General features: G+C 38.5%; 1 protein-coding gene across 1 annotated transcript; it reads left to right on the top strand.

Annotated features, from left to right (window-relative positions):
* Positions 1-36,349: 36,349 nt before the first annotated feature.
* On the top strand, positions 36,350-126,556 carry galr1.L (galanin receptor 1 L homeolog). The gene is made up of 3 exons (XM_018267841.2): positions 36,350-37,649; positions 80,490-80,555; positions 125,208-126,556. The coding sequence occupies exons 1-3, from the start codon at positions 36,978-36,980 to the stop codon at positions 125,523-125,525; spliced, it is 1,056 nt and encodes a 351-aa protein (XP_018123330.1). The 5' UTR covers positions 36,350-36,977; the 3' UTR covers positions 125,526-126,556.
* The last annotated feature ends 7,122 nt before the right edge of the window (positions 126,557-133,678 follow it).

The raw sequence follows: 133,678 nt of genomic DNA, 5'->3' as shown, positions 1-133,678 counted from the left end.
GCAATTTCAGCACTTTGGTTATGGTTCAAATTACTAGCAATCATGCATTGATTTGAATGAGAGAATGGAATATGAATAGAAAAGGGCCTGAATAGAAAGACGAGTAATAAAAAAAAGCAGTAGCAACCAATGTCTAGCCTTACGGAGCATTTGCTTTTTAGATGGGTGAGTGACTTTCGTATTAAAGCTGGAAAGAGTCAGAAGAAGGCAAATAATTCAAAACTATAAAAAAAAAAAATGAAGGCTAATTGAAAATTTACTTAGAATTAGCCATTCTGTAAAATACTAAAAGTTAACTTAAAGGTGAACTACCTCTTTAACTCCTGGTTGTTACTTTTTAAACAATGTTGCAAAAGTCTGAGTTCCCCAGCAAAAACATATCAGCTGCCTTGTCTTACATTGTATCAACAGTCTGAGCCATCAAGACAGAGAATAGAAAGGGACAGAGAAATACAGAAATGTAATGTAATGAATATACATTGAAAAGTTGATTAGAATTATGTTTTCTTTTATGAGGCAAAAAATAGTTTTTTGAGCTGACATTCCCTTTAAAGGAGAACTAAAACTAAACTAAAAAAGTAGCTTGAAATGTTGTACAATATGTTCTAGCCCAAGGCAACCAAAGCCCTTTAGCAGTAAAGATCTGTGTCTATAAAGATGCCCCAGTAGCTCTCCATCGTCTTTTCTGATGATTCACTGCACATGCTCTGTGCTGCTGTTCTTACTGAGCTTAGGGACCCACTCACAATATACTGTATATACAGCATATAAATGTCACAATATAAGGCTGATTAGTAATTAATACAGATAATTACTACATGGCAGCACAGAAACCAGTGCAACTAGCATCAGAATTTAATAATCAGCCCTGTAGTATCATTTTATATTGCAGGCCAACCTCATTTTCTGCTTGATAATTTGTGACGACCCCTAAGCTTCTTAACAGCTGCTCAGAGCCCACTGAGCATGTGAGTGTCACAGACACTTTACAAGATGGTGACCCCCTGTGACAAGTTTGAAGTCCTGGATCATTGCTGCTATTGACAAGCTGAAACTTTAGGCTGGTGCAATAAGTTCAGGATATAAAATATGACATATTAATTTTAGGGTTTAGTTCTCCTTTAAGGAACTAACATGTGTGGTTATATGAATGTATTTGAGTATTGCTCAATGTACTGAACTTGAATTCAGTTTAGAGTCCCCATTTTGCAGTGTATAAATGTTCATCACACATTTTAGTTGCATTTTGAACATTTTTAAGGAATGTTTGAGAGAGGTGGAAATTTATTGCACAAAATAAATTTGATTTCATTAAGATGTTTATTAAATGTACTGTGCACTGGCACAAACTAAGAAACCGCTATCCTTTTTTTCTGCTGTCAGCTGAGTTGCAATATGCTCACAAAATATATCCTAATTATGAGCAAAGGAAAGACTTGCTTGCAGAGAAAAAAATGTCTGCAGTGCAAATATTTTCCCTACTAACACCATTATGGTTATATACTGGTTTGTTTGCCGAGATGCCTATATATCTGTCTGCAGCTATATCAGGAAATGATAAGGCTCGTGATAATGATCTAAGGTTTTTTTTTCTTTTTTAATGATTTTTAGACATAAAGCAACAACTGCATTCAAGAAAAACAAGACTGCCATTGATTATATCCTGCAGACTACAGTGTCCTGCTTGAAAGCACCTGCCAGCGATCGAAATATAAGAATTAACGGTGACCATTCACACGGCAATGCACCAGTCGATAACGAATGTTTACGCTAACATTATAATATAGCAAATATTGATTTTACTAAATAGGATAGTGACAAGCAAAAGTGTAGAATGGAGTTCTTTTAAACACCAGTAATTTGGTAGTTTCATAACATTATTATTCAAGGTTTTGTTATTTTGTTTTATTAATTGATTATATTCTTCCATCTGTTTATTTTGTCAATTAAAAAAGTCATGTAGAGTGTCGTTTAGGATGATATGCTGGATTGGTAGGTACTAGTATGCATGGGTATTAACATTGGTTCTTTTATTAGTGTAACGCTATTTAGGAAGTGGGGTAACTCCACCTGCAGAAGGATTAATTTAGGCTTAGCCATACAAATCACAACTCCCAGTAGGGCACAGGTTATATGCGACTCTGTCCTCTCATGTGGACCCTCCCTGTACAGGTGGAGAAATGGTTAACCATACTGTGTTTACACACGGAACTTTATCTCTCAAATAACTTGGGCACCAGTGGTTGTTTAAAAAAGCTGTTAATTGACTGAATATTTCACAGTCTCTTAACTAGTGCTGAGCTACAAACATCAACCATTGCATAATGCTCAAACAGTTTAATTCCTCATATGAGACTCTGCTTTAGGTGTAGTGTATGCAACACCAGAGGTAGTACTCACAGATCAGTGAACTAGTCCCCAGTACTAGATAAAGCTCAAAGTGGTGTAATACTCCAGGAACCTCCTATTTCTGAGCCTGACTGCAAAAGCCCTCTACTGATTGGGTGACACTGCAGGTTACTAACCCTTCATGGCCTCCTAATTGGAGCTTCCAATTGCTTTGCTAACTACCCTGATACTAACATGACACTTAATACAGTATTCCAACCTACAATGTTAGCACCTAGGGACTACCTAGCTTACCAGCATATTATAAGCTAAGTGGTCTTCTTCCATTGTCCACCTAAACATGTAGTTCCTTTATATAATGCCATTTAAGTTACTTTAAAAGCACAATCAATTCCTAAAAAATAGCACTAAATAGTGAAAATGTAGTGCTCTCTTACAAAAAATAACTTACCTTGAAGAATGGTAAATGCACTTATGTGGAAGGCACTTATGAAAAGAGTGGCTCTTTTTTTTTGCAAACTTTGCACACAGTGTTCTGCTGTTTAAGAATTGCTCGAGGTCTATGTTTTGGGCTTTTGACAAGCTGCTTTCCCCACAAACATAACACATATTGGTGAATGGATGGGCAAGAAGTACATAGGCATTACCCTTCCGCCCCCAAAGTTGCGCGTTATTAGACATGCAAGCTAAGGAGAAGCAGAGGGTGCTCACTTAAATGTTATATAACTGACTAGATGATATACAAGATAGTTATGTTTATGAATATTATATTTAGGACACAATGGAAAGTGGGTGAGAAGGTAAAATGATTGAGAAACAATGCAACAAGGGTGCAGAGGTAAAGGCAAGGGATGGGAAGAAGAAAAGGGCACAAAGGATAAGGCAAAACTTCAGAAAGCTACAGAAGAGGAACCAAAGGAAAAGTATGCATCAAACTGAGTAAAAGTGCCGTTAAAGAACCTTAGAAAGAAAGAATGACAGAGGAAACAACAAAAAATTGTAGGAAAGAAGAGAACAGACAAAGGATAAAGGGATGAAAAAAGTGAAAGATAAGCGGCATAGGCAGAACATAGTGTGTGGCCTTTTTATTTGCACTTTGCACACTGTGTTCTGCATGAAAAATTACTGCTAATATGTTCCTATTCCCAAAAACATGAGAATAGGTGATCAGGTTATTAATATTTTAAAAAAAAAGAAAGAAAGAAAACATTAAAAAAAAAATCACAATTACATTTACAAAAATTAGGTTTGTTTCAAAAATATACATTTTCAACATTTTTCTAGAATTATAATTATTTCACTACATCTCATTATAATTGTAACACTGGACACTGCCTGTTTACTGGTGCCTCGTACCTGTATTGGTACCTTTACCCAGGTTTGCTTTGGGCAGTAGCAACACTCTGTGACTCCCAGTAATGCATAGCTAAAATGAACTATACTCTTAGATGGCCCTTGCTGTACTGCTGGAGGAAGGGTTAACCACTCTGATTTCACACACATAACTTGATCTCACAAATAACTTGGCTGCCAGGGGTCCTTAGAGCAAATTAAACTCTTTCTTGATAGAAAAGCTTCACAGTTGCTTTAGTTGCTACTGATATGATGGTATAGGCAATTAGGCATCAATCACTTTGCAGTCACTTCAAACACTTTCATCCCTTAGATGTTACTGTTTCTTTTCAGCTGTAGCTTTTTCATCCAAGCAGTAATACTGCCTTGGTGAAAAAAAAATCTCCAATGCTAGGTGAAGCTCACATTTGGGTATTGCTCCAGGAATCTGGTGGCCTTTTTACTGCACAGTACTAACCGTCACTGGCATCCTTGTTGGAGCATCTGGCTGCTCCACTAACAATCCTGATCTTACCTCTACCTTCTAGAACTAGCCATTATACTTTCTACACCTACTGGGTTTACCTCCACCCAGCACACCACCTTCTCCAGCAATTGAAGACCAAAAGAGCCAGAACATGTGTGGAACATGGCTTCCACTTTAACAAACTAGGGAAACCGGACACCCTCTGGCCAGTTTCTGTACTGCCAGTTTAAATACTTTAACTCAGGAATGGGAAATATCTTTCTCTCCTGTAATTCAAGAACAGCCCTTGTTCCTGGTGCCAGTACTTGGGCAATAATATGCATAAATAGCTCTATACGCAAGTAGTTGACTTCACTACTAACTCAAATTTTACCTTAGGCTTCCACATCTTTATCTATAGAGCATAGCCCAAAACCTATTCCTCAGGACCTAGTCTCTACACATTAACAAATACTTAACTCTTTACCCAAAACCACATGTTTGCACATTATAACCTCTTTGGGGCAACTTTTCACCCTAGGACAATGGCTTAAATAGAAAAGAATGACATTGGCAAAATATTTCAACTGTGACTATTTCGATCCATACTTCAAAGTCCCAATCTCCTCAAGAGATACTTGGAAGGGGCAAAGGGGATGGTATTTAAACTGGACAAGTTTGTCCTTTAAAGGGCATGTAAAGGCAAAAATATAAAATCCCATTTTTACTTTCTTTAATGAAAAAGAAATCTATCTCCAATATACTTTAATTAAAAGATGTCTACAGTTTTTATCATAAACCTGACTGTATGCAGTGCAATTCCCCCTTCTTTTACTGCTGTGGATAGGAATTGTCAGATGGTCCCCAACTGCTGTGCAGGTAAACGATCATACTTTCAAATGGCAGGGGGAGCCCCCCCACCTTACTTCTCAGAACTCGAGTAGCATTGTTGGATTCCCTGTAGAGATTTGTATCCAGAGACGCAGTGCAGTCTCTATATTATGATTATTAATCAGTCTTGCTGTATTGGCTTCTATGGCAGATATTATTTGACTTGTGCTGTTTTGATAATTTATGACGATCCCTAAGCTTAACCTCCCAACTGAAGCCCTTACCACACTGAGCATGTGCGAGTCTTGATATTGCAGAAATGTCTAACAAAGTTACAAGATGACAGCCCCCTGCGCCAACTTTGAAAGCATAAATCATTTGTCTTATTAGGCTGCTGGTGCAGTAAGTTCATGTTTATATTTAGTATACATAATACAGCATTTCTAACATTATTCTATTTTAGACTTTAGTTGCCCTTTAACTTGCAAACTTAAACTTGGAATTCTCAGAGGTCAACACATTAACAGGGCATAAATCGTGCTGGTAGTTCTCTGCAAAAGAACTTAACCTCCTAAGCGAAACAAAAACATGAGTTCCTACTACTAGAGTAGAGACTTTAGTAGTAGGAACTCCTGTTTTTGTTTTGCTTAGGAGGTTAACACCGTGTAGATAAAATGCATTTCAACATTCTCCTACAGATTGAAGTACTTTGGGTGGGTTTTTCCATTACATCCATTAGGGAAGTATCCGCAATACTGAAAAACCTTGGATTGGGATTTTCTCCTGTACAGCATGACTCAGAACTGTGTGGCCCCACCACCATTCATCTTTATAGTTCTCACAAACCTCCAGGCTGCCATCCTCTTAGCCCTGTCCAGATAGGTCAGTAAGTTTCTCACCGACCTCTACTTGTGAGAAATTTATTACATGCTATCATACACCCACAAAAGTGCAAACAACATATAGTATGCCCATAGCCTATGGACTTTGATGTTAATGACACTTTGGGTACTTTGCAAATGACACCAGAACCTGGAAGCACCCAAACTTCTTTCGCTTCCTTCAGGCTGATCTTAGCCAGAAGCCAGAAACCAGAAACCGTGGGGTAGTTCAAAGCACCCCATCATCCTCTACCCCCTCAGCATACTCTTCCCATACAGGAGCTGTCACCACCATATAAATTCTGCCTCCATCTCCACAAGGAGAGAAACTGGTGCCAATACATTCTGTTTCACCCCCTTGCTGTATGATGCAGTGGAGCACCAATGTACCTCTTCTTCATATTTTCCCACTTGGTGTAGTTCCTTGGGCACATTTACTGTTGGCCACTGGTCTTCTGCACCTCAATCAATTCTGCTAGAGTGGGCCCAGTGTCCTTGGTCTCCCCACAGCTGTGGGCTCAACTGCAGGCACCACACTCTCAGTGGGAAGCTTTGCCCATCACTACCACCATCAAGGGCCTTTGGATTGGCAAACATTGATTATTCCAGAAGCACTGAACAATGGCTATTGAGACCCTCTCTGATTATTATTCAAGAACAGCCCTTCCATCATGCCTGGTGGCACTTTCCCCTTTGCGTGGGTAGGCCTCAGCGCCACACCCCCTACACAATGGAACTGTCAGCTGCTGATCTTCAGAACTCCAGCCACCAACCTCCGTCAACTATCATTCTCTTCTTTTGTCTCTTGAAAACGGTATTACTGCTGGATGTCTCGCTTCTGGATTTTATAGCCTCTCTTACTCACTCACTTATTGTGAGTTCTGCTTAAAGGCACCTACACTAGACTTGCACTAAATCCTTTATTCTGGTTGGACACTATCTTAGTTCCACAGAATCCAAGGCTCACTTCGTGCAATTCCGCCCACCTTTGTTTACTTACATTTATCTTCGCTCCCTGCACCTTTTGCACTGAATTGCTTGTCACACTTTACTTCACACTTGTTTATCAATTCAACCCTTTGTGTTCCATGTTACCTACAGTGAAGTGTATGTGCAGTAGCATTATGCTATAGGGCTGCTTGGGGACTGGGTATTCTATTATTGAAGGAATAATTGGTCGTGCAAAACACCTGCTTCAGTCTGATACAAAAATCTGAAGCTTGAAAGGAAGTGAATTTATCAGGAGGACAATGATCCAAAACACAAACTAAAGTAGCTCAGGAGTGGCACAAAATGAAAGCCTGCTCTTAATCCAGCTGAGATTCTGTGTCATCTGGCTGACCTGAACCACATCTGCTTAGAAGAATAAGTCAAACTTACATCCAAACAGACCAAAATCACTTCCAAACTACCCAAAAAACGTATAGCTGTTATTGATACAAAAGTTCACTGTACAAAAAAAAAACACAGAGAAAAATATTTCAGTGTAGGATGTGATTTTTTCCATTATTTTATTTTATTATTCTTTTATTATTTATTTAAACATGCCAAAAACAGCAACAAAACAAATTAAAAAATGCAACATGACAAAACAGATGCCTTATACCTTTTACTCCTACATTTTCAGTAATGCACTTTTCCAGCGACACCGAAAAGGTTAACTGATATCTGCACAGCTAAACAACTGATGCGAGAGGCCTCAGATCCTGATATTTAGATACAGTATCTGTATTAAAACCCAGGATGAAAATTGCTTTTTTAGCACTTTTTAAATATCAGTTGTATTAACTTATTGAGTACCAGTACATGATAGCACAGTGAAACAACAATATACTTGAAACATTTAATTAATGCTTTTCTAAAGATTACATAATATGCATATTTGCATAACAACAATTCTATGGTAACACAGAATTTCTGATATCTCTAAAATGTTCACTGAATGTCAAGGAAAGACAAATGCAAGATAAGCAAAGGCACAGCATGACAAGGGATCCAAATGCCCTGCAGTAAGATCATAGTGATTATGTTAGTGCAGTTGTTAAGTATAGAGATTTGCTAGAGAATGGTGGAGAAAGAGAAACAAATGTCAGACTAAGGAAAATGCTTAAGATGGCCATGCAAGGGTACATTCATTCCTTTGAAAAGGTTGCCAAACAAGCAGAAATATGCACAGTTTAGACTTTCAAGAAGTAAGTCAAATCTGGTTGTATGGAGGTCTGTGCAAATTTGTAGGATTAGGAGCAGAACCAAAGCTTAATGCAGTCTTCACCTGACTGGTCAAGAATGATGGCGTTAGTATTCAACATCAGTCTGTGTATAAAAGTTCATTTTCAGGATTTGTAATCACAAAAAACACAAAAATTCACACAAATCATTTTTTTTTTACTCACAATACAATTTATTTTCTCGGACTTCCAGGGTCTACAGACACCTCCAAAATTGTGTAGGTTACCATTGTGGACACAAATTGCTATGGCTGCATGTTTTTCTTCATCCATTTATTGCGTGAATGCTGTCACTCTAATTGGCACAGACTCATTAACGGTTTCTGCATTTGAATCAATAGGTCCAAGCATTTCAGGGACACAGAGGCCCAATCAGCCCACATAGAGACCCAAACAGCCCCCACCAACCCACTAAATACTGACTTTCTATGGGACCTTTTAGCAGCCCCTCTGGCATTTGCCAGAACCCACAGATTGCCAGTCCGGCCCTGGGTCCAAGTCAGTTGTGTGTGTAGGAAGAAACCTAGGAAGGAGCACATCCTCAAGGCGACTGGCTATTCCAGGGCTCCTTTGCATTCTTTGGCCCCATATATTGAATTGTAAGTGCAGTTCAGCAATCAGTACAAGGTGTATGTATTGGGACAAGTACCTCCATAATGACATTTAAGCACACAACTTGTTACAAGAATTCTAGCTCTTTTACTTGCATTAGTAAATATCTTATGACCCGCTTTAATTCCTTAGAACCAAGTGGGAAACTTGAAAGCTAAATGACTGATTCTGGACTCTACTTTTTGGGCGATGGGTGGTGTGGTTTAGGAAAACTGATGAGAACTGTTGCAATCTCATCCTATTATATCTGCAATCCTAAATCCTCTCATAGGCTGTTAGCTTACTACCAAACATCTTGCCTGAATAATCAAGAAGAAGAAAAGCTGTAGTGTGTGATCTGGAATAGTACGGTAAATGGATGAGAAATGTCCCTTGCACACACTGACATCCATCTTCACTTGTATCAGCTGTCCTCTGCCCAGGGTGTCTCACAGGAGAAGTGCAATAGCCATTAAACAAGCAGACTGCACTCAGCAGAAGGCTGCAAAACAGGGCTAAACTATTTTTTTGGATGTGAATAGTCAGCATATGTACAAGCCTTTGGGCAAATTAACCGTATCTTTATTAGATAATGTGAACACTACCGAGCAATACATGATCCTAATGAGGCTTTTTGAAAATTGTATCTTTGCCAATAAGCGAAATGTTTTTGAAGTTTTCATAGCTGCTGGCTTTCTTCATTGCTTCAAATCCACCTTTTCTACTGATGATCACCTATTCTTTCATGGAGGTATTCCGAATTGCTGCATAACAATGAGTGTATGAGAAACACATATAATTTACTGAAATGGCTCTATTCAGGGTTTATTATTTTTGCAGAGAAACTGGAAAGAGGCAGAAGATTAATGTTTTCAAAAAGAACGTATTGGAGTTAGTTTATTCATTTCCCACACTGGGCTTTCAACGGAATACAGATGCTTACTTTATGCCTCTGGTTAAAATGGAACCATTTACTGAAAATATTTTGTGAGGTGGGATTATACAGTATGTTTTACTGCAGGTTATCTGCATTGGTAATTACCAGCTTCTGTCTGGCAGAGCCGGACCAAGTAGTATTACTACTCAAGGCAATACTAGTTGGCCTGGCTCCCCATTAGCCCACCAGCACTCTCAACTCCTCCGCCACATCTTCCTCCAGTGTTGATGCCTCCATCACCATTACCTACCCATCCCAGCTGTCACTAATGCATCTGCCAGGATTTGGATACTTGCAACTTGTGATGATGCCACAAAAGGAAAAATGCTACTTGTGGGCCCTGGACCACTTGAATGTGCACTTTGGAGTTTTGAATACTAACGGCAGAGCTGGGCTACCCATGGAAGTGAGGATGGGCTACAGCTCTTCTAAAATTGAAATCTGCCCCATTCACACAGCAGGAAGACACATTAGCATTTGCCTGATCAGTACTGCACCACCATCCCCACTGCCCCCTAGGTGTCTGCCTACTCGTAGTTCCAGCTCTGAGGTTGGAACAGAAACCAGATGCACAACTTTCATTTTGCCTAATGGAGATTCTATGATAACCCTCCAGGAGGGATACCAATTACAGCAGACTTGCTTTATATAAAACAGAAAGTACAAAAAATAGAATGAAAGTACAAGGAACCAGTTCCATTGGTGGATACCCATTTTTGACACCTAAACACACATCTAGACTAATAAATGGTATAAAACAATTCATTTACTAGGAAATACTATCAAAGTTGGGTTTGTGTTTTCTGGAGAAGAAGAGCTTGCAGGGGAAGCTATTTACAAATATGTTAAATGAACAGGTCTAGAGGCTGCATCTTTGCAGTAGTGGTAAGGCATTTGTTTCACCTGATTCAAGGCAAATTGTACTTCACTGTAAGGTTTGTGAGGCTCTGCAATACTCTGCCTAGTCTAGTCATGTTATGGTGGCCAATTCCATCAACGGACCAAATGAAATTCAATGAGAAAAGGGTTTACCACGTGGACGAGATTCAATTTGAGATGCCATTCAATTCAGAAAAACGTATCTCACTGTTTATTACGTGAAAACTCTATTGAAATCTATGGAGACAAAAACTGGAACTGAATTGGAGAAAAGTTTTTTCTCCTTGTACTGAATCTTGTCCATGACTCCTCATGTGACAAAGAACAAATAGAGGGGTATCGGCAATTAGAAAGAATCTACAAGGACCATCAAAACTAAAGTTAAAAATGAAATATTTATTGGAGATTCATTATAAAAGTGACAGTATCTCCATTGGCCCTACATGTTTTGTGCCCCCCAGGACACTTAGTCATGGGCTTATGTGGCAAACCATGATATAACTTTTTCTCACTGAATTGAATCTGGCCCTATAGCTTTAAAATGTACCTGCTTGTCTTCTTGGACAGTCAAAATACTACAGATTGTTTAATTGCAGTGCAGACAGCACTGGTTTTTTCCTCAAACTTGTGTCAGTGATGGTGGGAGATGCACTGTTGTGTTGAACTTGAAGGAGGGTTGTAATGTAACCCAAATGAACTATGTAACTATGTAGTTAGTAGTGATGGGCGAATTGACTTTAATGTGTGCAAATTGCCTGCATTGAAATTGTCGCCCGGCGCCAAAATTTGCGTTTTGTAAATTTTTCTCCTTTTAGTGAATTTTGGGGGAGATTTGCAAATTTTTTGGAACTGAAACAGGACAAATTTGCTCATCACTAGAAGTTAGAACCAGGTCTGGACTGAGAATTACAAAAGGCCCAGGCATTTCAGGTACACAGAGGTCCAATCAGCCCACACAGAGGCCCAAACAGCCCCACTAACCCACTAAATACTGACTTTCTATGGCACTGTAAAGACCCATAGGTTTTACTATGTTCCTATGGCTTTAAATCCCTACGCTTCCTTTTCCTTAGTTACTAGGCAAAAGCCTATGTATCAATTTATCAATCAGTTATTGGCCAAAGGATGTAATGAACACTTCCTGCCACACTTCCATATAGTGTTTGGATAGGGGTGGATCTTCCTCTTTGGCTGCTGGTGTCCTTACCTACTGGTTGTGCACATTGAGCCTGCTACACCAAGGCCCAGTGAAGCCACCGCCCTAAAGGGACCTGTACCTTTAGAGATTAAGTCGGGGACCAGGAAACCCCGTGAACGAGGTTAACAAGCACAGGGTCGTTTATTTAATAGACTCTCTAGGAGAGTGAGATAGACAGTTTATACAGAAAAAGCAGTTGTGTGTTCCATCAAGGATAATAGCAGGGCGTAGCTTCCCAAAAGGCTTCCTTGTATGCCTTTAGTGAAGGTACCACAGCGGATAGGGTGTTAGGCTAGACTTCTCCCTAACCACTCCACTGGATGGAATCCGGACCACCTAAAGGTGTATCTGCCTGAGGGAATCGATGTACGATTAACTATTTGACTTATGGGAGTGCCATCTCTAATTGCTGTATCATCCTCCTCTATCTATCCTCCTCTGTGACATGTTACACACGTGAATAAACTTGTGGTCAATTGTTGCTTGTACAATAAACCATCCATTTGTTTTCATCATAAGAACCTCCTGGCATCTAATATCTTACCTATTTTTGCTATACAGTAGCCTGTGTGTTACACTACACCTATTCGGGAGACTTCCACTTAGCAAAGGCCCTGATCCTGATGTGTGAGTCCATGCTCATTACCATTAGCTGGACATTAACTATCTGTGGTCTGGATAGCCCAGATTAGCGTTACAGCGACTTATAGCAGCCCCTCTGGCATTTGCCAGAACCCACAGATTGCCAGTCCGGGCCTGGTTAGAACTTACTTGAAGATGTGTAGCTCTTCACTTAGCAGGCACTGGCACTCTATTCCTCTTAGTAGAGGGATAAGTCTATTTCTCTTTAAATGCCCTTCCAAATGAGGCGATGCTGTAACTAGAAGTTACTGGGTCCCACATACAACATTTTTTGGAGACCCCTAATGTTTATGAATAAGACAATTTTCTGTGTATTAAAACTAGTTATCATTCAGTGCCATTCATAAAAGGAGGCTTGCAAAGTGGGTTGCTATAGGCAGTTCTTATGAGTTCTCAAAATATCACTTCGAAGTTGATGGAGACCTTTAAATGTGACACTAGCACCCAAAAATGATATGTCTGTGTCATAGAATACAGAAGGCACTTATGTGACATGTAGCATTTACTTAATGTTATTGTAAATTAACACTGCAAATTTCCCTTAGTAGGTTATACAAACTTGCTCTAAACTATACTTCACTGTGTACACTAAAATATCTAAGGGCAATGGCACCAGGTAGATATGTGGGTGTTTTGCCAAAGTTGAAAATCTTCCTTTTTAAGGAACAGTAACACTAAAACATAAAAGTGTTTTGAAGTAATTAAAATATGATGTGCTGTTGCCCTGCACTGTTTACTTCAGAAACACTAGTACAGTTTAGTAGTGTTGCCATAGGGGCAACCCTTCAAAGGATAAAAGACTCAGTATACATAGCAAATACTGTAGCAGATAAACTTTATGAAATATAATGGTGTTTTAGAGAGCTTATATGTTAATCTGCTATTTAACCTGTACCATTGGCCCTACTTCAATTGCCTCCATTGCTACACGGCAGCTTGTTAAAAAACACAATGCTAGTGTTTCTGAAGTTAATAGATCAGTTTTACCAGTACAGAACAACAGTACATTATATTTTAATTACTTTAAAACACATTTAGTTTTTGATGTTCCTTTAAATGCAAGCCCCTTCATGTTTCTGCTAACTGTAGAGTCATATTGCATGCTTTATACCCATGTTGTACTCTTACTCATTTAGACTGTCAGCTCTATGGAGCATGGACCTCCTTCCACTTGTCTCTAACACTTAAAGGACAAGGAAAGTCTAAAATAGAATAAGGCTAGAAATGCTGTATTTTGTATACTAAACATAAGAATGAACTTACTGGACCACAAAGCCTAATCAAACAAATGATTTATGCTTTCAAAGTTGGCCACAGGGGGCTGTCATCTTGTAACTTTGTTATACATCTTTGCCTGACCCTGCACATGCTCAGTGTGGTCTGGGCTGCTTAGGGATCATCATAAACAAAGCTGCTTGAATTCTGCATGGCTGGTAAGTAAGGCGGGGGCTCCCCCTGCTGTTCATAAGTATTATTGTTTCACTGCTCAGCAGTTAGGGACCGTCTGACAATTCCTATCCACAGCAGTAAATGAAGGGAGAATTTCACTGCATACAGTCAGGTTTCTTATAAAAACGGGACACATTTTTTAAAGTATATTGGAGATAGGTTTCTTTTTCATTAAAGAAAGTAAAAATGGGATTTTATTTTTTTGCCTTTCCTTGTCCTTTAACACTTAGGGGGTTATATATTAAAGTCCGAATGCCAAAAAAAAACTAGAATTTTTCGGGATTTATTATAGCCCAAGGATGGAAAAAGTCTGAATCCGAAAATTAGATATCTCAGACCTGACGAGGTTGCATATAATCCAATGGAAGAAGTTTTGTGCACTAATCCAAAGATTTCATGGTTTTTGGGCAAAAATCAGAACAGATCAAAGTTTTCCTTTTTTTCACGATTTTTTTGGGTCTTTTCAGGTAAAGAAAATTTTCAGAAAAGTGTATTTATAACTAACGAGAAAAAACCTGTATGGATTTGGTCAGAGTAGTTCTCCTGTACATAAGTAGCACCCCATAAGTAAAAACATACACTAATACAAAGACAAGAACATATTCTTGTGGTTTAAGTGCATGTCATTACCCTTGAAAATTGTTTGTATTATTTCATGTAGTGGAGCAATTGGGATGGTAAACAAAATTCTAAACTAAAGGAGCATTATGTGAAGACAGCAACATTTGCTGGTGCACATTTATAATTAGTGGCAATGAGAATATCCTTGAATTCCATTTAAAAGTTATGATGCTTAGTTGGAAAAGGTTAATTACTTTATGTAAAAAATGTATAGAATTCGAAAATTAATTTATGAATTGGACACTGTTTTGTTTTTAGCTTATGCAATTAAGGATCAGTTTACTCTTCAGGGAGAAACACGTTTATGAAAAGTATTGCTTTTTGTTTACTTTGGGCCTTTGTATTTAAAACTGATTTTAAAAAAACTGATTTAAAAAAAAAATAGTTTTGCAAATACTATCTTTTCTTTTAATAAGCATTTTTTCAAAAGTTGTCATTTATCATTGTGACAAGAATTCAGAATAAACAAGCAGCAAACTTAGCATCAGTGCTTGAAGCAGAAATCTTAAGTACAGAATAACCCACAGGATACAGTCAAGTTTCTGCTTCTGGGCGCATCTGTGCCCTGGATTTGCACTTAAAAATGAAATTGGCTTGCACTGTGAAACCTGGGGACAGGAGATTATGGACACAGTGGTGACACCGCTCTGCAATCAGCAGAAACTCTCCAGTTCATTATATTCTGTTTGTTTGCAGGTCTGATTTGCTGAAAAGGATACTCTATTATCTCATTTCTCCAGTAATGTTATTTGAGCACAGAGATAACCTGTTAGCACTGACACTGCTAGTGAATATATATATATATGTTGTAGTCTAAAATGCACTAAAAAAACCTTTGTGTTTTGCCTGCGTTGAGTATAAGTGGAGTGGAATTTTAGTTTTTCCAAAGCACATTTTTTACATTGCATACAGTTGGAATACAATTCAGAATGTTGTAAATAAATCAGTTCACTATATCCAATACAAAGACTAGCCACATCACATCTTTACTCAATAAAACAAATGTAATGCACACACTGCACCTGTTTTCAAAAGAAACAAAGAGATCTAATGCAAGTCTCATGGAATAAGCTAAAAGGGTTAGAGCTGACAAAACGTAGTTACCAGATAGCAGGCAGGGAGAGATGAATCATTTCAGATAAACATTATGATAGCACATTCTTGTATGCATATATATAGAGAAAATGTGGCACACTCTTTCGGGGTACCCTATGCCAGATGTTACCATAAAAATTACAGGGCAGAACCCAATGATACCAGACAGGTTCTCCTCCAATGGTTCACTTGGAACTCCCACCTTGGGCCTTATGTTTAAAACACAACTAGGTGTCTCTCTTAACTGATACTGCACACATGGACCCTAACTGATGGGGTACCCAGTGGGGTATTTCCCCTTCTTAATCCTAGGTGGGGTAGATGTTCTTATTGGCAGTTCTTTTTAAACCATGTTAGTTATTGTATTTATTAGCTGTTCTATCACTACTACAATGAGCTATAACAATAACTATTCTGGCTAGGCCTGGCAGCTTCTTCATCTGGTGTCAACTGTCTGGAGTCTCACATCCCCATCTTGAGAACTTGTCTCCTTTCGAGAATTAGCTTGGGCTGCTTTCTGCTCTAGTGGGCATTAGTAGTACAGGTATGTGACCTGTCATCCAGAATGCAAGAGACCTGGGGTTTTCTGGATAATGGATCTTTCTTTAATTTGGATCTTTGTACCTTAAGTCTACTAGAAAATCATGTAAACATTAAACAAACCCAATAGGCTAGTTTTGCTTCCAATAAGGATTCATTATATCTTAGTTTGTATCAAGTACAAGCTACTGTTTTATTGCTACAGAGAAAAATCATTTATAAAAATCTGAATTATTTGGATTACGGGAGACTGTATTTATAGGAGCTATCTGGATAGCGGGTTTTTGGATAACGGATCCCATACCTGTAATTACAGAATTCAATATTAAATAAAAACCCTCTGCTACTATCTATTGGTGGAAAATATACAGTACACTCAAATAACCTTTAAACATTTTGTCACCCACTAATTTTTTTAGTTAAGGATAGACTGAAATGAATGGAGTGAAGTCTTAAATGTATGTTTTAATAATGTTTATACTAATTACTTACACAATGAATCAGCCCATAGAGCTTACTGGGCTAGTGCAGCGGGAACAATTAGCTGCCGATTCACTAACTTCGAGTGAAGGATTTGAAGTAAAAAAACTTTGAATTTCGAAGTGTTTTTTGGGCTACTTCGACCATCGAATGGGCTACTACGACCTTCGACTACGAGTTCGAATCGAAGGATTCGAACTAAAAATCGTTCGACCATTCGACCATTCTATAGTCGAAGTACTGTCTCTTTAAGAAAAAACTTCGACCCCCTAGTTCGCCATCTAAAAGCTACCGAACTCAATGTTAGCTTATGGGGAAGGTCCCCATAGGCTTGGCTAACTTTTTTTGATCAAAGGATATTCCCTCGATCGTTGGATTAAAATCCTTTGAATCGTTCGATTCGAAGGATTTTATCGTTCGATCGAAGGAATAATCCTTCGATCGCACTATTTGCACTAAAATCATCCTTCGACTTCGATATTCGAAGTTGAAGGATTTTAATTCCCAGTCGAATATCGAGGGTTAATTAACCCTCGATATTCGATCCTTTGTGAATCGGCCCCTTAAAACATTACCTTTATTGGCTGTTTAAAGGGTAATTCATAGTGATGGGCAAAATTATTCATCAGGTGCGAATTCGCAACGGTTTTATGCGTTTCATCGCCGGCGAATAAATTTGCAAAATTGCCGCCAAAATTAGCTTTGGCACAATTTGACAATTCTGATGCCTGCGACAATTAATAGGGCCCATTGACTTTAATGTGCATCAGAAATGTCGCAGTTGTCAGAATTGTCATCATCGTCAAAATAATTTTGCCGCCGGCATCAACATTTGCGTTTCGCAAATTTGTCATTGTTTCGCAAAGTTTGTGGGATATTCACTAATTTTCCGGTGAAGCGAAACGGGAGAAATGTGCCCATCACTGGTAATTCGCATTTGTTAACTTTACATTGACAAAATTTAAAAACATCAAATAAAAAATGACTAATTGCACTTTGTCTTTGAATATCCCTGTCAACATCATACTAAAAGTTAAAGGTTAACTAACCCCTTTAAGGTATACTAGACTGGAGCCAACTTGTTGCTGTATTATATTATTTTTGTAGTTGAATGGTCTTGAAAAAATGACTCTGGTGTTCAGTGAATAACAGTCGCTTAAGAGGAATAAAAGGAAGTTCAGAGACCTATTCCAGATAGTTATATAGTTTTCACATAAAATTTATAAGTTACATCATATGCTGCCTGAAAAAAAAAGAAAGGTTACTGAAATTTACACCAATTTCAATTTTGTGTACAGAATCAAAACTCCATTCTACATTTCTACTGCACTGCTGCCGGGAGCATAACAATGTAAAAACAATACAGTATTATATTATACACGCTCAGGGCGAACGCAATTATGCAGTGTTTCACCTTTTATGATACAAAAGTTAACCTTTTGTTTTCCTTTTTGCAATAACTTTACCAACATTTAAAGGATGATTTATTCCTTGCCTTTTGCTGTGTATTTGGGCATGCCGTTCATTGTAATGGGTTTTCGAATAAAGTCCTGGATTTTACACCCTGCACACTGGGAGAAATGAGGGAACTGGCTCCAAGTCTGTATTTATCTTGATTATAGCAATATGTCAAACAATTCAGTTTATATTGTTGTACGAAGTTCACATATAAAAATGATAATGACTGTGATGAACCACAAACAATCAGCAGCTTAAGATGATGTTATTTATTTAGATTCATTTGAGCATTGTCTAAAATATTATACTTGCGGGTGAATGGCAGTCATCAACATGTGTCAGTTGCACAGTCATTAACAATACAGGAGTATAAAAAAGTGTAAGTAAAATATGTTTTACATTTACAATTGATACAAATAATTGCACTTTAAAAATGACAAAATGCCAGTGTTTTGACACTTGAATATGACGAATTTGTTGGAGTAGAGGATATGCTGTCACTGACATAGTTATTTTGACGAAATGAATTTGCAAGTCAGAATATAGACTTTGGAATAAAGAATAGAAACTTTAACACTTAAATAAAATAGTGAATTAATGATTGTTCGCCTGGCGAAATGGCGCGAAACTTCTCCAGTGCTGAGGTTTTTCGCTAGTGAAGTGTGGTACTCGCCTTTTGGTAAATTGGCGATATCGCTGCAAAGTGTCATTGTGGATTCACTTTTGAGTAAATCTGCCCTTATATGTGATAAAGTAGTGGACATACAATAATACAATTTGTAATGGAATATTGAATTAATAGTCCTATAGTGAAAAACGGACTATGCAAGGACAGAGGTGGTGTTAGACAAACTTAAAATAATGGCGATTGTGTAAAAGGAAATATACACCTTTTCTTTCAAAACTTTTTTATTTGATAACATTACAGCAATCACTTTCGTCATAGCTGATTTTTGGACATTTTTACTTTCAGAGAATGGATACTCTCCTACGCAGAGGAGGACATTGCCATCAGATTCAAATACCCTAAGGGTGAAGAAAGAAAAAACTTTTGTTTCCATCATGTCACAGTTATACAGCATAAATCAGAACATTCTAGTATTGGAAATTGCTTATTAACAAAAATCAAACCAATAAACTTAAACAACCGTTTCCGTGTCCGTGTTTAATATGAAGTTACAGTATTGCTCCTAATGCAGTATTTAAAACCACGCAAAGTACCATCCAGTAGGTGCCAACTCCATCCAATCGTACTATTTGCTACTCTTATATAATTATAGAAAATTAAACCAGAAAGGTCGCATCCAATATATTTATTATAACCTGCTATATGATATCCAAGGCGTCCAGATTTTGGTGTAAACATTATATTTATCTGCAGTAATACTTAACATTCTCTCAATTACCATAATCCAGTTCATTTTGAGTCTGAACATAATTATAGGAATTGAGCTCTTTTTCCAGGATGCAGCAATAGTCTGTTTCGCTGCTGTAAAGATAAATTGTATACGTTTGCGATGATATTTATTCGGGGTTGGAATAGTCGTGTTAAGTAACACCATCATGGGATCTTTTCGAAGTTTGATCCCCATAATGGAATCAATCAACGTAAATATTCTGGACCAAAACCTGAACGCCTGTCTACATTGCCACCAAATATGTAGCATAGTACCGTCCATGCCGCAATTACGAAAGCAGAGCGGGCTGGAATTAGGGTAAAATTTATGCAATTTCGCGGGGACCATATACCATCCAGATATTACATTATATAACGTTTCCTGAAACATTAGTTGAGATCTTAGACGTATTTGTCCAAGTTTGTTGCCATGTAGATTCATCTATCACAGTACCCAATTCCCTTCCCCATTGTTTGGAGTAAGTTGGAAGGGAAGAAATCGTAGAATTCAAAATTTCTTTATACAGAATGGATATTATTCCTCCACTACAAGGGAATTTAACACACATTTGCTCCCAGGCAGAAGAGGTCAAAATATTAGTACATCCTTTAATCACTATATTAAGAAAATGTTGAATTTGGATATACCGAAAACATTCTGATCTTGGAGGACTATTTTGCTCAACAATAGTAGACCATTTCTTAAGGCCTTGCAAACCAAAAAAGTGAGCGACATACGTCATATTATGAGATTTCCACCAACAAAAGTCCCTGTCCTGAAGCCCTGGTTCAAAAATAGGATTACCAATTACAGGCATAGCTGGGCAATGGGGAGACATCAAAGGAGTTTTTTGTACAGTTTGGTCCCAAACAGACAATGCCATTTTGAGCACAGGAGTGGAAGCAGTAGGTCTGACCTGCTTAGGAATCCATGGCAACGCTGCAGGATTTATTGGTTTCAAATACGCAACTTCAATTTGAGCCCATAATGGGAGATTGGGTCTATAAAAGTGAATGATCGGCATAATTTGCGCGGCCTGATAATAATAAAGTAGATTGGGAACATTCAGAGCACCTTTGTGTCTGGGTAGCATTATCGTGTTCTGGGACAGCCTAGCTTTTTTACCCCCCCAAATAAAATTCATAAGTTTTGATTGCATTTTATGTAAATGAATTCTTGCTATTTCTATCGGTAAAACTTTGAAAAAATACAATATTTTAGGCAACAGTATCATTTTAATTGCATTTACCCTACCAAGCCAAGATATACGCAGTTTTGATCACGCCCTAAGCGATTTCTCAATTTCTGCCCATAGCTGAGGGTAGTTGGCTTGGTATAGACCTTCAAGAGTTGGCGTTATTGCTACCCCCAGATAATGTAAGTGATTATCCCTCCATTGTAAGTCGAAATTAAGTTGAATCAATTTTTTCTGAGATTGGGCAAGGTTCAGAGGTAGGGCTTCAGATTTCGTAGGGTTTATCTGCAGGCCAGATATGAGCCCAAATTGATAAAGGTTATTAAACAAGTGTGGTAAAGATGTGAGCGGTTTCGTTACCGTCAACAAGATATCATCAGCAAATAACATTTGTTTGTGAGTCTGTTGACCTATTGTAATCCCATTTATATTTGGGTCCTGTCTGATCAACAGTGCTAAAGGCTCAATCGCTAGAATAAATAACAATGGTGAGAGGGGGCACACCTGTCTCGTCCCCCTATGCAAGGTAATTGTCTCAGAGGCAAAAGGACCCCATTTTAGAAAAGCTTGAGGGGTATTATATAAAGCTTGGATAGATAGGAGGAATTTGTCTCCAAAATTCCATTTTATTAGGAAATATACACCTTTATACATTGCTTGATCACCAAATTGTATGCCAAATATTTTTAATGGATGATTTCCATACTCTTGATGGACTATAATCTAATAAAAACTGAAGGTTCTATGTTGTTTTGCAGGTTTATTAGCAAGTGATTGACTGTTTCAATGGCAATGACTGTTTCATTTCGTTTTTTGTCAATCATAATATCCTGTTGAATAATATAACTTCTAAGTCTAAATTGTTCATCTGCACCACAGATATGATGAAGGACCATTTATTTTACAAAGAAAAATCTTTCTTATGGATTATATGAATGAATTCTTCAAGACTGCCCATTATTTCCAGCACCCCTGATATTTTTTCTTCTTTCACAGCAGATGGTTTAAACCTATATTCATATTATAATAATTGAATGGTTGAGATGTAACACAAGCCTATAGCTTTATGATTCTGGATGTCAAGTGCTGGGAAGAAATCTTCAGTGAACGTAAACTGGCCTTCACTTTTTTTGGGCAGCCTGCAGGACACTGTAAACACATCCTATCAGAAACAAATGGCATCAGCCTGGCCAAGCAGAACAAAAGGTTAACAGAACAGAGCAGGGGTCCCCAACCGACGGACAGTCCTGAAGTGAGTCGCTGAACAATTATGCCGGCGAATGCCGGCGCGTCAAATTGGACGCTGGCACACCTAAATGGACGCAGGTGTGCCCAAATTGAATGCCAGCAAGCCTTTAACCTTTTTTTTTTACCATGATAGGGGAAGGAAACCCTAAGGGTAGGGACACACTGGGCGATTTGGGGAGTTTTAGTCGCCTGGCGACTAATCGCCGCGACTTTTCTCCCCGAATGCCTCCCCTCGCTCTGCGCCTGGCTAAAATGAAAAATCGCCTGCGCTAATCACACGCGGCGATTCGTTTTCCGAAGTCGCCCCAAGTTTCCTCGTGAGGCAACTTCGGGCGATTTCGGAAAACGAATCGCCGCGTGTGATTAGCGCAGGCGATTTTTCATTTTAGCCAGGCGCAGAGCGAGGGGAGGCATTCGGGGAGAAAAGCCGCGGCGATTAGTCGCCAGGCGACTAAAACTCCCCAAATCGCCCAGTGTGTCCCTACCCTTAGATATCAGGCCAGTAATATCAGATTGTACAGGAGCCTTATTCTCAGGAAGGTTTGCTGTCATATGTGAAAGATAATTTTTTTCTTAGGGGCAGATTTATCAAGGGTTGGATTGAAAATTCAAATTTTTAAATTTGAATTTCGAGTTTATTTTACTGTAATTTGACTAGGGAATAGTCCAAATTTGATTTGAGTTTAAAAAAAAATCGATGTTTTAGCCTATGGGGGACCTCCTACAATCAATTTGGAGTGTTTTTTTATTGTGTGAAAAAACTCGAATCTAATTTGACCCAATTCGATTCAAGTTTGCAGGTTGATCCTATTCACCCGAATTTAAAAAATTAGAATTTTTAATAAATTGGTAAATTGATTGGTTGTTTTTTTTCGAATTTTGAGTTTATGGGAGTTAACTCGAAATTCGATCCTTGATAAATCTGCCCCTTAATGTGCATTCTATCTGAAATATTTTATCTAGAGAGAGTTTACACTGGATGCGCTTTTACTATAACAGTAATGCAACTTTTGCTTGAATACTAAATGCTTAATTATGTCTAGCACAGTGTAATAAGTACACCTGCAACATGATACTAATGGGGGAATGTAATATAGGTCACTAACAGAAAGATTGTTGGCAATGCGTTCGCAAGTGTTTTCACTGTTATAATAGCTTTCTTTTCTGTTAATTTACTTTGGAAAACTCAATAAAAAATGATTATTATAAAAAAGAGTAAAAGAGTAAAGTCTGGAACCTCTCAGCTATGTTCCACTGGATTATAATCCTGGGTCTGTCATATATAAAGATGCTTTAAATTCAAAAATCAGTTTTTTGGCAAAATCACACTTTTTTTTGCAATGTAGTAATTGAGGGTGGGCAATGTTTAAATAGACTGAAGGACAAAAGTGTACAGTGTCTCAGCATGCCAGAAATATGGAAACCTCAAGAAATAAGTGTTCCAAACAAATGAATATGAAAGTATTATTATTATTGGGGCAGCCACATTAGCCACGAAATGCATGGTCTTTATGGGGCAAATTTACTAAAGGGCGAAGGGGCTAGCGCTAGCGAAAATTCGCCAGCGTGGCGTCATTTTGCCACTTCGCCGATTTACTAACGGGTGCTGACGTAAATTCACTAGAAAAGTAGGCATACTCTAGCGCTACTTCGCACCCTAGCGCCAGTTGAAGTTGCACTCTGGCGAAGGGACGTAACTACGCTAATTCACTAACTTGCGGATTTTACTGAACGTTACCTCTTGCGCCAGACTTGACTTCTCCAGCTCAGACCAAGCGAAGTGCAATATAGTAGATAGGAGTTTCTTCATAAATAGTTGAAAATGTTTCTAAGTCCCAAAAAACGCTTGCATTTTTTACTTTTCACTGGGTTATAGGCTGAAAAAGATCAATTTTTTTTTGGGGTACCCTGCTTTCCTCTTACATTTGGCACCTAAACTATACAGTTAATATTTATAGGGTAATACAAGACCTCTGTTTAATTTTATTAAGTTTCCCTTGCCTTGTGTAGTGTAATGTAGTTGCTGCAGCATACACGTCCATTGTATTTAACTGCACGCCGTATGCTAATTAGGCATCGCTATCGCAACTTCGAACTGCTTATCGTATTATCGCAAACGTAACTTCGCAACTGATCGGTAACCTGTGCGCAACTTCGGATCTTCGTGAATTTGCACAGCCCTGGCGAAACTACGCCTGGCGAAGTGTGGTGAAGTGCTGTGATGCCGTCCCTAGCGAATTTTCGGCGCTTAGTGAATATGCCCCTATGTCCTAATAAAATCTTTTTTTTTACTTTTATATTCATGTATTTGAAACACATTTTTCTTCAGGTTTCCATATTTCTGGTATACCATAGTAGTTTTGTCCTTCAACTGGAGCCATTTACTCTGGAACTTTGGTTTCTATTCTGTTTTAGTTTTTGATTTCTTATTATCATTCTAATCACTTTTTTCCAGACTATTTCAATACCTTAAAAGCTTAGAGTTCCTTTAAACAATATCTCAGCCTATCAGAACATTTCCCCGTCCCGGAGCACATCATTCAGGAATCTGATTTGTGCAGGAGAACAACACAATAAGTTAGCAAGGGACTGCTTATTAGCAATATCTTGTTTTATAGAGGAATAGTGACACTTAAAATCGATAAATGTTACTGTATCTTTAAGGTTGGACCACTTCAGTATAGAGTCAAAAAATTTTTTTACATAACATTCAGCTGAATTAAAAAAATATGGAATTGGTGCATCACTAGGTAGGTAATGTATCTCAGATCTATTTGGGTTATAATTCAGGACATCTGTTATGGACAGTACCTCCTGTTCATTTGTATTTTGATCCTGGAAATGTTACATACAATACCTCCAGTTCATTATGGGTTATACACCTGGATCTATTATGTACAATACTTCCTCTTTTATTTGGTTTTTTGATCACATGAATACATGAAGCATTTCCAAATGCAATACCCTTGACATGATGTCTCTGTGATTATTTATATTCACTTTCAGTGGAAAATGAAGAATATAATTAACTAGCATAGATAAAACATTATCATGGGAAAAAACTGATTTTTCAGTTCTGTGCTTAAAATGAATCTAGAAACTGTTCCAGAAAGGACATGTATATTATTGTGCTTTTTATATTATGAACATATTTGCAGTGACTCTAATCTGTTTGCTTATACTTATTGCATCTGTCAAGAAAATCTCAAATAAATATTAGTCTGGAGAAGGCGCCTTGATCAGCTTTGTCATATCCATGGCTGGCTAATAATATTGTGAAAACCAAAAAATGTGTGTATGGCTTTGCATATAGAGAAATGATGGACTGAATGAGAACAAAGCAGCTTAGAATACCAGTACAATATTAAAGGAGAACCAAACCTCAACAAAAGATTTAGACTAGAAATACTATACCTTATGCATTTGACATGGGACAAAGCAATCAAAGCCATTTAGCATGGTCTGCTGTCACTTACCTGGGCTTAGAGACCAACGCACAACACACAGAAATTGTAATTCACCTTCTATTTATTGCTCTCAGGCTCTCTTAGACAAATTTGGACACATTTTAAGGCATGGATCACTGGTATTATAATGCTTCAGTAAATTCAGTACGTGAAATACAGCATTTCTAATTTATTTTGTAATACTTTAGTTCTGCTTTAAATAACAGAACTAGAGGATCTACATGTAGGATGAATATCAGCCGCCTCTTAAAAAGAGAACTGCAATCTAAAATGAATAGGTGAAGATGGTTAGAAATATTACATTTATATAGTGAGATTACTGTACCAGCAGAGAGATTAAGCAGTCCTATAAAAGTAATGATCCAGGCCTACAAAGTCATTCACTCTTGTAAAACCATCTTTTGAGAGCCAGTGACACAGCACATGCTCAGTGTGCTTTTGGCTGCTGTTGAGAAGCTAGTTTTAAAGGAGAACTAACCCCTAAAAAGGAATGTGGCTAAAAATGCCATGTTTTATATACTGAACTTATCGCACCAGCCTAAAGTTTCAGCTTGTCAATAGCAGCAATGATCCAGGACTTCAGACTTGTCACAGGGGGTCACCATCTTGGAAAGTGTCTGTGACACTCACATGCTCAGTGGACTCTGAGCAGCTGTTGAGAAGCTAAGCTTAGGGGTCATCGCAAATAATCAAGCAGAAAATGAGGTTGGCCTGTAACATAAGATGATGCTACATGACTGATTATTTAATTCTGATGCTAATTGCACTGGTTTCTGTGCTGCCATGTTATTATGTAATTATCTGTATTAATTACTAATCAGTCTTATATTGTGACATTTATATTCTATATGTACTGTATATTGTAAGTGGGTCCCTAAGTTCAGTTAGTGACAGCAGCACAGAGCTTGTGCAGTGAATCAGCAGAAAAGAAGATGGGGAGCTACTGGGGCATCTTTTGAGACACAGATCTTTACTGCTAAAGGGCTGTGGTTTCCTTGGGCTGGTACAGAAGCACATAACATAATGTACAACTTTTCTACCTACTTTAGTTAAGCTTTAGTTCTCCTTTAAGGACTGTTATAAATCAGCAATCAGACAGTGAGGATCACATGTCATAGAAGCTTATGTCACTTGTATATGAAGAAATGCATCATGCCAGCTTTCAAATGGAGGTCACTGACCCCATCTAAAAAACAAATACTCTGTAAAGCTACAAAGTTATTGCTGAATTTTTCTACTCATCTTTCTATTCAGGCACACTACTATTCATATTCAAATCAAGGCATGGTTACAAGAGCAATTTGGACCCTAGCAACTGCAAACTGGAAAGAAAACTCAAAAACCACAAATAATAAAAAATAAAAAACAATTGCAAATTGTCTCAGAAAATCACTTTCTATATCACAGAGAGTATCGAGTTAATACACTCCCATTTTGTCTTGAGTTCCAACATTTACTTGGAGCATTTTCGGGCTAAAATACTGTCTCCTCTAACTGGAGTGTGGGTTCTATTAGCCTGCACCTCCAGTGTGTCAAACAAATTACTATAATAGGTGCCCTTTGAATTTTGAACCTGTGGGCAGGGAACTCATGCCTGTGAACAGAGACAGAGTATCATGCATTCCTTCCAATCTGCAGAATCACGTATGTTTGTGTAGTAAAATATACATTTACATTTATTTCTGCCAGGTCAGATTGTGTTTATACAGTTTGTCTATATAAGCCCAACTGAAAGAGCTCGTGTAAAAAGGGGAATATATTTTCCTTTTAACTAGCAGTCTTAGGGGGTTGGTTATTAAAGTCAGAATGTCAAAAACCCTAAAAATTGTGCTTTTTTAATATAAAATCCGAATTCTTCATGGAAAAAAATAGAATTTTTCCGGGATTTATGATACCCTGAGGATGGAAAAAGTCTGAATCTGAAAATCTGGCATCTAAGAACTGCCGAGGTTCTCAATGGGAGAAGTCCCAAAGGTATCTTGATTTACACTAGGTTTCGTGCAATAATCTGGAGTTCTCGGGTGGAAAAACAATTTGCATGGTTCCTTTTTTTCCACAATTTCTCCCGCTTTTTTTCCCGCACAGAAAATTTCGAGAACATTTATTGATAAATAACGGGGAAAAACCTGGGACGATTTGGTCTGCGTATTTTTCAGAAAATAACGAGATAAATTCAGACTCAAAATTCAAATGGGCTGCCCCATGTTTGTCAAACAATATATATCCCCTTCTTTATACATGTACGTTATAGCCCATATCATAAAGCTGTTGTATGTATGCAGAGTTGTGGTTGCTCCATGACTGCAAATCCATACCTGGGAAATAAACCCATGGCACCCAATCAGATGTTTTTTTCTATGTTCAGCCTGCAGCTGGCTTAAATAAATCTAATCACTGCCCAGGTGCAGATTTGTCCAATGTTTTTAAAGGAGAAGGAAAGGTACCAAAACGGTTTATTGTTAATTGATTAGCCACAATAGTGCAAGCTATAACACTATTTATTCTGTAGAATGCTTTACCATACCTGAGTAAACATTCCTAGAAGCTCTCTGTTTAGGATAGCAGCTGTCATATTCACTCGGTGTGACATCACATCTGGCCTGAGTTCCCCTTCTCAGTCATAGCTCTGGGCTCAGATTACAGCAGGGAGGGGAGTAAACTGAGCATGCTTAAGCCCTAGCCCTCGAGGTTTAAGATGAAAGCAGGAAGTCTGATACAGAAGCCCATGTATACACAACAGAAGGAAAGAAATGCAGAGGACAGAGCAGCATTACTTTGTGGGTTTACTGGTGTATTTATATAGACCTTTCTGATAAAGCTTACTTGGTTTTAGCCTTTCCTTCTCCTTTAAATGTGCTTTACTGTCCCTTGCAGTCTCACTGCCCATTTTCTTGAATAGACTGATTTTTATGTTAGTAGACAGAACAGTTTACACACTGAACGCTAACACCAACCCAACACAAATAGGGTTGCCGTCTGCCCATTTTTGAACCAGACAGACAATTTTTTTAGGGGCTGACCAGTACAAAACATCCTGCCTAGTTTTTAAAGTTTAAAAAAAAAAATAGCAAAATGTCATGATCGGTATGGGCGTGATGTCAGAGCCATGCTCCTAACATCACTAGGAACACCCCTAATATCTCTAGGCACACTCCTAATGTCACTGGAGATGCACCTCAAGTCACTGAGCAGGCCCCTAACATAATCTCTCTGCCCTCCAACATCACAGGGCCTCCCCTCCCCTTTGTTCAGATATTAAAATTCCAAAGGTAGCAAACCTAAACACAATTGAGAATGCTCAGGGATATTGGTACATGGAAGGGAGTGGCCAGAGAACAAGTTCAGATGTGAAAGAAAGAGAAATGGGTTGCATGACTTTATTTTAAAGGAATTCCAGGCAATGTAGTGTGGATTAGCACACCCACCTTATAGATAAGTAAAGATATGCCTGGTGCACGTGGGTGGAGGTTCGGCAACCCCCCAAAGCAGTAATGTAGAAAGAACCTCACGGCACACAGGTCTGCATGAAGTTTTCAGTGATTTATTGAAGCGGAGTGCACTGCAACGTTTCGGGGTCACCCCCTTTGTCAAGCATCACAAAAGGGGGTGACCCCGAAACGTTGCAGTGCACTCCGCTTCAATAAATCACTGAAAACTTCATGCAGACCTGTGTGCCGTGAGGTTCTTTCTACATTTATTTTAAAGGAGACATATTATGTAAAAAACAAGAATGTACCAATGAATGAAACTCTTTTAGATATAGAAGAACTGTGCTTTAAAATGTTGTGTTTCTCATTACTTTCTCGTTACTTATATGAAAATGTCTGCAAAAACCCTACCAATCCTGCCCATCTGTTTCACTTTCTGCCTGCTGAATTATCAGGCCATGAAGTGGAGCTGGCGGCACTCAGCACAGTGCACTGTAGGATAGAAATCGGCAAATAGACTGACCTGATAGGGAACTGAATCCTGTATTTGCTGTGTGACTGCAGGGTTGTGATTGGCTGTCCCTCTTCTACTGTGCTTCTGGCAGGGATTGTTAGGATACGCTCACTCTTCATTTGAAACTTGGACAGGGACCTTAGCAGGTCTATAGGGAGTTCCAATAAAAGGGCCTTTTTTAAAGATAATATTAATTGTTGGCCAACAGTTAAACCAGCCCCATATAGTATACATTATTGCCTACAAAGTTAGAGGGGTTTCATAGTCTATATGTCTCCTTTAAGGCTTTTACAGGACACAATGAAGCATATTCATTAATTAGAGTAGACTTGGACCCGTACAAAGAGGATGTCATATATTGGACTACGTGAGCACCTGTAGCAGCAGCACTGGACTAACTAGTGATGTAACCGGAAGTCATATGGTGAGTCTGTACATACGCACATAGGAGAGCACATGTTGGAGAAGCTCTGACTGAAATAAAACTTCTGCTCAGTCTTTTGTCTGGTAACTCAGTGCAGCCACAATACAGATACATTTGTCCTGTTATGGAACGTTTGAACACATTTCTGGGGGTTTTGGGCCAGTTTGTATGTGTGTTATTACGGTTTTGCTAATGAAAGTGAATTGCCCTTTAAGTCATAGTTTCCCAATTAGACAATTTGAGTATCTTAAATTGTTACGAATGTATCTAAGTGCACCTGCCACATATTCTGGACTCTGTGCCAAAACCCAATTAAGTTTTAGAAACGTTGTATCTTTTTCTGGCTGTTCAGTGCAGGAGATAAAAGAGAAAGTCGTGACCTTTCAGTAACAATCCGGGACTGCAGGTTGAACTGTCAAAATCGGGACTGTCCCGCGAAAAACGGGACAGTAGGGAGGTACAGTATGCAGATGATACCTTTGTAAAATCTAGTTAGGTTACTAAGAGGCAGATTAAGTAAACATTATAGGGCAGATTCTGCACTGTTACCATTTTCAGGGACTTCGCCGGTTTACTAACGGGCGCAGGCGTCACTTCGCTAGTGAATGAGATAGACGCTTGCATTCATTCACACTCTATGGACATTACTCCACAAATTCACTAAGATGCAGATTTTACTGAACGTTAACTCTTTCGCCAGACTTGCCTTCCCCAGCTCAGACCAGGTGAAGTGCATTGGAGTGCATAGATCCTCCTCAATCTTCTGTTAATTACATCATATTTTTTGAGTCCATAAAATGATGGCGTCTTTTCCTTTTTTCAGGGTGATAGGCTGCAAAAGTATTAAAACATTTTTTTTGTGTAACCGGTTTTCCCCCTACATTTTATAACATAAGGTAACAGTATTTTTCCGGGATGAAACTTCGCATCTTAGTAAATTAGCGCTGTCTGAGCAAATTTCCTCCTGGCGAAGTGTTGCAATGGCTGCGAAGCCATCGCTGCCGAATTTTCGCTGGTTAGTAAATTTGCCCCTAAAATGCAATATGCAATATATATATATATATAGGGAATATAGAGGGATTCCCAGCTGTTCAGGAGTTTTGCAAAGATATGAACACATTCCTGACAGAGAGCGTTTGATAAATTGAAAGATTTATCAAAACATTTTACTGCTTTGATCAACGTGCCAGTTTGTCAGAATGTGTTTGAATGCTTGAGCGGTTCTACTCCATTCTGTGCATTGGGGATTTCAAGCTCAGCAGCATCAATAAGTCACAGGAAATTAACGTTTTAGTTAAAATGAACGCAGTGCAAATAATATATAAATATATATGAAATGGATTTGCAGTGTTTTGTTAAAAGACTGATTAGCAAGTGTCCTTTGTCTTGCAGGCACCCTATTCCCGTTCTTATCATGGTGAATATATTACACAGAAGGAAGCAGTTGCCTTTAGCAGGGATTCATCTTTCTGCTTTAACTGTTCAGCCGAAACCTCCACTTGCAACCGGCAGACTTAGCTGTATGTATGCTTTTCTATATAAATACTTGTCAACCTTTACTCACACATCTCTCAGCATTTCTATCAGCCACTTATCTGTCATTTGGAGCTTTCATTAGCACCACTGTGACAGCTCTATCAGTCCAACACAGCTGTCATAAGGCAATAGAAACCATACTGGTTAATCCAGGCATTGTATAAAATCGTACGTACACCTGTAATTATGGCATAGCTACAGTATACTGTGCATTTACCTTCTATTGTCACACATACAACAGGGAGCTGAACATGAGCTGACGAGAAGAAATGAGACAAATTGTTATAAATAAAGAAATGGTCCTTTGAAGGGCAATTCAATTTTGCAGAATGTTTTGCACATAGCAAGACTGCACTCACTCTCTTTTAATGGTGATCCCATGCTGCTGATATTATAATGCACCAAGGTGTAATGTAATAAACGGTGCAAAGCTAGTCTAGTTACCAATAGCACCCAATTATCAGGAAGCATTTGCTGGTCACATGTTGAAAAACAAACATTTTATTTGGTGCTGTAGGTCACTGGCTGCACCCACCACATTTATTAAATAGGGAATTAGACTGTAAACTCTACTGGACAGGAACATAATTTTTCTACCTCCTTATATTCTTGCCTCATTAATACTCACTACTTAAAGGGATTGCTCACCTTTAAATTAACTTTTAGTATGATGTAGAGACAATTTCATTTTTTATTAGTTGTGGTTTTGTTGTTATTTAGCTTTTTATTCAGCAATCTGGTTGCTAGGGTTCAAATTACCCTAGCAACCATGCATTTATTTGAGATTGAAATATAAGTAGCATAGGGTAGAAACCCTGAAATATAAGTAGCACAGGGAAGAAACCCAGTGGGCCTAGTTCTGAGCATTTTTCTACTGCAAAGTGCTGCATGCACAAGTAGTGCTTTCTAAATGAAAAAATTTATACACACACAGCACTATTGTCCTTATATAACTTGCCCAACATGTTCCTTTCTTTCAACAGTAAGTGGCCCAAACTTAATAACAGATGCATCAGTGATCTTGTTGTTATCTGACTTGATACTAATACTGCACTGAAGACGTGGAAGCAGTGAAATAAATAGAGTAATAATACTGTACAAAATGTGTCTATTGTGGTGCTGAGAAGAATCCACAATAACCTCAGACACTGCATTTTTCATAAAAAGGAGAGTTCGTAATACAGGTTTGCCCTTAGGCGCTGGCAGTCAGCTATTTGATCTTTGCAACACAATACGTTATCATGTAAACATCAGCGCAATGTGCATGACAGTTGGAAATGTAACATCTACTGTGCTGGCTTGAAACAATAGATTCTGTGTTGTGTATGTTTATATGTTTTATTGTGGGATAAAACCAGGTTTATATGAAATTTACATGACATAGGGCTACCAGTGATAAATTGAGACGTACAGGTATGCTGCACACTGCACTGCTTTCTAAGAAGCCACGGCGAATGTAACCCCTTCACATTTGCTAATACTCTTTTAACTACACAAATTTAAGAAGATATCTAATAAAAGACTGGGCAAATGCTTCATGTTAATAAATGTCTGCTTGGCTTTATTAAAGGAACAAACTACCCCCTTTGGTCAGTTCCTGTTTTTATCTCATTGGTGCTTTCTCTTTTATGTGTTATCTTGCCCTTTTCTATCTTTTCCTTCCTTAAATATATATCTTCTCTCTATCTTGTATATAAAAGGACACATTAGAAAGTTCCACTGTTTGTGTGAGCAGAAGGACATTGTCACGGTCGCACCCTAAACCAGAACTAATGCCAAGCTCCCTGGTCTCGGCTCGGCTTCACCAGTAGTGTGACCGCCTTTGGCTTCGGGAGGAGCCCTCAGCGTACTCAGATGCCACCTGGACTTTTCGAGAGGAGCAAAGCGAGGAGTTCTGGCAAGCAAAGGGGCACGACTGTTGTAAAAGTCAGTTAGGCCGATGGTCACGGTACAAATGGAGCAGAAAAGAGAATCGTCAGACAGGCAGGGTCCAGGCAGGCAGATATCGAGAATCGTCAGGCAGGCAAGGGTCAAACCGGGTTGTCAATCAAGGGATTTAGCAGGAAGAGTTGTCGAAGGCAGGCAAGGGTCAGGTTCCAGAGATCAGAATAGTCAAACCGGCAGGCAGGGGTCAAAACAGATAATCAGAATCAGATACAAACGGAATAGCAATAGCTAACAGCACCAGGAACAAATCCTATCACGGGCACAGTATAAAACTAGAAATCCCTTTAAATACCGTTTGAATTTCGCGCCACTGCGCGCTGACGTCATCACGTCAGCGTGCATGCGCATAAAATCCAGGAAGAGGCGCGCGCGCGCGCCCTAACTAACCGGCGCTTGCAAGGAAGAAGATCGATGTGGCGGGCGTCCCCACCGGGCGGCAGGCGTCCCTGCCGCCCCCCCACTAGACCACCAGGGTAAGATTCTCTTACAGACATGCTGTCCAACTGCCCCGTTTTCACTGGACAGTCCCGATTTTGACAGCTCATCCGGCAGTCCCTGATTGTTACTGAAATATCACTGACTTTCTCTTTGATCTACTGCACTGAACAGCCAGAAAAAAAGATACAAAGTTTCTGAAAAAGGGTTTTTTGGCAGAGAGCCCAGAGTACATGGCACCTGCACTTAGATACATTTGTAACAATTTAAGATGAACACAGATACAATTGTAACTAACAAGATAATCAGGTCTCTTGGGAAAACCCGGACTTGCAGCTTAAAGGACAATTCACCTTTATTAGCAAAACTGTAATAACACATACAACCTGACCCTAAAACCCCCAGAAATGTGTTCTGACTTTCCAAAACCAAATTTTGTAAAATGGATATGGTATTTATGGGGTGTGGCCATAAAATGGGAATGGACAAAAATGTTTTGCAGTACTATGCTTACCTGATCTTTTTGTCCCTCTTTCTATTTTTCAAATGTTGGGAGGTATGCAGTAGAACCCCTAACATGTGGGCCCTCTCTGAGTGTCTCTGATTCCCTGATGGGCCTACTGGTATAAATGATTATAATTATAAATGATCAAATTATGGTTGATCCCAATGTTATTAATAGGGAAAAAAGATAAATATATAGGAAGGCCAGTATATTTTTCCAGAAAAGGTGGCAACCCTAGCAGGGGGGGTGGGGGTGCTCACTTGCACTAGAAAATCTGAATTTACAGTTTAAAAAACAGAAATTTGGCTCTTAAATTTACAAGGAGCAGCTTTTTGCTACCTCTGGTAACCTGCTTGACGCTGCCGCCTAAGGTGAGTTTTTCAACTCTGTAGCGGGAAAGCATTTTTAGGAGATTAGTTGCCAGTGGTAGAGTTTTGTTGCAGGCAACTAATCTTCTAGTGTGTCATCACCCTAAGTGTTGCATTCCTGCAGCAAGATCTGTCATACAAAGACAAACAATAAACAGTAATTTACTGTAAGCATGCTCCATTTGTAGATAGATCCATAGAAAGAAAAGCAGATATACATAAGATAAGATAGATTAGATGATAGCTAAATAAATATTTTGTTTTCTTGGCATAATATAAAATAAATGCACGTGAAAATAAATGTAGTGAGATTGGTACTGCTTACAGAAAGCCCAATTCAGAAGCTAATTTTTCCTTTTGTTTCTTCTTTTTTTTTTTTTTTACAGTGATTCAGTTCCATAACAGATTGAATTTGATTCATTTATTTTAAATGAGCTTCCCTGAGGCTTGTACAGGGTGAGGGCTTTCAGTTTAGCAGCGTGGATCTCTGTGCAAAACATCTTCATGGCACGCAATAACAAGACTGTGACACAGACATTGTAACATAAGAACATGCAGTTTAATGAAAGTGACATTCCGGTCAGACTGTGACAGCAATGCTTCAGCAAAGGCAGATGTGACTAACAGGCTTGTGCTTAGAGAAATCAAGTTAATAAGGGAACTGGCTGCTGCTGCATTCTTTTCCTGGCCATGGACTACACTGCCTCTCCCTGTTAGCAGCCTGAAATGCAAGATCTTAAGGACGAGTAAAGACATATAAGCAGATGCTAAGGGGATATAAATTCCAAAATAGCATTTTGCCTAATGAAAGAAAAGGTCATTACTTGCATAGCAGAAAATGTTATGAAACTATGACATTTTGCCAAAATGCATTGAAAGTGAATAGAAAGGCAAAATGACATTTTGGTTATGACATTTTTTTTTTTAGCATATGCATCGCTCTGCCTTGTTAGATAAGCTCTTCCACTATGCTGCAACTGTTCTTCATAGAAAAAAAATAAATTTTTGTCCAATCCCATTGGTTGATGTGGAAGGCAAGGGGCAGATTATAATCATGTCCAGCCGAAAAATTTTCAATGGTTTTAAAGTGGACCTGTCACCCAGACATAAAAAACTGTATAATAAAAGTCCTTTTCAAATGAAACATGAAATCCAAAATTCTTTTTTTTTATTAAAGCATTCATAGCTGTTGTAAACTCAATTAAAAATCTCAGCTGTCAATCAAATATTGCCTGCCCCTCCTCTATGCCTCAGGCATACAGGCGGGGCAGGCAATTACTTTCACTTAACATTCAACGCTTCCTAGATGTCACTGCTCTCCACACATTCCCCCTCTCTCTTCACCATTTAATTGTGTAGCCAGTGCATGGGGATGGACATCAGGTCCCCCATTCTGGTGCACAAACAAGATTCTGACATGATGCAAGACTTGCCTTAATAACAGTGTCCCCAAAATGGCTCCTGCCTGCTTGCTAGAATTATGAATTCCCAGACTGAAGGAAACATATAATTTATATAGTGTCATTAAAGTTCATTCTGCTTGACTAATGCCTTAAAACAGGATTTGGAATAGTTTTTTTGGGTAACGGGTCCCCTTTAAAGTTATTTGAAATGTAATTGTTACTACAGGCGGTATCTATCTGTTTCTGCACAGTGACCCAGCAGTAGCAGAAGTGAGCTTTGTATGCTTCTTAGGGGCTTCTGCTACACAGTTTTGTGCAGAGAACAGAAAGGGACAGGTACTACTCTGAATAATTGTGACATAATGTTAAAACCACTGAAAATGATGTAATTAATCATTATTAATGTGTAAAACAAACTTGCTTAGAATCACATGTACTTTAAATTGTTTGGGGGTTTACTTCCCCTTTAACTTTGGCAGTTAACCAGACATATAGTTATTAGTTAATAGAAATCAGGTAATAGTGGGCACCTATAAACGTGGGTTTGCATAAATGAACAAGGAATGTGTGCAAAACAAGCAAAAGCCAAGACTCCTGTTCTCCAGCAGCCACAACTGGATTTCAAGCTACAGTAAAAGTTAACGTTGCATTAAATGGGGAAAATTGGTGCTATTATGAGGGGTGGCTGGGAGGAAATGAAGCTTGTTGGCAGTCGCGCATGACACTTTGGAAATTGCCGGTGCCTGCAGCTAATGTAGAGTAGACTGCGAGTGATTGGACAGAGGGATTTGTGGGGCAAGGCACAGAAGATCGCAAGTAGTTTTCCTCTGCGTTCAACAGGCGTCAGCGGCAGAAGAAGCTAAAGAGAGCGTCTGGCTCAGTTGGAGTAGAAAGGAACTAACACAAACGAGCTGAACACCCTCCTCTTTTCCCTCCTCTATTCCATCTCATGGACAGTCGCAAGAAACTTCATACAGTGTGTGCTGTCGCTGCTGCACGCTCCCACTTGTTAGCTTCTCGCTGCCCGCATACCGACCAGACCTGCCAACTTTACGCACGGTAACTTGCCTGGCGCACGCAATTACGCCAATATAGTCGCGCGTATTGTACAGTTGATACGAGATAAAGAGAAGATGGATCAAACCACCGAAGACCGGAACGACAGCGACGGGCTTGTGATGGACCCAGATAGTTTAGAAGAGCAATCGGGTGTAAAACCATTGCTGGGAATTGGCATTGACAATGTTATCACTCTGGTTGTGTTCGGGATAATATTCGCACTAGGGGTGCTGGGTAATTCCTTGGTGATCACGGTGCTGGCAAGAAACAAACCCGGGAAGCCACGTAGTACCACCAACATCTTCATCCTGAATTTGAGCATCGCAGACCTGGCTTATCTGCTCTTCTGTATCCCTTTCCAGTCTACTGTCTATGTCCTGCCAACCTGGGTGCTCGGAGCCTTCATCTGCAAGTTCATTCATTACTTCTTCACCGTGTCCATGTTGGTCAGCATCTTCACTCTCTCTGCCATGTCGGTGGATAGATACGTGGCCATAGTCCACTCCAGGAGGTCCTCTGCTATCAGGGTGTCCAGAAATGCCCTGCTGGGAGTCATTGTCATCTGGATCCTCTCCATTGCCATGGCTTCTCCAGTTGCCTACAACCAGGGCTTGGTCTATAAGAACAACCAGACTTTCTGTTGGGAATCCTGGCCAAATGCCCAGCATAAAAGGGTCTATGTAGTGTGCACATTTGTCTTTGGATACCTGCTCCCTCTTCTTCTTATTTCCTTTTGCTATGCCAAGGTAAGGGAATATTCCACTACATCATTTACATGGTGGGATCACCTGGGGATGTGGCTTTCATGATTTCAAGCTTTTGGTCCTGCAACACTAATAGGAGATTCAGCAGTTATAAATAGTAGTTATTACTGGATATCTCATGATAGAGTTGGTATTCTTGGTTATACAACATATTGTACTTTGCATTGAATATTTTAGAATATAATGGTACATATTACTATTAGCTGTTCCTACCTATAATGCTCATTTATATTAGATATCATAGTATATAATGGTCCATATTTTCTTTTGCCTTGCCCTGGCTTTAATGCACTGTATTGTTACCTAGGATATAATGGTCCAAAGTTCCTATTGGCTCTCCTTGAGTATAATTCACTATAATTTGTATCTGATATCATGGACAATATGTACTATTGTCTCTCTTGGTATAATACCCTGTAATTTGGATTTAATATCAATGGTACAAAGTTGCTATTGGCTGTGCCTGGGTATAATGCACTATAATCTGTATCGGACGCCCCCAAATTTGTCTAGGTCCACTAACCCATAGCACCTAATAATATGTTTGCTTTTAAACAAGTGGTAAATGTTACACTGCTGATTGGTTGCAATAGACCTGTAGAAAACATTGCTCCTTTTTATGACATAATTCTCTGAATTTTATAGAACAAATTAAGTACAAGAACTGTCTGCCTCTGGGTAAAACATTTAACAATTACTGTTGACACTCTAAATATAGTGGTCCATAATTAATAGTGGCTACCTATGTAGTTGATAGAAGTATCAGCTATCCTTGGATAATTGTCCATAGTGGGTACTGTAGCCTATAATTATTTTTTTTATGGTTATTAGAAATGGACCGAATACACTATTTTGGATTCGGCCGAACCCCTGAATCCTTTGCGAAAGATTCGGCCAAATACCGAACCAAATCAACGGGGAAAACATTTTTGCTTCCTTGTTTTATGACAAAAAGTCATGCGATTTCCCTACCCGCTTAGGATCCGGATTCGGTTCGGCCTGGCAGAAGGATTCGGCTGAATCCTGCTGAAAAAGGCTGAATCCTGGTTGAATGCCGAACCATTCGGTGCATCCCTAATGGTTATATAATTAGAATTCAATGATAATTTTTGAATATAAAAGTCCATTTATAGTATTTGTCTCATGACATACAGTATTACTTCATAGTAAGTATTGGAAAACTCTGCATATGGATAAAATGATCCAGTAGCTAGTAATGATTATATACTGATACCGGTAACTCAGTAGGTAGTTTTGTGTGTCTTTGGATAAAATAGTCCAAAGCTGGTTCTGGCTGTATCTATACTTTGGGTATCCAAGTCCATAATTGATCTCTCTAGTAAAAATACTAGTAACAACATCATTGTACAAATATGGAACTGTAAATAAACATTAACCAAGGATATGTATTTTATAAATATATACTGATCTCTTGCTCTGTGTTTCCAGGTGTTGCTTTTGCCTTCTGGCTGTGCCTCTTACCTTTCTGCACTTGTTTAATGCTGTGTATATATCAGACCATGGCTCAGAATTCCCAGCCTTTAGCACTAAAACACAGGGAACAATTTCATTGATACACAATTCCATCCTTATCTCAGCAGACAATGGCTCTGTTCATGATGTGTGGCATCTCCCTTCATCACAAACAAATAATGATGGGAGACCTTACAAAACAAGATACAATTTAACATCCATCAGTTATAGGAGCAGGTTCTGTTTCCCAGAAGAGCTGACAAGGTCAGCGTAATGCCAGTTTCTTGGCTACTTTCTTTCATTTGTTAAACATCTAATAGTTTGATGAATGTTTTTTTCTTCTAGCTCTGCTAACTGAATGTAGAGCAATTTTAGTATAGGCTTTATTGCTTTTGGCACAACTCTGACATGACAATGTCCTTCTGAAAGGACGTTTCCTATTGACTAAAAAGAAGACCTGTTGCTTTAAGTTTTATTTTTTAATTTTTTTTTTTTTTTACTTAACCTGTGAATAAGGACACATAGACTGCAGGCCAGTGCATTTACATCTGGCATGCTATTTTCTAATGATCCCTCATGGAGTACAAGTATAAATGAATATACATCTTCTTGCTTAGTGTTCCAGGAGCACGTCCATATTAATGTGAAATGTACTCTGCCTATCCTTGAGTACGCAAAGTATTACTATTGCATGGGATTTGTAGAAGATACCTGCTATGTTTATGCAACCTCTCCTCAAAGTTCATGTCAATAATTCATTCAGAAAGTGAGGTTACAAAGAATACAAGTCCATCAGGTTCAGCCAGCTAAACCCTCTTTATCCCAATCCAAAAGATATAAAAAAAAATCTCCAGAAATACACAATCCAATGCATAATTCTCGGCGTGTGAAACACCTTCATGACCTCAAATCTACATTCAGATATCTACCTTTCACCATTATTTAATGAATTTTGTTACTGAACATAACTGGTCTGAATAAGTACAATATATAAGTTTAATTATATCTTAGATTGGATCAAGTACACGCTACTGTTTTATTATTACAGAGAAAAAGGAAATCATTTTTAAAAATTTGGATTATTTCATTATAATGGAGTCTATGGGAGACGATCTTTCCGTAATTCTGAGCTTTCTGGATAACGGGTTTCCGGATAAGGGATCCCATACCTGGGATGTATTACTATGTATTAATAGAAAAGTGATATTATCATCATCATTTATTTATATAGAGCTGACAAGGTACGCAGTGCTTTATATTGCTGCAAATGGCATGGGACCTATTATCCAGAATGCTCAGGACATGGGGTTTTACAGATAAGAGGTATTTCCTGTAATTTGGATCTCCATACCTTAAATCTATTAAAATACATAAAAACATGATTTAAACACAATAAGATTGTTTTGATCTTAGTTGGGATCAAGTACAAGGTACTGTTTCATTATTACAGATAAAAAGGAAATAATTTTTAAAAATGTGAATTATTTTATTAAAATGGAGTCTATGGGAGATGAACCTTCCCTTAATTTGGATCTTTCTGGATAATGGGTTTCTGTATATAGATACTTGTATAAGGGTCAACAGAACTTTGGGGGGGGGTTGTTTACAACTACAGAAGGGTCAGGACAATCGGGCATATTCACTAAAAGGCGAATTTTCACCTGCGAATGCTTCACCACACTTCGCGTCACTTCGCCAGGTGCAAATACCACTACGCTAATTCACTAAAATGCGTCTCTGCAGCCGAACACGGGTGACATTTTGCTAGCGTTAATTCATTAGTGTGAGCATTTCAAAGCGAACTTTCACTAATGTTCATTTCTGCCTAGCGAAACTTCATTTTCACACTTACGCTTAGGTCAATTTGAATAGGGCGGGTTCATATAGGTCATATATATGACTTTATTTGAGATGTTGGTGCAAATGCTTGAAGTGGCCACTTATTGAGAATGTTCAAGGAAGCAAAATAAAAACTATAGTCTATAGAGATCCTCTAATGCCCTAGACATGAGCCCACCCTATAAAAAATGTGGCATGCCCCTCAAATGGTGAAAAAAAAAATGTTGAAAAAACATTTTTAATAGTTACAACTTTTACTTCAACTATGATGTCCCTGACATACGATTGAGGAAGAAGTAGCTTCATCTTATCAGTTCGCCAGGTCTGGTGGTGAAGGAAATTTTTGCGAAAGAGTTCTGTAAATTTCAAACTTTAGTTCATTTGTGGTGTAACGATTGTTCTGAGCAAAAAAGGCACCTGGCGAAAGGGAGACAAACTGCACTGTAAATTGGCGATGTCCCTACGGGAATTTTGTTAGCGACGGCCACTTCACCCTTTAGTATATCTGCCCCAATGATTGCGCTCAGTATGGTAGCCATGTGCGAGTAACAAATGCATAGGGCGTAGTGCCATGGAACAACTGGGCCACATGCCAAGAAGACATGATGTTGGCTTTATTTCTTCTACACTTTTTACAGGTTACATTTGCATTAAAGTTTTTTAAAGCTTACATCTGCACCTGCACATTATATAAACCCAATAGGGTTGTTTTGACACCAATATGAATTTATGCAACTTAGTTACCATCAAGTACAAGGTACTGTGTTATTATTACAGTGAATTAAGGAATAATTTTCAAAAATGAGAATTAACTGTTAAAAATGGGAAATGGCCTTCCTGTAATTCATAGATTTCTGGGTAATGGATTTCCAGTTAATAGATCCTATGCCTGTATTACAGTAAAGGCTGCCATTTTTTCACCTTCATTCTACATAGGGATGTCTTAGGGATAAGAATGGCTAGAGAATATCCTTGGTAAAATGGAAAAATTAAAATGTCATCACATTTATCATTAACTAATATAAATATAAGTAACTGATGTCAGTTACTTGCTGCTCCTTCTGTTGTTGAATTACTACTTCAGCTCTGGCTGTTGGTGTGTCCTGGAAAGGTGGTTCAGCAACAGATTGAAACTGTACGATGGAAATGTATAATTTCAAATTTTTAGAGGGTTATGCGGTATAACCATCTATACTATGGTGGGGTCATTTCAAGCAGAGGGGCACTACCCCACTACCCTGGGCCCCTCATAGGTATCAGTGAAGTCATAAGAGAATTGGAAAGTATTATAATGTATCACAAATATTTCTCAGGTGATGCAGGTAACACCTGTGTCATTGTGGGTATTATGGGTATTATCAGTGTCGGACTGGCCCACCGGGATACCAGGAAGAGTGGGCCAGGGTGTCAGTGGGCCCTTCCCTATTTATATGAGAACAAAGAAGCTAAATAGGTGGAATAATAGATTATAGTTTGTGATCTAAACTAGGAGAATAGAGGTTGAGTGAGGAGAGGAAGAATAATAGTACTGAGGGTGGGCCCCTGGTCTAAGGTTTTTTGGTGGGCCCCTGGTGTCCCAGTCCGACACTGGGTATTATCCTAGTAAGGACATCCCTCTGGCGTAATCGGAATAGTAGGACAAGAGCTGTTGTTAGTAGACAGCATTCAGGAATATTATGCATTTTAGGCTCAAATAGTGCATGGCATGGAGCTACATTTATTAAAGAGATACAGACACCAGAAATTAAACCTTTTTTACATCTATCATAACATTGTCTTTTATGACAAAATTAGAAATAGCATGCAAGTATTTGCTCAATGCTTTAACATTACCTATCTGATCCCCCAAATCCCTATATGAGGATGCTGCCATATTTGTGTATCAGTAGTCCAACTGACAGTTTGAGAATGGACAGTCAGGTTGGCAAAACAGTCAGGTTTAGGAACTTCAAGTACAAATTACTTACAAAAGCAGAACTATCAGTGAAAAACCATCAACGCCCTATAGGTAACTTTTAGGGGCATATTTATCAAAGGTCGAACTTAAAAAAACGTCAAACTTCGAATTCAAAAAGACCAATCGAATGGAGGTCGAAGTTTTTTGGGGTCGAAGTGGGCCAAATTCGGCCTACTTCGAATCGTACAATCGTACTTCGACCGAAGTTTTTTTAACTTCGAACTTTGATCTCCCAAACTCCCCCAATTGCCTCCATACAGGTTCTAGGAGGTCCCCCATAGGCCAAAATAGCACTTTTAGGTGGCAAATGGTCAACGTCGAAGTTTTAAAGAGACAGTACTTCAAAAAAATTCGACCTTCGAATTTCGAAGTATTTTTCAACTTCGAAGTTGGACTATTCGATGGTCGGAATACCCAAAAATTACTTCGAAATTTAAAAGTTTTTAACTTCGACCGTTGATAAATCTGCCCCTTAATGTACATTCATGTTAGTATTAGTAGTCCTTTAGGGGGTTATTTACTAAAATTCTAATAAATCTCAGTTTTTTATGAAAACAAAGTCAACCAAACTTCCACAAACTGAACTCATTTATCAATCACTTTTCTTGAAAAAGTTGGTGCGAAAAAAACGTTGCGAGAAAATCAAAAGTCAATTCATGTCGTGCGACTGGCAATCCGAAAACTCACCTTTATCAAATTGTTACTGCAAAAACACTTTTTCAGATTATCGGACGAAAACCCTGACTTTATCAGATTATCCAGGGCAGATTGCGATGTCAAGTTCAGCGACATCTGCCATTGACTTAAACTTGACCTCAACAGGTTTGGAGTATTTTCGGATTCACATTTTTAGCAGCTTTAGGGTATAAAAAATCTCTAAAAATTCAAGTTTTTTTCCATGAAAATTTTGAGTTTTCCACTTTTAAAACCTCAACCATATAAATTTGAGGTTGAATAAATGAGCTCCTTAGTGTCAGTATCACTTTAAGGCAGTTTTCAGCTATTATTGCTCCACAGCTCCCAGAACCCCATGCTGTTGAAAAAAGCTGAAGAACTGTAGGCTAAAAAGCCTAAAATAATGAGGTCCCATAAAATATTTACATACATTGACATCACGGTGTGTATAAAGTGGAATGAAGCATTAGGGCAGGGGCACACGGGCAGATTTGGGGAGATTTAGTCGCCTGGCAACTAATCGCTATGTTCTGTGGGGCGACAATCCTCCCAAACTTCAATTTCCAAAGTCGCTTGAAGTTTCCTCGTGAGGCAACTTCGGGCGACATCGGAAATCAAAATGCCGCCAGTGCATTGGTGCAGGAGTTTTCTAATTATAGGGCAGGGGGAAGGCAGTTCGGGGAGATTGTTGCCCCACAGAAGAGTCGATTTGTCTACTAAATCTCCCTGAATCTGGCCGTGTGCCCCTGCCCTTACTGGTGATGTTGCCCACAGCAACCAATCAGCAATTCGATTTCAAGAGTTAGAAAATAAAAACATTCGAAATAATTGCAACATTAATTTAAGATCACATATTTTAGGAACCACTTGATACTATGAAATATAAAAATAACCATTGCATTCCATTATGGTAAGAGTTTGCCACTAAAATAGGCCACACAACCCCTACATATATCTTTCATGCATTCATATATTTCCATCAAATGTCCACATACAGTATCCATCCCTTCATGACACAGTTTAATGGATATAAAACTGCCTCAATGGCACACAGCAGTAAAACATTTATGTTGATTTCAGAATAAATCCACATTAAACAGGAGTGAAATAAAGCCAAACACAATTTATTCACGGAAGACAGATCCTTTTCAATTTTGGATGAACATTTACCCAGTCAAGTGGAAGTTAGAAATAGACGTTCCAATTTGAAAAACAGCATCGATCGGGATATTTTTATAGTTCTCATAACTCACTGGCTGTAAAGTGATAGTTAAATGCAGTAATGGAATATAAAGTTGGAAGCAGGCGATCAGTAAATAATGATGTACAATAATGGAACAAAGAGATCCTTAACCAGAGACATTCATTGTACCCAGCAAGAAGCCATGGGCAACATCGGAATGATGTATCAGTGTTGGTTTCTGCATTTGGAATAAATGTCCTTTTTGTGAGTAATATGTACACATGATTTGCAGCAATTTTAAGGTTTATAATTATCTACACAAGACCATGCCATCTGACTTTGGAAAATCATTTTTTTTGTCATGGTGCCAGTTTTCGTACACTGTTCATGAGGCGTGGACCCCCATGTGCAGAATGGAATGAAGATCCATAATATTATATTATATACTTCAGTTTGTGTACATATTGGAAAAAGTGTCAGTAGATTCACAGATTCCAGATATTATACTGGTCTCTGTTTTAAAGATAGTAATTTAGCTTATATATCATTATTTCTGTAAGACTTTAGATACAATACCAGACACCCAAATAATTGAACTTTATTAAAGGATAAGTAAATCTTTAAAATAAGTGAATGTCAAATTGACGAGAGTGCTATTCTAAACTCTTTTGTCATTTACATTCATTATTTATTTTCTGTTTATTCTTTAATTTTTTCTTTTATAAGATATTAAGGGATACATGTAGGGGAAAATTTTCTTAAGGTCGAATATCGAGGGTTAATTAACCCTCAATATTCGACTGTCGAAGTTAAATCCTTCAAATTCGTATATCGAAGTCGAAGGATTTAGCGCTATTTGTTCGATCGAACGATTAAATCCTTTGAAGGATTTTAATCCATCGATCGAACGATTTTTGTTCGACCAAAAAAGCTAGCAAAGTCTATGGGGACCTTCCCCATAGGCTAACATTGACTTTGGTAGCTTTTAAGTGGCAAGCTAGGGGGTCGAAGTTTTTTCTTAAAGAGACAGTACTATCGAATGGTCGAATAGTCGAACGATTTTTAGTTCAAATCGTTCGATTCGAAGTCGTAGTCGAAGGTCGAAGTAGCCCATTCGATGGTCGAAGTAGCCAAAAAAACATTCGAAATTCTAAGTTTTTTTTCTTCTATTCCTTCACTCGAGCTAAGTAAATGGGCCCCGTACTGTTAATATAAATGCATTTTGTTACAATAGTGCCACCCGCTGGTCATTGTCCCACCAGTCTGACCACCAAGAAGTCAAGGAAGTGAGATATTCAAATGTAGGTGTGGATACAATCAAGCGCAGGCGAATCTGCTGCAAAAGGTGCCTTTATTCATGTCTGATGAGCAGCTTTTCACAGCAACTGAAGCTCTGCATGAAGAAATTAACATGGGCTTGCTATGGACTTGTGTTACCTGAGCCTGCTAGGCTGCAAATCCTCACAGCAGTTACAGAGGTTTGGTGGGAGGGGCATTTTGTATTTAACACTGTTTGACTAATATACACTTGATAAAGAGCAAGAGCTCGAAACATGTTGTATTCATGAATAAAGGCACCTTTTGCAGCAGATTCGCCTGCGCTTGATTGTATCCACGCCTACATTTGAATCTCTATATTGCTGGCTTTTGGATGGAAGCAAGGTGTTGGGATACTGAAGAATTCTACTTAAGGGCAACACTGTACCAGTTTACCTGCTTAGTCAAGGAAGTTGTCAGGAGAAAGAAAGAGGCTGCTCTAATGTTCTTCTGCTTAGGAAAGATGAGATTCTTCCCGTAGCAGAAGAACATCTGAGTAGCCTCTTTCTTTCTCCTGACAACTTCCTTGACTACTTGGGGGTCAGACTGGTGGGAAAAAGACCAGCAGGTAGCACTGTTGTAACAAAACTCATTCATATTAACGGTATATGTATCCCTTAATATCTTGGAATAAAAAATAAATAAATAATTAATGTACATTGCAAGTTCTTAGAATAGCACCCTCACATTCACTTATTTTAAAGGTTTACTTATCCTTTAAGTGAAGATAAAAGCGCCGAGATCAATTTATTCCTTATTTGTTTTCAATAAGTCACTCTTGCCAAAGTGTGTAGGCTTGTAAACAAAAATCTGTGCTTTGCTACCAACGCAAGTGATACAGAACCATAGATAATGGAACAGTAAAGGAGAACAAAAGCTTAACTAAAGAAGTAGGCTAGAAATGTTGTATATTATGTTTTGGACGAAGGCAATCACAACCCTTTAGCTGGCCCGGATTTGTGGCACGATTTCAGGGGTGGCATGCCTGCACCATCTTCAAATGCACTGCGCCCATGGAAAAATGCCTACAGTTTCTTAGTGCAAGTGAAGTGTACGAGTGTGCGTGCATGCATGCACGCCTGCGCACGGAGGGGGGGGGGGGCGGAGCAGAAAAATTGTAGCCGACCTAGGGGCACCGGAAATGCAAATCCCCTCCTGCACTTTAGCAGTAACGATCTGTGCCTCTCAGGGCAGCTCCTGCCATGAGGCAAGGTGAGGCCAGTAACCAGGGGAGGCCAAATTTCGTTTTTTTTAAACACAATATCGCTCACTGCACTAGCGATGCGCCCCCCGATCCGACGATAGAAGTTAGAAGCATGGAACTAGAAGATGCCCCAGGAGCTTCCCATGAACTTAGAGACCTACTCAAAATATACAGTACACATAGAATACGAATGTCACAATATAAAGGTGGCCATAGACTCCAAGATCCGCTCGTTTGGCGACATCGCCAAACAAGCGGATCTGTCACCGATATGCCATTAACTGCATGGCTATATCGGGGGTAATTCGAACATTCGGCCGTATGGCCGAACGATCTAATTACGATGCGCTAAGCGGCTCCGACGTGTCGGTCGGGTAAAAATCCAACCTTCCCGATCGATATCGTGGCCAGATATCGATCGGGAAGACCCGTCGGAAACCCCCATACACGGGCAGATAAGCTGTCAAATCGGTCCAAACGACCGATATCGGCAGCTTTATCTGCCCGTGTATGGCCACCTTTAGGCTGATTAGTAATTTATATAGTTAATTACTTCATGGCAGTTCAGAAACCAGTGCAACTAGCATCAGAATTTAATAACCAGCCCTGTATCATCAGCTTATATTACAGGCCAACCTCATTTTCTGCTTAATTATTTGTGACGACCCCTAAGCTTAGCTTCTCAACAGCTGTTCAGAGCCCACTGAGCATGTGAGTGTTGCAAACACTTTCCAAGATGGTGACCCCCTGTGACAAGTTTGAAGTCCTGGATTATTATTAATTACAATTAATTAATGACAAGCTGGAACTTTAGGCTGGTGCAGTAAGTTCGGTATATAAATATGCCATTTTAAAGGTTTAGTTCTCCTTTAATGCATTACAAAGAAAGAAATGAAACAGAGTTGTATGAGTGAACATCACTTATATATAAGGCATTGTATCAGAAGAGCGGTGTTTGTATATACAAGTCACCAGCAATTTGCCTTCTGAGAACTCCCGGTCTAAAGAATGGCATTCTAAATATGTGATTGTAGTCATATGTGCTTTCTGCAAAGCATTCCACACGGAGGAAACACAATTGTAATGCTAGTAAAATGCTATTACTTGATAGGGGTTAGTAGCGTACAAAAAAAACCCCTTATTTTTAAACTGGATATGCCGTGTATGAATTGTATATTTCATAGCTGGTTATTTGCATTATTCTTCTTCAAGTGAAGTCACATATATTGTATATTGTAAGTAGAAATACCTTGAGCCATCTTATATATTTGCATACAGGTATTGCTCTAAAACTGTGGGTAAGGGATCTCTAATCTGGAAATCTGTTATCCAAAAAGTTACGTTATGGCCATCTCCCATAGACTCCATTTTAATCAAATAATTCACAATTTTAACAATGATTTCTGTTTTCTCTGTTATAATAAAACGCAACTTATCTTGTACTAACTCCCAACTCAGATATAATTAATCCCTATTGAAGTCAAAACATTCTTTTTGGTTTTATTTAATGTTTAAATCATTTTTAGTGGATTTAAAGAATAGAGATCAAAATTATGGAAAGATCTCTTATCCGGAAAACCCAGCATTCTGGATAAAAGGTCCCATACAGTACTTCACTAAATGATATCCATTGCTATCTAGAAATCATTGTTTCTGTGGCATCATCTCTGTTAAGTCTCAATTTAACAATATTGTTAAAAAAAAGACAAAGTCACATGACTTTAAGGGCTTGGTATGGTATAGTGGTACATTGTTTGATTTACTGAACATATCCATGTAAATAGAATATAAATGCACAATATTGCAAGCAGTTTTATGATTTACAGTTGTGCTTGTGTTTATAAATGAGCCATAGCTTTTCCCAGGAATATATTTGTCGCACTCAAAAGCAGCGTTGGAAAGCCTACAAATGTCCATTCTTTATATCAGTTGGGGCTCAAGGGAAATATTTGTGTGAATAATTTGCATGTGATTCTTGTCTAAAAATACATATAATTATGTTCATTCTTTAGCAATGTACTCAAGATGTGGCTTCATTGCCATCACCGGAGGTGTTTTGATGTTTTGTTTTGATGTGGTGGTGTTGGATGAAGTGACCAAAATGCCCAAAATAACTACATGTGCTAGAGCAAGATAGGTTGTTGCTTCATGCCAGAAAGGAAAAAAGAAATACAATCACTAAGAAAAACACTTGCAGACTCAAACAATAAGCTTTAACTTTTTTAGTATTAGGTTAATGGATGCAGCACCCTGCAGGCAGATTGTATATTCTTCCCATATCTATGGGTTTCCTATGGGTATTGTATATTCCTCCCACACTTAAAGGAAAACTATACCCCCAAAATGAATACTTGTTTATATCAAATTAAGTGGCATATTAAAGAATCTTATCAAACTGGAATGTAGTTAAGCAAATATTGTCCTTTTACATCTCTTGCCTTGAACCACCATTTCGTGATGGTCTCTGTTCTGCATCAGAGCTCACCTGACCGGGTCAATGGGAGACCAGCACCACCAGTGCAGTTAGATTGATCAGAGATCACCTGACCAGAAATACTACAACTCTAACTGTAACAGGAAGAAGTGTGGAAGCCAAAGACACAACTCTGTCTGTTAATTGGCTCATGCGACCTAACATGTATGGTTTGTTTGTGTGCACCGTAAATCATGCGATCCCAGGGGGGGGCGGCCCTTATTTTTTAAAATGGCAATTGTCTAGGGATGGGCGAATTTGACCTGTTTCGTTTCGCCAAAAATTTGCCAGCAAAATGTCGCCGACGCCCATTAAAGTCTATGGGCGTCAAAACATTTTTGTCGTGCAGCAAAATTTTTTTGATGCGCGTCTTTTTTTTACGCATGACGCCATACAAATCTATGGGCGTCATTTTTGCGGCGATACAAGGCAAAAAAATTCCTACATCCCTACAATTGTCTTTTTATTATTAACATGTATTTAGATATATATATGTATTTATATAGCGCCAACATATTGCGTAGCACTATTTTATTTATGATTACCTAATCGCACATACTACTAAAAAAGTATATTATTATGAAAATTGTTTATTTACATGAAGCAGGGTTTTACATATGAGCTGTTTTATGTAATATATTTTTATAGAGACCTACATTGGTTAAGGGGTATAGTTTTCCTTTTACCCCCAATACAGGCAGGTTTATGATAATGACCACATTATGTGTGTATCTGATAAACACATGTCCTCAAATAAGGGCACTAAATTTGTCCAGGGGTAGTAACTAAAAGTAACCAATAAGATCTTTGCTTTTAAACAGATGACCAGTAATTGCTTTATCTGATTGGTTGCATTGGGTTACTGCTCCTGGGCAAACTTAGGGGCATTTATTAAGGTTCGAGTTGTGTTTTCCACAAAACTTCAAGTTTTCGAGTTTATTTTTTTTGGTTAAATTCACATTTTCATTACAAAAACTCGAAGTTTTCACGTATTTTAAAGAAAACTTAAGTAGAAGTCAACGGCAGAGGTCCTTTAAACCATTTGAAGATGTTAATAGACTACATGATGTTCGAGTTCTTTTCAGAGGGTTTTGCCCTAATAATCAATCAATTCGAGTTTTTTCCTGCCAAAAACGTGCTCAATTCATGTTTTTGGGTTGTCAACCCCGAACTCACTGATTCAAGTTTTTTTTAAAATTAGAAACCATTGAGTTGTGAGTTCATTCAAGTTCATTTGAGGTATATAAAACTCTTAGGGGATAGGCACTAAGTTTGCCAGAAGCAGTAACCCATAGCAGGCAATTAGCACGTAGTATTTACTGGTCACATGTTTAAAAATAAACATCTAATTGGTTGCTATGGGTTACTGCTCCTGGGCAAACTTAGTGCCTACCCCCTAAGAGTTCTATATACCTCAAATGAACTTGAATGAACTCACAACTCAATGGTTTCTAATTTAAAAAAAAACTTGAATCAGTGAGTTTGGGGTTGACAACCCAAAAACACGAATTGTACCTTTTATTACATTTGGGGGTAATAGAACTTTAGTGTCTATTATTACATAACCCCTTTAGCTTGTAAGCTCCACTTGGACAGGAACTGGTGTAAATAGTGTATAATCTTTGCTGTCAAGAAAGCAATAGTATTGATGCAGCTCCCTGTCTATAATAATTAAAAGAATGGGATCCACCTGTCACTGACTCACTGAGCACCTGTCACATGGAAAGTGTAAATTGTTGTTAGTTCTTTACCTATACAATTTGTATTCTGGGGATTTCTCTAAACAGGATTATTTTCTGTATTCATCTTATATTTTAATAATTGAACTGGGCATAGAAGCTTTTACTGATCCCATCTTAATTATCTTTTAACAGCAGATTATTAAAAAATATTCAGTTCCATATCTGAGATGCATGATGAAAGATTTATTTAGGCGTTAACCCTCTGTATCTGAATCAGTAACTGGATTTCTTCCTCGGTTTATTTACTAACATTTAATAAGAAATCATTTCAAATTAGGCTTTTAATTGGTTCTGGCATCTGGCTAATTCCCCTTCTGTGTGTAAGAGAACTGGAAATAATGACATGCCTGATATAAAAGAAAAGTTTAAACTGCAACCCTGTTAATAACCAACCATAACCCTACAAAAGAGACCAATGTAGAGGTACAGTGGCCCAATGACATTGAGAATGCCGTAATTTTCTCTGAAGTAGGTCCCTATTGGCATCCGGCCTTAGCCTCTCTGGTAACACCAGTTTGGGGTCATCATGGTTTGAAGGCACAAAGTACATGCTGTAATGTCTAAATCTAACGGCTTGTGGAGCTCATTTAACCTTTTAAAGGAGCCCCCCCCACAGCGGAACTTGCAGGACCCATCTTCTGAATCGCTGGTCTGCATCTGTAATAAAGTGCTGAAATACTACTGTTTCCATAAGGCATATTATGTATTAAAAGGAAGTTGCTACTTTGAAAGCTCAGCCAATGATAACAAAACGCCAAAGAAATAAGAGGGGGGTTCCCAAACTTTTTCATAGGGTTACTTTGAAACATATAATTGTACCTTTTTTTAAGCTAACCTGCAACAGGTATATTGGACCTGTTATCCAAAATGCTTGGGACCTGGGGTTTTCCATATAGGGGTCTTTCCATAATTTGAATTGCCATACCTAGGATTATTTTGCCTTCAATAAGGAAAAATGTTATCTTAGTTGGGCTCAAGTACAAGGTACTATTTTATTACTACAGAGAAAAAGGAAATCATTTTTAAAAATCTGAATTATTTGAGTCTATGGGAGATGGCCTTTCCATAATTTGGGTTTTTCCTGAGACATCTTAAAACAAGAGAGATTTTACTACTGGGCTGCAACAGGCAGTAACTGTCTTTAGAGAGTAAGAGAGTAAGATCACTGCAAATCTGTAGTAGTGCTTTTCCCATTATTGCCATCACATAGCACCCCCAAGTAACTCTTTGCTATTAATATCCACTATTTCCTTTTTAGATATAGTTGTTTTCCTTTTAACTGTATCTAGAGTATTTCATTGATGTCTATTTGTATTCTGGAGAGATAAATAGTGCTATATACTGTAGATGGTTCCTTTCTAGTGTCTTATGAGAAGAATTACACTCTCATTTCAGTGGTCTATAATGATTTTGTGCTATTTTTGATACTACATAGTCTGTTATCTCCTGGATGCTGTGTTATAATCTAATTTAGCCCCTTATTATTTAAGTTGTATATTGTTTTGTATATTGCATAAGTAGCCAATAATTATTTAAACCCAAATATAGAGAACACCATTTTTTTTCACCTTCAATGAATGATGCAACCTAAATGGATTAAAGCATTCTACATATTCTTTTGCCATTAGCAAACAAATATATTGCTCTCAGTACTTAATTTTTTGGTAATAGATAATCAGAGTCAATGCAGGATGCTGTGGTACTGCAGAACCCTAGTCTATTTGGAGGACACACAACTGACACTATCTTTCTAGGGATGCATCGAATCCACGATTTTGGATTCGGCCGAACCCCCGAATCCTTCTCGAAAGATTCGGCTGAATGCCGAACCGAATCCTAATTTGCATAAGGCGTGGGAAGGGGAAAACATTTTTTACTGCCTTGTTTTGTGACAAAAAGTCATGCGACTTCCCTCCCTGCCCCCAATTTGCATATGCAAATTAGGATTGGGATTCGGTTTGGCCGGGCAGAAGGATTTGGCTGAATCCGAATCCTGCTGAAAAAGGCCGAATCCCGAACCGAATCCTGGATTCGGTGCATCCCTACATCTTTCTATCCATAGTTAAATAGTACAGGTATGGGACCTGCAATCCAAAATGCTTGGGACCTGGGGTTTTGCGGATAACGGATCTTTCCATAATTTGGATCTTAATACCTTAAGTATACTAGGAAATCGTTTAAACATTAAGGGACAAATTTACTTAAGGTCGAATATCAAGGGTTAATTAACCCTCGATATTGGACTGTCGAAGTTAAATCCTTCAACTTCGAATATCGAAGTCGATCGAACGATTAAATCCTTCAAATTGTTCGATTAGAAGGATTTTAATCCATCGATCGAATGTTTTTTCTTCGACCAAAAAATACTTCGAAAGCCTACGTGGACCTTCCCCATAGGCTAACATTAACTTTGGCAGCTTTTAGGTGGCGAACTAGGGGGTTGAAGTTTTTTCTTAAAGAGACAGTACTTCGACTATTGATTGGTCGAATAGTCGAACGATTTTTAGTTCGATTCGAAGGTCGAAGTAGCCCATTCGATGGTCGAAGTAGCCAAAAAAACCATTTGAAATTTGAAGTTTTTTTCCTCTATTCCTTCACTCGAGCTAAGTAAATGGGCCCCTTAATAAACCCAATAAGCTGGGTTTGTCTCCAATAAGGATTAATTATATCTTACTTTGGATCAAGTGTAAGGTACTGTTTTATCATTACACAGAAAAAGGAAATCATTTTTAAAAATCTGGATTATTTGGATAAAATGGAGTCTATGGGAGATGGCCTTTCCGTAATTCGGAATTTTCTGGATAAAGGGTTTCCAGATAACTGATCCCATACATATAGAAGCAAAAGAAATGGAAGAAAATATGTTTATCCTGGTTATTGTCATATTTTTTCTTAGGTTGCCGAAATACATGTGTATTCAGCTGTAGGAAAGGGGACTGATGTCTGGCTGGAAGGGAGTGGGACAGTTCTTCAGTTCTAAGCTGAAGGGCTAATGTTGCAGCAGCAGCTAGAACCGACTAGATTGTGGTCAACATGTGTTGAAATGATGCCTTGTCTTTCACAAAGTCTGGTTTTGTCTGGAGTGCTACCTATTTAGGCAGAGCTCAGATTTATTTTGTATGTGTTTTATTTTGTGCTACATTGTGTTACCCTGTGAAACTGTTTTGATGTTTATGGAAAACATGGATTCTCACATCCAAGACCAAACAAATGTTTATATGGCACTATAGCATGTCTTGGCAAGATCTACTAAGACCACATCTGCTGCAACACCACTGCCCAACTTGCTGCTCATTATGTTATAAAAATGCAAGTAAATTTGGACGACGTGATCAGTCTTCCATAGAACTGATTCTTTACTCCAAAACATATGCTTGAATGCTGCAGCTAGCAAACACTCTAGTAGATTTCCCACTACAGACTTCAAACTTACATATATATGTCTATGATTGTGAGGCTACAAAATGGTTTTACATTTTAACATTTCATAAAGCCTCCTCTGATTCATTAGTATTATATCAGACACGAGAAAGGCTGAGAAGATTAGATATTGGAGGTTATTTATTAAACCTCAATTTTTTCTGGTCAGGTTTTTTGGTGCAAAATTAAATTTTTTCAAGATTTATTATCTCAGACCAGTTGAGGTTCTGTATAAGTCAATGGGAGAGACACCTATCCCAAATTGAAGTTATTGAGGTCTTCAGTGGGTTTAGCCCGAAAATCTGATTTTTTCAGGGGTTTTGGGAAAAAGAAAATCGAAAAAAATTGAGCTTCACAAAATAAGTACAGGACCAAACTGGGGGGTCTAGGACTCATGGGCTCCAACCTTAACAGCCCACTTTTCCTACCCCCATTGCAAACTTCCCGCTACATGTCCACCCACCACTACCCAATGGACCTTTGTTCAGTGTTTCTCTTTGTATGATAGACCATAGTCTGCTTTTTTTCCCTATGTTTAAAGTTTTATTTAACAATGTGAATGTGACATTCCAAATCCTTGTCTCAGGACACCCTAAAACATATTTATTGGGTTGAAGAGTAAATTCTCCCCCCCCAAAAAATAATCCAGATCCAGTTCATTTATATACAGTAGACATTTGGAATATTTGTTACACTAAGGGGCTAATGTAATAAATGGTCATAAGTTTGTCATGGCAACCAATCAACAGAATTTACTAGTCAACTGTTTGAAAACAAACATCTGATTAGTTGATGTGGGTTACTAGATATGTGCAAATAAAAGATTTTTAATTACTTCACCCAGTATGTTCTATTTACCCTTTTATAGATATGGTCAATTAGAATTTAGAATATCACAATCTTTCTGGGAGGAAAGCAGTGGCACAAGTATGTGTATCCATGGATGCCATTCATTATAGTTAATGAATAATCAACATTAGCAGCATGTGGGAAGGAATATCACTTAAAATACTGGCACATTTTAGGATGATAATTGCTACCAGACCAGGTCTGACAACAGCACTTAAAAACCAGTTTGTAGTTGTAAAATGTTGCTTATTTGATTAGTGAAGAAACTGGGGTTTATTCACCAATCTCTCATAAAGGGCAGAGTCACATAAAAGAAAGACATACACATTCATTTGATATTTCGCACGGCAACTCAAAAAGATATTTTAAATTAGTACATAGATGGGATAGCTATCAATGTAATTGATATTGGAACTTTTTCCCTACAATTCAGAGAAGCATTAAATGTAATACTGCAAGAATAGTCTATTGAGCTGGTAAAAGGTGGCTTATAGAAATGCTAGCACTAAATCAACAGTGTGGTATTACCGTTATAATAGGAAAAAGGGAATACGTTGATTCTGAGCTCAGGGAATATGCTTGAGTCAGAACATATACAATGTGGGTGCTCACCATTATAATTATGTTCTATATTTTTTAAGAAAGCTACCAATAGAAGGTTTTCCACTGAAAAACTGATAATTGTATATTAATAAATAGTACAGGTGTAGGCTCTATTACCTATCGGAACCTGGGAGTTTCTGCACTTCAGCACTTTTACCTATAGGTTTACAATGGCTGCCTGTCTGTCTCTCTTTTGGCAATGTTGTATTAGCAAACAGCGACCTTGAAAAGTTCTCATATCATTGTATAACTATAGGGGTTAAAATGATAGACTGCATAAAACATTTACTCTTTGACACTTAAGCTGAGTAGTGCATCATTACTGGGATTTTGTAGGATAAAAACGGGACAGGGTGTTAGAACAGCACAGAAGAAGAGAAGCCTATGATGAACTGCTCATTTCAGTCTAGTTACATAGATTAAAGGACCCTAACACCCTAAGAAATATTTCCTAATGCTCTTCTGTCATATACGTCGAGCAAAATAAACTTTAAACACTATGGGACATGAACTTGCACCCCTTAGTGCTCCTGCGCTTACTTCCTTCTTACCTGGTTCTTTGTAAATGATATTTATGCTGATTTGGCATTTCATACTGGAACCACTTGGCAGCTACTTGCCGTTTCCAGTGATAGTGCCTAAAGCTTGCTCTTGTGGTCATAGTCTGATGATTTCAGTTCTCTCACATATATTTTGGCAGGGTTGCAGGCTTAGAGATTTATAAACCATACAATGCCGGATTCTTGCTGTTATAATTAATTGGCCAGTGCCCCTAGGAAAAATAAATACTTTTGAAATTTTGCCTTAGGCCATATTTTACGTGGTGTCAAAATCTGTTGCCACTGGAAACTTTAAGTGCAGATAGTATAACTATGTCCCAAGTCCCAAGAACAGCAGGGATAAGCAGGAGGGGACTGATGTCTCAGACAGCAAATGTAACAGAATAAGTCCTGTACCTATTTCTCTTAGATAACCATCTGTAACAATATTTATACTCTCCTATCACAAAAGCACCAGTCATGAGGGAGCTCCCAGTGTAGCTGGCCATATATGAGCAGCACTGTTAACTAATGTGTTTTGTAAAAAAAAAATTTTCCCATGACAGTATCCCTTTAATGTTAAAAAAGCCTGCAGTTCTTAAAATGATTAAGAACATGTGAATCTCTCTGTCAATGGTCCTTCTGTAGTTTTGGAGGGTGGGTATCCAAGCTGATATACACACTTTGTTACTGTCCTCAATAACTTTGCTGCCAGTGATTCTTTTTTTTTTTTTTTTTAAAAAAAAACATGCCTGGGATTTCATTTCTGATCATATTCTTCTAAGTTATTTATAACACATACACAGGCTCCTTAATGGATACAGTCGCGGCTCAGTAATAGCAGTCATTTCACGTGTAGTGGACAAAGACCAGGAATCCAATTTCCGCATACTGTTTCTTACAGTGATGTCTCAAAGGAAATTTCCACTTTAGTTATCCTCTACCTTACCCCAACTCTTAGGGGCTCATTTTTTAAACCTCTATTTTTTCTGGTCAATGGCAGATGTCCCATAAGTTGTTTCTTGACATCGTGATCTGCACTGGACAATCCAATGAAGTTGGAGTTTTCATCCGATAAATTTCGAGTTTTCGCAGTTGAATTCAGTAAAATACATTTTTGGGAGCGTCAATCGTACGCTCGATTGACGCTCGATTTTGTCGGATCGTTTTTTTGCTCCGACTTTTTTGGAGCAAAATAAAAATGAGTTTGATTCATGGAAGGGAGTTTGTCTAATTTGTTTTCAGAAAAAAATTAGATTAATTGTGTTTTATTAAAAAGGTCTCATAAAGTTTGATTTAACAGGGGCTAGTGTCGCACCATCCATCCCTTATTCACAGGGTCCATTTCACCAACTTTTACTGAGGTGTTCTCCTACCTCAGGGAAATTCATCTTAAAGAAGTCCTTATTTTTCAGGCTCTCTGCTACCACAGATGCAGGGGGTTCTCCCTTGACCAGTAGGAATCTCCTACATCGAAATAAGAGAAGATTTTTGTTACTATAGTGCAGTGATCCCCAACCAGTAGCTCGCGAGCAACATGTTGCTCTCCAACCCCTTGGATGTTGCTCCCAGTGGCCTCAAAGCAGGTGCTTGTTTTTGAATTCCAGGCTTGGAGGCAAGTTTTAGTTGCATAAAAACAAGGTGTACTGCCAAACAGAGTCTCAATGTAGGTTGACAATCCACATAGGGGCTACTAAATGGCCAATCACAGCCCTTATCTGGCACCCCAGGAACATGTTTCATGCTAGTGTTGCTCCCCAACTCCTTTTACTTCTGAATGTTGCTCATGGGTTCTAAAGGTTGGGAATCCCTGCTATAGTGCATATGTCAAACCAAAACAACAGGAACATACAGCAGAAAAGACTATAAAAGTGGAATGTCATTTTTTTCATGCTCGTGGAATGGGTTAGTTGTCTCAGTAGTATTTTTCTCAGTAGTAAATTGTGGTGTATACATTTCTTTCTTTTTTAGAAAGCAGATAAACTACTTTTTAAAACCATACAATCATTGGTAAGATTCAACTTTGTAAATTTCAAAGATTTTATAGAGATGTTTCAACCACATTTGGCTATAAGGGGGCAGCATTATGGGTCTACTGTATATTGCCAGTGACCAGTTCAAGTGTAATGCCTTTATTTGCTGATAATATGATTCTAGTATTACCTGCTTAATGCTGATCCATCACAAGCAACATTCATACACTGAAGACAAAGAAATTGCACAAACACTTTTCAGACATTCAAAAGTAAAAATAACTACTTCAAATTGCTGCAAGTACCAAAACCCAAATCTTTATTCTATACTCTGAAGCTACGTGGAACCTGATCCTTGCATTTTCATCCAACAATATCAGCTATTATATGGTCATTTACTATATTCCACACAAAAATTAGAGTGCTCACCTGTTACTCCATCCACCTTTTCAGGTATCTGGTGCTAGACAGCATACAAGGCCCCCTGCGAAGAGCCAGTATAATTGCAACAAAGTCCAAAGTAGCTGTAGCACACAATTCAGTTTTGATAATGCAAAAAGTGACTTTTATTGGCTCATTGCAGACTTCAAAAACATGGCAACGTTTCGGGCCGCACGGGGCCCTTTCTCAAGCCTAGAGTTACAATCAAGGCGAAGGGGGTGGTGTAACAACCAAGTGGGAGGGAATAGGAAATTATCCAATTAACAATTTGTTAACATACATCCACATCTGTTAAACATTTGCAGATCTAATGTGTTCCACTTCTATCATAAAATTATAATCAAAAAAATATCCATCATACAGACACCTTGTGCAAACCCATGTATCTTAATAAATGTTAAAATGTCAGTGAAATTAGATAGTGTAAATATAATTTAAAAAAATTTTTTTTTACAAAATGTGATAAAAAATTTTTACAAAATTTGAAACCATTTGTTAAAAATACAGCAATCTGAGACTCAGGGTTAGTACCTCTACCGCATCAAATCCCCGTTCTTTCATAGCATTTCAGGGTATGTAGATCATGTGCTGGTACTGGTCTTCAGATTGTTCTCTGTTCAATGGCCTTAAAAGAGAAAATATCTTTAGTAATCATAAATATAGACATATTTAACAAGATACAGTTATGTACAAAAAGACTGCATACCTACTGATAAATAAACATTGCTGGTGTATAGTCCTTATTTAGACCCCGTGGCCACACTGTGTCTAGTCTATGGATCCATTGCATTTCTAGTTTGTGTAAGGCCAGTAGTCTGTTACCTCCCCTTCTGGGTATTGGGACTGTGTCAATCACTTGATATTTTAACTGACTCGCTATGTGGCCAGATTTTTGAAAATGTGCGGGTACGGGTAGGGCAGTTTGTCCTGTACGAATCGTTGATTTATGTTTAGATATACGATCTTTGATTTTTTGTGTTGTTTCCCCCACATATAATAGGCCACATGGACACTTTAATAAATACACCACAAAGGACGATTCACACGTGAAATAATGTTTGATATTGTATTGTTTGCCAGAATGTGGATGATGAAATGTGCTCCCTTTTATTACTGAATTACACTGACTGCAATGAAGGCAGGGAAAAGTGCCAAATTTAGGATTTTGTAGAAAAGGTCCCCTCTGGGGCTTCTGACTGCCCACATCAGCTTTAACTAGCCGATCCCTTAGATTTCTTGCCCTTTTATAGGCCAGCATTGGTGGTAGATTGAAACTTTGAACTTCTGGAAGACACGACTGTAAAATATGCCAGTGTTTGTGAATGATCGTGCCAATCTGTCTACTAGCTGTGTTGTAACGACTGACAAATACAAGTCTCTTATTATCATCCCGTCTATCCTGTTGCTTGGTTAGCAAGGTTTGTCTATTGTGTTGTTGGACTTGTTCTAAGCAATTAGTGAGTGTCTTTCGAGGGTACCCACGTTTGTCAAATCGTGACATCATGTCATTTAAGGAATTGTCACATTCCCCTGGATCACTCACTATCCTTTTAACTCGCGTGAATTGCGATATAGGAAGAGAATTTTTAAGGGAATTTGGATGGAAACTGTCATAGTGTAATAGATTATTCTTGTCAGTTATCTTTCTGTATAAACGAGTTTTGAGATGATTAGCATCTTTTGCTATTTTCACATCTAAAAAATTAATATATGTCAAATCATAATTAATTGTGAATTTTAAAGTCTCCTCTATATTATTCAGAAAATGATAAAAGGTCATGAGGCTCTCACTGTCCCCATCCCATAGTAATAGTAAATCAACGATATATCGAATATATAGGATACAGTGGGATTTAAAGAGAGAGTTATCATAAACATTAGATTCTTCCACATGGGCCATATATAAGTTAGCGTAGGCGGGAGCTACATTACTGCCCATGGCTGTCCCCCTCTGCTGTATATAAAAATTGTCTTCAAAAAGAAAATAATTTTGATGTAATACTATCTCCAACAAATCCAGAAAAAACTTTTTTTGTGTAGATGAATAGTCTGTTTTGTTCAAAAAGAAATTAACCGCTGCAATCCCTGACTCATGGTTAATAGAAGTGTACAGACTAGATACATCTAAACTGACTAACAGGATGTTATCATTAGGTAATGTAATTTGTTCCAATATGTTCAAAAGGTGTGTAGTATCTTTCACATAAGATTTAGTGTCTTGTACCAGGGGTTGTAATATTTTGTCCAAAAAAATAGCCAATGGGCATAACACCGAATCTGTACCTGCTACAATTGGGCGTCCTGGTGGATTTTTAGGATCCTTGTGAATTTTTGGCAAAATATAGAAGACAGGGGTAATAGGATTATCCTTGATGAGAAATTGTTTGATTTCTTCATCTATTACACCTGTCTCCTTCGCATCAAGGATTTTGTCCAGGATGCACTGCTGTATAGATGTTAACGGATCAGAATTAACTTTGTTATAGACAGTAGTATCCGAAAGTTGTAACATAATTTCATCCATATATTGTTGTTTATTCATTATCACCAGGGCGCCCCCTTTGTCAGCAGGTTTAAATATAAGTTTGTCATTGTTAACCAATTCTTGCAAACATTTGTTCTCTTGATAAGACAGATTAGGTTTACTATTAAATTAAGGTTTACGTTTAATTTTTTGTTTCATAGTTTCAATATCACTCTGTACCAATTTAATATAGGCCTCCACAACATTATCTGTAGTCGATGGTGTAAAATAACTTTTATTACGTAGCCCCATGTTTTTTAAGGACAACTGAGAGTGGCCTACCCCCGCATGGCTATAAACATTGTCAGATATACATGGTACTTTAGAAAAATGTCGTTTAAGGCGTAAATTACGATATAATTTCTGCAAATCAACATCTAATTCAAATGTATCACATTTGCTAGTGGGACTAAAGGATAGGCCTTTTTGTAACACTGTTTAGGTGTTAACATTGTATCTGATATATTGAATACTAACGTTTCTGTGTCTTCTATACAGACACAGAAACGTTAGTATATTCCAGTGAGCCCTCAGCTGGAGCGTTGTGGTAGTGATCACCACATTTTGCTTGTCTTTCCCATTGATCCCATGTACAAACCCAATTCAGCACTTTCCTGTGCAACCCAGCCATTTCTGCCTCTGGATGCTGCTATATGCTCACACATTGCTACAGTAACAGTAACAGAGAGATGGTTAACATAACATTAACATAAAACACATGGATCAGGAAACTGCACATTATTAAAAAGAATTCTTCCTCCTACCTAATCTACTGTAGGGGATTAGACAAGCCTTCACCCTATTCTGCCTGTGATATCACTGAGCACGGTTACAGGCAGGGAAGTAACTGATTGACTGAAAGCCCCAGAGGACCTCTGGGAAAATGAAGAGGATCCAGGAAGAGATTGGGTTTGGAGCCAAATGCATGGAGAGCCCCTGCTTCAGCACCCTGTTAGAGCCACCCTGTGTGTGAGCCTGTCCAGGAGTTCAGACAGGATGCTCATTTGTGGTGCTCTAAGAGTGAAGAAACAGACAATCCTGTTCCCTGCCAAGCTGCTAGAGGTGCAGAAGGTGAAAGGTGCCACTGTTGCGACTGACCATGCTGCAGAGCTGCCTCCATTGTGACTGCCTCTGAGAGCTCCCTGTTGAGTGAGCCACCCAAGGGAGGATATTGGCAAGGCTACAAGTATGGGGCCTGTGTGTGAGGACAGGTCTTGTTCGTGTACCTCTCCAAAGGGAGAGGTACATTGGGAAAAGTAGTGCTACCTGGGGAAATAAGAGCTCTTGGGAAGGGACATTCCATTTGAACTGAACTGAACTGTGCCTTGTTTAACCCCTTCCAGAGTTGATTTAGACTGTGTTATCAAAAGGACTAGTTAGACAGTCAGTGGCATACCTAATAGTGAGATAGGTAGGTCCCCATGTCCCCAGTGCGGGTGTGTTCTATGTATTCGACTGCCTGTTTCTTTCCTTTCCTTTACTATGTAAAGTTATAGTTGGTTTACGGCATACTGTGTGGTTTATTTGTCCTAGTGGAATTCCGCTGAGGTGTAATTCCTGGCACTGCACTAAAATCCAGTTCCTAATATCTTCCCAGTACAGTGGTTCAGGTCTGCCTGATTTGCCATAAACTGAGCTATAGTAAAAGAGTGTACCAACAAAGGGTAACACTACTATTCTGTATCCATAAGGGCCACTGAATAATGAATTGCCTGCCATGACCTGTTTGTCTTTTAAACATTAGTCTTTATTCAAAAGCTTATTTACAAGCCATAGGGCACATTCCCAATGTCCCATGCAGTGTGCAAATTGCAAAACAAAGACAGCAACTGGGCATTTTAAGCACTTTGCGCACTGTGTGGGGCAATGTGCAAATAGCCACAGGCCTGTGTTTGAAGTGCAGAGACCTGTGGACTGTGGCTAAAAACACAAACTTTAGGTCCTACTCAGTTCTAAAGGGGCAGGCAGGGGGAGAGGCACTTAGGTGTCCTCCTCTCCTGTCCCCTACCCACCCCTAACATTAGCTCCAAAGTTGGGGAGCTGAAGGAGGCAAAGCCCCCATCAGGGCTCTAATGCACATAGGCAGGCAGTAAGGACAATGCCATGCTAAGACTCCAGATTCCGCTATTTGCCAGAATTTTATTGCAGCACTCCGTGCAAAAGTGCTTTGAAAGCAGTTGTTTAAACGAGAGTTAACTTTTAGTGTGATGTAGAGTGTGATGTAGAGAGTGATGAGACAATTTTCAATTGGTTTTCATTTTTTATTACTTGTGGTTTTTGAGTTTAGCAGCTCTCCAGTTACCCTAGCAACCATGTATCAATTTGAATTTGAAGAGACTGATATATGAGCAGAGGGCCTGAATAGAAAGATGAGTAATCAAAAGTAGCAATAAAAAGAAATGTGTAGCTTACAAAGCATTTGTCTTTTAGATTGGGTCAGTGACCCCCATTTGAAAGCTGGAAAGAGTCATAAGAAGGCAAATAATTAAAAAAAAAACTAGTAAAGATAAATAATGTAAACCAATTGAAAGGTTGCTTAGAATTAACCATTCTATAACTATAACTACTTAACGCTCTCTTGAAACCTTTATTGCTCTGGAACTTGTGCCTCCCTGTGGTTGTAAATGACTCCTCATATCTGTAGCAACCCAAACCCAGGACAAGGCAGTTACAATTGATAAATTCTTGCTTATTATTATTATGATGATTATTATTATTATTATTATTATTATGAATAAGCCTTGCAATATTATTCAAATGATATGATGCAAGAAGGATTGCATTCTCCATCAGCTCAGAACTCATTTGGCATTAAACCACTTTTGTTAGAGTTATATATTATTTATTTAATCTAATTAAATACACTGAAATTCTTTTTTTTAGTTGGGCAGTTCACTACCTACTGCAGAGATTGCTGAGTAGGTGATGAGCCTTTATCTCTTCTTTATACCACCTGTTAGTCTGAGAGTTTGTTAAAAAAAATTGCCATTATGTTTTTTGTTCGTGAAGCGGTATCTTAATTTGCAGAGTCTGGCACTGCTTTATACCTTCATTTAACAGACTATACAGATTTTCTGCAAAAGCCATTATAGCTAATTCATTTGATTATTGCTTCCATTGCCATGGTTGGATCTTTACTTTTTGTCACAGCTGAATACAATATTCTATTAACAAACAAAAGGAGTAAGTTAGTACCAGAGAGTAGCTTAGACTACACCTGTCAACTCTAGAAGTTTCAAATTGCAGCAGGGTCAATTAAAATCAATAGCCCCCCCCCCACACACACACAAAATTAAAATGATTTGCATTTTCAGTACATCTTTCATTTGCGTGTGATAATAAATGCCATTAAAAAGCTAACCATTAAAGAATGAATGTAGGTAGTTAACATTATAATGATTATCATTTATTTGATAGAAAGATATTTGAAAATTGAGAAAACTAGAATTATATTAACATAGTTAGAATTAGCGTTACAGTTTAAATGTGGCGAGTGAAGCTCTGGCAGTATTACAACTCAGGGTACACTGTAAAATTCGTGGGGAAATGTTTGCAACACCGATCAGTAATGTTGATTCCACCAGTTAATAAATTACAAACTTTTTCCAAATCCGGTAGTTGAAAACTCTCCTTGAAATCAGATTGAGTGCTTGAGTGAATGTAATTATTTTGTAATAATATCTCTGTAATAAAACAAATAAACTCATTTACACTGGCACTGAAACCGTAAACAGGTAAAAGAGTAAGGAACTGTTTAATGAGAAAAAAATTCAATGCAATCATGTTTTTAGCAGTTGGTATCAGGTAACGTCTCTGCTGAGGTTCCAAAGCTTTCGCAATGGTAGAATCTGAAATCAGATTTGCTCTAAATTGTTAATTGTGTACCAGTAAAGTGAAGCTGAAAGTTTTGGAATTGTTGGGAATAAGCCCAGTCTGCCAGTGTCTTGTGCCTTCTTTTCTAAATTTGCTTTGAGATCTAATTTTGTAATAGGTGGTCCTTTATGCAATATAGTTAGGCTTTTCTTTCTCTGTGCATACAGTGCTAGGGAATGAAGAATATACACCCTTATTCACTCTGTGGTTTTACATACCAGCCCATAACTAACAGCCATCTATTCATCACGAATCCTATAATTAGATCTTAATCTAATCTCATATGACAAGTAACACTAGCTGATTTTAAATTTGTCATTTTTTATTCAAATGAAATACAGCTAGCAGCAGTCAGTTTATCAGTGAGTTTTTTTTCTGAGTTTATCAGACTTTGACATTGTAGTTAAGGAATTTTGTCCCAAAAATCCTTATTAGTGATGAGCAAATTTGTCCCATTTCGAAACGGCGAAAAATTAACGAAATGCAACCACATTTTTTTTTACGCATGACAATTTTTTACACATGCAACAATTTTTCTCGTTCCAGATACATTAAAGTCAAAGGGCATTTTTTCTTGTGGCAAATTTTTCATCTCATCGACTTTTTTGTCCAATTGCATTTTAGTCAGTTGGTGTTTTTCTTATAGCGACTTTTTTGTTGTGGTGAATTTTTCCACTGCAAATTCTTGCAGCAGTTTCGCAAAAACTTTTGCAAATGGCGAAATGCGGAATTCTGCAGCGAATCCATGGCTAGCGAAAAAATCGGTCATCACTAATCCTTATTTATAGATGCATGTTTTTTCAGCTGCTTGAAAATTCCATGGGAAAATATGGCATTCATCCAATTCAGGTTCTTGCACGTTTTTCCAAAGCAACTTCCACTGGAACTTACTTGATGCTTTAAATTTTAAAGGAGAAGGAAAGTCATTATTTACCTGAAACCCTGGGCCGGTGCTCCTATCAGCAGAAAACTCCTATCAGCAGAAAACTGCAGAATCTGGGGTTATTCCAGCGAGCACCACGGATCGCTCCTCTTCTGGCTTCTTATTTCTTCAAATTTCCCAGGGCAGATGCATTTGCTGTAGAAAAAGATGACTTTTTATTTAAAGTTCGACTATTCACTCTAATGCGCATGCGCAGCCACAAGAAGAAAGAAGAAGCTGCAAGAGAAGCGTTCCGTGGCGCTCGCTGGAATAACCTCGGGCCGGTGCAGTTTTCTGATAGGAGCACCGGCCTGGGGGTTTCAGGTAAGTAAATACATTCACTTGGGGCTGCCTAACATTTGGCACCCCCAAGTGTGAAACGACTTTTCTTCTCCTTTAATGCATTTTGCGTGGTCTGAACTGGTGTAATACAGTATAATGGAGTCAGATGCGCCGTTCGGGTGTCATAAAATAAAACACACACCTTGATAAATTCACTAGGCTCCTAGGCGTTTTGCTGTCCCCTAACTTGTCAGTATCACCTTAAAAACATATTAAATGATGTCTTGTATTTCTGAGGCACTGGAAATCAGACAAATTGGTCTTTGGGCATTCAAGTGGAAATGAGATTTAATTTAAAAGGTGTCTTAGTTTGATAAACTATGGAAATTGGAACTAACTTTATATGTCGATGTTTGCTATTGTGACAGAAACGTGCTTGGAAATAGCTCATCCCACCCTGTCTTCATATAGCAGTGCATTGATTTGAATAAGAGACTGGAATATGAACAGGAGAGGACCTGAATAGCAAGAGAAGTAATAAAAGTAGCAATAATAATGCTTTACAGAACATTTGTTCATAGATGGGGGTCAATGACCCTTCATTTGAAAGCTGTAAAGAGTAAGAAAAAACATCAAATAATTACAAAACTATAAAAAATAAATAATGAAGAGCAATTGAAGTTGCTTAACAATTCTATAACATACTAAACATTTTACTTAAATGTGAACCACCCCTTTAAACTGTGCTCCATCTGTAGGTGTTTTGTGAGTGAATGTATGGCATATATATATATGGCATAAATACAAATTAAGCAATAAACATTGTGTAGCCATTGATAATCCACTGTTAGATTTGGAAATGTATCCAAATTCTATTAAAACAGTATTATTTATGGAATCAGGCCTTGGATGTTGTGAATTGTTATCCCATGAGATCCAAAAGGATTTATACACACAAGCAAAGCTGTAATTATTGTTTGCAAATATTAAAAACTGTTTCTAATCAAAAGGCTCATTATGGCCTCTAAATTACTATATAAAGCACTTGAATTTCTTGAGCAGAATAACATTCCTAATCATCAACAGTTACATTCTCAGTGCTTCATACGCTGGCAAAACTGTCTTTTCTCATTACCTTCTATCTTTTAATGCTACAGAAATATTAGATTTACTTTTAAACTACCCATCGCAGCTACTGAGCAGAATCTTTTTAAATGAAACAACACAAATTTTGCCAAAAAATATACTGAATCAAAATAGGAGGTTTAAATATGAAACAGAAATGGAAAAAAAACTTGCAGTTATGGGACTGTGTTTCTTCCAAAACAGGAAGTCAGATGAACAAATATAATATGGTCAAACAAAGAGTGATAGTGATGAGGAAGTTGCTAATGAGTTTGTTGTTCCCATACACATATCATTGAGAAAAAGTAAATATTTAATAGACTATCAAATATTTTCTTTACAGTTATTGCTGAAGGTATGGAATTGAAGTAGCTTGCAAACTTCCCAAGTGTGGGTGCTCTTGCAACCAGGCAGCCGCTGAAATTCCAAACTGTAAAACCACAAAAAAAAAAAAAAATGAAGACCAGTTGCAAGTTGTCTCAGAATATCAATGTCTACATCATACTAAAAGTTAATTTAAAGGTGAAAAACCCCCTTAAAAATATAGGCCAGTTTGTAAAAAATAGCAAAACAGTTAACTTGGGCTCCTCGGCCTTCACTTACAATAGCAGTGCTATATGCCTAAGTATAGTATTATGCTTTCTTTATGCAACTTTGCCTTAAGATCAGAAACCGTCTGTAGGGTTAATGACTGTCATAATGGAGGATTAAGGAATAGGAGAAAGCTCAACAAGTCACCAGAGTATATAAGTTTAAACCATAAATAAGTGTAAAGCATAGAAATATACTCAACAAAAAGAAAAGTGATACGTGGGGAGCACCAACATGTTCTAAAAAAAACCTCCCATTTATTTTCAATGTATTGTACAATGTATTCAAACAGTCCAAGACACCCCCTAGGACTGTAATGGAAGATAAGTCAAGAAAAATAGGGTTAGGGTAATTTTTGCTTCTCTCTACTTCCATTATAGACCTACGGAGATGTTTTGGAGAACATGTGCTTAAAGGGGGTTGTTTACCTTTAAATTAACTTTTAATAGGATGTAGAGAGTGAATAGAGGAATTGGTTTTAATTTTTTATAATTTGTCATTTTTGAGTTATTTACCTTTTTATTCAACAGCTCCCCATTTGCAATTTCAGCTGGTTGCTAGGGTCCAAATTAACCTAGAACCCATGCATTGATGTGAATAGGGGACTGAAACATGAATAGAAAGATGAGTGATAAAAAGTAGCAATAACAATACATTTGTAGCTTTACAGAGCATTTGTTTTTAGATGGGGTCAGTGATGGGGTCATTTGAAAGCTGTAAAGTGTCAGAAAAAGAAGGCAAATAATTAAAAAACTAAAAATATTTGAAGACCAGTTAAAAAGTTGCTTAGAATTAGCCGTTCTATAACATACTGTACATACAGGTATGAGATCTGTTATGCAGAATGCTTGGGACCTGGAGTTTTACAGATAATGGATCTTTCTGTATATTCATATCTTAAGTCTACTGAAAAATAATGTAAACATTAAATAAAGCCAATAAGTTGGTTTTGCTTTCAGTAAGAATTCATTATATCTTTGTTTGAATCAAGTACAAGGTACTGTTTTATTATTACAGAGAAAAAGCAAATGTGGATAAAATGGGGTCTATGGGAGATGGTTTCCATAATTCAAAACTTTCTAGATAAAGGGTTTTGAGATAACGGATCCAATATCTGTTTTGTGAATGCATACCACTGTTACCACGTTTACCACAGATTGTATGGAATTGTGTTCTAAAAACCTAAAAATTGTTGAACAATTAATAACAGATAAAAAAAACAAACAAATACAAAAAGTATTGTAGAAGTGATACCTGTATTGGCTAACAATAAAATTACATTGCAAGCTTTCGGAGCACCAAGGCCTCTTCGTCAGGCAAAATACAAATGAAAGCTAGAAAGGCACAGCATATATATTGTTACATCAGTGAAAGGTTCATGGTCAAAAAATTAGGAAGTTACAGATAGATAGAGATCAAATGTAGAGATAATACAATGAATTAGGGCGGGTTGTAAATAGTCCTGAAGTCTGGATTCAGTCAGGTCACATAGTGTGACATGAAACCTTACCTAAATTAAGGCCCTGTCTTAATGTGTTTAATAACTCCATACAGTTGAATTCTAAAACCTTACATTTTTAAAGAGATTTATTAGGGTAGAACTACATGAACGACTTTGGTGCGTTTCTGGCGGATCCGACACGCTGCTCCAAAACACAGGCGTCAAATCCACCGGAAACGCACTGAAGTTGCCCATGTAGTTCTACCCTTATAACCCGAAGCTCAAATCCAAAAATCCACCATCTGAGACCTGTGGAAGTCCTGTTTAAGTCAATGGGAGAGGCACCTATCTCAGTTTGAAGTTTTCATGGTCTGCACTGGGTTTTGCCTGAAAATTAAACTTTTCTGGGGCTTTTGGAAAAAAACATGAAAAACTTGAGCAATTCAGGAAAAAACATGAAAAATTTGAGCATTATATAAAAACCTGTTATCTATAAAGTCCTATTTTTAATGTCTAAATACGTCTTTTTAATTAGACGTAGGGGCCCATTTACTAACAATTGAATTACGTTTTTTTTCCACGAATCTCTAAAAATGTGTGATTTTCTTACTAATACAAAACTGTGCCAGGTAAAAGTTGTCGAGGTCCTATAAAAGTCAATGTGGGACATTCACTAAGATTCGTTATTGCGCCAGCGTCCGCTTTGCCGCGCTTCGCCAGGCGTATTTTCACCAGCGCTACGCAAATTCACTAAAATCCGAAGTTGCGCTCAGGGGAAGCGTAAGGTTGCGAAGTTGCGCTAGCGTTAATTCACCAAGCAAAGCAAAGTTACGCTAGCGATGGTTAATTTGCATACGGCGCCAAATTCAAGTTACAATGGAGGTATATGTAGCAGCACTACACAAGCCTGGAAAACCTTCAAAACAGCAAATAAAATTTTTATTTTGCCCTACACATGTGCCCACTGTATAGTTAAGTTGCCATGAGTTAGGAAATGTAGGGGGGAAGGAGGGTAGCCCCAAAAAATTTTTAGATCTTTTTCAGCCTATCACCCATAAAAAATAAAAAAACGCCAGCGTTTTTTGGGACTTAGAAATTTTTTTAACTTTTTTTGAAGCAATTCCTATCTACTCTATTGCACTTCACCTGGTCTGAGGTGGCGAAGGAAGTCTGGCGTAAAAGGTAGCGTTCTGAAAAATGCGCACTTTAGTGAATTTGTGTAGTTACGTCCATTGCGCAAATTCGCCAGGCGTAAGGGTGCGAAGTAACACTAGCGAATTTACGCCGTTAGTGAATCGGCAAATTAACGAAAATGCGCTACGCTGGCGCATTCACTCTAGCGTTAGGCACTTTGTCGTTTAGTGAATTTGCCCCAATGGGAGCTGCGCTGCTCCTATTGGAGCATTTTAAATCAATTCAGACTTTAAGAAGTTTTCAGATTTTTTTACTTTTTTTAATTTTTTTTTTACACCACTGCTCATCTGTATTATGATATTTCTGTTGGCTGGTATTGTTTGCAAATATATCAGAAATTTCAAAGGCACCTCCTGTTCACTGTTGATTTGTGGCTCAGTGCTGAACATGTACAGATTGTTGTGCTTCCGCTAAACATCTTACAAAGCAAATTGTGTATTGTCTTTCTATACAAAACAGATGTGGATTCCTTTAAATCAGAAGACATTTTATAGATTTACTCGTTGTCAACTTCTGTGTGTTTAGTTTTCTGTAGCACTGCGTAAAAACTTGGCACCACATGTATAAATACTTTAGAAGACAGATAATTATGCACTTCTTTATGTTCAGAACAATTATACATGTTTTCACCGTTACTGGATAGCTGGTATTAATAAAAATGCAGTGTTCTCTATTTATTTCCTTTTCTTTTTCTGTCTTTCTTTTTTTGTTGGTTTTGTTTCCATGACGTTTATCATGTCAGATAAAAGAGTACGGTAACTTTGCCAGAAGGTAATATAATCTTGTTTTATCTGGAAATATGAAAGCTCGCTGACTCTTGCTCATTGCACGGGCCAGATTTTTATAATAAACCAAACATTGAAACTAATATATATCCTATTAATCTATAAAGAGAAACCAGACTATAACCCAACACTACACAAAGTCCCAAGATTAGGATAAATGTAAAGGCATGATGGGTAATATTTCAAATACTTTCCATTGCTGAGGATTCTAATGGCTGCTGAAAAAAGTCTGGATATTAGCGATGAAAGAATTTTAGCAATAAACTTATTTTTAGCCAAGATAATATGCGGTAATGCCTCTCTAGTCAAAGCTAACTCTTCAGTTTACTGTATATGTTCTTCTTTATATGATCTTGGCAGCCTGAAACATTCATTTTTATATAATTACTGAGAAATTGTTTGTGGAGCCCTCTTCTAATAATGAGAATACAATGGATAGTGAGGCATTCCAGCAAGAATGATGCATAAATCTGCACCCCATATAGAACAAAATATAAATTAAGAAAAGGCAGATTAAGCATCAGCAATAAGCCAGAATACTCTGTATGGGCAGCATAATGAAAAATAACTTACTTTTTAGATGTATACCTTTTTATGGGTTGCTAGTTTTTATAGGTTGCTAGTTTAAGAATGTAAGGTTACAGCAGATCCCCCTCTATGGACAGGGGATGCTCTTTTGAGGTGTTATTAGAGCCCTATGAAATATCAGATGCACTTGTAATAAAAAGTGATGGGGGAATTTATTCGTGGCGAATTTCCACATTTCGCCGTCAGCAAAATTGCAGTGAAAATTCATAGGCGAAAGTTTTTTTGGTGACAATTTCGATGCTGACGCCAATATGGACGCTGGCGACAATTAAACACACGCCATTGACTTTAATGCAATTGAACAAAATAGGCGCGCGTCAAATTGATGCAGTCAATGCCTGCAAATTGACGTAGGTGTTAAAATACGCATTTTCTGAATTTTTCGCGATATATTCACAAGTTAAACTGGACAAACTTGCCCAGTAAGACTAAATGTTTTGTAACATGCTTTCTATATTAACAGCCAGTGAAGAAAATAATAGTGGGATGAAAGACAGAGGTTTTAATGTTGTGTTTACTTTAAACAGAAGCTGGAGTTGATTTTCCCACACAGTTATGGTGATTGCATTACAAATGAATATGTGGCTTTGTGATATTTTGGCAGGGATGTGCCATGCTTAAAGCACCTGCCTTGAATTTTACATATGAAGAGCAAGACCACATACTGTAGGAATGGCCTCAGTATGAAAAAGGAGCACTGTAACAACCCAAAAATGTTCTGCACTAACGAGTCTTTGGCAAATCAATCAAAAATATTTATTTAATCACGTTTTGGTCACTTCAATGTGACCTTTCTCAGGGATCTATGTATCCACAAACAAACAGTGAGAAACCACCTCCCCCACCGCAATGAACACAAAATGAGACACAAAACTTGTTAAAGGGATACTGTCATAGGAAAAAAAATGTTTTCAAAATGAATCAGTTAATAGTGCTGCTCCAGTAGAATTCTGCACTGAAATCCATTTCTCAAAAGAGCAAACAGATTTTTTTATATTCAATTTTGAAATCTGACATGAATTCTGCTGGAGTAGCACTATTAACTGATGCGTTTTGAAAAAAACATGTTTTCCGATGACAGGATCCCTTTAAATAAAGTTCAACAAGTAATAAACGTAAAAAAAACCAAGTACATAGAAAAAAATAATGAAGAATTATGCTGCTGTCGAGCAAGAGACATTCTAAATAAAACAAACAACAATGAAATGAAAACATTTAGTAGCACTCTGTTGCCATGGCAACCTGTGTGTGCAGAGATAATACTGCATTTCTTAGACATCTCCATAAGCCCAAACTTGTGTTAAGTACACATACTTGTATTTATGACTGCTATACTGCCCAAACCCCTGCTAACAACACATTTGTGCACGGAGTCAAATTTGTGTGCCAAAGTAGATCCACAAGGAGTTTTATCACATCATATTTCAGAGGTATACGGGAACCAAGCTAAATGTCAGCACAAAACAGAGCAGGTGGATGGGAAACATGTACAGAAGGGGGATTAGCAGACAAGGGCAATCAGACACACTCCACCAGACTGCTTTATTTAGGTTTGTGTGTGTCAAAAGGCTCCCACTTGTGGTAACAATCTGGCTTAAGCAGGGACAATCCTAAACCCTTCTGCCATCCCCCCTTCCCCCCGCGATCATCTTTTCAGCATTGTAGGGGGTCCAGGGAGGGTCCTGTTGCTAGTGTAGAGAGCATGCGTGAACCCAGAGTAAGCCATAGTATGTACACCAAACTGATTAGTCATTACTGGCAGGGTATAAGACTTTATGGAAGTGGAGTTGTATATTCACCTTATGTGCCACAGAGCTCTTTTCCAGTGTAGTTTGTGATAATCTAGTCCAGTTCAGTTGCAGAACTGGACTTCCCTTTCCTGTATCCATAACTGTTCTCATTACTCCACCCGGTGCTAGGCTGCTAATGCATATTAAAATGAACATTAAGCATCACAGGAATGGATGGAATATTACATAGCCCTACATGGAAGCCACCAGTCTATTGGTCAATGGTGCAAGATATTTAAACCATAATGGGACACCTTCACTGAATAACTCGATCTACCAATATAACTTATCCTTCGTATGCTATTGCCCCTGTACTTCATCTCATATATATACTGTACTGTATATGCACAGGGCAGAAAAATAAAGATTAAAGTTATAGAGATACAGAGAAAATTTGAATAATGGACAGAGGTAAGACCCAGAATGCAAGGCATATATATATGACAGAGTGTGTACTACCCGGGTCTGCCAAACTAGTAGCCAGCCTGATTTTCTGACTGGTGTTGAAATGGTAGTCATAATGGTAATTGCAGTTACAAATGGAGGGTTTTAGCCTCAATTGCTTAGATTTGCTGAGGAATATATTACAAAATTACAAAATCAGCCAGCATGAGTGCCATGATATAGGTGTTATACCTCTTATTCATGCAGAAAAGGGAAAATATGGTCAATAGGTCAATATGGGCATCTTAGGTATGACACCCAGACCATGGTACTGGTTGATTTTGTAATTCATAAATATCTTTCTCTCATAGACGAGCTTTGGTGTCTTTCAGGAAACTGGTGCAAGGAATCGCATGTACATTTTAATGGTGCTTTTTTGAGTGCAGTTCCCCGAAAAAGTTGCGGTCCAAACAAACACGTTTTTTGTCACGATTATTATACCCCAAAGCTGTTCCAAGTCCAAATCTGAAAATTCGCAATATAAAAACTGCCAAATTCATGTAAGACTCTTTTTGTTTTAGATATCAAAATACCAGGATAACAAGCTGAGCTTTGGAAATTGATTTCAATGCATACCAACATATCCAACTACAATTAAAACAGGTGTTCCAAATACTTTATAGGTTTTTAGGGTATAATTTTAAGTTCTTAGGCACTATCAAGACTAGTAATCCTGGCTTAGTTCTTACTCCTTCAGAATAAAACTTGGATGGTTTTATAACTCAAAAATACACGTATGAAAGCTGACTATTTGTATTTTGCTCTTCTGACAACCCAGGTTCTCTTCACAGACTTCCTTCCCTAACCACACTATTAGGGGATTGCCCAACAGAATATTCTGTTATTCCTGAAAATGCAGAGTAGCACAGTGGGGTTGGTTGGTGGCATTTTGACACACTTAGAACATGTGCAGTTCACTATGCCTCCTGCCAACCCACTGCGCTGTGTGTCATTATCTTTAACCTTTGGCCATCCTATCCTGTGTGTGTTAGGGTATCAATCAGCCTAAACTTATCACTAGGTCTTGATACCCACCATGAAGGTCAACTGGGGATCCATGGGATATGAATGTAAAAAGAGGGAATAATGTAAATGTCCTCTGGCATAAATAAAAAGAATCTGCTGATCACCCATGCCTTAGCCTCATGTTAACAGTCTTGTAGATGTCACCATACAGTCTACTATTGTGTTGCCAGTTGACATACAACTCCTTGAAATGTATTTATTCAGATTTACTTGTAGACACAGAGTAACCCTAAGAATGTTAAAAAATAATTGTTTATTGTGGCAGATAATTTGGCTCTTAAATGGTTTAAAGAAATTTCTGGAAATGTATTTATTTATGTCAAAAAGACAAACATTAGTTACACTAAAGTCTATTGGAAGCAGATGTATAAGCCACTATCTGATCAAATTGAATCATAATTGTAGGACAAAAAGAACCTGCTGAGATTCGGAGATTTGAGATTTGGAGGCCCGAATTTATCTCAACATTATCTGAAAAAAACTCTGACCTAATCCATATGGGTTTTTTTCTCCATATTTATCAATACACTTTCCTGAAAATGTTATTTAACTCTAGTATAGGTCATGCTGGGCAAAGTGGACATTTCATGCTGGGCAAAGTGGATATTTCAGTTGAATATGTTCAGACTGTTTTGCATTCTGGAAATCAGCGCTCGAATACTGCGGTATCTTTTACAGGATGGCAGGTGGGTAAAGAGATCATGTGCAGGGTGGGTGCTATCCCTGACAATTCTGGTAGCCTTCTGGCCTTTTCCGCTGTCCTCACCACCCGCTGCAGGATCTTGCAATCTGATACAGAGCAGTTTCCATACCAGGTAGTGATGCAGCTGCATAAAATTCTTTCAATAGACCCTCTGTAGAAGATAGTGAGAATGGGTGGTAGAAGGTGGGCTTTTTTCAGCTTTCACAGAAAGTAGAGACGCTGCTGTGCTTTCTTCACTATGGAGCTGGTGAGGGACCAGGAGAGGTTCTCCGCCAGATGTACCCCAAGAAATGTGGTGCTCTTGACAATTTCAACCAGAGAAACGTCAATGTACAGTGGAGAATGATCCCCACGTGTTCTCCTGAAGTCAAAAACTTTATTAGTCTCTCATCTAAGATTTAAAGAACGATGAGTGGAGATGATGGGATTTAACAGGAAAGGCATCATACAACTAGGGGTCTATTTCATCCATGTTGTCATGACCGGCTCCCTAAATTCAGAACAGGTACTAGGCTTCCTGGTTTCGGCTCTGCTTCTGCCTGTAGCATCCGCCTTTCACTTCGGGAGGAGCCCTCCGCTAATTGGATGCTGGCAAGTCTTAATAAGGGAGGAGCCAGGAAAGAGTTCTGAACGAGCAAAGGGGCACAGTTGTTAAAAAGTCTTTGGCCGGAAGGCACAGTACTGGGAATAGACAAAGCATAGTCAGACAGGCTGGGATCAGGGTGGGCAGAGTTCAGACAAAGTCAGACAGGCCGGGATCGGTGCAGGAAGCGTTCAAGGATAGTCAGGCAGGCAAGGGTCACAACCAGAAGAATCAGAATAGTCAGGCTGGCAAGGGTCAAAACCAGAAGAATCAGAATAGTCAGGCTGGCAAGGGTCAAAACCAGAAGAATCAGAATAGTCAGACTGGCAAGGGTCAAAACCAGAAGAATCAGAATAGTCAGGCAGGCAAGGGTCAGGATAATCAGAGTTCAGGAAATTCAAACAGGCAGGCTCAAAACCGAATTAAACAGATATATTAAGCACGCCCAGATACTAACACACGTTTAGACATAACAACGGGCAATGAGCTAGAACTCAAAGCCCCTTTAAGTACCTTTACATTTCACGACACGGCGTGATGACGTCATGACGGCGGCGACGTTGCGTTACTAAATGCGGGAAGTAAGCGCCGCGCGTGCCCTAACACACACTGACGCTGGCACCTGAGGAGGAATCACCATGCGGCAAGCATCCCCGCCGAAGGTGCGGCGGGCGTCCCCACCGGCCCCCTAGACCACCAGGATCTTACACATGCCCTCTACCCAATCATTTTTAGGGTAAGAATGTGTGAAATACGTAGTTACTGTAGGGGAGTTGACACTTGCATGAAATTAAGACTGTTATATCAAGGGAATGTATATAAATATAAAAAGACTCATACAAGTATGGGACCTATTATCCAGAATGCTCAGGACATAGGGTTTTCCAGAAAAGGGATCTTTCCATAATTTGGATCTCCATACCTTAAATCTACTAAAGTACTCTCAAGAAAGAGGACATACTGGTATGCAGGTCATGTCAAGTAGATCATAGTTTTGTGCAGGATATCTTGTAATACACAGCACTGTGTAATAGAAAGAAAACATTACATAAAGTACATGTTCATGGCCCCATAAGACCTAAAGTACAACATATTTTTATCTTCATTTTAAAAGGCAGGTAAGGCAAAAAAAAAAAATACTGCACAGATGGAATAAAAATTTGTAGACGATTCAATAGTTTATAACTGTTATTAGGATTAGTTTGTGTTTGAGTACAGGTATTCATAACACTACTAAAGAACTGAAACGGGACTTTAGAATAGCTCCATTTGTTTATAAAATAACATTAAAACTGCTCTCTTTAAGATTTAAAAAGCTCTAGGAAATGGACTTGCTTAGACAGTAGACTGTAACACCACATTTCGCTGTTTCTTGCCTGCATTCTCTTTCCACAGACTCCTTAAGTCGATAGAGTAACTGTGCTCCAAGGCATTGCCGTTTACCTTGAGGGGAATGAGAAAGAAGCTGTTCGTGCTCATTTCAATGATATCTGGAGCCTTGTGCAGCAAAGTCATTTTTCAGGGCTTTTTGTCTGCTAAATACGCTAATTGCTCACTAGTGGCATAATGTACAATCAATTCATAAATATTAATATTTATCCAGATGTAGAAAAAAATGGAAAGAATGAATCATAAGCCATATTACTATCTCAGATGGCCATTAAGTCAGCACTCACTGATCATTCCTATTTACATGATATTTAATTTTTCCTTTAAAGATTGTCTAAAGAAAGCCCAGTAATATATATTTGTATATACTGTAATGCTTTTCTTGATGTTGTCTTAGGAGAAACTAGTAGTAATACAGTATGGGGTAGATTCTATGCATTTTGCTGTGCCTTATTATATTGTCATTTCTGTAACCAACTTTATTTATCAAATAATTTAAAAAGGACAAATTTTCCAAAAATGGGGCAAAGAACAAAGTGCAGAAAGCAGGCACAAGGTTCCAAACCCTAAATGTGTTTGAATGGTTGATGGGCCCTGATAGATCATCTCAGCTCTGCCTTCATTCAACAGCTGTCATTTTCAGCAAAATCATATTTATAATTAATATCATAATTAAATGTACAGGTATGGAATCTGTTATCCGGAAATATAAAAATGGATTTCCCTTTTCTCTGTATTGTAAAACAAAACCTTGTACTTTATTTAAATTAAGAAATAATTAATCCTTATTGGAGGCAAAGCAACCCTATTGAGTTTGATTAATATTTCAGTGATTTTTTTTTCGGTCGTTTTTTTTTAAGGCATGGAGACCCAAATTACGGAAAGACCCATTATCTGAAAAAACCCCAGGTCCAAAGAATTCTGAATAGCAGGTGCCATAACTGTTTAATTTAGAATTGGGGCTTTCTGTAGAGGTCTTTATAGTTATATGTGCCCGTTGTTTTGTCTACCACCTATATTTAATCAAAACAGCTTCAATAAAATCCAAAAGTTCTACCAAGAGAAATTATATACGCTAAGCCTCTGCTAGACTTGATCCTTTCATCTAATCATAGGTCCAGACGACACTAGTGAGCTCACATGTATTTTTTCACCCTCTATCCCAAAGTAAAAAAAGCAAAATATGAATAATCCTCATATATTTTATTTTTATTCATTAAATTGTAATCCCCTCCCCTATAAAATATAGATTACAAACGTATGTCTGCACTTTTTTTTTTTTACACAGCTCTTAGTTCTGCAGGAGCAGTTCCTGTACTGAGCAATAGGGATGTAGAGAACTGCCGATTTGGTGTTCGCGAACGCCGTTCGCGAACACCGGCAAAAAATGCGAACGTTCGCGAACTTCGAACACCCGCTAAAATCGTTCGATTCGAACGTTCGAAGGATTTTTCATTCGAATCGAACGTTCGAAGGATTTTAATCGTTCGATCAAAGGATTTTCATTCGAATCGAACGTTCGAAGGATTTTAATCGTTCGAACGAATGGAAATCGTTCGAACGAATGGAAATCGTTCGAAAGAATGGAAATCGTTCGATTTTAGCGGTCGAATGGTCGAACGATTTGTATTCGAATCGAACGCGAACTCAAAATGCGAACGTTCCCAAACGTTCGCGAACATTAGGCGGACGCGAACGGTCGAAGTTCGCGCGAACAAGTTCGCCGGCGAACAATTCGCTACATCCCTACTGAGCAACATGGATTATGATTAATTTCAGTCTAGCTTTTAAACAGAGTTTTATGCCAGTATTATTCATGATTACCGATTTTTATCCAGAGAAGAAAAATTAACCTTCTTTCCTTATCTCTGTAGGTACTCAACCACCTGCATAAAAAGTTAAGAAACATGTCAAAGAAATCAGAGGCTTCAAAGAAAAAGGTAATTATATCTTTTTGATTTACCTGCAGAAAACAACATTTCATTATTATTTAAAGGAAATATTATACCTTTCATGCTTGACAGGCTATGGAGGAAAATGTAAAAAACTGTAGACCCTTCAACTGTGTTTTTTTCTCTACCTCTCCCAGTGTTCTGTATGTACAGTCTGACCATTCATGTCTTTACGCTGATCTTTTAATGCATAAAATATTACATTTAAATCTGAGCCTTATCATATTGTAATAAACTAGAACATTTCCAAGCACATTTCACTCTCCTACTGTTTTTTAAATAGTAGCTTCTGAGGGATTGTAATGTGATGGTCTGTGCCCTCCTGGGATACTTGGCTGAATAGCCCACCACTGTCACAATACAAGGGAATGTGTGATACCATTTTAAGTTGTGATTAACCTGGAGGTTTCATTGAGCTCAAGATCATTTTATTGTCAATCACCATCACAGTTCCATATTGATTCTTGCCACCTGTACTCTCTCACAACACACTCACAATGCAATTAGTATTCCCAGCCTCCTTCCATGCTAGACTAGTCTATCTTCCTCTGGGTCCCTAATTGGGCGAGGTGCCGCTGGAACACTGCTCCCTCTCTACTTCCTCATTGGAGCTTCAGCTGCTTGACTGTCTATTCTACCACTAACTCTCACCACCTTCAACGAGCTCCCATAACTCTATCCTACTTGTACTGTCTAACTTAATTAATCCTATCAACTACATCTCTGAAGTGGTCTACCAAAGGCTTCCTGGCATCATGTAATATCCCCTTTCATATCAGCCAAAGAGGAAGTGGTACAGGTTTAAGCAGAAAATGTGGCTTGATAAGAGGAAGAATTAAAAAAAATACAATTTTCCAGTTTTCTTCTAATTCTTCTAATACTTGAAGACATGAATATATATATATATATATATATATATATATATATATATATATATATATATATATATATATATATATATATATATATATATATATATATATAATATGTGTTTATGGCAAAATACTGGAATTTCAATAACGCTGCATAAAAAATGGGAAAAAAAAACTTGAATGCAGTAAAATCACATTCTACTTATCATTTTCAGTCGGCCTGACAGATTTTGAATTAACCTCAAAAACGCAAAAAATAGCTTTCATTTTGTTAATATACCCCTTCTAAATAAAATGGCCAGCTTTTAGGTGCAGAATTGTTGCATTCACTTTTTTTTTTAACTTGGCTGCAAAAACCCCCAGAATATTGATAAATTACTGTTTTGGTATGTTGCAGTTGTAGTTACAGAGGTATTTTATCAAACCTTACTCCATCACATCAACAAACACACTAGTGTGTAAAGCGTTTAAGGTAAATAACTTATACTATACTGTTAGCATGCACTGGTAAAACTGGTGTGTTTTCTTCAGAAATACTACTATAGTTTATATAAACAAGCTGCTGTGTAGTAATGGGGGAAGCCCTTCAAGATGGAAAAATTAGAAAAGGCACAGGTTACATAGCAGAAAACAAAGTCTTGTCCGACACAATGGTGTTGTATCTGTTATCTGCTATGTAACCTGTGTCTTTTCTCCATTTTTCCAGCTTGAATGGCTGCCCTCATGGCAACATAGCAGCTTATTTATATAAACTATAGTAGTGTTTTGAAGCAAACACACCAGTAAATTATATTTTCATTATTTTGATACAATTTTAGTTTTCAGTGTTACTGTTCCTTTAAGTGCTACTACAGTGTGAACAACTCCAACTTGACCATTCTTTCTTCATAACTGAAACTTTTCATACCATTGCCCTCGAAACCGCTATAAGGGACGCACTTGCGCCCCTTAGGTTAGGTAAAGTAAATGATGGCTAGAGGCTCACTCTTCTGTTGTTGTCGTGGTGCAGAATCACAGTTGGGTATCAGCCTGCATATTCAATGATATTATATCAATGCTAAGGAAATTAACACTATACTTAATACCCACTATTAAACACATGTTTTATTACTCTTTTGGGTTGGTAATCTAAATAATATAGGTCATGTTTTAGGCTTGTTGTTACACTACATTTCCTGTATAATTTTTGGTGTTGGGATAGTACAATATATTTGTATCCTTTTTCCTCTGAGTGTCTTTAGGGTTTTTAACATGGATGGTGCTGTAAAAGACGAGTTGGATTGTAAGTGCTAAATATTCCTGCTATGTTCAATATAAAGCTTATTTATGACGGATTGGAAAAAAAACGGCATTGAAACAATCCCACCATTACAACGCCAATAACGAGCATTCATAAAGCTAAGCAGTGGTTTTATGTGAATGATAAACTGAGTATAAAATTCTGACATAAAAAGACATGATAACTAGAATAGAGCTGTGGAAAAACACCCGTTAAATGATGTTGCTCTGTACATACTCTACCAATTTTTACAAAACAAAATCTTTGACAAGCCGTGGATGAGGTGCTGTGAAATGGAGTAGTTTTAGGTAATATTCTGGCATAAAAAAGACATGCCTTTTTAAATATGCCAATTAGCATATTTTACATTTAAGGACATTACCATTTGCTACAAAATATTCTCTAGGTCTCTGCATATGCAGGTGCCCCAGCATGGCCTCCCACATCGGAAGCTCCCTTCAAATGTCAAAGGCGCAACACTCAATAGGGTGCAATTCTTTGTTGTTTCCCCCATTCTGGTGTGGCCTCTGTTAGCTTGCACCTCTGCTGGGAGAAACACATTTTATATGATAAATTCCCTTTTCTTTGGCTGTTGGCTTATGAGCATGCTCAGTTCTTCTCAGCTCAGATTACTAAACACACTAACAGCCAGTTAAGAGATAGCATTGCTGGTTCCCATAGAAAACTCTGCTCTAACTGTCTGATCCTATTTTTTCACCTAACCATCTCTCCTGAGCTCAGCTTAACCATTAAAGTGCTGAACCCCAGCAGAACTTTTTATCATAGTATGTTGTGCCTGTGTAACCTGCATTCTGCATTGCATGAACTTTACAGCATACATGTCCTGTTTGCACATGTCAATGTTACTGATGATGTGTCAGAGGGAAAATGGCTGCCGGATGAAAGCTGCTATTTGTTTTAGGAAAATGTGATGGTGCTGTCAAATGGAGAGGGTATATGCTGTACAGGTATAGAATCTGTTATCCGGAAGCCTGTTATCCAGAAAGCTCTGAATTATGGGAAGGCCATCTCCCATATACTTAATTGTATCCAATAAATCCACATTTTTAAAAATAATTTGCTTTTTTTTCTGCAAAAATAAAACAGTACCTTGTACTTGATCCGAACTAAGACACAATTTATCCTCATCAGAAGCAAAACCAGCCTATTGGGTTTATTTAATGTTTACATGATTTTGTACTAAACTTAAGGTATGAAGATCCAAATTATAGAAAGATCAATTATCCGGAAACCTCCATTTCCTGAGCATTCTGGATAAGGTCCCATACTTGTACAAATGAAGTGGCTTGGGTGGAGAAGATATTCCCAACTTATATACATGGTAGAAAAATGTAGGCTTTACGGGGCACATTTACTAAGGGTCCAAGTAAATTTTCGAATTAAAAAACTTTGGATTTTGATACGATATTCTCCCCCCCAACCATTCAAAATATTTGGAAGACAGACAACTGGAACCTTAATACAGTAAGTATGAATAAATGTGTCATAGAACCAACATGTGTTGTATGACAGAAACATATTCAAATGGATCACATCAAGGAAATAATTTTTTCAGGAGCTAGTTTCAATTCTTAAGACTAACTATTTTTTTGGTCAATACAATAAAGAGTAAATACAGTACCCCCTACCCACATATGCTGTAAATATAAACTTTTCACCAATTTACTTGCTTTAAAAAAATATGACCTGCTTCAGAAATGAAGGCTGTGTTCTGTTTTCCCCTCTGACCTGCCGGCTGTTCGTAACGATGTTCTGATGGCTGCTGGCAGTGCTGCTTAGAGGGAATTTTAAGATCCTGCTTCACTGCCTGAAAGTATGAAAACTGCAGCTGTCTGTTTCTCATCAAAGCTTCTGTCTGTAGCAAAGCCAAACAAAAGCAGTTTTTGTACTTTTGGGCAGAGGAGCAGGAGACAAAACTTCCTTCCAAGTAGCACGGCCAGTGGTTGTCAGAACATTGTGAATGTCTGTGAGGTCAGAGGGGGAATCAGGACAAAGTTTAGCCTTTGCTTTTGAAACTTTTTGAAATTTTTAAAGCAAGAAGTTTTGTGAAGAACCTGCAAATCAATTTGTGTTTTTGACTTTACAACTCCTTTAACCTTTTTTTGCTCAGCAAATCATAAATCGAAAGGAGTGACACCTAAGTACCGGTGTGGCAGTACCTTAAAGAGATACTGAAAAAATACTGAAAAACTGAAACTGATACTGAAAAAAACTACTGTTCAAAATACATTTAAGGGGTTATTTACTAAAACTCAAATTTAATAATAATAATAATAATAATAATAATAATATCTCATATTTTTATTAAACCAAGCTCGACCAATCTCCCATCTTATCTTATTTATCAATAAAATAATTCGAAAAAGTCGGGCCGGGAAAAGACTTGATAAAATCAAGCGAGAACTAAAATCATACGAATCTTGCGGATTTGACAACCGAATCACACATTTTTTTTTCGGTTTATTGCCCGGAAACCCAAACTTTTTGTATTATTGGACGAAACTCATCACAGATCACGATAATTTCAAATTGTAAAAGGGAAATTAACTTCAACATGATCTCGGCAGGTTTGAGATGGTGGATTTTCTGATTCAGACTTTTAGCAGCTTCGGGTAATAATAAATTTCGAAAACTTCTTCTAAAAAAAATGTTTGTCTAATACCTCGATTTTTTTCTTGCTTTACTACTGATCAATAAACTTCAACAGTGACTCATAGCAGTAAAAAGGTTATCTTGCTCTATCAACTTTGCCTGACAAATTTAAGTTCAGAATTACAGTATGTTTCACCATTTCCTTTTTGTGCATCATTGAGCAAGGTGATAGCTGTAATTAATCTTCTGGTTATTTGTTTTTTATTATCAGTAGTAAGCTAGCAATCTGTCTTAATAGCAGTCATGCTGACAGTTTGAGGCATCCTGCCAAACAAAATGACAAGTAAGAAATGTTTTTCATTGGGATTGCCCCTTCTAGCAGGTTGGTAATGATCCCTGATACATTATCCACATATTAATAATAAATGCAGACATGTGCTAGTGTGGTTACTGAACATGCCTAGTAATGTAAAGTGACAGCACTTAAAGAGAAACTATACCCCTGAACATTGCAGTCCTGTATAAAAAAACATTTGAAACAGCTCATGTGTAAAACATTGTAACAGTTCTTAAATGTATCTACTTTGTTTCTACCATCCCATCAATGTGCCCATATTTAGGTTGTTATTTATCAAAGGTCGGGTTTGTGAGGCTTTATACCTCGAATAAACTCACAACTCAAACGTTTTATAATTTATGAAAAATCTCGAATGGAAAAAGCTCAAATCAGTGCAATTGGACTGCAAAATTCGATTACTTGGATTGATTGAGTTTTCAGCTACAAAAACTCAATTGATCGAAATTTAGAGCGAAAAAACCCAGAAAAAACCCAGACATCATAAAGGCTACAATCATCTTCAAATGGTTCAAGGGTAGTGATGGGCGAATTTATTTGCGCGATTCGCCGCCAGCGAATAAATTCGTGAAACGCCTGCGAAAATTCGCGTCAAAAACGGGCGCCGGCATCAAAAAAACGGGCGCCGGCGTCAAAAACAAGACGCCGGCGCCGTTTCGCGCAAATTCGCCCATCACTATTCAAGGGACTGCTGCCATTGACTTTTACATGACCGTGACAGGTTTTAGCTGGAGTATTTTCAGATTCTAGCTATTTCCAGGGGTATGCTAAATCTAAAAAAAAAATTAAAAACCTGAAAAATTCGAGTTTTTACTGAAAACTACCCTTGAAAACTCAAATTTCTTTTGGAAAAAATCTTACTCTACCTTTAATAAATAACTAAAATAGAAGATGGCATGCACTCACAGATCTCACAAACAGGCTTGTAAAAGAACTGAGAACTTTATTTTTGGCCACAAAGTAAATGAATACATAAAAACAACTCAACCTTTAATAAATAATCAAAATAGAAGATGGCAGGCACTCACAGATCTCACAAACAGGCTTGTAAAAGAACTGAGAACTTTATTTTAGGCCACAAAGTCAATTAATACATAGCCTTACTCATTTCATGCCTTTACGTACTTAGGGGCAGATTTACTAAGCTCGAGTGAATAGTTAGAATCCAAAAATATTCGAATTTCAAAGTAATTTTTTGGGTACTTCGACCATCGAATTGGTCAAATTCGATCGAAATCGAAAGATTCTAACCATTCGAAGTAAAAATCATTCGACCATTCGATAATCGAAGTACTGTCTCTTTAAAAAATCCTTTGACTCAATACTTCGCCAAAATAAAAGCTACCGAATGTTAGCCTATGGGGGGCATTGGAGATAGCCGAAACTCCTGCGAAAATTTGCGGTAAAAATTTGCCAACGTCAAAAACGAGCGCCGTTTCGCGAATTTCGTGCAAAATTCGCAAATTTTTCGGCAAAGCAAAACGGCGCAAATTCGCCCATCACTAGACGGGGAAAGTGCACACCTATAAACAGAGACTGCTGGAGGCTGAAGCCAGCACAGTAACGTCACGGGCTAAAATCAGGCATGAGAGTTTTATAGTGTTTTTTTTTTAAATAAAATATGTGATAAATTTGAATTTTAGTAAAAAACCCCCAAGACACAGAGGGGAAAATTCAGGATACCATTAATGGTCCCCACTCAATCACACCTATGTCACAGTCTCAAAGGAAAAATAATTTAAAACAATGTAAATTCAATGAAAGGAAGATTCAGGGAAATCCTAAAACGCAGTATTAATATTAACCAATATTAGGTCATATTTGCTGGTCATGCTTTCAATCAGGACCGATAAAACCCTACATCTTGTGCCACCGTATTATTGGCCTAAGGGAAAATGCTATACCTGAGCAACAAAGTCCTCATCCTAGCACTCTTATTTAGACCCCACATTAATATCTACTACAAAGTCGTGGGATATTATTAAAAAAATATATTCAATTAATTAATTAAATCGTAGGGGCTACAATTAATTTATTAAATACCTGGTAAAAAGATGAGTTAAGGCGACACAATTTTGTAATACATTTTATTATAAAGTTGGGTTGCCTTCAAATATCTCCCTGAGGATTTCAAAAAATAAATTCAATTGTAGCACCTTTACAATTTCCTTCATGAAAGTTCTCATTTAAAGGGTAAAGAAAAGACATCCACATCTATTTTTCTCTTAGTAACAAACGTGAAAATATTATATATCAAATAAGGTGTAAAGGGGAGGTGACCATAAAATTCATAAGACTTTTTGTGCAAAATGTGAAATGAAAACATTCCTTCTGTTTAAACTTTAAGGGGCACATTTACTTAGCTCGAGTGAAGGAATAGAATAAAAAATACTTAGAATTTCGAAGTATTTTTTTGGCTACTTCGACCATCGAATTGGCTACTTCAACCTTCGACTACGACTTTGAATCGAACGATTCAAACTAAAAATCGTTCGACTATTCGACCATTCGATAGTCGAAGTACTGTCTCTTTAAAAAATCTTCGACCACCTACTTTGCCACCTAAAACCTACCGAGCATCAATGTTAGCCTATGGGGAAGGCTTTCTAGCCAATTTCTGATCGAAGGAAAATCGTTCGATCGATGGATTAAAATCCTTCGAATCTTTCGATGAAGGATTTAATCATTCGATTATTCCTTCGACAGTTCGATCGAACAAATAGCGCTAAATATCGAAGCCGAATATCGAAGTCGAACGATTTAACTTCGACGGTCGAATATCGAGGGTTAATTAACCCTCGATATTCGACCCTAAGTAAATGTGCCCCTACATGTTGCAAATTGCAATGTATATAATTTGCCAACTATATCAGTCATTTCTGGTCTTGCGAGTCCTACACACACTTATATTTGATTCATTTATAATTATAACATTTCACTGTGAATTTATTTAGGGGCTGCACTTTTCTTTTCCAAGGTTAAAACTTGCAGATGGTTTTACTTGACTCCACAGAATAGAATATCTGGCGTAAGAGGATACCAAAGAGAATAGTTGCCATGAGTTGGGTATATCTCTGCTATATAATAGGACAGAATATAAATTTTATACAATAGGATCAGCCTCATCAGTATGTAGAATGTAATCAGTACTTAGCTAAAGGGAATGTAAGAACTCTTGTCCCACTGCCTAATTTTTGGTGGTGTATGGAAGATACGCCGTTACAATTTGCCAGACTTTCTTGGAAATCTTTGATACCATTCTTTTATTAACTGTATTTCCCAGATATGTGAGTATCTACCTTTATACAGTGCTGACTGCAACAAAAAAAAAAATCATCATTTTAAATTTCCTTTGGGTTACCATTGTAATATAATTTGCATCTGCCCACAAGGTAGAAGGTTCGCTCCAAATGTTTTTACCCACGAGGACATTTCAATGGCGTTTCTAGAATTACAAAAAAATAATTTTATTCTATACTTTCTCTTTGTGGTAGCTGAGCGATATCCAGTTTTCTTTCACAATATTGACAGTTATTGTACTTTATAAAACCTTATAATCCACATAGGGTTTTCATATTCGAGTCATGTCTGGTTTCTAGGAAACTTGGTTGTAAGATCTGTTTGTCCTTGGTATCCATTATACTACAGGAGTTTATTCAACAAGAACATAATTTCTCGTTCATGTTTAGAATATGGACTTTTTTTGCCATACGTTGACCTTGTAGGCATTGTTTGCCCAGTTTTTTTGGTCGCAGCCACTGAAGCACAGTTGCCAGAAAAAATATGCCATATAAATGCTGAAAATAGTAATTTTTTGCCATATACGTTGAGTCAACGTATGGCAAAAAATGACTATTTTCAGCATTTATATGGCATATTTTTTCTGGCCTCTGTGCTTCAGTGGCTGCGGCCAAAAAAACTGGGCAAACAATGCCTACAAGGTCAACGTCGTTGACCTTGTAGGCATTGTTTGCCCAGTTTTTTTGGCCGCAGCCACTGAAGCACAGAGGCCAGAAAAAATATGCCATATAAATGCTGAAAATAGTCATTTTTTTGGTCGCAGCCACTGAAGCACAGTTGCCAGAAAAATTATGCCATATAAATGCTGAAAATATAAATTTTTTTGGTTGCAGCCACTGAAGCACAGAGGCCAGAAAAATTATGCCATATAAATGCTGAAAATATAAATTTTTTTGGTTGCAGCCACTGAAGCACAGAGGCCAGAAAAATTATGCCATATAAATGCTGAAAATATGCATTTTTTTGGTTGCAGCCACTGAAGCACAGAGGCCAGAAAAATTATGCCATATAAATGCTGAAAATATAAATTTATTTGGTCGCAGCCACTGAAGCACAGTTGCCAGAAAAATTATGCCATATAAATGCTGAAAATATAAATTTTTTTGGTTGCAGCCACTGAAGCACAGAGGCCAGAAAAATTATGCCATATAAATGCTGAAAATATAAATTTTTTTGGTTGCAGCCACTGAAGCACAGAGGCCAGAAAAATTATGCCATATAAATGCTGAAAATATGCATTTTTTTGGTTGCAGCCACTGAAGCACAGAGGCCAGAAAAATTATGCCATATAAATGCAGAAAATATGCATTTTTTTGGACGCAGCCACTGAAGCACAGTTGCCAGAAAAAATATGCCATATAAATGCTGAAAATAGTCATTTTTTGCCATACGTTGACCTTGTAGACATTGTTTGCCCAGTTTTTTTGGTTGCAGCCACTGAAGCACAGAGGCCAGAAAAAATTAAACCAGTAGGGTTTGCACCCTAGTTTGTAACGGTGGCGGAGGGAGGAGGAGGACGCTAAAGGACAGCTGTGTGTGGAGTCATGAGGCTTGAAGAGAAGGACAGCTGCATAGAAGTCAGAACAAGTCTTCCGGCGTGCAGTAACCCTCCGAGATCCACCCCTCATTCATTTTAATAAAGGTCAGGTAATCGACACTTTTGTGACCTAGGCGAGTTCTCTTCTCAGTTACAATCCCTCCTGCTGCACTGAAGGTCCTTTCTGAGAGCACACTTGAGGCTGGGCAAGACAAGAGGTTCATGGCAAATTGTGACAGCTCTGGCCACAGATCAAGCCTGCACACCCAGTAGTCCAGGGGTTCATCGCTCCTCAGAGTGTCGATATCTGCAGTTAATGCCAGGTAGTCCGCTACCTGCCGGTCGAGGCGTTCTTTGAGGGTGGATCCAGAAGGGTTGTGGCGCTGCCTTGGACAGAAAAACATTTGCATGTCTGACGTTACAGACTGGCCAAAGGGCTTTGTCCTTGCAGGTGTGCTCGTGGCAGGATTACTGGCACCTCTGCCCCTGGAATGTTGATGAGTTCCTGAAGTGACATCACCCTTAAAAGCATTGTACAACATGTTTTGCAGGCTGGTTTGTAAATGCCGCATCTTTTCGGACTTGTGGTATGTTGGTAACATTTCTGACACTTTATGCTTGTACCGAGGGTCTAGTAGCGTTGCGACCGAGTACAGGTCCTTCTCCTTAAGCCTCTTGATACGGGGGTCCTTCAACAGGCATGACAGCATGAAAGACCCCATTCTCACAAGGTTGGATGCAGAGCTATCCATCTCCGCTTCCTCATTATCAAGGACTGCATCATCCACGGTCTCCTCCCCCCAGCCACGTACAAGACCAGGGGTCCCCAAAAGGTCACCACTAGCCCCCTGGGAAGCCTGCTCCTGTTGGTCCTCCTCCTCCTCCTCCACAAAGCCACCTTCCTCCTCTGACTCCACTTCTGGCACCTCTCCCTGCGTTGCAGCAGGTGCCTGGGTTCGTTCTGGTGATTCCGACCAGAAATCGCGCGCTTCCAGCTCCTCGTCACACTGGTCTACAGCCTCATCTGTCACTCGTCGCACGGCACGCTCCAGGAAGAAAGCGAAGGGTATTAGGTCGCTGATGGTGCCTTCGGTGCGACTGACCATATTTGTCACCTCTTCAAAAGGTCGCATGAGCCTGCAGGCATCGCGCATAAGCACCCAGTAACGGGGGAAAAAAAATCCCCAGCTCTGCAGATCCAGTCCTACCACCCAGTTCAAAAAGGTACTCGTTGACGGCCCTTTGTTGTTGCAGCAGACGTTCCAACATAAGGAGCGTTGAATTCCAGCGAGTCTGGCTGTCAGAAATCAAACGCCTGACTGGCATGTTGTAGCGCTGCTGAATGTCAGCAAGGCGTGCCATGGCTGTGTAGGAACGTCTGAAATGGGCCGACACCTTTCTGGACTGGGTGAGAACGTCCTGGAATCCTGGGTACTTGGAGACAAAACGTTGGACTATTAAATTTAACACATGTGCCATGCAGGGCACATGTGTTAAATTGCCCAGTCTCAACGCTGCCAACAGATTGCTTCCATTGTCACACACCACTTTTCCGATCTGCAGTTGGTGTGGGGTCAGCCACCGATCGGCCTGTGACTGCAGAGATGACAGGAGTACAGATCCGGTATGGTTTTTGCTTTCCAGGCACGTCATCCCCAAGACAGCGTGACAACGGCGTACCTGGCACGTCGAATAGCCTAGGGGGAGCTGGGGGTGCACAGGTGTGGAGGAGGAGAAGGAGGACCCAGCAGCAGAGTAAGAAGAAGAAGAGGAAGAAGACGAGGTAGAGAGCGATGGAGGAGTAGAGGTGGTGGCAGAACCACGTGCAATCCGTGGCGGTGACACCAACTCCACTGTTGTTGTTGAGCTACCCATTCCCTGCTTCCCAGCCATTACCAAGTTCACCCAGTGGGCAGTGTAGGTGACATACCTGCCCTGACCATGCTTGGAGGACCATGCGTCAGTAGTCATATGGACCTTTGGCCCAACACTAAGTGACAGAGATGCGGTAACTTGGCTCTGCACATGTTGGTACAGGTGTGGTATTCCCTTTTTAGAAAAAAAATTGCGGCTGGGTACCTTCCACTGCGGTGTCACAATTGCTACAAATTTGCGAAAGGCCTCAGAGTCCACCAGCTGGTATGGTAAAAGCTGGCGGGCTAAGAGTGCAGACAAGCCAGCTGTCAGACGCCGGGCAAGGGGGTGACAGTCAGACATTGGCTTCTTACGCTCAAACATGGCCTTCACAGAAACTTGGCTGGTGGCAGATGACTGGGAATGGGAACAGGTGGTCAAGGTGGAAGGCGGAGTGGAGGGTGGTTCAGACGGGTCAAGGAGAGCAGAGGTAGAGCAGTAAGATGCTGGACCAGAAGGAGTGTGGCTTTTAGTTTGCCTGTTGCCTTTGAGGTGTTGCTCCCAAAGTGCTTTGTGCTTGCCGCTCATGTGCCTTCGCATAGAAGTTGTACCTATGTGGCTGTTGGGCTTACCAAGGCTCAGTTTCTGACTGCACTCATTGCAAATTACAATGCTTTTGTCAGAGGCACACACATTAAAAAAATCCCACACTGCTGACTTTTTGGAAGTGTGCGATCTGGCGGTAACAGTAGAAGTTGGCGGCATTGGCGGCAATGGCGGGTGCGTTGGCCGGCTGAACACAGGTGCCGATACATGTTGTTGCCCTACTGATCCCTGCGGGCTGTCCTCCCTGCTTCTTCTAAGTCTTATTCTCCTACTGCCTCTCTGACTCTCCGTCTCTCCATCTGAACTACCCTCCTCTTGCTCTCTTCTACTAGGCACCCACAAAACATCAATCTCCTCATCATCATTCTCCTCAGATGCATCAATTTCTTCTGACACATCACAGAAGGAAGCAGCAGCGGGGACCTCCTCCTCATCACTCATTATGTCCATCTCTATCGTGTTCTCTGCCAGAATTAAATCTGGTGTAACGTCCTCATCTCCTTCATCTTCTTCTGGCAATAATGGTTGCGCATTACTCAGTTCAAGAAACTCATGGGAAAATAACTCCTCTGACTCCAGTGAAGAAGGGGCACCGGTGGTGGAGGAAGTGTTACGTGGGGTGGCCATAGCAGTGGAGGATGAGGAGGATGTTGTGGTAAAGTTAGAAACGGTAGAGGATGGGGTGTGCTGTGTAAGCCAGTCAACTACCTCTTCAGCATTTTGGGAGTTCAGGGTCATTGGCTTTTTAAAACTGGGCAATTTGCTAGGGCCACAGGATTGCATAGCAGCACGGCCCCTAGCACGGCCTCTGCGTGGCGGCCTGCCTTTGCCTGGCATTATTTTTAAAAAAACAACAACAACAAAAACTCAGTTGGTTTTTCTGGAAACGATAATACACACAGCTAGATGGCAGTTTGAAGAAAACAGTGTGCAAATAATGCCTACAAGATCAACGTATACACTACTACAGCGGTGGATACGGATTACGTAAAATATATGAATGCTGCTTGAAAAAAAGTAACTCAAGTGGTTTTTCTAGAGACGATAATATTATCAATATTTAGACAAAATGTGAACAAGCTCACACAGCTAGATGGCGGTTTGAAGAAAACACTGTGCAAATAATGCCTACAAGGTCAACGTATACACTACTACAGCGGTGGATACGGATTACGTAAAATATATGAATGCTGCTTGAAAAAAAGTAACTCAAGTGGTTTTTCTAGAGACGATAATATTATCAATATTTAGACAAAATGTGAACAAGCTCACACAGCTAGATGGCGGTTTGAAGAAAACACTGTGCAAATAATGCCTACAAGTTCAACGTATACACTACTACAGCGGTGGATACGGATTACGTAAAATATATGAATGCTGCTTGAAAAAAGTCACTCCGGTGTTTTTTCTGGAGACGGTAATATTATGGATATTTAGACAGAATGTGAACAAGGTCACACAGCTAGATGGCAGTTGGTTGAATAACACACTGGGGCAAAAATGCCTACAGGGCAAATAATGCCTAAAAGGTCAATTTATACACTAATACAGCGATGGATACGGATTACGTAAAATATATTATGGCTGCTTGAAAAAAGTCACTCCGGTGTTTTTTCTGGAGACGGTAATATTATGGATATTTAGACAGAATGTGAACAAGGTCACACAGCTAGATGGCAGTTGGTTGAATAACACACTGGGCAAAAAATGCCTACAGGGCAAATAATGCCTAAAAGGTCAATTTATACACTAATACAGCGATGGATACGGATTACGTAAAATATATTATGGCTGCTTGAAAAAAGTCACTCCGGTGTTTTTTCTGGAGACGGTAATATTATGGATATTTAGACAGAATGTGAACAAGGTCACACAGCTAGATGGCAGTTGGTTGAATAACACACTGGGCAAAAAATGCCTACAGGGCAAATAATGCCTAAAAGGTCAATTTATACACTAATACAGCGATGGATACGGATTACGTAAAATATATTATGGCTGCTTGAAAAAAGTCACTCCGGTGTTTTTTCTGGAAGACGGTAATATTATGGATATTTAGACAGAATGTGAACAAGGTCACACAGCTAGATGGCAATTGGTTGAATAACACACTGGGCAAAAAATGCCTACAGGGCAAATAATGCCTAAAAGGTCAATTTATACACTAATACAGCGATGGATACGGATTACGTAAAATATATTATGGCTGCTTGAAAAAAGTCACTCCGGTGTTTTTTCTGGAGACGGTAACATTATGGATATTTAGACAGAATGTGAACAAGGTCACACAGCTAGATGGCAGTTGGTTGAATAACACACTGGGCAAAAAATGCCTACAGGGCAAATAATGCCTAAAAGGTCAATTTATACACTACTACAGCGATGGATACGGATTACGTAAAATATATTATGGCTGCTTGAAAAAAGTCACTCCGGTGTTTTTTCTGGAGACGGTAATATTATGGATATTTAGACAGAATGTGAACAAGGTCACACAGCTAGATGGCAGTTGGTTGAATAACACACTGGGCAAAAAATGCCTACAGGGCAAATAATGCCTAAAAGGTCAATTTATACACTAATACAGCGATGGATACGGATTACGTAAAATATATTATGGCTGCTTGAAAAAAGTCACTCCGGTGTTTTTTCTGGAGACGGTAATATTATGGATATTTAGACAGAATGTGAACAAGGTCACACAGCTAGATGGCAGTTGGTTGAATAACACACTGGGCAAAAAATGCCTACAGGGCAAATAATGCCTAAAAGGTCAATTTATACACTAATACAGCGATGGATACGGATTACGTAAAATATATTATGGCTGCTTGAAAAAAGTCACTCCGGTGTTTTTTCTGGAGACGGTAATATTATGGATATTTAGACAGAATGTGAACAAGGTCACACAGCTAGATGGCAGTTGGTTGAATAACACACTGGGCAAAAAATGCCTACAGGGCAAATAATGCCTAAAAGGTCAATTTATACACTAATACAGCGATGGATACGGATTACGTAAAATATATTATGGCTGCTTGAAAAAAGTCACTCCGGTGTTTTTTCTGGAGACGGTAATATTATGGATATTTAGACAGAATGTGAACAAGGTCACACAGCTAGATGGCAGTTGGTTGAATAACACACTGGGCAAAAAATGCCTACAGGGCAAATAATGCCTAAAAGGTCAATTTATACACTAATACAGCGATGGATACGGATTACGTAAAATATATTATGGCTGCTTGAAAAAAGTCACTCCGGTGTTTTTTCTGGAGACGGTAATATTATGGATATTTAGACAGAATGTGAACAAGGTCACACAGCTAGATGGCAGTTGGTTGAATAACACACTGGGCAAAAAATGCCTACAGGGCAAATAATGCCTAAAAGGTCAACTTATACACTACTACAGCGATGGATACGGATTACGTAAAATATATTATGGCTGCTTGAAAAAAGTCACTCCGGTGTTTTTTCTGGAGACGGTAATATTATGGATATTTAGACAGAATGTGAACAAGGTCACACAGCTAGATGGCAGTTGGTTGAATAACACACTGGGCAAAAAATGCCTACAGGGCAAATAATGCCTAAAAGGTCAACTTATACACTACTACAGCGATGGATACGGATTACGTAAAATATATTATGGCTGCTTGAAAAAAGTCACTCCGGTGTTTTTTCTGGAGACGGTAATATTATGGATATTTAGACAGAATGTGAACAAGGTCACACAGCTAGATGGCAGTTGGTTGAATAACACACTGGGCAAAAAATGCCTACAGGGCAAATAATGCCTAAAAGGTCAACTTATACACTACTACAGCGGTAGTAAAATAAAAAAAAGTAAAATAAAAAAAAAATGAATATTAAAAAAAAAAATTAAAGTTGGTGCTGCTGAACTACTAGGAGCAGCAGATTAGCACACCAGTCCCACTCCCCAACACTGCTAGACTAATAGCACTGGGCTCTTATAGTAGTAGTAGTAGTAGTAGTAAAACAACAAAAAAATAAATAAAAGCAGTCCTTACAAGGACTACTGTTATTGCAGCAGTCAGCAGATGAGATCAGAAGCAGGACAGCTGCCCACTGCAGCTACATACAGAGCACTGCAGTAGAAGGTAGATTACTAGCCAGCAAAGCTACCTAAGCTTAAATGTCCCTCAAACCCCTGCAGACTTCTGTCCCTCCAATAACAGAGCAGTATCAAAACGATTACTAGCCAGCAAACTTTCAACTGTCCCTGAAATCACTAACAGGCAGCAGCTCTCTCCCTACACTATCTCTTCAGCACACACAGGCAGAGTGAAAAAACGCTGCAGGGCTTCGGTTTTTATAGGGAAGGGGAGTGGTCCAGGGGAGAGCTTCCTGATTGGCTGCCATGTACCTGCTGGTCTGGGGTGAGAGGGCAAAAAAAAGCGCCAACAATGGCGAACCCAAAATGGCGAACGTCGCGCGACGTTCGCGAACTTCCGGCGAGCGCGAACACCCGATGTTCGCGCGAACAAGTTCGCCGGCGAACAGTTTGCGCCATCTCTACTCTCCAGTTTGCATTTTCAGTAATTTGGTTAGGGTCGCTTCCAGAACTTGGACTGTAACACTGATTGGTTAGTAGGGATGTAGCGAACGTCGGAAAAAAAGTTCGCGAACATATTCGCAAACTTGCGTCAAAAATTCGAACAGTTCGCGAACGTCGCGAACCCCATAGACTTCAATGGGAAGGCGAATTTTAAAAGCTAGAAAAGACATTTCTGGCCAGAAAAATGATTTTAAAGTTGTTTAAAGGGTGCAACGACCTGGACAGTGCCATGCCAGAGGGGGATCAAGGGCAAAAATGTTTCTAAAAAATCCATTGTTGACACAGCGCTGCGTTTTGTGCTGTAAAGGGCAGAAATCACACTACATTTCTAAACCTGTGTAATAAAATGCTTTAAAACGTCCGGCGTCTACATGCCAATCAAGTCGTGTAAAGGTTACAGCCTGTTCACACGCAAAGACGAAACGCGGTGCTTACTGCAAACGCAAAAAGACGCAAAGAGCTTTAATGAATGATACCGTCAAGTGAGCAAATAATAGTTTTTAATTACTAGTTGCTTCTCACCTCCAGGATGTTCGTCCTGTTGGTGGCAATATTTCTGTAGTGGTGTGTTTAGCAGTCACCGTGCTTGTGCGCACGTGCACGGTCAGGCAGAGGTAATTCAATGTACAGTGAAGTGAACAAAAAAACACTGATTCTGCAGTGTGGGCCCAGTTTTGGTCTACTTTATTGATCACCTGCGGTGACCATAAAAGATGCGATTTTGCCACTGTTGCAGAACCCTGAAAAATTAGGCATGTGTACTTTCCTGAAAAATTATGTTTTTTTTGTCGCAGCCACTGAACCAGAAGTCCAGAAACAATATGCCATATAAATGCTGAAAATATTAATTTTTTTTTGTGGCAGCCACTGCAGCACAGAGGCCAGAAAAAATATGCCATGTAAATGCAAACAATATTAATTTTTTTTTGTCGCAGCCACTGCAGCACAGAGGCCAGAAAAAATATGCCATGTAAATGCAAACAATATTAATTTTTTTTGTCGCAGCCACTGCAGCACAGAGGCCAGAAAAAATATGCCATATAAATGCAAACAATATTAAATTTTTTTTGTCGCAGCCACTGCAGCACAGAGGCCAGAAAAAATATGCCATATAAATGCAAACAATATTAATATGCCATATAAATGCTGAAAATATTCATTTTTTTGTCACAGCCACTGAAGCACAGAGGCCAGAAAAAATATGCCATATAAATGCTGAAAATATTCTGTTTTTTTTGGTCGCAGCCACTGAAGCACAGAGGCCAGAAAAAATATGCCATATAAATGCTGAAAATATTCATTTATTTTTGTCGCAGCCACTGAAGCACAGAGGCCGAAACAATATGCCATATGAATGCTGAAAATATTCATTTTTTTGTCACAGCCACTGAAGCACAGAGGCCAGAAAAAATATGCCATATAAATGCTGAAAATATTCTGTTTTTTTTGGTCGCAGCCACTGAAGCACAGAGGCCAGAAAAAATATGCCATATAAATGCTGAAAATATTCATTTATTTTTGTCGCAGCCACTGAAGCACAGAGGCCGAAACAATATGCCATATGAATGCTGAAAATATTCATTTTTTTGTCACAGCCACTGAAGCACAGAGGCCAGAAAAAATATGCCATATAAATGCTGAAAATATTCTGTTTTTTTTGGTCGCAGCCACTGAAGCACAGAGGCCAGAAAAAATATGCCATATAAATGCTGAAAATATTCATTTATTTTTGTCGCAGCCACTGAAGCACAGAGGCCGAAACAATATGCCATATGAATGCTGAAAATATTCATTTTTTTGTCACAGCCACTGAAGCACAGAGGCCAGAAAAAATATGCCATATAAATGCTGAAAATATTCTGTTTTTTTTGGTCGCAGCCACTGAAGCACAGAGGCCAGAAAAAATATGCCATATAAATGCTGAAAATATTCATTTATTTTTGTCGCAGCCACTGAAGCACAGAGGCCGAAACAATATGCCATATAAATGCTGAAAATATTCATTTTTTTGTCACAGCCACTGAAGCACAGAGGCCAGAAAAAATATGCCATATAAATGCTGAAAATATTCTGTTTTTTTTGGTCGCAGCCACTGAAGCACAGAGGCCAGAAAAACTCAGGATTTACCTGGATTCAAATTAAACCAGTAGGGTTTGCACCCTAGTTTGTAACGGTGGTGGAGGGAGGAGGACGCTAAAGGACAGCTGTATGTGGAGTCATGAGGCGTGCAGAGAAGGACAGCTGCATGGGGAGTCAAAATCAGAAACTCAGAACAAGTCTTCCGGCGTGCAGTAACCCTCCGAGATCCACCCCTCATTCATTTTAATAAAGGTCAGGTAATCCACACTTTTGTGACCTAGGCGAGTTCTCTTCTCAGTTACAATCCCTCCTGCTGCACTGAAGGTCCTTTCTGAGAGGACACTTGAGGCGGGGCAAGACAAGAGGTTCATGGCAAATTGTGACAGCTCTGGCCACAGATCAAGCCTGCGCACCCAGTAGTCCAGGGGTTCATCGCTCCTCAGAGTGTCGATATCTGCAGTTAATGCCAGGTAGTCCGCTACCTGCCGGTCGAGGCGTTCTTTGAGGGTGGATCCAGAAGGGTTCTGCCGCTGCCTTGGACAAAAAAACATTTGCATGTCTGACGTTACAGAGTGGCCAAAGTGCTTTGTCCTTGCATGTGCACTCGTGGCAGGATTACTGGCACCTCTGCCCCTGGAATGTTGATGAGTTCCTGAAGTGACATCACCCTTAAAAGCATTGTACAACATGTTTTGCAGGCTGGTTTGTAAATGCAGCATCCTTTCAGACTTGTGGTATGTTGGTAACATTTCTGCCACTTTATGCTTGTACCGAGGGTCTAGTAGAGTCGCGACCCAGTACAGGTCCTTCTCCTTAAGCCTCTTGATACGGGGGTCCTTCAACAGGCATGACAGCATGAAAGACCCCATTCTCACAAGGTTGGATGCAGAGGTATCCATCTCTGCTTCCTCGTTATCAAGGACTGCATCATCCACGGTCTCCTCCCCCCAGCCACGTACAAGACCAGGGGTCCCCAAAAGGTCACCACTAGCCCCCTGGGAAGCCTGCTCCTGTTGGTCCTCCTCCTCCACAAAGCCACCTTCCTCCTCTGACTCCACTTCTGACACCTCTCCCTGCGTTGCAGCAGGTGCCTGGGTTCGTTCTGGTGATTCCGACCAGAAATCGTGCGCTTCCTGCTCCTCGTCACGCTGGTCTACAGCCTCATCTGTCACTCGTCGCACGGCACGCTCCAGGAAGAAAGCAAAGGGTATTAGGTCGCTGATGGTGCCTTCGGTGCGACTGACCATATTTGTAACCTCTTCAAAAGGGCGCATGAGCCTGCAGGCATCGCGCATAAGCACCCAGTAACGGGGGAAAAAAATCCCCAGCTCTGCAGATCCAGTCCTACCACCCAGTTCAAACAGGTATTCGTTGACGGCTCTTTGTTGTTGCAGCAGACGTTCCAACATGAGGAGCGTTGAATTCCAGCGAGTCTGGCTGTCGCAAATCCAACGCCTGACTGGCATGTTGTACCGCTGCTGAATGTCAGCAAGGCGTGCCATGGCTGTATAGGAACGTCTGAAATGGGCCGACACCTTCCTGGACTGCCTGAGAACGTCCTGGAATCCTGGGTACTTTGAGACAAAACGTTGTACTATTAAATTCAGAACATGTGCCATGCAGGGCACATGTGTTAAATTGCCCAGTCTCAGTGCTGCCAACAGATTGCTTCCATTGTCACACACCACTTTTCCGATCTTCAGTTGGTGTGGGGTCAGCCACCGATCGGCCTGTGACTGCAGAGATGACAGGAGTACAGATCCGGTATGGTTTTTGCTTTCCAGGCACGTCATCCCCAAGATAGCATGACAACGGCGTACCTGGCACGTCGAATAGCCTAGGGGGAGCTGGGGGTGCACAGGTGTGGAGGAGGAGGACCCAGCAGCAGAGGACGAAGAAGAGGAAGAAGAGGAGGTAGAGAGCGAAGGAGGAGTAGAGGTGGTGGCAGAACCGCGTGCAATCCGTGGCGGTGACACCAACTCCACTGTCGTTGTTGAGCCACACATTTCCTGCTTCCCAGCCATGACCAAGTTCACCCAGTGGGCAGTGTAGGTGACATACCTGCCCTGACCATGCTTGGAGGACCATGCGTCAGTAGTCATATGGACCTTTGGCCCAACACTAAGTGACAGAGATGCGGTGACTTGGCTCTGCACATGGTGGTACAGGTGTGGTATTCCCTTTTTTGAAAAAAAATTGCGGCTGGGTACCTTCCACTGCGGTGTCCCAATTGCTACAAATTTGCGGAAGGCCTCAGAGTCCACCAGCTGGTATGGTAAAAGCTGGCGGGCTAAGAGTGCAGACAAGCCAGCTGTCAGACGCCGGGCAAGGGGGTGACTCGCAGACATTGGCTTCTTACGCTCAAACATGGCCCTCACAGAAACTTGGCTGGGGGCAGATGACTGGGAATGGGAACTGGTGGTCAAGGTGGAAGGCGGAGTGGAGGGTGGTTCAGACGGGTCAAGGACAGCAGAGGTAGAGCAGTAAGATGCTGGACCAGAAGGAGGGTGGCTTTTAGTTTGCCTGTTGCCTTTGAGGTGTTGCTCCCAAAGTGCTTTGTGCTTGCCGTTCATGTGCCTTCGCATAGAAGTTGTACCTATGTGGCTGTTGGGCTTCCCAAGACTCTGTTTCTGACTGCACTCATTGCAAATTACAACGCTTTTGTCAGAGGCACACACATTAAAAAAATCCCACACTGCTGACCTTTTTGAAGCTGGCAATCTGGCGGTAACAGTAGAAGTTGGCGGCGTTGGCGGCAATGGCGGGTGCGTTGGCCGGCTGACCACAGGTGCCGATACATGTTGTTGCCCTACTGTTCCCTGCGAGCTGTCCTCCCTGCTTCTTCTAAGTCTTATTCTCCTCCTGCCTCTCTGACTCTCCGTCTCTCCATCTGAACTATCCTCCTCTTGCTCTCTTCTACTGGGCACCCACAAAACATCAATCTCCTCATCATCATTCTCCTCAGATGCATCAATTTCTTCTAACAGCTCACAGAAGGAAGCAGCAGCGGGGACCTCCTCGTCATCACTCATTATGTCCATCTCTGTTGTGTTCTCTGCCAGAATTAAATCTGGTGTAACGTCCTCATCTCCTTCATCTTCTTCTGCCAATAATGGTTGCGCATCACTCAGTTCAAGAAACTCATGTGAAAATAACTCCTCTGACTCCAGTGAAGAAGGGGCGCCGGTGGTGGAGGAAGTGTTACGTGGGGTGGCCATAGCAGTGGAGGATGAGGATGTTGTGGTAAAGTTAGAAACGGTAGAGGATGGGGTGTGCTGTGTAAGCCAGTCAACTACCTCTTCAGCATTTTGGGAGTTCAGGGTCATTGCCTTTTTAAAACTGGGCAATTTCCTAGGGCCACAGGATAGCATAGCAGCACGGCCCCTAGTGCCTCTGCGTGGTGGCCTGCCTTTGCCTGGCATTATTTTTAAAACAAAAACAACAACAACTCAGGTGGTGTTTCTGGAGACGGTATTAATATTGATATTTAGACAGAATGTGAAAAAGCTCACACAGCTAAGTGGCAGTGGTTTGAAAATGAAGAACACACTGGGCAAATAATGCCTGCAAGCTCAACGTATACACTACAGCAGTGGTGGATACGGAATATATTATTGCTGCTTGAAAAACGTCACTCAGGTGGTGTTTCTGGAGACGGTATTATTATTGATATTTAGACAGAATGTGAACAAGCTCACACAGCTAGATGGCAGTGGTTTGAAAATGAAGAACACACTGGGCAAATAATGCCTACAAGGTCAACGTATACACTACAGCAGTGGTGGATACGGAATATATTATTGCTGCTTGAAAAACGTCACTCAGGTGGTGTTTCTGGAGACGGTATTATTATTGATATTTAGACAGAATGTGAAAAAGCTTACACAGCTAAGTGGCAGTGGTTTGAAAATGAAGAACACACTGGGCAAATAATGCCTGCAAGGTCAACGTATACACTACAGCAGTGGTGGATACGGAATATATTATTGCTGCTTGAAAAACGTCACTCAGGTGGTGTTTCTGGAGACGGTATTATTATTGATATTTAGACAGAATGTGAAAAAGCTCACACAGCTAAGTGGCAGTGGTTTGAAAATGAAGAACACACTGGGCAAATAATGCCTGCAAGGTCAACGTATACACTACAGCAGTGGTGGATACGGAATATATTATTGCTGCTTGAAAAACGTCACTCAGGTGGTGTTTCTGGAGACGGTATTATTATTGATATTTAGACAGAATGTGAAAAAGCTCACACAGCTAAGTGGCAGTGGTTTGAAAATGAAGAACACACTGGGCAAATAATGCCTGCAAGGTCAACGTATAAACTACAGCAGTGGTGGATACGGAATATATTATTGCTGCTTGAAAAACGTCACTCAGGTGGTGTTTCTGGAGACGGTATTATTATTGATATTTAGACAGAATGTGAAAAAGCTCACACAGCTAAGTGGCAGTGGTTTGAAAATGAAGAACACACTGGGCAAATAATGCCTGCAAGGTCAACGTATACACTACAGCAGTGGTGGATACGGAATATATTATTGCTGCTTGAAAAACGTCACTCAGGTGGTGTTTCTGGAGACGGTATTATTATTGATATTTAGACAGAATGTGAACAAGCTCACACAGCTAGATGGCAGTGGTTTGAAAATGAAGAACACACTGGGCAAATAATGCCTACAAGGTCAACGTATACACTACAGCAGTGGTGGATACGGAATATATTATTGCTGCTTGAAAAACGTCACTCAGGTGGTGTTTCTGGAGACGGTATTATTATTGATATTTAGACAGAATGTGAAAAAGCTCACACAGCTAAGTGGCAGTGGTTTGAAAATGAAGAACACACTGGGCAAATAATGCCTTCAAGGTCAACGTATACACTACAGCAGTGGTGGATACGGAATATATTATTGCTGCTTGAAAAACGTCACTCAGGTGGTGTTTCTGGAGACGGTATTATTATTGATATTTAGACAGAATGTGAACAAGCTCACACAGCTAGATGGCCACTGGGCAAATAATGCCTGCAAGTGCACTACTATTGGTGCACTACTATGAAGAACAGCAAACAGCACTGGACACCTTAAAGAACAGTAAGATAAGTAAAATAAAAAAAAAATTATATGTATATTAAAAAACATTTCTCGGGTTGGTGCTGCTGAACTACTAGGAGCAGCACAGTAGCACACCAGTCCCACTCCCCAACACTGCTAGACTAATAGCACTTGGCTGTTAAAGTAGCAAAGTAAAACAACAAAAAAGAAAATAAAAGCAGTCCTTACAAGGACTATTGGGTTATTACAGCAGTCAGCAGATGAGATCAGAAGAGATCAGTGCCCACAGCAGGCAGCTACATACAGAGCACTGCAGTAGAAGGTAGATTACTAGCCAGCAAAGCTACCCTAAAATGTCCCTCAAATCCCTGCAGACTTCTGTCCCTCCAATACAGAGCAGTATCAAGTAGATTACTAGCCAGCAAACTTACTATCAACTGTCCCTCAAAGAAATCAGTGAAATCAGTAACAGCTCTCTCCCTACACTAGCTCTTGCAAGCACACACAGGCAGAATGAAAAAACGCTGCAGGGCTTCAGTTTATATATGGAAGGGGAGTGGTCCAGGGGGTGTGGGGTGGTCCAGGAGGGAGAGCTTCCTGATTGGCTGCCATGTATCTGCTGGTCTGGGGTGAGAGGTCAAAAAAAAGCGCCAGGTAAGGCGAACCCAAAATGGCGAACGTCGCGCGACGTTCGCGAACATTCGGCGAGCGCGAACAGCCGATGTTCACGCGAACAAGTTCGTCTGCGAACAGTCCGCGACATCCCTATTGGTTAGTGCTCTGAGAGTGACATGAAACTCAAATATGAAATATTTGATTTTATTTCATATACATTTATTTGTTAAAAATTTCATATTTGTTTGTGTGAGAATTGCTTCAGTGCACATGTCATTTAGAAATACTCCAATCTTTTAGGCAGAAGAAATCTGTTTAGGATTAAATTACCAAAAACTGATCTCTATATTAGGCATGTTGAGACCTCTCCCTCCCTCTCCATCTCCTTTTATCGTGAACTTGCCGGTAAAGTCTCCTAACCCTACCTTCTTGATATATTTGTGTATATCTATCTATCTATCTATCTATCATCTATCTATCTATCTATCTATATATAGTGAATGTGGCCCTGTTCCTAATTTTTAACTTTCTTATTACATTTAAGCTTGTTCCTCTTTCTGGCGATAGTGTTTTTTTTATATTCTCTCTATTCTCTGTCCAGTGGCAATTTTTTTCTATTTTTCCAAATCTCCTAATATTAAATGATATTGCCTTTCAGATTGTTTAAGATGCCATATTATCAATCTTATACTTGTGGTCTAAAATGATGAAACATAATTTCAGATGAAGTCTGTTTCATAATCTGATTCCATACTTAAGGAAATATATTTTATACTCTAAAGCCTTCAGTGTGTATGGAAGCATGTCTACACATTAAAGTTAACAGTATTGATAAATAAATTCTCATTGGAAAGACAGAAATGACGTGAACATTCTGTTTATTTCTAGATACTATAAGTATCCTTATCTGATTTCTATGATCCTTAAATAGCACTGGCATAACCTAATGCACGTACATCCACATGTGATTTATTGGAAACCAAGGACACTTAAAGAGATCTTACTACCTAGTTTCCTAGAAACCAAATGTGAATTGGATCTAAATGCTCTAGGAGGAGTAAAAGGTTTTATTAAGTGTAATAAGTGCGAAGTGGCAAAAACAAGGAGAAAAGGCTAAAAGAATCCATGTTACTTGAAAAAAGTATACAAGTACATTAAGAAATATTGTAAGGTCTTGTATATACATGGTAGCAACATATAGATAGGACAACACAAGATCAATTTCAGACATGGGTTGTTCATTGAGGGTGGCAGTGACACCTTTGTTATTTTAAAAAAAGAAACAAGATGGATTCACAATTAGATGGATTAAAGTTTTGTGTAATTATTTATTTACAGTATTTATTTACAGTATTTTATGATTATGACCATATCCTGACATTTACCATTCAGAGTGGCTTTGTCTATGTGGGGGCTGTATATTCTGGATCAGGCCTATGAATCATTAAGAAGTACAGATGATGACCTTTATGACTTATTATACTGTATATGGCATAGGCTTAACTACATTTAATTATGTATTGTAGAAATGTAATTACCAGTCTATCATTTGGAGCTCATTGTCATTACTGGGAAAACTTACACTCGTTATTTATTCATTATTGATTCATTTCATTTGTCATTCACATTTCACCTATTTCCACGACCTTGTCTTATTGTTATATTTCTTTTTTTAATTATATAGGCTATTTATTTTATTAATTTTGGAAGCACGCTGTAATTTTACATTATACTTCCTCGGCATGGAGGTGTAGCACAATAATAGTGTACAGTCCCTATTTATCTTCGGTATATGGGTGAAAGCCATAAAGGGAACTAACACAGCATGATTTGTTTATTGATATCAATAAATTAGGTCCAAAATCTTTAGTCATAATGTAGGATGGAACTGCAGATAATGAGAGTGAATGATAGGAGATCTCATCATTTTAATATACACCCCTATGTAGGCACAAAAGTGACTTTATAGGGTTTATTTATCAAAGTCCGAATTTATTTTAATATTTTCTGGAAAAAAATTCCGACCAAATCCGCACAGGTTTTATGGGCATATTTATTAATATACCTTCACCAAAATTTTTTTTGCGGGTAAAAAAAATGAAAAATTGAGAAAAAAGCAGATTTTCACGTTTTTTTCATTCAATTTTCACGTTTTTTTGGGATTTTTCACCTGCAAACTCTGAAAACTTCGGGGTATTGCCAAAAACCCAGCGCACATCAAAAACTCATTGGGACTTCTCAGACAGGTCTGAGATGCCGGATTTTCTGATTCTGACTTTTCCATCCTCGGGGTTTAATAAATTCTGAAAAATTAGTGATTTTTTAAAAGTCCGATTTTATATTAAAAAAATCGCACATTTATCGTGATTTTTGCATTCGGAGTTTAGTAACGTGTAAGTAGCCACTGGCCTTTATACTCCTTTGCTGATGCCCCTTGGATCGAGCAGTGCCTGTGCTAGGCGGTGCTTGATCCAAGACAGATGGGCAGGGGAAGACATGAAAGTGTCTCCCACCCCCTAACTTGAGCGTCAATCAGATTCGCAAGTTTGGGAGTATGAGATGGTGCACCCTGCGTTGGGGCCCTGTCCTAACCTTATGCTTAAAGGCAGTTCTGCTCCTTGAAATTAAGAGAGGGCGCAGAGTGGGGAGCAGAGCACAGCTTACTCCAGGGTGCAAGTTCTTCCAAAGTGAGTACTAAGGGGTGGTCACTAGCGATATTGTATTTTTTAGAACTATTTTCTGCTATATGTGTATCAAAGGTGGGAGCTTTATCTTTGTAATGTTAGTTCACCAGCCTGAACGTGGAGAGATTTCTCTTGGCAAAAATTTGTTCCTGTGCTCTTAATAAAATGCAGAATATTCAATGGAAGATTTTTTACCTGGAGAAGAAATGTGACTGTTCACCATTATGAAGTTAATTCTCAGACACTTGGGGGCAGCTTTATCAAGGGTCGAATTAATGTTCGAACTCCCATCATTTAGAAATTCGAATAAAAAAAGACCAACCGTAATTTATTAAAAAAAATCAACGTTTTTTTTGCGGGTGAATAGGCTGTATTCAATCTTTGGAATCGAAGTAAGATTAAATTTGAATTTGATTCAACGTATTTTCAAAAAAAACCTTTGATTTCTCAAAGTCCACCAATTGACTCCATATAGGTTCTATGAGGTCCCCCATAGGCTAAAACAACAATTTGTTAGGTTTTAGATGGTGAATGGTCGAAGTTTTAAAGAGCCAGTACATGATAAATTTTAATATTAGAATTTTCAAATTTTTTCCAAATTCAAATCGAATTTGGAATATTTCCTAGTCGAAGTATACAAAAATAACTTGAAATTCGAATTTTTTTACTTCGAATTTTCAATTTGACCCTTGATAAATCTGCCCCTTGGTGTATTCTCCTTTTAGTAAATTGATGGTGTTAAAGGGAATCTTGATTTTTAGTGAAATATGCCCTCAAATGAGAATTATTCTTAAAGTATAGTATGACAACAACGGACAATTACAGAAATGTGTACTGTCTGTGAGGCACAAATAAATGACTTTTTATTTTTGGAGCAACAACATTTTACAGAGCACTTTACAGAGATTGTTCATCTCATCTGTCCATGCCCAAACGAAGCTTATAATCTAATTACATGTTTAATATGCAATGCACATGCATTTGTTTGTGACTCGTTAGGTGGCACTTACTTAACATACTATTAAATTGTGAATAAAGCAACTGCTTAAAATTCATTTCATTTGCGGCACTAGATAAATTATTTTAAAAAAAATAATTCTAGTCTAATAAACTCCTGGAACATTGCCCATGGTTTCATTAGACTAGAACATTTCTTATTAAGCTTTACAATAGATATGCTATCATCTTCAAATGGAGAGCCTCAGGATCAATGGAGTATGTGTGGCCTCACTAGTAAGCCAATTTTTATATTTTTTGTGGCCCCTAGAGCATACTGTAGGTTGCCAAACTGCAGTGGATAGCAGGAAACAAGCCTGAAGACCATTTAGTTTGTAATTAGAGATTAATGCATTTTGTAAACCAGTTACCCTTTATTAAAAAATAAGCTGTGTGGTATAGTCACATTAAATATTAGTCAATGTCATGTAACATTTGATAGTAGATGACACTGAACATAATCAGTAGAGATACATTTTTGTTTTAGCACAGGAAGGTACAGGTAGTACTCAAGCTAAGGTGTAAATATTTTTTGGAAACTGCTTGGTATATTGTAAATTTTCTAGACTGTTTAACCTCCTCCCCTCTTGTGTTGTAGGAAGTTTATGTTTTGCTGTTTTTGGATGATTTTTTTTGTAATAAATTAGGTAGACTCCATTATACCAAGTAGAAAATGCTTCAGGTTTTGTAATGCATTTTAATAAATCTGTATAAGACACCAAGGGGCCAATTCACCAAGCTCGAGTGAAGGATTCGAAGTAAAAAAACTTCGAATTTCGAGTGGTTTTTTGTGCTCCTCGACTATCGAATTGGCGTAAATCCGCCTGAGTAGAATGATTCAGATAGATTGAGTGCAAAAACGCTGCGACTATTCGCCATTCGATAGTCGAAGTACTGGATCGAGCGCAAAAACGCTGTGACTATTCGCCCATTCGATAGTCGAAGTACTGTCTCTTTTAAAAATACTGCCTACTTCGCCACCTAAAACCTACAGAATTGCTTTAAAAGCCTATGGAAAGTCCCATAGCCTTATTTTCCAAGTTTTTGATTGAATAAAAAGGCATTTGATCGAATGAAAATCCTTCGAGCGAATATTCGATTGAGCGTCTATTCGCCTGGCGAATATTTGCCAATTCGACTATTCCCCAGTGCGTAAATTCGCCCGAATTGCCTATTCGATTCTATTCCCCAGTCGAATTTCGAGGGATTTAACCCCTCGAAATTCGACCCTTGATGAATTTGCCCCAAGTAGTGGTTTTCAGTGTAACACTTAAGCACGCTGATATCATGTTCAAAGTGTGCCCCTCTCTGTCTTTTTTCTATTCCAGACAGAGGTATGATAAGATGCAGTACACCCCACATATATATGAGCTGGTTTACAGCCTTTAGCATAGAGGTCTCTGTAAGTGCAATCAATGCTTTCTCTTTGCACAAATGATTATATGTTTGTGACTTGGCACTTGGGGGGTTATTTATCAAAGTCCGGATTTAGCTCAATATTTTCTGCTACAAACTCCGATCAAATCCACTCGGGTTTTTTACACTTATTTATTATTATATTTTCCTGGAAATTTGCTTGGCGGGAAAAAAGTCTGGTTTTCACATTTTTTTTCTGGGTTTTTCATCCGATTTTCACTATTTTCATTATTTTTCCGGAATTTTCATGATGAAAACTTTGGAGTATTGCACGAAATCCAGCACACATGAAAAAATCATTGGGACTTCTCCCATTGACCTATATGCAACTTCGACAGGTCTGAGAGACTTTTCCATCCTCTGTGTTTAATAAATTTGGGGTTTAATAAATTCCGAAAAATCTGTGATTTTTTTTAAAAGTCCGATTTTATAAAAAGAAATCACACATTATTTGTGTTTTTTGCATTTGAAGTTTAGTAAATAACCCCCTTGGTGTAATCTTTTGTAATTTGTACTGTACAGTAGGTCAGATCTTTCAGTTATAGCCTTTTTCCGATTCATGTATTGAAGCCACTAGCCAGGTTGGAAGTTAAATTTACTTCCCTAGCTATATTGTTGTGCGTTTATTTTAAGTTATTTACATAAATGAAATTTAAAAATATGAATTACCATAGCAACCAAGGAACAGTTTTGAAAGCAAATCAAAAGATTAGAGAGCCTGAAAAAAATTATTCAATTGTTTTTGTTACCAAGGTCAACTGGGTCTGCTGGGTTTTTATTTGGAGGGGTTGAACCTGATTAAACTATGTAACCCCTAACAACCAGAAAGCATTTTCAGTTACTTGGTTAAAGGAGCAGAATAGGAAGGCAAAAAAATGTAGAAAACCAGACATAAATAAGGAAGATCATATCAAAAATTGCTTAGAATTGGTCCATCTATAGCAGGGGTCCCCAACCTTTTTTGGACTGGGGACCAGTGCGGGGTCGGTGTGGGGTCTGGGTTGGCGGGGGCGGGGTTGTCGGGGGTCAGCAGCAAGTTTGGATTTGGGATGTGCCTCGTTTTTGTGCACTGGGCTTGGCGGCCCAGTGCAGGAGTGTCGGTGGCCCGCTTCTGGGCCGTGGCCCAGCGTTTGGGGACCCTTATCTAAAGCATACTATACACAGTTTGCCCCATAATGTAGCATCTGTACCTTAATGCAGCATATTTACCATAAAGTCTACTGGTTCTTTAACTCTGTCTGTATAGAATAAAATGGAGTGGGGTTCATATACCCAGGTCAGAATCGCAAAAGCTGTGCCTCTTAGAGCTGTTGCAGAGAAGCAGTTCTACCGCATGTCTGGCTGCATTCTGTACTTCACATGAGATAAAAATTCTCCCAAGAGGTGCAGAGTGCAGTGTTTGTAGGCTCAGGCAAGCTCTAGCTGAATGACATGCCAGTTAGGGAACGAGAAGTGAACTTGTGGAGCTAGTACCTTTAATTAATTAGCAGCAAACTTTGACACATACCTTTAACGAATGGGGTTTTAGGCTCAACTAATTGCAGAGAAATTAACAGGACCACAACTGTGATATGAAATGTAAATGACCCCCAATGTGTTTTTCTTTTTTTCTTGAATTACTTTGTACTGTTAAAAACATAATTCATGTTGATTAGTCTACTACAACTATTGACTATGTTAGTCTCAATATTCTTCATGTAGACAGTGCAATCTAATCTTAAATAAGATTTGGCCAGCAAGGTCATTGCATCCCACTGGACATATACACTGATACTTTAAACAGACTCATTGTGGTAATGCAGTCTTTACATCCTACAGTATGTCCAGCTATGGGGATATGTACCTCAATCATTTGTAATGGCTTTGTTTTGCCATTTTGAATTATCCTCTATCTGACCCCAGCATTATAGTATAATTCACTTTCTTTGGTTATATCAGAAGTAATGCCATCAGGTTATATAAGCCATAAATGAATAATGGATAAAAAAAGTCTAACAAATTAAATGTGCTAAGATACTTGCAAACATTCATAAACTGTGCAAACTTTCAGAAATCTCAGAGAGACTAAACAACGGTCAAGGAGGTTCTAAGGACGCACTTGAGAATTAAAGCCGATTTTTGTTTTCTTTTAGTCTGGAGAACTTAGCAGCCCTCTTACAAGTCACAGTACAGTGTGTAAGCCATAAATAAAAGGTTACAATAACAATCATGATAACCATGTGTTTCATCAGCATCTAATACTCTTCTAAGACAGTTTGATAGAATGAGGTTGCTTGTACAGAATTGTTTTACCTCTATAGTACATATAGTTGATAAAGTATGTTACTTCTGCATTTGTACTCTCCTGTTTAATTTTTTAACCAAAAACACTGCTTTGTAGATCAGATTTTGATGCCTTTTCTATGATTTTTTCATGCATTTTCATGGAGTTCTGTATGGCTTTGGTATGATAGTATATATACATATTTTGTCATTTTAGTGTAGCTATTCAATAAACATGACAGCTACTCCTCTTATTGTGTGTCACAGTGGACCCTCTTTTAAAGGTCGTGCTCTTCTAGACATTTTTTTCTTTTACTTTAGCATTATAAATAGCATTTCTAAACTTTCTATACCACAAGGCACAAATGGTCACAACTTAAATGTATCAATATTTTCCTACAAAAAAGTCAATTTGCCTTTTTATTCTCTTCTTTTATTTAGAACACCTGCTAGTGGCATGCCTTCTGTTCTTACCTAATAGGAGAACCTCAAGCGTCTTATCTGGGTCACTGATCTCTGGCTTCACTCCTAACCTAAGGGCAGAAATAGACGAGAAGATTCTGGAAGATTTAGTTGCCCGGCGACAAATCGCCTCTTCTTCGGGTGACTAATTTCCCGAACTGTCTCCCCGCCGGAATCTAAATCGCCAGCAGATGGCACTTGGAGGGCTTCCTTTTCTGAAGTTGCCCAAAGTTGCCTCATGAGGAAACTTCTGGCGACTTCGGAAATCAAATCAATCCAAATGCCATCCCGCTGGCAATTTCGATTCTAGCCAGCTGGGAGGCAGTTTGGGGACATTAGTCGCCAGAAGAAGAGGCGATGTATGCCCAGTATCCCAGTATCCATATAAACTCACATCATCCTTTTTGAACATTTTTCACTATCCTATTTTCATGATCTCTTAAACAAATTGAAACCAACAACACATTTATTCAAAATTTCTCAAGTTTGTTGATTCATTTTTGGCTATTTCTTTTTTTTTCAAGATATTAAGGAATTATCAGATTCCTATCTTTCCAACTTGAAACACCAATACATGATTCTTGCGTACACAAGAGTATCTTAAGGGATCGATACATTTTGATTGACCAGTTTTGTCTTCAAAGCTCAACTCTACCAGCTAAGGAAAAAGCTTATTTGTTCTGCTGAATTCTATAGTGTCTGTGCAGCTAATGCCATTTCTATGTTAGCTTTGCACCTAGCTACCTGGCATGAATTAGGGGTAGTTATATAATAGAGAAACCTTTGTTTGGCCCTTTAGAAGCAATATCATTGTCCATTAAGCTATATGACTGGCAACATAATATGACCATACACCATACATGTTTTTCTTACTTGTATTAGTTGTATTATCTGCCTTCCTCTTCTCCCTCTCACTATCTTTTAAACAGGGGTCACTAACCTCGCAGGCAAATAATTATTGATCTTCAAAGCTACAATTCTATTGTTATTCTTACTTGTTATTACTTATCTTTCTTTGCAGACCCTCTCCTATGCATATACTAGTCTCACATTCAAACCACTGGTTTGCTTGTTAGGGTAAATGGGACCCTAGCTACAGATAGCTTCTGAAATTCCCAACTTGAGGGCTGCTAAAAATCACCAAAAATACACTTCTTAGTCAGTCATAAACAAACGTGCATTTTACTTAATCTTCTGCAAAAGCCGCATTCATAAAACCACCCAGGGCTAAGATTTGCATCATTATTTTAAAATATGCACATGAGGCAGATTTCTTTTATACCAACAGAAATTATTATTCCCTTTTAAGTCTGTTGCTGTCATTTAAAATAAATCTAAAGGCACAGTGTGCTTTAGGGAGTACACTTCTAATAACAACTACTTTTAACCTAAATGTTTTGTTGTCTACTGATGAAAGACTTCTCTTTTTAATCATTGGAAACATTAAATTTGAAGATTTACAACACAATAGAAATGACACTGCAGTACTGCTTAGTGTATTTTCTTTGGATAAAAAAAAGATTTACAAACCTTCTGAACAAATGTATAAATGACTGATCCCTTTGAAATATTTTTTCCCTCTGATCTGATTATGAAATCTCTGTTTACTTACAACTATATGAAAGCATTTTCAGCGATTCCATCAACAAACAAAAATAGTCTCCTTGTGTTTCCTTGGTTACAAATGATATAGATAATGTACTAAGAGGCGGACTCTGGAATTAGCCATAGAAATAAAATGGAATGAAACAGATGTTACAAGAATGTGCAGTCAGAACCGACTATTATGTTCAATTAAGGTAGGCTACATCAGGAGTATAAGATATTTACAAAGAGAACATCTTACCAAACAAAAAAATAAATTCAGTTTTCCAGTCAACAGTAGTTAAAAAACTGTAGGTGTGCAGTATATTACATTAACCTCAGCTATGTTGTTCGCATTTCAAATTATGTAAATAAAAATGGAAAAAAAATCAATGGGGTATATTTATCAAAGTGTGATAGAATAAAATACCGCCTCTCTCCATTCATTTCTATGGGATTTTTAAAGGTGTATTTATCAAAGGGTGAAAGTAAAAGTTCACCATTTGATACAATACACCTTTAAAAATCCCATAGAAATGAATGGAGAGAGGCGGTATTTCACTCTAGTGGACTGTGGTGACCTCTAACTTCACTTTTTGATAAATATACCCCTATGACTCTATGGGGTAAATTTACTAAGCGGCGAAAACACTTCGCCAGGTGAACATTCGCTCAGACAACGTTAATTTACTAAAATGCAAAGTTGCGTCCTGGGAGCCGAACACTGGCGAATTTTCACTAGCGTTACTTCGGCAATGGTGAGCAAACCAAAGCGAAGATGTGCTAGCATTCAATTCTGCCTAGTGGTCTTAGAGGTCTTGCGCTCAGGCATACGGTCTGAACTTTAAAGTTGAATGGACGTATATGTTGCAGCAAATATATTACATTACACAAGTCCAGGGAGCCGTAATAGAGAAAATAGATTTCCACTAAAAAATATGATGTAAGTAACAGAAGATTGAGGAAGATCTATGCACTCCAATGCACTTCTCCTGGTCTGGCAAAAGAGGTAACATTCAGTAAAATCCACATCTTTGTGAATTTGCGGAGTAATGTCTATTCGCCAGAGTGATAGAGTGCGGATCACCACAATCGTCTATCTCCTTCACTAGCGAAGTTAGGCCTACGCCAGTTAGTAAATTGGCAAAGTCCCTGAAAGCATTATTTACTTAGGGGCAGATTTATCAAGGGTCGAGTTTCGAATTTATGGGAATTTCTAAAAACTCCCATAAACTCCCATAAATTCGAAATGTATTAAAAGATTTAGATTTTTTAAATTTGTGAGAATAGGATCGACCTGCAAACTCAAATCGAATTTAATTCGAGCTTTTCACCCAAAATTTTTTTGATATTTTTTTTAATATTTTTTTTTTTTTAAAAAACAAACAACATTTTTGTTATTTTACAAAGTACACCAAACTACTACAAATTGATTGTAGGAGGTCCCACATAGGCTAAGACAACAATTTGGCAGGCTTTAGATGGTGAATAGTCTAATTTAAATTCTTAAAGACACAGTACATGATACATTTTGAATTTCAAATTTTTTTTTAAACTCGAATCAAATTTGGGTTTTCCCTAGTCTATTTACACTAAAATAAAGACGAATTTTGAATTTAAAAATTTAAATTTTCAATTCGACCCTTGATAAATCTGCCCCATAGTCAATCATTCTGTTGTGAACCAGGAAGGGGAAAACATTTACCTGACATTCATTATCTTTATATTTACATAGGTTATTTTTTTTAGATATTACCTCTTCTCATGCCATATATGTACAATGTTGTTTAAAGGTGTCTATGCTTGTCTAATGGTTGACGTATCTGAAATATCAGCCTATGATCCACGTTGAGACATAGGGGCCGATTCATCAAGAGTCGAATATCGAGGGTTAATTAACCCTCGATATTCGACTGGGAACTAAAATCGTTCGACTTCGAATATCGAACGATTCGAAGGATTTGAATCCAACGATCGAAGGAAAATCCTTCGATCAAAAAATCACAGGCAAGCCTATGGGGACCTTCCCCATAGGCTAACATTGACTTCGGTAGGTTTTATCTACCGAAGTAGGTGGTCGAAGTATTTTTTAAAGAGACAGTACTTCGACTATCGAATGGTCGAATAGTCGAACGATTTTTACTTCGAATCGTTCGAATTCGATCGAATTCGATCGAATTTAACCAATTCGATGGTCGAAGTACCCAAAAAATACTTCGAAATTCGACGTTTTTTACATTCGAATTCTTCACTCGAATTTTGTAAATCTGCCCCATACTGTATGTATGATTTGGTCATTCACATGATTGGTCAATAGGGATGTAGCGAACTGTTCGCCGGCGAAATAGTTCGCACGAACTTCGACTGTTCGCGTCCGCCGAATGTTCGCGAACGTCGCGCGACGTTCGCCAATAGGCGTTTGCATCAAAAATCGTTCGACCATTCGACCATTCGATCGCTAAATCGAAGGATTTTCGTTCGAATCGAACGATCGAAGCCATTGGATTGAATGAAACCATTCGATCGAATAGCTTCAATCATTCGATTCGAACGAAAATCGAACGATTTTCGGATGTTCGAAGTTCGCGAACAGTTCGCGAACTGTTCGCATTTTTTGCCGGTGTTCGCGAACGGCGTTCGCGAACACATAAACGGCAGTTCGCTACATCCCTATTGGTCAAGTAGCATTGTAGCACTGATTCATTCATTCACCTGATGACCCAAAAGCAGTCTTCATAACAAATAGTTTCACAGTAAGAGATATAAAAGATCTAGCTAGAGATAACAAATCTTGTGGCTAATCTGCTTTGTGATAACAGAGCTCAGGTTTAATCCTTCTGTTGGCCTTTTACTTCACCTTGATATTATCGTTCATAGTTACTGATTTATGATAGCTGTCTAGAGGAAATAGTGATACAATATAGGTCTCTCATTTTCCATTCCAACTGAATTGAAATAAGTGGGAGGTTTGTTATTTAGCGGCCTGGTTGCTGGATTAACTAAACCTGGTTAATTATGACTGTTGTTTGTTGTCAGCTTGATGGCTACTTTATGGCAAATCTTTTTATGTGCAAGGTGCTAAATTAGCCACACAATTGGACACACTGGCACTATTCACAAAGGTTCTTGTGCCTATACACACATGCTAAGGCACACAGTTGGGAAAGTGAAATGTACTGCAGGAATGAGCACAAATGAACCCTGGCAATAACACTGGCCTTGAAGTGCCAATAATTCCAGTGTTCCCTTAGCAGCTTGTGTCAACCAGCACACAACTGACGTGCATCCAGTGTTTTATTATTGACGTTGCAAGCCAGAAAGCAAACCATTTACACAAAAATGCTGTAAGAAAAATATGCATAGCAACATGTGAATGTTAATGAAAGTAGGTGGTATAGTAAATTAAGCAAAGGGCATTTAATGTCTGAATTTTGCACATTACACTTACATTGTAACTAAGCCCTTTTGTTACTTAAGTAGGACCTAAGTTTTATAGTGTCCTAGGCAAACCTACCAATCAATGTTTAGATCATTGCCTGTAAAAAAAGTATTGTATTTTTTCTGTTTCCCGTTTTTTTTTCTTGCCTTTTTGGCAAGTTTTAGTTTTGCTGATGTTAGGGCACCTTCAAAGGTGAATAACAAAAGCAAAAAAAGCAGGTGCCAAAGGCCAATGTGGGCACTACCACAGTAAATGGAGTTGCAATAAAGCAAAAATTAGTAAAAGGAGGAGGATATACTCACAGTATACCCCAGTCCACAGGTGCATATCCATGAAAGAAACAACAATAGTTGTGAGTCCCTCCAAAAATCAGTCAGACATAGTTTAAAAGTACAAAATGTTTATTGGGAACTAGTAGACAACGGCCTAACTTGTTTCGTGCCTTTTGGGGGCACTTACTCATAGGCCTGCCCCAACAGGCACGAAACGCGTTAGGTTGTTGTCTACTATGTCCTAATAAACATTTTACCACTGACTGATTTTTGGAGGTGCCCAATAAAATTTTTCCATCCTGTCTGATCAATGAGACGACTGATATTTGCTGATATCAGTCAGCTCATCTTCCAGCATACATGCACCAAATATCATACGAAACCATGTTTCATATGGTAATATTGGTGCGTGCATGGCCACCTTTACTTTCTATTTATCTTTTCACTACCATCTCTTGTCGTATGTTCTCCACTTCACAATATCGCAAACATATCTAGATTGGTCAGCTTGGTGCATTTCTAGTGCATCTGCTTGAACTCAATGCCCTATTCATATTTTGGGGTATTTTCTTGCCATAATGTTTTGGTAATCAAATGCATATCTGGTTTCATAGTATTCAGATTTCTTTCGTCTTTATCCAAGAACGTGTCGTATATGAGACACAGTGTGGATATTTAATATTCACAAGACGTGACATTCATATTAATTAATGTTTTGTCTTAAAACATCTCAGTGCAAGATGCAGCAAAATGTAATAAGTTGATTTTCAAAAATGTATTAAAAAACCCTAAATTTAGCATACATTTGCAGATTGATAGTTTGGGGATAGGAAGACACATTTACCCAGAAGATAAAGTTTCTAAAAATATTTGGTTTTCTGTGGTTAAGTTAGGCTTTCTTTTCAACGCAATAGCATTATTTATAAAAATCCTTCCACTAGTGTTCAGTTACAGAATACTTGTGGCAAAGGGATGTCAGGGCAGCCTAAATGCTGCACAGCGTTCATGGCATAGTACTGTGGGTGCAATGCAGCTCTGTACGTAATACCTGCCAAAGACTTGCATTCATTGTTTTTCCCTATTGTGCGTGTCTAAATGACATACAAGCTAGGGGTCACCTATGTACTATCCCTAGTCTTCTTCTCAGGAATACAGGAATGACACACTCCATTATATAGTACAAATACCCAACCTATGGGCACTAACTGCAGGACAGACTGCAAAATGTGAAAATCATGCCAATTTGCACATTTTCTCTATACTTTTTAAACTGCTTAGCACTACATTTAGGGGCCAGTTTAAGACTGCTCAAGCCAAAACCCTACGCAAGTTCAGGAAGACAATTACGATTTCGGTGGGAAAATACTTTAGGGGCAATTTATAAACACCAGGCAAATTTGCACCTGGGCAGTATCCCATAGCAACCAATCAGTGATTAGCTTTTTTCAGCTAGCTGCAAGCTGAACACTGAAAGAAACAATTTGATTTGGTTACTGCCTAGGTGCAAATTTGCCTAGGGTTTATAAATGACCTGGAGTTGAGGGGGGGATGATTCACTAAGGGTCGAATATCGAGGGTTAATTATATCGGCCCCAAAGTGTCAGTCATCGCTTGCCTTGTTAAAGTAAGAAATAAAAAACTAGCTCAGTTATATTGTTTTTTCTTAGGTAAGCAAAAATGCAACCCCAGGAAATGCATTCATAGTGAAAGAGCAGAAAATGTACTAAAATGGGCTTGGCAACCAATGCGTCAAATGATATAAACTGCCAGTTAAAGAGGGGAAATTTGTTTTGTTTATTATTCATTGATTTTCTGCCAGATATACACAATAGGTTAATGATGCTGATAGAAATGTGATTTTTTTTTATAGTGGAGTTTGTAGTGTGGCTAAATTCATCCAAACTGAGTTGTGTATCGAAATATGTTAACTCTTTTCATTTTTATCTAAAAAAAGGAAGTAACTATAGCTACTCTTCTGGCTTTCTTTTCTTTCGGTAATTCTTCTGCATTTGTAGGGGATGAAAGACCTACATTTATGAATAATATGTGTTCTGGTTAGCCAGTTTTGACAGGTACCAGATTTGTTTTGTAAGATCGTGGGCCAAAATAAATTATCCTTTGCCTGGTATTCTATTGTTTGTAGCAACCTCACAATAGTGAGAGAATTAAATAGCAGAATGGAAGAGATAAGCCATCTGATATGAGTGAGTTTGCAAAAGGTTCTTCAGATCCGATTCTGGTTGCTGAGATTTCATAAGGCTTGTTCTGTGCAGAACAGGAGGCAACCATAAAAAGATCAGCATCATGACAAGTAAATAAACACATTTGCAGTCATATTTAAATATAAGGTTAATATTTGATGAAAAAAATCGACAGTGGCCCCGTTAATTAAGTATAATCATCATGTATAGTCCTAATTTGTGTATTATGACCTGTATAATTGTATTATATCTTATCTTGGCTGTGTATTAAGCCCTTGGCTTTCAAGCAGATGCTGTAGTGGGGTTTGTAATATACTATACAAGCTGAATAAAAACATTACATCGGAAAAAGTTTGGTTGCTGCTTAATGGAACGTTAACCCAAAAAATTAATTTTGCCTCATAAAAGAAAACACAGTAAGCAATGTTGCTGAATACATTTAAGTTATTTGTATATGTAATGCTATTGAAAGCAGTGTTCTCTTTCCCTTTCTATTCTCAGTCCTGGTGACTCAAGACTGTTGATACAATGTAAGACAAGGCAGCTGATTAATAGACCTGTCTTTGCTGGGGAACTAAGACTTTTGAAACATTGTTCAAAAAGTAACAACCAGGAGTTAACGTTAAAATCACTGAACATTTTTAATAGCTGTATATTGGAAAGTTGCAAACGCCAAAGGGCATATTTATTATGCTGTGTAAAACAAATTTGCAAAAAGAAAAAAAAACAGTATAAAAAGCTGTGTAAAATAAAATTATCATGGTATGTGTAATTTTATGCAATGCGAACACCAGATTTGACGATGTTATTTTAAATTGCTTCGGGGGAAGTCACTCTAAGGGGCATATTTATTATGCTGTGTAAAACGAAATTTACTGAAAAAACTGTGTAAAAACTGAGTAAAATAAATAAATATATCAAGGTGTGTGTAATTTTATGCTGTCGGATGCCAGATTTGCCACCATTATTTTACATTGCTTCCAGTGGAAGTCAATCTAAGAAAAAAACATGTAAAACCTTTTTGCCATTTTTTTACACAGTGAAGCCAGGTGATGTGTGGTATTATTATTTACACAGCATAATAAATATGCACCTAAATTTAAAAAATATTAGTTTTGGGTATCTACTTGTATAACTAGACTTGATATCAGTGTTTTACAAATAATGGCAATGCAAACAACATTGTTTAAGCTTTCATTTACCTTGTTTAACCCTAGGACCACATAATTACAGACACCCAGTGCATTGTTACCTGGGTGAATGGTGTTTCAGTTTGAATACGTCCACAGCACCATCCACTCTTCAACTTTTGTTAACCATTAATGTAGTGCTGCTACTTACTTTAGAAGCATTGTCCCCAGAATTCACTTTCAAATTGGCAGCTGTGTTCTCTTTCCAAAGATTTTGTTTACAGCCTCTTTTCCAAAATGTCTGACCTTCCATTCATCCCATGGGCCATAGCTGGTTTAAGGGCATGTGCTAAACTAAGGGGGGTTACACAGAATCAGTATAAATTAAGTAAACGGTGACAATAATATACGTATAAGCCAACATTCTTTGCTAGGAAATCTAGTAATTCTAGCTTGGGTAGTGATTAGAACAGAGACACCATTGGATAGTTTTAGTTTTAAAAGTTTATAAATAATTCATTAAAATACAGAGACATATTGAAAAAGTAGTGTATTTTTGACAAATACAATATTGATATATAAAGGGTTTAGTGGACAGCCTTAATTTTGCCTTTATAGGAAATGAAAACTTAACCAACAGTGTATATGTATAAAGTGGCCTATTAAAAAATCTTACCAAACAGGAATATTGATATCAGTAAATATTGCCCTTTTACATCTTTTACTTGCAGCCACCATTTTATATTCTCTATACTCCCTCAGAGATCACCTGACCAGAAATTTGCAGCTCTAACTGTAATTGTAACAAGAAGTGTGGGAGGGAAAGACAAAATGTCTGTTAATTGGCTTGTGTGACCTAACATGTATGTGTGCCCTTGGTTTGTTTGTGTTTTACATAAGAGCAGTTTTATATTATATCTTTTTATAGAGACCTACATTGTTCGGGGATATATTTTTCCTTTAAGGGGCAGTGTGACTGAAAATTTCCACAACCAAGTACGTTCATTTACAAAGTAAAGTAAATTCATTTTTAATAGTTTGCGAAATATCAGTATTGGCAGCTCAGCATGGTATATTCTCCTATGCAGAAAAAAATCAGTAACCATTATAATGCAGACTTCCACATATGAATACTCAATTGAAGGGCCTAATTGATTTTTGCCTTGAACATTAAATGGCTGAATAAAAAAACCAAACCAAGTTTTAGTTTTCTAATAAAGACTAAAAGACTAAGTATGTATACTGAATTAAAATCCTCTTTCTAGCTGCAAATGACTGCCACCTGGGGTTTCTAGTTCAATTATTATATCTATTAGCTGATGCAGTACAAGAAGCTATATGTACTCTGGTTCAGTAAAAGCTGTAGTTTAATAACTATAAACTAAAATATTTTTCTCATTACATGCACAAATGTAGATATGGAAATCCTTATTATTATAGTGCTTCTTGCTATGTACTTTCTAATGCTATAATGTACTTTTAATAGTACAGGTATGGGATCTGTTATCCGGAAACCTGTTATCCAGAAAGCTCCGTATTATGGAAAGGTCATCTCCCATAGACTCCATTTTATCCAAATAATCCAAATATTTAAAATGATTTCCTTTTTCTCTGTAAGAATCAAACAGTACCTTGTACTTGATCCAAACTAAGATATAATCAATCCTTATTGGAAGCAAACCAGCCTGTTAGGTTTATTTAAAGGGATACTGTCATGGGGAAACATTTTTTTTTTCAAAATGAATCAGTTAATAGTACTGCTCCAGCAGAATCCTGCACTGAAATCCATTTCTCAAGAGAGCAAACAGTTTTTTTCAATTTTGAAATCTGACATGGGGCTAGACATATTGTCAATTTCCCAGCTGCCCCCAGTCATTTGACTTGTGCTCTGATAAACTCCAATCACTCTTTACTGCTGTACTGCAATTTAGAGTGATATCACCCCCTCCCTTTTCCCCCCAGCAGCCAAACAAAAGAACAATGGGAAGGTAATCAGATAGCAGCTCCCTAACACAAGATTACAGCGGCCTGGTAGATCTAAGAACAACACTCAATAGTAAAAACCCATGTCTCACTGAGACACATTCAGTTACATTGAGAAGGAAAAACAGCAGCCTGCCAGAAAGCATTTCTCTCCTAAAGTGCAGGCACAAGTCACATGACTGGGGGCAGCTGGGAAATTGACAAAATGTCTAACCCCATGTCAGATTTCAAAATTGAATATAAAAAAATCTGTTTGCTCTTTTGAGAAATGGATTTCAGTGCAGAATTCTGCTGGAGTAGCACTATTAACTGATGCGTTTTGAAAAAAACATGTTTTCTTTAATGTTTACATGATTTTTTAGTAGACTTAAGGTATGAATATCCAAATTATGGAAAATGCAGTTATCCGGAAAACCCCAGGTCCTGAGCATTCTGGATAACAGGTCCCATACCTGTACAGATTTTATATTTTAAAAAAAAGCATACTCTTTTGACCTCTATTCTTAATCCCCCATCCCAAAACTATTCTTTTTCCCTTACCCTACTTGCTTAATTAATACACCCGTCCACTGCCTCTATAGTGCTTTGCATTTAATGATTTATGCTACCCCCAATAATTATATTTATGCCATACTTTTATGGTTTGGCATGTTTATATGTATAATAATTGTTTTATCTGTTCATTAATGCCAAGTTATCACAGTTATTATATTGTAATGTAAAGTATAAAGATGTTTCGTTTATTATCAATTTCTTGCTAAAACTCGTTAGTGATAGCAAAGAGCCTCACTGTAAGTGTACTTCATGCTTAATATGTATCTGTATTGTATATGTATATGTTTCACAGAAAATTCTCTTAGCAATACTGTCAAAAGGGCTCCAGGTACTCAGGAAAATCCACAGGGCCACAGGCAAGTAAATGGTTTATCTTAATTTAGATGAAAAGGTAAGCATCCCCAATGGCCCTACGCGTTTGTGCCCAATAGGCACCTAGTCAAGCCCTTTTGATGGTATTGCTGTTGGTTTTTCTGCCCCCTAAGTTGTGTCTGGGGCTAGTGCACCTGGACCACTGTTTCAACATGGTGAGTTCATCAATACTTGTTATCTGTGGCACCTTTTTGTTGTAACTGAAGTTACACACCATATTCTTATCACAAACATTAGAAATGACTACAGACTGTCTGTAATGTACAGCCCGCTTCTTAGCATATATTAGAAGTAGGAAAACGCCAAACAAATGTACCTTGTTTATGGTTATCTGATCTTAACTAAATGCACACAAAGCATCAGACATAAGTAATTATTATACCCTTTTTATCATCAGCACAAGATCAACAGGGTGTTTATTGAATATCCTGCTCATTACAATTGTGTGTACAGTATGAACATAATTGTGCACCTAACTTGTGTTTCATGTATCACAGTTAACCTACAGTCTTTTTATTCTTATTCTACACAGACAGCGCAGACTGTGCTTGTTGTGGTGGTCGTGTTTGGAATCTCCTGGCTTCCACATCATGTGATCCATTTGTGGGTTGAATACGGAAACTTTCCTCTCACCCAAGCCTCGTTTGTCTTCAGAATAGCTGCACACTGTCTTGCATACAGCAACTCTTCGGTGAATCCTATCATTTATGCGTTTCTCTCTGAAAATTTCAGAAAGGCCTACAAGCAGGTATTTAAGTGCCAGATTGGCTGCGACTCCAACCAGAGTGACGCGAAAGAAATAAAAAGCAAGTTGGAAACTCCACCATCAACGAACTGCACTCATGTCTGACTCTGCCAAATGAATGCCATACTAAAACCATATGCTAAAACCAAGTGCACGGTTTGGAAGCACAAATTCATCCAATAACTACAATTACTTAGTCTAATTGTAAAGTACCCCTGTAGGTGGTGATTAGATTTTTTCAGTCATTTTCTACATCCTCTCAAAGCTATAGCTTTCAATATGTGGGAAACCAAAGACTGGCACTCTTGATAAATATGTGTAAAGTAGACAGATGTCTATTGCTTTTGAACTGTATCATACATTATTTTAAGTCATGCAGCGTGCAATGTGTGCATGTTTATAATGTTTTTTCCATGCTGGAATGCAATTACAGAATTTTGAAGTATGGTAATTATATGTATATAAAAACACACTTTTAAAAGATGCTGCAAAATGAAAATGTGTAAACAGTAATGTAGCCCTATTGTAATAATGTAAGGAAATTAGAAATTCCTTGGCCATATAAAGGCATGAAGTCTCTGGCTTTTATACAGTTTGAGGAACTTAAAGTGAACTTCTAATTTTGTCATAATTTACGACACAGGGATACATTTTTTTAATATAATGCAAAGTTATACCACTCAGCACTGTTTTTAGGAAAGTAGTTTACAGGTTATCTGTGGCTCTTGTGTATTGTAAGCATTTAAGAAAATAAATACTTTTCTGATGTTGAAAGAAATGGTGGCAAAAATGTGAACACAAACAAATTCATCTGTATATCCCAATAAAGGTGATAGTACATATTATCCATGCTTTCCAGCTGGACTGTAAAACAGGAGGAGGTTTTGGATTATGGTATACAAAAGTGTTGCACATATCTATGCTACGAGATACGATTTGATTACATTTACAAGATTATGGGGCAGATTTATCAAGGGTCAAAGTGAATTTGAGGGAATTTTCGAAGTAAAAAAATTCAAAATTTGAAGTAATTTTTTGGATACTTCGACCATCAAATAGGAAATTACAGCTTCGACTTCTATTATAAGTAAAATTGTTCGAATATTCGACCATTCGATAATCTAAGCACTGTCTCTTTAAAAAAACTTCGACTTCAATACTTTGCCAAATCAGTTTTCTAAGTTTTTTGAAGTCGAAGTAAAATCTTTCGATCGATGGATGAAATCCTTCGAATTGATCCATTCGAAGGATTTCATCATTCAATCGAACAATTTTACTTCGACCTCAAAACGGTCAAATTCTGTGAAAAAAACGTCAACTTCGATATTCGAAGTCGAAGTAAAGCCATTCGATGGTCGAATTTCGAAGTATTTATCACTTCGAAATTTGACCCTTGATAAATCTGCCTCTCAATGTTCTTCATCTTACAGGCTTGTATGTATCATCATGTATGACAGTTATTTTTACTTATAAAGTATCAATGGTTACTGATAACCTTAACTTTACAGCTGTTGCTTTTTCACTGTAAAAGTAGAGGCACAAGGAAATGTCATAGGGGTTGGGGGCAGATAAATTACACTGTTTATACTGCAAATAATTCACTTTACCATATAAAATATTATTCTTGGACCAACAAGTAGGACTGGAATTAGGGGTAGGCAGAAGAGGCAGCTACCTAGGGTGCAACGATTGAGGGGTGCTGGGCAGGTACCTCTTCTATATACCCCTAGACCAGACTCACCTGGCACACGGCTTGTGAGCTACTCTACCTGCGCATGTGCGTGTGATGGGGGAAGGGGGGGGCGAGCTGGCCGGCTGGTTTGCATAGGGCGTCTGGCCGGCCTGGCCTGCGTATTTTATATTCTAGTTGTAAAATTGGTGTGTAGGCAGCCATCTCAGGTCATTTTTCCTGGTCATCTGATTTCAGAAAGCTGTTGTTTCTCCAACTCAATGTAACTGAATGTGTCTCAGTGGGACTTGGCTTTTTACTATTGAGTGCTGTTCTACCAGGGAGCTGTTATATTGTGTCAGGGAGCTGTTATTTTATTACATTCCCATTGTTCTGCTGATAGGCTGCTGTGGGGAAAGGGAAAGTGGTGACATCACTCCAACTTGCAGTGCAGCAGTAAAGAGTGACTGAAGTTTACCAGAGCATGACTGTAGGCAGCTGGGAAACTGACAACATGTCTAGCCCCATGTCAGATTTAAAAATACATTTAAAAATCTGTTATTTTGAAAAACATATTTCAGTGCAGAAGTCTGCTGGAGCAGCACTATTAACTGATGCTTTTTGAAAAAAAAAAAACATTTTCCAGTGACAGAATTCTTTTTAAAGAAGAGAAAGTCCTTTTGATGTTGAATACATTGCTAATGCAAATGTGCAGAAAAGTGTGCACACTTTTGCAAGTATGCAAAAAAATGCATTTGTTTGTATTTTATCAATCCAGTAAGTACAATGAACAAAAGGTAAATATTGTGGAGTTGCACAATTCTCAATAAATTTATAATGAACATGAAAAAGTCAATGGGGTCCACCAAATAATTACTGACACATGGGCTGGTCTTTGGACCACTGCTTTTATATTTTGTATGTTGTTTAGAATATTCCACAACCCATGTTAGAAAGTGTCAGTGATGCTTTTGTCTCCCTCTATACAGACAGTTTGTGGAGAAGCCAGCCAGTGGGTACCAAGTGTGATGCCACACAAGCCACTGATTGGCTAAGAGATGTGGAACTTTATCACGTCATCTATTTGCATACTGAAACAGATTGCTAATTAATGATTGTTTACGATACTGTAATTAGTTTAGATATACTTCCTAGACAACCTGCTGCAAAGATTAATGATATTAACATTTACAGAGGAGTTTGGTGACCTGTAGAACAACATTAATTGTATAGCTTTATATAGATACAGGTCACAGGAGTAGTATTCTTGTGTTTAACATCAGGGCTTTCATAATCATATTTACCTGAAAACATTGGATAGTTTCCCTTTATAATAAATTAACATTTTGGAAGACCTGATGAGTGCGTTCCTATGTCCTTTTCTACTTGATACTTTACTTGCACGCAGGCATGTTGCTTTTTGAATGAAAGGGAGTGCTCCTCCTTGTGTTGTTGTTATTATGTATATTTAAAGGACAGGGTAAGTACATTTTACTGGGTGGCATCCTAAATCGCGACATTTTCTCCCCTTACTGTTCCTCATGTTTCAAGAAAACTGCACCAGCCTTTAGGAAAATTGTATAATTGCTGCACATGCATTTTACTTACCTTTCTCCCTGCATCCCAAGCTCAGATTATTATTTGTGCATGTGCAATAGATTAAACCCAGCAAGTTCTACTCTACTGCACATGCTATTTATCTTTTGGTATGTTATAGAATGAGCAATTCTAAGCAACTGTTTAATTGGTCTTTATTATTTGTTTTTATAGTTTTTGAATTATTTACCTTCTTCTTCTGACTCTTCCCAGCTTTCAAACAGGGGGTCTAAAAAAACAAATGCTCTGTAAAGCTACAAATGTATTGTTATTGCTACTTTTTATAACTCATCTTTCTATTCAGGCCTCTCCTATTTATATTTCAGTGTCCCATTCAAATCTCATTCAAATCAGTGCAACTGGAGAGCTACTGCATAAAAAGCTAAATAACTTAAAAACCACTTGTCTCAAAATATCACTCTCTATATCATACTTAAAGTTAAATGAAAGGTGAACAACCCGTTTAAGGTAAAACAAATGCCAGCACAGTTTTTCCACAGGCCAGTAGAAATCGATTTCACTGGGGAATGCCTAAAATTTACCCCTATTACCCCTTTTTTCAATTACCACTAATGAAATAAGGCTTTACATGTACAAATAGCTGTTCTTTGTATGCCGTGTTCATTTCTATTCCTAACATAGAAGAGATAGAATATAATTGCCTTATCCCTCTGATACGCTATTTGTTTTATTATATAGGGTTAGAAACAATCCAGTACAGGTATGGGATCCATTATCCAGAAAGCTCCAAATTACGGAAATGCTGTCTCCCATAGAGTCCATTTTATCCAAACAAGGATTCTCTTTTTCTCTGTTATAATAAAGCAATACCTTGTACTTGATCCAAACTAAGATATAATTAATCCTTATTGGAGGCGATACTAGACTATTTGGTTTATTTAATGTTCAAAGTAGACTGAAAGCACAGTATGAAGATCCAAATTACAGAATGATCCATTATCCAGAAAACCCCAGGTCCCGAGCAGTTTACAGATCCCATACCTGTATTATATTTTTGTATATTTTTGCAAATGATGTATGGAGCAGAAATGCTATTTTTAAGCCTAGAATACACAGAACATAACATTTTTCTATTATTCATTTCATTTTCCATGAAGATATGCATTATTCATTTTTCCTGTCTGTTCTTCTAATTAATGGTTCTTACAATTTAAATGACGAATCTCGACCTAAGTTAAGTCCTCATGCCATAACTGGAAAACAGAAGCAAGGCCATTAGATGTTTTCCTCATACATTGAGTTTACTCATTTAACCTCTCTTTCCTGCTGCTGATGCCCCTTTTACCCCAGCACCCTTACCCTATCAGCCATAATGATTTTTCTGTTCAAACATATACTTTATGTCTCACTCTTAGCAATAAATGTAAATCAACCATTTGTTTAAATGGTCATAGAAGCATTTTTAGAAATTCATTATGAATGATACTTTTTGTACAAGGCTGGAAAGACAATGTGAAACAATACTGCAAAGGTCTTAATGAAACAGCTCTGCTCTTTACCCACTGAGGTACAATACAGTTAATATGCATGCAATACATAAGGTTTAAAAAAAAATCATTGTCAAAATTTAAGGGACATTCCTGTAATGGGCATCTCCATTGTATCCTAATTCGCTTTGCCCTATACCCATTTTTTTCTTATAAAGGAATTAATTCAAGGTTTTCCCTTGAGAATGGAAGCATTTGTTATTTTCTTATTTATTAAGAGAATGTGCTTCATTTGCAGTCAACATTAAGGGGCAGATTTATCAAAGGTCAAATTAAAAAAAATTCGAATTTCTAGATTCGACTAGGGAATAGTCCAAATTTGATTCAAATTTGAAAGAAATTGTACTGTCTCTTTAAAAATTCAACTTCGACCATTCGCCATCTAACCCTGCCAAATTGCTGTTTTAGCCTATGGGGGACCTCCTAGAACCTATTTGGAGTGAATTGGTGGACTTTGAAAAATCGAAGTTTTTTGGGGGAAAAAACATTGAATCGAATTCGATCAAATGTGTTTTTCCTTTGATTCGTATTATTCGAATTCCATCAAATACAGACCTATTCGATCGAAAACGGACCTATTCAACCCCAAAAAAACTTCAACTTAATTTCGGTTGGTCTTTTTGAATTCGAATTTTTGTTTTTTCAATTCGAAATTCGACCCTTGATAAATATACCCCCAAAGGTGGAGCATGCACATTGCTCACTTTGACATTAATGTTTTGCTTAGCTGTAGAGAGTGCAAGTGATGGAGAGAGAAACACATAGAAGCAGAGGGAATGCAGCGCAAGAGGAAAAATCAACTCTCAAACATTTAGACGAGCAGAGCAAGAAACACAGGATGAGAGAGTGACAGAAAACAGGGCTCAATGAAAATGAGCACAAAGCAGTGGCAGAAGGATTAATACAAAATCATTGAGTAATAAAATCAGATGTTTGGTTTCAAACAGCTTATCAATAAATGCGTCCTGCTGATTGGATATTATTGGTTACTGTACTAGTAACAAATGCAAGCATGTATTATATTTCCCCCCGCCCATTTTTTGTGCCTGTTTTTTTTGCATTTTACACATTGCCCCTGCTGTAATTGAGCTCTCTCTCTCTCTTTATTCAAAATAAGTCCTGTGAGTGCGATCTCTGACAGCATCATATATATATATATATATATATATATATATATATATATATATATATATATATATAATCAAACAGAATGGAATGCACAACCATTAGTATGCAGAACCCTGGGTGATAGTCTGAGAAGTATGTAGACAAAATGCAGGGATTGACAGCACTCCAAGGAAATACATCAAGTCAATAATTCAAACGAAGGTGGAGATTTATTGGTGATCCATCGTTTTGGCTCCGCACAGAAGCCTTCTTTTTTTTTTTTCTTTCTTTCCCTGACGAAGGCTTCTGTGCGGAGCCAAAACGATGGATCACCAATAAATCTCCACTTTCATTTGAATTATTGACTTGATGTATTTCCTTGGAGTGCTGTCAATCCCTGCATTTTATATATATATATATAGAGAGAGAGAGAGAGAGAGAGAGAGAGAGAGAGAGAGAGAGAGAGAGAGAGAGAGAGAGAGAGAGAGAGAGAGAGAGAGAGAGAGAGAGAGAGAGAGAGAGAGAGAGAGAGAGAGAGAGAGAGAGAGAGAGATTTTAATTTACCATATAGACCTCTTTAAGGGGGAAATTTACTAAAGGGCGAAGTGGCTAAAGCTGGCGAAAATTCGCCAGCATTACTTCATTTTGCCACTTTGCCGATTTACTAACTGGCGCTGGCGTAAATTCGCTAGCGAAGGAGATAGACTCTGGCGCAACTTCCCACTCTAATGCAGGGGAATTTTCGCACTGGCGAATGGACGTAACTACTCTAATCCACTATTTTTATTCTTTTACTGAACGTTACCTCTATTGCCAGGCGAAGTGCAAAAGAGTAGATAGGACTTGGTCCAAAAAAAGTGGAACATTTTTCTAAGTCCCAAAAAGCTCGCGTTTTTTTTTTCTATTTAAAGGGTGATAGACTGAAAAAGATCGTACATTTTTTTTGGGGTACCCTCCTTCCCCCCTACATTTGGCACCTAAATTATACTGTGGGCACATGTGTAGGGCATTATAAAGGTGGCCATACACTGAGAGATCCGCTCGTTTGGCGACATCGCTCCTCGATATGCCCACATTGAGGTGGGCAATATCGGGCTGATCCAATCGTGGGCCCTAGGGCCCAACGATTGGATCCTAACGAATAGCAATGGGCGGTCGGATCGTGGGACCGAATCAACGAATAGATGCGGCCGCGATCCAACAGGATTTTTCGTCCCATCCGATCGAGATTTCGGCCAGATCTCGATCGGTGAAGCCCGTCGGGGGGGCCCCATACACGGGCCAATAAGCTGCCGACACGGTCTGTCAGCAGCTTTTATCGGCCTGTGTATGGCCACCTCTATATAAATTTATTAAGGTTCCCTGGCCTTATGTAGTGTAATGCATTTGCTGCAGCATATACGTCCATTGTACTTTAACTGCACGCCATATGCTAATTAGGGATCCCTGGCGTAACTTCAAACTGCTTATCGTATTTTCGCTAGCGCAACTTTGCAAGCATTCAGAACTCTGTGCGCAACTTTGGATCTTCGTGAATTAGCGTTGTCCAGGTGAATTTACGCCTGGCAAAGTGTTGCTATGTGCGCAAAGCCAACGCTGGCGAACTTTCGCCGGTTAGTGAATTTGCCCCTATGTGTCTATATGGTAAATATTGCCCTGGATACACATAAAAAGCAGCATTAAAGGGACTCTGTTGTGATTTTTATGGTATAGTTTTTATTACTAAATTACACTGGGCATACTGTACATAATTCATTCTAGCATTTCACATTTTATTCTAAATACATATAAATGTATTTTTTTAATTGTTATATTGGTGTGTGGGCAGTGCACTTTGCCTGGTCATGTGTTTATAGAAAAAGCCAGTGCTGCACTATGGAACTGCTTTCAGAGAAGCGATTGTTTCTCCTAATCCAGGGATCCCCAATCTTTTGAACCCATGAGTAGTGATGGGCGAATTTATTCGCCAGGCGCGAATTTGTGGCGAATTTGCGCGTTTCGCCGCCAGTGAATAAATTCGCAAAACGCCCCGCGAAAATTCGCGGCAAAAATTCGCCAGCGTCAAAATTTTTTTTTTTTGAAAAAACGGACGCCGGCGCCAAAAACGGGCGCCGGCGCCAAAAACGGGCGCCGGCGTCGAAAAAACGGGCGCCGGCGTCAAAAACGAGACGTTTTGTGAATTTTTCGCCGTTTGGCAAATTTCGCGCAAAATTCGCGAATTTTTCGGCGAAGCGAAACGGCGCTAATTCGCCCATCACTACCCATGAGCAACATTCAGAAGTAAAAGGAGTTGGGGAGCAACATATGCATGAAAAATGTTCTTGGGCTGTCAAATAAGCGCTGTGATTGGCCATTTGGTAGCCCCTATGTGGATAGTC

Source organism: Xenopus laevis, chromosome 6L, assembly GCF_017654675.1.
Source record: "Xenopus laevis strain J_2021 chromosome 6L, Xenopus_laevis_v10.1, whole genome shotgun sequence".
Taxonomy (NCBI): Eukaryota; Metazoa; Chordata; class Amphibia; order Anura; family Pipidae; genus Xenopus; species Xenopus laevis.
Note: the sequence above shows the minus strand (reverse complement) of the source record. Positions and strands in the feature narration are given on the sequence as shown.

What these genes read in the sequence shown, in the direction of transcription:
- galr1.L (XM_018267841.2), top strand. Translation starts at nt 36,978, where the DNA reads ATGGATCAAACCACCGAAGACCGGAACGACAGCGACGGGCTTGTGATG. An exon ending in TTTCCTTTTGCTATGCCAAG is followed by an intron (nt 37,650 to 80,489) that starts GTAAGGGAATAT and finishes TTATCTCTGTAG; the next exon opens with GTACTCAACCACCTGCATAA. An exon ending in CAGAGGCTTCAAAGAAAAAG is followed by an intron (nt 80,556 to 125,207) that starts GTAATTATATCT and finishes TATTCTACACAG; the next exon opens with ACAGCGCAGACTGTGCTTGT.